Below are 120,442 nucleotides of genomic sequence, written 5' to 3'. Positions count from 1 at the left end.
ATACTACTGTTTCTTGAGCATTTATTCATTTACTATTCAACGTCACCCCCACCTTGGACAGACGCTGCACTAAGGGGCCGAAACTGCAGTACCTGGGCATACAGTGGGCTCCCAACAATTATTTATTGGAGGCAGCCGCTCTTAATATGGAGAAGACTGAAAGAGAAACGGTCATGCTGGTGCAGCTTGTAACATAATCAGTATTTAGCAGTTCATTTGGGATGCATCATCTCCGCGTGGCCGCCAACCTGCCCAGGCCACGCTGTTGGAAAGCCCACCTCGAACCCTCACACACCTCACTAAAAAAAGTCTGAGAACCGCTTCCTTTTCCCCAATATGGCGGGGCCGGTCACGTGGGTCAGCGGGCCGGGCCGGGCGCTCCTGGAAACCTGCCGTAGGTCACGTGGATGGGGGGGGCGGTGAGACCACAGGGGCGTGGCGGTAACTCCGCCGGAACCGCCGGGGCCGAGACTCCCCGCGGGCCACGCCCCTCGGCCCCTCCGGGGGGTTCACGCGCAACGGAGGGGTGGAGTCAACCTCGTGACCTTTCACCCCAGCATGGCTGCGCCCGTGGGACCGGTGAAGTTCTGGCGACCCGGTAAGGCCCTTGGAGAAAAGCTGGGCAGATGCAGCGGCCTGACTTTGGTCTTGGCCCCGCAGCCGGCGCCCTGGAGCCTGAGGACCTGCTCGCAGGCCTGACCTCGGCGGGCTGGCCACCGCCGCCTTAGAGCTGATAGGCTCTGCGGCTCGGGCGCCCACCGTGGTCCCGACAGATTCGGGCGTCCGCCCCCAGCCTGGGTAGAAACTCTCTGTGTGACCTTGTTCGAGTCTCAGCTTCCCCGATCCTCGTTTTCCTCACGCGTGATGCCTGTCTTGCCCAACGCTGGGGAAGCGCTGGAGCGCCCACGCGTGTCCTGTTACCGCCCGGGGCTGCGCTGTGGCCGGGCGAGCCGTGCTGCTCAGGACATAGGAGCTCGTGTGTGGAGTCGGGTTACCTGGGTTCGACTTCTCGGCTGTGCCCTATAGTAGCAGAGTTCCTTTGGGCAAGTCACTTAATTTTTCTGAGTCTTAGCCTCCTCCTGTGAAATGGGTAGAGTAATAACTGTCCTGTGGGCTTGAATGACGAGCACGGTGCCATGTCTGACCCAGAGTAAGTGCTCATAGAAAAGGGAAAGTGCCTTATTTTGTTTTAGGGTAATTCTTGCCCATCTTGAGTGCCTACCAGAAAGTGACCGCCCTCCTTCGTATTGGCTGTCACCCACTTTCCCTCTCTCAGGCAAACAGGAATGTGTCACAAAATGCTTTGCCTGATGCGTTTTCGTTTCCTTATTAATCAGGATTTTATTGACTGTGTACTTGGCAGGTCCTGCTAGATGCCTTCCTCTCCTTCCATCAGTTTCTTGTGAAAAACAAAAGTTTCTTATCAGTTAATCAGCTTGCCTTTTTCCACCACTTGCATCTCTGCAGGTGTGGGTGTGCAAAGTATATTGCAGCAAAAATGAAATGAGATGGAGAAGGTAATACAGGGAAAGCTTTTAAAGGGTATTTTAGAGTGGTGCCCTGAGATGCTAACTATGCATATATGTGATGTGGGAGATAAGACCAAGCAAGGGATGTTAATTCTTTTTAAAAATCTGTAGTTTGTCCCTTAGTGACAGTTTTATTCAGTATTTCAAATCATTAGCCAGTTATCTGTCCTGAATTTTATTTTCAGCCAGAACTAAGATTGCATTAGGTAATGAGATACCTTCTATTTTATTTACTCAAGCCTTTAATAACAGGCCAAAGCGTTAAGTATAATAAAGGCGTGAATGAATTGTCGCAAATCAGAACAGAATACTATTTTGGCTAAAGAACATGGGGTTGCTGGAAGAGTTCTGTTCTGTTTTTTAGTTCCTTTGTTGAGGGTATACGTACTGAGCACCTAACTGAGTGATCAGGAGGCAAATACAGATGACCAGACCGCTGCTCTGCTCTCAAGATTTATTCTCTCTCTCTCTCTCTCAAGTTAGGATGTGAAGTTAGATATCCTTTAGAAGAGGTATTAAAGTGAGGCAGAAGGAAGTGGTGGTAAGGGAGATAAGTTCTATGAGTCAGACTGTAAAGCTATCCTTGACTGCCACTTGCTAACCTGCTGACTTGGCAAACTCACTTAAGTGCGCAGAGTCTCAGTGACTTTATCTGTAAATTGGGCATAGCAGCACCTACCCAAAGGATTGTTTTGAGGATTAAATGAGAATGCATGTAAAGCTCTTAGTACTAGATACATGGTAACTATTACCATGTATTACATAGTAATAATTACATAGAGGCATAGAAGAGAGGGAAAGATTCAATGTGTGGATAAGAAAGACTTCATAAAGATGGTGATATTTTTGAGGTGAACAGTGAAGCACAAATAAGGTTTGTTCCTTGGAAAGGTAGGAGTATGGAGCTCTGGGCAGAGGGTGCAGCATGACCAAGGCAAAGTGGGATGTGTGCATGCCTCAGGAATGTCCAAAAAACCAAAGTAATTGAGTAGTGAGATGGTGTTGAGTTTTAGGATATATTTTGGGGTAAAGCAAGAGATAACGCTGTTCTGTTTCTAGTTCATTATTTTTAAAAAATGCTGTTTGTGATCCCTCTACATTCATTCCATAACCCACTAATGAGGCATCACTCAAATTGAAAAACTGAATTGAAAAAATTGAAAGGTGAGGGAATGCTCTGTGGGGGTGGTTGGGGGCTGCTGTTTCCAGCCTTGTTTTGTAGATGGAGAAATGAAGGCATTTGTGCTTTGCAGGATTATGACCTTGTTACTCCCTTACGTATAGAGAATGCTCCCGAGGGAAGGGCAACCATAGGTCATCAGAATGGACTGTGGGATGTACATAGAGGGGAGGCAGTCCTCACTTGGCTGAATGAAGTCTTTTGTGAGGAGGAGACATACTCCTTATTGATTGACAGTAGCTCTTGTAAAACATCTCATGACAGAATATACTGAGGAGGACTTGGCTGTAGGGGAGAGCCAGGGAGGGGTAGTGAAGACCTTTGGGTCGATTAAACCCTGGTGTGGGAGCAAGGAAGAGACCTTGCAGGAGCGATGCTAACATGGCTTTAAGACAGCCTGGAAAAGTTTAAAATGTGTTTTAAAAAGGAGGGAATTTGCGACAAAAGCAGTGGATGAGGATGAGGTATTCTTTGCAGTAGTTTTCTTGGGGAAGGGTTATAAGAAGTCATTTAGATGTGGCGATAATAAGGGAAGAAAGGAAACCTGCCTCTTTGAGCACAGGCTTTGTTCCAGGTCTTGTTCTATCTTTTATCTTGTTGAAACGAAGGTCAGCGTTTTGGCAAAAACAATACAGCAGTGCCCCACTTACACGATTTTTGGCAATCTTGGACCTCTGGAACACAACTGTGTTCCTAGAAATAAATGGAGAAGGGATTAGAGATCTGTGACAGTGACTCTAAACTTAGCTCAAGGGGGTTTACAGACCATGAGCATTTTCTATCCCGATACATTACATTCAGGTGTATTTTTCAGGAGAGGGAGTCCATAGCCTTTATTTGATTGTTGAGGGGATTTGGGATCTGCAAAAAATGTAAAAATAAGTTACTGGGACAAAGGTGCTTCTCATAAAGCCCCTGTACTTTCACATGGCATCAGACTCTGAGTTCAGAAGTCCTGGGAGATGATGGTTTTGGATAATCACCCCTGTAGTGCCCCCATGTTTGATCTTCCAGGAAGGGTTTTTATGATTCACAGAGGCATTACACCCCAGTGCTCAAAACTCTAGCCTTTGAAAATAGCTTCCTGTGTCGTGTTGAATTCCAAACCCTGTGTCACTTACTACTCTGAGTTCTGTCCAAGGGGTACACACACAAATCAGCACGAAAAGTTCTGGAAACTGACCATAAAAATTGAACCCATGTTCCTCTTAAGGCATTTTCCTTCAAAGGCTAAAATCCATGGTACCTTTAAGAGTTTTACATGATGGGATATGGCCATTTTTCACCATCCTGAGCACCAGTTTGTCATGGTTCTTACCAAGCAGACATCGTGGAAAGCTGTCATTTAATCTGCTCAGCACAGTGGTTTTTTTGGAATGGCACTTCACGCCCAACCACTCCAGGTCTGTGGTTCAAAATGGGGGCGGCTGTCTCCTGCATCCCATTCCACTGGCCATGGTTGGTTGCATCAGGCTGGGTAGTGGACCTGCGCTGGGGGAAGAGGACCCTCCCCCGGACTCCAGACCCCACATACTAGGGACTCCCAGCCCCCCTTGCTGAGTCTTTTACTTTCTCCTTAGCATGTGTTCTGAGAGGAGGAGTAAAAGAAGCAAGTAAGCTGCTCGAGGATAGGGCCTAGCATCGGGAGTGTTCCTGTGGTATCTCTTGCATTTCAGTCCTTGTGGAGTGAGTGAGTGGATGGCCTGGAGTTGTGAGCCTGAGCGGCCTTGATTCCAGCTCTGACCCCGAAGCCAAGTTGAGGGATCGAAAGGAGCTGGGGGAGAGGCGCTGAGATGAGAGAAGGAGCAAGCCCCTGCAGCATTTGCATGCCTGGTTCCTGTTGTCCCTCGTCCTTGCCGCCCCCCCTGCAGCAGCAGCCCTTTGCCTGTGCCTCAGCCAGTTCCCACTGGGTTTCTGTCGCTTGTATGGGTAGTAATTGGTAGTAACCGGAAAACATTGTCTTCTGGAATACAGTTATGTGTGGCCAATTTGGAGCCCAGTAGGACTCTCCTCTCGGTTCTTGATGCTTCAGTGAAGCTTTTTAGGGAAGATTTTTGTATTCTCTCAGTTCTTCCTAGAAGCTCTCCTGAAGTTAAAGTTGAGTATCTTCTAGTGGTTTGAGGTCAAATGCATTGCTTGTGTTTTATCTTTGCCTTTGAATTTGTAATGTCTGCACATTTTTCTGTCCATTGGTTGCATCAGAGAATCTGAGAAAAGCATTTCTCTTACAGGTACCGAGGGACCAGGTGTCAGCATCTCTGAGGAGAGACAGAGTCTAGCTGAAAACTCTGCAACAACCGTTGTCTACAATCCCTACGCTGCCCTTTCTGTCGAGCAGCAAAGGCAGAAGCTGCCCGTGTTCAAGGTACACCAAATAAGCATGCGCAGTTGGTTGGCCCGAAGCAGTGTGCGGTGGCCTCAGACTTCAGACTTGGTACCAAAGTGAATCATGTCCTCTTACTCTTAGCGATTCTGTAGGACACAGTGAGCTCAGAGCGACCCTTATCTGAGAGGATAAAGCTCAGAATATGTGTGTGTTACTTAACCATATAAATCTTGAAAGTCCTTAATTTTTTTTTTTTTGTTAGATATTGTTACAAAATAAAAAACTCGAAGAGATGGAATGACATTCTTTTTCCCCTTCTTTGCTTTCAATTATGGACAAATTCAGCCATATAGAAGAGTAGAGAAAACAGAACAATGAACTGCTGTGCCTCCAGCTTCAACAGATTACTAGCCTATGGCCAATGTTAGCTTTCTTTTTAAAGGCGAATTTCTTTAAACAAGACTCTTTGGATATATGAGGAGGTTTCTGTGGAAGAAGTTAACTCCCACTGACACAGTGACGGGATTTGGGTGGATATTATGTACTGTGTGCACATCCAGCACTTGATTTTATTGGTCTCACGAAATGGACGTATGTTCATTTCACAAGAGACCAAAGCATAAACTAGAATTCAGAATTCGTTTGTTTATAGCCATAGTTCTCCAGTGCAGACACACATGGTCCATGGGCTCGCTTTCTCCCTGTTGCCAAGACCACATGGGAAGCCAGATTGTAATCAGGAAGGGAGTTGTAGACCAAGAGCCATTTAGATAGAGCTGAAGGATGTTTCTTTCGTATAGCCCCCGAAGAAGGGTGATGCGCTCTTGAAGCCTCACGTGATGCCCCTGGAATGACACCAGTAGGTGTGGCCACCAGCACCCATGGCTCGCTGTCTCCTTCTCCTGGACAGTGCTGTGGGAAAAGCTCCTAAGTTCTCACACTAAGAGTGTCCCTTTGTCTAGACGGTGTTAATCATTCCTCTTCTCTTAATATGGGCTTTCTCCAAATTGATTTGAAACAGAATCCTTCTTAACTTAGCCAAGTCACCTAGATTAGAGTTTTATGTGGCCCTGAACATTTTAGTCACTCACTGACCTTTCTGGGTTTCTCTCTCAGTTGATTAACTGCATTCAGTATATGTGAAGGTAAATCAGTTTGCCCCTCAGGAGATAAGATTATAGGTTCACTGTTGCTGCCTCACTGTTGAGGGACGTAGTTTGAGCTCTGGTGAAGTATCAGGACTCTGGAGCTAGACTTTAGAGCTCAAACCCAAACTTCCTTGTTTTTGTGCTTTCTCACAGCACAAAACACCATCTGAGCTTCTGTGTTGGTATCTGTAATATGGGACTAATAGCACCTCCCTCACAGGATCGTTATGAGGCCCAGATGAGATAATCCACACAGAGCATTTAGCAACGTCTCTGACATATTATGAGTGTTCAAGTACACAGATAATTATTGTTTACCAAGTATTTAATTTTGACCTTTTCTTGAGTGTTCTTTATCCTCCAACTGAACTTACAAGAAACTATAAATAAAACAAATGAAAAAGTAATCAAGGTTTAACATATTGATGGAAATTAAAATCGTACGGGTTATTGGTAAAAAGCAAAACTGAAGTTAAGCATAGTTAGGTTCTCATGAGATGTTAAAGATAAATCTAGAAGATGAAAAGGGTAAAAGGGACCCATTCACCAACCCCTCCCCCATTAAAACTAAAAGTAGCTTTAAAAACAGAAATTGGAACTATAAGGGGCAATAAATATAAAGTTACTCCCTTTCCCCTGCTGCCATTACGCTGCCTTCTCGACCGCCTTCTATAGGGTGGTGTTCTTGCTGGGGCCGGATCACTGCTATGCGAGGTGGTCCTCTCACTCCCTTACACGCCGCCTCCCGGAAGCTCTGTCCCCTCCTCGGCACCAGCCCTTGTGCATTTCTCTCCTTTCGCCCGTGGGTGCTGCTGTCATTTTTGCAGTCTCCAGACTGGAAATCTTGTCATGTCTCTCTCGAATGTCACATGTTGGACCTTCTCCATGTGCAGCCCATCTTACCTAGTATGTGAAGTGTGAGTTACGGCCTTCAGTTTTCTCCGGCTCGGTCTCATCTGGTACGGCACTGACAGCCCAGGGAAGGTCCAGACTCTAGCTCTGCTAGGGAAGCCGGGACTATCTGTCTTGTAACTCATTTCCCAACCACACCTCGAGCCTTTTGTGGGCTCTTGATGATGACCCTGGAATAGAGTTTGTATAGTTTGCTTGTTTCCATCTTTTTCCTTTTTCTTATGTTATTTCCCTTTCCTGGAATGCCTTGTCTGTTTCTGTCTGTATTCAGATTGTCTTTCAAGTTTTCCTTGACCATCCACCATCCATCCATCTATCCATCCACCCACCCACTGGTTGGATCTACCATTCACAAAGTACCTGCAAAGATCCCAAACCTTTTGCCTTCCCCTACCCAAAATGAAAGCAAGCCCCAAGTCCAGGCAACTGACAAAAAATGTTTAGACTAATCAAGAGAAACCACCTGTAACAGGATCTGCTGTGCAGGGTTGATAAATGCAGATTCCTGGGCCCCACCCTACTCCTACTGAGTCAGAAACCCTCGGAGTAGGGCTAGGAATCTTCATTTTTAACAAATATCCCAAGAGGATTTCACACTAAAATGTGAGAGCTATATAGTTGGACCCCAAATAATGCCAAATTCAAAAACCCCAAGCAGCCAGTACTTTAGTGAGGCATTTAGGCAGCGTGTTCACTCTCCCAGTCCAACTGCGTTGTCGGGGCCCAGTCAGATGGGCCGAGCAGTAAGGGTGGGGGTCTCGGCAGGGTTCGCGGCCTTCCAGACCAGGTATTTACGGAATACCTTCATGACTTTCCAGGCTGTCAGGTGTGTCTCTCAGCACACGTGGGTACAAAAACACACTCAGAGGCTAAGTAGAGAGGATGTTGGAATCATCTCTTCCGTTTTCTGCTCACAGTGAATGGGTAAAGAAAGGCGCAGTTGAAATACAGGTGTAGCTTTATTACGAACTTGGATTTAGAGGTAGAGGTGAAAGCATATTCTTTTTGTCTTTTTTTCCCCCTCAGTTAATAAATGAAAGAATTTGTAACTAGATAGTATATAACTTGGAGGAAATGTAAAGCTCTCCTTCACACCCTTGCTCCCTGGCCACTCCCTTCTGCTGCTGGAGATGGTACAATGACCAGTTTTTTGTTCTGTATTATTTCCTGCTAGGATAGCTTGTACATAGCGTGTATGTATCCTTTCTTTAAAAACAAAAATAGTAGAGTATTATTTATACTGTTTTGCACCTTGAGTTGCTCCCGTAACATATCTTGTTGGCCATTCCTTATCAGTGCAAATAAACATTTGTTCTTTTTTAAAATTTATTTATTTTTATTTATTTTTAAAGATTTTTATTTATTTATTTGGCAGAGATCACAAGTGGGCAGAGAGGCAGGCAGAGAGATGGGGGGAAGCAGGCTCCCTGCTGAGCAGAGAGCCCGATATAGGGCTCGACCCTGAGATCATGACCTGAGCTGAAGGCAGAGGCTTAATCCACTAAGCCACCCAGGCGCCCCTCTTTTTTTTTTTAATTCAGTTAATTAACATATGGTGTATTACTAGCTTCAGAGGTAGAGTTCGGTGATTCATCAGTCTTATATAACACCCAGTGCTCATTACATCACATGCCCTCCTTAATGTCCATCACCCAGTTACCCCATCCGCCTGCACCCGTCCCCTCCAGCAACCCTCATTTTGTTTCCAATAGACATTTGTTCTTTTTAGCACCCAAGGATATTCCATTGTTGGAGTGTTTCTTAACTAATTTAAACCTGTTGATGAACATTTAGACTGAATTTTTGGCTATTATAAAAAACACTTCAGTGAGTATGCTTGTATATATACCTCTTTGTTCATATGTAGTGTTAGTATGTGTAGTGTAACTTCTTGTAAGTGAAAAATCTTGAGTTAAAGGGTATCTGCATTGCATACTTTGTTAAGTTACTGCTCTCAGTTGTACTTGTTTCAGCTTATATGGTCACCAGTACTGCAAACTGGGAATCTATTTTGATAGTTCTTTTTAAGATTTACTTTCCTTTGGCAAACAGCTCAAACAACTCATTTAAACATTAAACATTTATAATGTTTAAATATCTTTGTTTAGGTCTTTTAAGAAAATGTATGGCTCTTTACAATGTATGTTTCTATTTTGCAGCTTAGGAATCATATATTATACTTGGTAGAAAACTATCAGACAGTGGTGATTGTTGGAGAGACGGGATGTGGGAAAAGCACACAGATCCCACAAGTGAGTATATGTTCATATGTGTCTTTGCACTTATATTTGGATGGAAGGGGTTTTTTTTTTGTTTGTTTTTTTTTTGGACAGAGATCACAACTAGGTGGAGAGGGGGGCAGAGAGAGAGAGAGGGAAAAGCAGGCTCCTCACTGAGCAGAGAGCCTGACGTGGGGCTTATCCCAGGACCCCGGGATCACGACCCGAGCCGAAGGCAGAGGCTTTAACCCACTGAGCCACCCAGGCGCCCTGGATGGAAGGGGTTTATAATTTGAGAACTCTCTTTACTATAATTTGCTTTTTAAAGACCTTCTGTCAGAATATATTCAACCCAACTAGATACTTTTTATTCAGCTTTTGGCTCTTGTGATTGATGACCATTGAAGTAATCGTTGTCTTTGATTTATTATAATTCCAAAATAATGATTGAATAGCCATACTCTGAAAGAACAGTGGGGACTACCTCAAAGAGGTATAATGCCTGGTTTTTGTCCTCAACTAGTTACAGTTGAAGAGGAGGGTGAAATGAATGAATACTGCTCTAGTTATAAATAAAAATAGACTACCAAAGAATTTCATGATGCTGTGGAAGGCAGCTCCCGTTACGAGGCAAGCCGCTGTCTAGTGTGGACAGAAGTGGACAGAAGGATCGGGAAAGGCTTTGTAAAAGAAATGACATTTGAATTAGACTTTGAATGACCAGTGGGAGCTGGCCAAGAAGATGTTCTTATCCAGGAAATACTGTGGCAGAGATACTGGGGTGTGAGAAGTGTCTGGGACTCAGGAAGAGTGGAAAGACAGCCGTGACTTGGAGGGTGAAGAATGATACGTCACTGGTCAAGGATGAGAGTCACTGCAGGCTGTTCTTCCCTTTTTAATGTATATTTTTATAGAACTATAAAACTTATATCACAAAGTACTTACATCATAATTGTACAGCTTGATACACTTTCACAAGTGAATACACACGTGTAACCAGCATCCAGATCAAGAAGCAGAAGAGAACATTACCAGAGCCCCAGAAGTCCTCTGTGTCCCCTTCTGGTCTCCTGCCCTCTCTTCCTGCTTCCTGGGGAACACACAAGGATATTTCTCATTCTGGCTTCTAACCCCACAGATTAGTTGTTTTTCAACTTACAGAAGAGATAATACAGCTTCTTTTGCCCAAACCAATAATGGATTTAGGCTGTGGCCCAGACATAGGTATTTCTTAAAAGGTCCCTGGGTGATCTCCATGGGCAGCTAGGGACAGGTAAGTGGAAGGGAGCAGACAGCAGTAGAGAAAGGACAACAGCACACGGTGGCCTCTAGGCAAAAGAAGCTGTATTATTTCATAAAGGTTTATTTCTTCGTCCTACTCTGTGGTCTTCTTGGGTTGATGACACAGGATGGGAGATGACCCAAGATGGGGCCTGGGAGTCTTGGGGTACATGGCAGGATTAAGAGATGGCTTAGGTTTTAGAACTTGTGACTGGAAGTGGCACTTCTCACGTTTCATTGGACAAGGCAGGTTTCATGGCCGGGTAGTGGTCGGGTGGTGGTACGTGTAATCCTGCCTCGGTTGGGGGGTGGGTGGGGGTGGCAGGTATTTGGATCCGCGATACAGTGCAGCACAACGATCTGGTCCTTTCCCCCAGCAAAGCTTAGCTGCCCGGGAACAGAGAGGCCCTGCTGAGGGGTGAGTCCGGGGAAAGAATGGCCTGGAGGCGGAAGAGCAGGGTCTGAGGATCTGGCCTGGGCAATGTGGAGAACAAAGGAAACTTTTTTTTTTAAATTTTGGAGAATTATTTAATAGGTTCACATGGTTTACAATTTAAGAGACGTGAAAGGACATAAGAAGATCTCTCCTCTGCCCTGCCCTCTGGTGCTCATTTCCTGTATGCGGATACAACTGATGTCATTAGTTTCTCAAGAGATTTTCTTACTGCATTTACAGAGAACTATGTGTGTGTGTATATCCCCTCTTTTTAAAACACAAATAGGTAGCATCTGTCCGTGCTTTAAGGTACCTTGCTTTTTCCCCCCTTAATGTATCATTTTTCATTTGCATAGATCGCACATAATTTATTTTACCAATTCCCAGCTGAGAGGCGTTTAGGTTGTTTCCAGCTTTGTATGATCACAGTGATACAGTGAGTCAGTTTGCATGTAATTTAGCCCATATGTGGGTATACTTACAGAATAAATACAGTAGATAGGGAGTTGCTGGATCAGAGGGCAATTAATTAATTAATTAATTGCTTTTAAGGAACTGTGTTTTCTTGAAAGCACTGTGTTTCTTGAATACATTCCCATGGTGCAGAATTCAAAAAGTACAGAGAATAAATGATGAGGAGTGACTCTCTGAAACTTTGCTGGTGAAATTGATGAATGGGTCCTTGTGTGATAGTTGATTATATTATTGGTCTGGATACCTGCCACCCCTTGTTGTGGAAGGACCATCCCTCTTCCCCGCACCATACAGTTCTTCTTCCCTGAGACTGCCACAACTCCTGGGGACGCTAATTTGAGTTATGGCCTAGGAAAATTGGACAGGCTGAGGAGCTGAAGGTCACAGTGAAAATGTGGAGCAGGTTTTTCTCAACGCACCGTCTTGCTGGATTTATATAATGTCTTTCCTTGGAAAAGTACCACATGCTAAAGCACCAAGCACCCGTTTGAAATTTCACAAACTATTTGTGGAACCTAGATGATTTTTTTTTCCCCAGAGCTCTGTCAAAACAATGGACGATGAAAACAAGTTCTTTGCTACACTTTTTGTTAGCGCTGTTTTTGATGGAGTGCTTCCTTATCCCACTCCTTAATGAGAACACCAGATTTGGTGACCCTTAAAAAGAGCGAAGATGGAACTCAGTGTGACATCCACTTCCTTTTGATAGCAACACTCTTCCAGCTTTTGCAGCATCTTTAAATTTCCATCTGTCAGCAGTCATAAGCATGCAGAAGTCTGAATCACAGGTGTATCGAGGAGAATGGCTTCATGGGCAGGTTGTTTATTATTATGGAAATTACTTTTCTCTTGCTTTCCACTGTTACGAAGAGATTGACTACAAGTATGTGTGTTTTATTTTGGATGGTAGAATCATGTCCTGGTTATGTGGCACGGCCGTGATTTGCCGAGCTTAAATCCCAGCTCTTAGATTTTTATCCAGGTCCTTGGACAAGTTGTATGATCTCTTTGTTTGCTTATCTCTAAATTGTTGATGATGCCATTACCTTCCTCATAGATTTGTTGTGAGGTTGAAACGGGCTTACGCAGGCAAGGTGCTCAGCACAGTGTCTGGCACCTGATAACGTAGTCCGTGAATCTTAGCTGTTATTTCTCGTAGTTTTGTTTTTGTCTTTGTGTTGATTGGTGTGGCTGGTAGTGTTTTGCTTATGCATTTAATACAAGAGAGAGAAACTTTACAGTTTTTATAGCAAAAACCTACATTATCTAAAACATGTTGTTCCTTACAGTCATTTTAAAAAAACTATTATTTCTAGCTAATTTTGGACTGACAGAACAGTTGCAAAAATAGCACAGAATTCCCTTAAACCTCTCCCACCACTTCCCCTGGTGCGGTAACCAAAAGCAGGCATCGCCATGGGTACGGCGCAGCCATCGGGCTGCAGATCTTAGACATCTCTTTAGTGTTCTCACTGGTGTCCTTTTCTAGCTCCAAGGTCCAGGACCTCACTTTGCAGTGAGTTGCTGTGTCTCCCCATCTTCTCTAGGTTGGGACAGTTTCCGCGGTCTGTCCTCCTCATCCTTCAGGACCTTGACAGTTCTGAAGCGTGCTGGGCATTTATGTGACAGAACACCTCTCAGTTTGGATTTGTATGATGTTTTCTCATGGTTAGAATGAGGTGGTGCATTTGGGGAAAGAATACCATAGAAATGGTGTGTCCTCCTCACTGCATTGTATCATGGGGTTTGAGATGCTGATGTCTGATCACTGGCCAAGGTTAACCTTGGTTCAGGTGCCAGGTTTTGCCTCCTAAGTTACTGTCTTGCCTTTTGGTAGTTGGTAAATATCTTGGTGAGAGATATTTTAAGACTCCCCTTTCCTTCAAGCTTTTGCCTCCTAATTTTAGCATCCCTCAATGGATCTTGTCTGAGCACTTACTCAGGCATTTGCTTGCTGCTTTTCTCTTTCCACTTTTCCTTCATTAAATGGAATCTTCTCTAAGGAAGAACTGTCCTTTCTCCCTCATTTATCTATTCAGTTGTTTCTGTACATCAGTGTGGATTCATGGGAATATATTTTGTTTGATGGCCTAAAACCCAGTACTGTCTTTTTTAGTTTGTTACTGTGATCATTAGGAGCTCCTTTAGTTAGACCCTATGTTCTTTCCTAAAGCCTCTGTCCTGTTTTTTTGAACCTTTCCTTAGTTTCTAGTACTACAGGGCATTTCAGGCTTGTCTTCTATTTTCCCTGCACTAGCCCTGGGATCGAACACTTCTCCAGGGAGTCCTGGTTCCTTTATTGGAGAATGGTGTTTAGAAATCAAGAATTGGGAGGTAGGGTGCTCGTTGCTCTGAGGTGTCATTGCTGTAAATCTCAGTGGGTTGATTTAGGAAATACAGATGGGACTGCTAATCCCCACACATGAAAACATCTGTATATCTTTATCAGTCTGTATGTGTATTAAAAACCATGAATTTATGCTGATACTTCTGATGGTAATCCAATGCCATGGGGCTCATTTTAGCCTTTCCTTGTTTGTAAATTTCTCCTACAGTGAGAAACTCATTCCTCATTATTTTTAATATGTTAACTTATTTGTTGAATTCTAATGTAAACATAAAGTAGTTCTAGAATTACTAACCCATACCCCCATTTGGTTGTTTACCCACATTTACTAACTAGATCACGGTTCTCTGTCTTTGGCTTTACAGTATCCAGGCCAGACGGTGTTCTCCAGTTACTTAGGTTGTGTCTTCTCCGCCCCCTTCGGGGTGATCCTGTAATTCATTTATACTACAGGAAGGGCCATTTGTTAGTGGATTTCCTCCTGGTTTCCCTTCATGTACATCTTGGTTGGTTTTGTTTACGTCTTGGACACTTGAAGAGCACGTGGAACATGCCTGGGTCTGAGTCAGAGCTCCCCAGAAACCTTGACTCAGAGCATCGTCATTCCCTCTTCATTCCCTGCTGCCCTGTTTCCAGTTCTCCTCCTCCCTTCCCAATGCTCCATCGACAACCATTCTCTTTAGTTTGTTTTCTCTTTGTTTCTTTTGAACAAGTGAGCAGATACATGTAGTAGGATTTTAAATTTTTGTCCTGTAAAATATATGTTCATTGTGAAATAATTTAGACATTATAGAAATGTGTCACTGATAACAGCTGTTACCCACTTTGGAGTTTAAAAATGTATACGATCAAATGGTTATATAACAAATAAGTATATATAGTAAATAAATACATATATAAATACATACATAAATATATAAATAAGTAAATACATAAATCAGATAAATACATACCATTGAATTTTATGTGTATTGATATATAGGCGTATATACACATGTACAAAATCTAGTTACTTTATATAATGAATTTATTTTTTAAAGATTTTATTTATTTATTTGACAGAGAAAGACACAGCTAGAGAGGGAACACAAGCAGGGGGAGTGGGTGAGGGAGAAGCAGGCTTCCTGCTGAGCAAGGAGCCCAATGTGGGGCTTGATCCCAGGACCCTGGGATCATGACCTGAGCCGAAGCGAGATGACTGAGCTACCCAGGCACCCCCAGTTATTTTTATTTACTCTGACTAAAATGTTTTGTATGGTTGACATTTACATTGACGTGTCTCTGTGCATACTTTAAAATTCTTTGTTCTATAGATTTAGCACTGTTCTGTGTGGCCCGTGGATAGAAGTTTATTCCTTCAGGCAGCTCTGGTACTTGGAAATTTGAAAGACTGGGGAGTCAGAATGTTGAACTTGGGCCTAAGTTCTTCTGATGTGAGCGTAAGCAAGTTACTGAAGATTGCCAAGCCTCTGATCCCTCATTTGCAAAATAATTTCCAAAATGTCTACCGGGATAAGAACCATCTGTTACTAACTTTCTCAGTGATTTTAATACAATATAGGGTTATTTTGGGAGAAATTGTTTCTGGAGAAGTGGTGTCAGATGTGTACTTACATGTGGTTTTATTTGCAGTACCTTGCAGAAGCGGGCTGGACCGCCGAAGGAAGAGTGGTGGGAGTGACCCAGCCTCGAAGAGTGGCTGCCGTTACAGTGAGTTTCTTTCCATGTTGCAAAAACTCCATGTGCGTCTTCTGTTTCAGTAACTTCTTTTTTTCTTGTTTCCTCAAAGCCCCAAAATGAATATGGGGTGGCTCTTGAGTGTTTAATTCTTCGGTTGAAAAAGAACTACAAGCTGCTTCTTTTTGTAAATTAATACCTGTACATTACAAATTTTTAAGTAGTAATAAAGTACAGGGGAAGTCAAAACAAAGAATAATTAAAATAAATAAAAATGTCACCACCCAGTGAAGATCTTGTGAACATCTGTGGACGTCATTCTGAGCTTTGCGCTTCTGTTCACACGAAGATGGGTGGTAGCGTCGGATGGATAGAAGTAATTCTACAAAAATGGATGCCAGCTCCACGTTTGCTTTTGTTGAATTTCACAAAAGGGGAAACCGAAGTGAAATAGGTGTAGTTACTGAACTTTGGAGAAATATTTGTTCACCACACGAGAACGTGTGGAAGTTTGAAAACTAAGAAACGAGATTACAGAAAGCTTTACCGTTACTTCTTTTTGAAACTGTTACAGGTAATTTCCTGTTACAAAAGAGCAGAGGCCCACTTATTCTTTCTGTATTTTCTCCCCTGTTTGTTATAGATGCAGCGCTATGACTTTCATTTCAAGGGTATAAATACATATTCTTTTCTGTAATCATAACTCCCCCAGCTGATTAGCTTTATTTCTAGTTTAAAGAGAGCCAATGTTCATCACTAATTCTTTGCCATGGTTTTGCTGACCTTGAATGGCTCATTTTGCCTTATTTCTTGATTGGCTGAGTTGTACATGCCTGAGAATGTTTGGTTGTGGTCTTTGTTACGAAACTCTTGCTTCGCCCTCTCTTTCCCTGGGAACTGTGCGGACATTACTCACTGCCTTTTGACAAGACGATCGCTGGTGCAGAAGTCTGAGTTTCAGTGGGCTTTTCCCCTCCTTCCTTCCTGGCTCACTTTTTCCTGCTTGGATGCTTGTCAGCTTGTTTTTGTGCCAGGACATATCTCGATGTTGATTGTCTGGTCTCATTTTTTTCTTAATACCGAAGAACTTTGAGTCTTCAGGTTCAAATCTCAGGTTTTCTTCTGTTCTGTCTTGGCGTATATATTCTTTTTACTAAGGGCATCAGATGAGTGTGTATTAGATCTCCTTTGTCCGTTTTTTTTTTTTTTTTTTAAAGATTTTATTTATTTGACAGAGAGAGAGAGAGATCACAAGTAGGCAGAGAGGCAGGCAGAGAGAGAGAGGGGAGGAAGCAGGCTCCCTGCGGAGCAGAGAGCCCAACGAGGGGCTCGATCCCAGGACCCTGGGATCATGACCTGAGCCGAAGGCAGAGACTTTAACCCACTGAGCCACCCAGGTGCCCCTCCTTTGTCCGTTTTGAGTGTTTATCACCATCTCTGGAATCATCTGTTCTTTTCCAGATTCTTTTGTAAGATGTCTCCAAACCTGTCCACAATATCCATGATTGTTTTTAGTCAAATGTATTCTGTTTTGGTTCCTTTATCTCTCTTCCTGGGTCTCATAATCACCTCTTTGAATTTTTTTTTTTCTTTAAAAGAGAAGTGAATATCTAGAATGGAAGGAGATAATTGCAATACGTTACAGATTTAAAAAGCTGGTAATATTACAAACATTAAAAAAAAATCCAGAAAAATAATGAAACATTTTTATTAACTGCCTGACACATTGCTTTTTTTTTTTTTTTTTTTTTTTTTAAAAGAGAGAATGTGTGTGCAGGGGTACACAGAGAGAGAAAATTTAAACAGGCTTAATGCTCAGTGCAGAACCCAGTGCGGGGCTTGATCTCATGACCCCGAAATGACCTGAGCCTAAACCAAGAGTCAGCTATTTAACCTACTGAGTCTCCCAGGCACCCCCTCCCTGGCACATTTCTGTAAATCTTTTTTTTTCCTGTAGTTGTTGGCCACATTCCCCTGGGTCATGTCTTCACACGAGAATGATTTTCTGTTCTTTTCTTATGGAGGGAGTAGAGTAGAGCAGTATTTTAGTGTTTCCCTAGCATAGTCAATTCAGATTTGCTTTTTACTATTGCCACTGTGGAAAAGTTTCTTCAGCTTTCTAACAGTTCTTTGTAGCATTGTATAAATTTGGGGATTATTCTCAAATTTGAGAAAAGTCTCTCAGGTGTCCGTCATGCCTGAGCTGGCAGGTTTGGGGGACCTCTGCAGACTGGCTTCTGACCTGTGCATTTCAGACCTTGTTTCTCTTTGACCCTCCTTTGACTTTGTCTTTCTGCCTTAAACTGTTTTTAGCTCAAGCTTATGATTTCTTCGAAACTGGATCCCTTTACCTGATTTCTACTTCTTTCTTTGGAAAATACTTTTAAAGTTTCTTTTTAAACTGCAGTTTTGCTTCTGTTCCTGTCTCTTTCCTTCTTGGTCGGCTTTACTGCAGTGGACTGGCGTTAGGGCTCTGGTGATAATAACTCATCTTTGAGTTGGACCACAGATGGCTGCAGAGTCGTGAGGTTGTGCTGGTCTGGTTAGTGCAAGGCCTCCCACCGGATCTCTTCGCCTCTTTTGCCGGGGCAGGATGAGGATCTGGAGGTGCTCTCCTTAGTGATTGCAGAGGTCTGGAATGGCTAACGATAAAATTCTGTGGGCTCTCTGATTTAGGACTTGATTACTTGCTGCCTGACTGCCTGCCTCTCTGTTAAATCTCACTCCCTGGTGATTGTTTGCTATCAGAATGGTTCTCTCTGGAAACATTTCCTGTGTCTTCTGGGCCTGAACACACTGCTGCTTCTTGTCTTCCTAAACTGAATGTTGTCCGCCCTGCCTCTTAGGGTGGTGACACCTACATTGAGAGAGAGCCAGTAGTATGCTGGGCTTGGGAGCAGGCTGGAGCGTCTCTTCTAGAGTCAGACCTCACAGCATCTGGCAGCCGTGCTGCCTACTTTGTGTGGGCTTGTGTCTGGCTGTTTCCTCCTTTCATCGAAGATGTAGGGTTTGGTTGCTGATATTTTTTATTTCTTGTTTTAAATTAGCTATCAGAGGAGATGGGGGATACCTTTATTTTGTCATCCTTACCCGGACAAGAAGTTAATTCTTTGCCTTGAGTTACTTTTGCTCAGTACTGAGTTTTCATTATTATGTAATCCTTTCCCCCAGAGTTCACTTTCTAATTGTCTTCAAGGTAGAAATTACCGATAGGCATTTTCTGAGTCTTGTGTGTGTAAGTAAATATAGAGATACAGTTGGGAAACTACACTATAGTGTTTAGACTTAACCTTTTATATCACGGAAAGATGACTCAGTTGCTTAGGAATTAGAGCAATTTTTTCTCTTTGTAATTGGGAATCTTAGCTCTTAATCACTTTGCATTTAGCTCCAAATGTTACTGTGGATAATTTCCATGAAACGCCATGCCTTCTCTGGAAAGAGCAAAGAGTGTATACATTAACGGTGGAGTATTAATAGAGCTGTCAAGTTTGAAATGCTATATCTCAGAGAGTACTTTGTGTGCAGCCTAAACTCTGAAAACAGTCTCAGAGCCCAAGAACAGATGGCGTGAGCCATTGCGTGATCTCCATGAGAGACACCTACTAGCGAGCAAGTTCACTGGGCTCAGAGAGTCGGGGTTTGTCTTCCAGACCAGGCCCTGCCTTGACCTGTGACTCAGGACAAGCTCTCAACCTTTCTTATTTCAGTTTCTTTCTTTGTACCAACGAGTGTCTCTTGCCCGCCTCATGGGCTGCGTACGTATTTAGTGAGATATAGTTTGTGAAAACTTAGAACCTGCAGGCAGAAGTGCTCAGTGAGTGGTTTCTCTTTTTCTCTTCACCTTCCTTTCTCTGTATTTATTTGCCTCTTTCAAATAGATACTATTTATCCAGTCCAACTGAAGAAGTTATGGGAGTAAAACTTAAATAGTAGAGGTAAAAATCTGTTAGAAAGCCGATAGAATATGACCTTTCAAAATGTGCTGTGGTGCGATCATACATGAAAGAATAAAAGAGTTTTAAAATAAAATGTATTTTATAGCAAATGTATACAAACAGTGAATTGTAAGAATAAATATGTTTGGCTTTTACCTTCTAGACCCATAAAATGATCATATTTTTATAGCGAGGGTTGGTCCATTTATACTCATTGTTACAAGCCTTTTCCCATGAGCTCCTCGTAGCTCTGTGTACACATTTTCTATCTGTACCATTTTTTGAGATTTATAGTATAATGTGTGGAGTTGGAATTGAAACAATAACAAAATTTTTGCAGTGAAATCCTGGTTGGCAGCAAGTAGAACCTGCAGAGGTAGAGTAATAATGTAGGATGGATTTCTGATTTCATAAGGTGGTTTCAGAGACTGCGTGGTGTGGACCAGCTACAGAATGATTGATTCTCTTTTGGCCTACTAGATCTGTAATTCCAAGTCATGAGGCAGAACCCCTTCTAGTCCTCATCTGTTCTTCAGTTTTTTAAACACCAATGGCCAGATAATGCCTAGAAAGCTGAGAGCAGGAAATCCTTGGGCTCCTGACCCTGGGGCTGTCACACCAGGGCAGTAGTGGAAAGTGCGTCAGGACACCTCCTGTGCCAGCCCCCCCCCCCCGTTTCAGACTCAGGACTCAGAGTCCATGGAGAGGTGGCCTCACCTGTGGAAGGGGGAGATTAAGTTTATATCATGAATATTCAACTCTTTAGTTTCTTTTTATTGCTCTTCCACTTTGATTTATTCATCATTCAAATATTTTGTGTTAATAAGTTGATAACCTTTGAATAGCCTTCTAGGGGTAGTAGTAGACCATGCTTTTGGGTTTTGTTTTCTCTTTCCTCTGTTCACGTTTTATTTGTCATGTATATATCTGTAGTTTGTGGTCTTTGTAATATATTATTATGTATTTTGTTTTTTGCTTTTACTTCATTATGTTAACTTGGATCCTTTATTTACCTTCTCATCCTCTTTTCTGCCCCTTTTCATTGCTTTCATTTTCTTTATTTCCCCTTTCAGTGCTTTGGGTAGCTGGGGCACTGTTGCAGTTGTTTTAGGTTATCTGGCTCAGGTTAAACGTTATTTTGCCTCCAAATAGAAGATGACCTTGGCCCAGTGTTGAATTTGATCATTCCTATTCTCCACCTTCATGGTCCAGTGGAAGGTGCTTTATTTTTTTTATTTTTTAAAGATTTTATTTATTTGACATACAGAGATCACAAGTAGGCAGAGAGGCAGGCAGAGAGAGAGAGGAAGGGAAGCAGGCTCCCTGTTGAGCAGAGAACCCAATGCGGGGCTCGATCCCAGGACCCTGGGATCATGACCTGAGCCGTAAGCAGAGGCTTTAACCCACTGAGCCACCCAGGCGCCCCTGGAAGGTGCTTTATTTTGAGGCACAAAGATGTGAGAATTTTTCCCCAGCTGGTGTGCTAAAAAAGCTTTACTGTGGTGAGTCTTGTCCTTTCTTCCACTTTTTGCTTCGGCTGCCAGGAAATGTTGTGCTGAATTTATGGCTCACCTGAAATAATTTTGTCATATCTGTGTTTTAAAATTTTCTCCTTGGCTTTTATCTGCCTTTTCTTTGGTCCTGATCTGTAACATCTTTGTTTGATTTCCATTCATGTTGCTTATTGTTATATGATACTTAATTATAAATTGCCCCAGGTTGGTTGTAGAAGGAGGAGTGAGACACAGAGTAAATAAATCATGCTTGTTCTCTAATGACCTGCCCCTTTTCTTCTCATTATCCACTGTGTTCACATACTTATTTTAAAAAAAATACTAGATTTTCCATAGTATGCGCTCTGTGCAGTAATTTCTGTGTCTCTATTTTTAGCATGATCTTTCTTCTCAAAGGTTGCAGGGAGAGTAGCTGAGGAAAGGGGTGCGGTGCTGGGCCACGAGGTGGGCTACTGCATCCGCTTTGACGACTGCACCGACCCGCTGGCCACGAGAATCAAGGTGAAGTGCTCACACTGCTTTTTCTACTTCGAACCGGGAAGAAGATTCTCTGGGGGTGGAATTAAAAACATGCAGCATCACTGCTGACTGGGGCCCTGTGATACCAGGGCAGAAAGTGTATGAAATCACCTTGTCTTGAGGGAGTTTAGTCTGTGGGGAGGTGTGAAGCTCTCTCAGAGAGTCCCTGAACCATGGCCCAGATGGGACCTCAGAAAGAAGGTTGAGCCCTTGTTTCTACAGATGAAGAGCTTGAGGGCCCAGGAGGTTGAATGACTTGCCTGACGTATGTGTCCGTTGGGGACAGAACCAGGACTCGAGGCTGTCCTTTCTTGTATGTCAATCCGCATAGCTGTCAAAATATAGAAACCTGCCTCTAAAAGACTGAAAAACAGGGACAGGGTAGTATAAATTGATAAAGTATAGAATTGACAAATATTATTTTCACAAGTTAGAACTTTTTCATGTTCACGTGATAACGGATTTAACTTGCACATTCTTTGACCTAGTTGCTACTGTTGAACTAATTAGCGTCCGTAGTTATCAGTGTTCGTCGCTGAGTATCTGCCCTGTGGTGTGGGGCTGGAGTCCTGCTCATCACATGGCTCTGCAGAACAGTGCAATGGAAATTGCTTGATGAGAATCTCAGTTTCCTCTCAATTTCCACAGAGGAAATTTGAAAGTAATCAGATGAACCAGACAAGGTAGTGATTTGTAAAAATAGAGATCTTATTTTCTAAATTTTTGTACTTTGTTACCTTTGAGGTTCATTTTGCTGGGTAAAGAGAATATTCTTCTGTACCATCAAATATATTTGAAGTAGGTAATTTTGAGTGGGCTACAGAACCAAATGGTCATTTTTGACTCTTTCACAAGAAGTGTTTGTATTCCATTTGGTCATCGTTTTAGGTGCTCTGCTTGTAACTGGTGCCCTCAGTGGCATGTCCTCCTTCCCACTGCTGTATGTGTAGCAACTGGTACCGGGCCCAAGAAAAATGTGAAGGAAACGTATCCTGTAAAAACACTTAAGCTACAGTGGATGGGGCAGATGGTTACCCTTGTTCAAGTCCTGAGTTATTTTGGATGGCAGTAATAACTACTGCATATTTCTGAAGCATTTTGTAAATATTCATTAACCGTAAATACTAATAGCTAATACTCTTTTTTAAAAAGATTTATTTATTTTAGAGAAAGAAAGAGAGGGAGAGGATGACAGAAGGAGAGGGAGAGAGAGACTCTTAGGCAGGCTTCGTGCCCAGCGTGAGGCCTGACATGGGGCTCGATCCCATGACCCTGAGATCATGACCTGAGCAGAAATCAAGAGTTGGCTGCTTAACGGACTGTGCCACCCAGGTACCTCCCGATACTTTGGAACCCTGTGTGCCAGGTCCTGTGCTGAACACTTCCCCTGTACTGTCTCTCTAAAGTCCCGCAGTAACCCCCTGAGGCAGATACTTTATTATTATTTCCATTTTACAAATGAGGACTCAGGCTCAGAGAAAGTAGGTAACTTGCCCAGGCTTCACACAGCTAGTCAAAGCAGAATGAGGATCAGGGCTCCCAGCCCACTGACACCGCAGCCTCTGTTTTTAGCCACAGCCCTATCCAGCCTCTCTAAGGTAAAAGCAGTCGAAGCTGAGGTTTAGTAACTGTAAGAGCCGCAGGTCTGCGGTCTTTGGGACATTTTAAGAACAATGATCTCAGACTTGTGGCCTTCCTTTGTGCAGACAAGGTCTGTCTTCACTGCCTGTTTGTCCACAGTACCAGTAGCGCAGGCCCAGAGGAAATGGGGCTGAGCCAATGTTCAGATAGTAAATGCCAGGTTGAATTCTGCTGGAAGATTTGCAGGCTGCAGCTGAAGACCCCATGATTAAAGTCTTGTTTGTGTCCAGTTCCATTGCTTGATCGCTAAAGCGTTGGAGCATTTCCTCATGGTCCTTTGTGGGAATTGTCTTGTACACACACTGGCGAAGACATTGTATGCATTTGGTTACACTTGAACTTTTTTTCTTTTTTTACACTTGAACTTTTTGAAAAAATCATTAATGTACAGTGTAAATGAATTATTTCTAAAACTTTGTGTTTTTGTTTTTTAGTTCCTGACTGATGGAATGTTGGTCAGGGAAATGATGGTTGATCCATTGTTAACAAAATATAGGTAAATGTGCTTTTCCTATAACTTCCCCGAAGTTTCAAAAAGCACCCAAGTAGTTGTGTTAATAGCTGGGACTTAATGACTGCCTTCAGCTGCCTCAAAGCTTTTTTCTTTACCTGCGCTGTTGTGACCTTTGATGCTTTCTCAGAATTTACTAACAGTAAAAAATGGGCACATTAAAATCCCTGTCATTATTGAATAATCTGTCGACTTATCCTGCTCTTGGCCCTGTTATGTCCCAGGACTGATAGTGACTGCAGATCACAGCACAGAACTGGGCAGTGTTTTGTGTCATGTGATATGCAGAGTCCAGATAGTTAGTTACACTGTCTCCCTCTTTGTGTGTCTTTGTCCATTACTCATGGCATTAACTTTGTGCTACATAGGCTCTGTGGTATTCTGGGGAAGGGCATTAAATTTGAGTCCTGGGCACACACACAGGACACAGCTGTGATCACGTGTCTTTTTGCTGTTCTCTGCAGCTTGAGTCTTTGCGTGGTGGGGCCTTGTTCCGATTTTTTGTGTGCTCTGTGGAGTTTTGTGTCATATTATAATTTAAAATCAGATATTAGGTCCCATTGGAATCCACTATGGGTTATAAAGCTCTTTAAAGATAGCAATAAATATACTGTTTTCTTCACCAAGATATGTTGGTGTCACCATTTTTATTAGCTTAATAATTCCCTCCTTGTCAAGGGAGAGTTACTTAGCTCAACTTTTGATACAGGGTGATTGCACGGGGACTGGACACACAGAAGTCCCATTGATGATCTGGGTGGGATTATGTGGGTGGTTTGATTGATGCTCACCAAGGCCTTCCCTTTGCTTCTTAGTGCCATCATGCTGGATGAAGCCCACGAGAGGACCTTGTACACAGACATTGCCATTGGCTTGCTGAAAAAGGTGTGACTTTGACGCAAGACTTTTTTTTGTGTGTTTTTGTTTTGTTTTATTGCTTGATTAGGAAAGTCATTGTAGAAGTTTGGAAAATCCAATCAAATATGAAGGAAGAAATTAAAATGATCTGTAATTGTACCCATTCAGAGAAAATCACTGGTGGAATGTTGCTATGTTTCTTCTTTTTTTGTGTGTGTCTGTGTATGTATGTGCATCTGTTTTGGCATAAGAGGGATTGGACTGTATGCACTAATTTGTATCTTGCGTGTTTCTCTTAATATTACATCAAAATCATTTTTCTGTGTCATTAAATATTCCTTGAAGACACTGTATTTAATAATGTCTATACAATCATATGTCTCTACCATAAAGTATTTGACTCTTCCCTTATTCTTAGGCGTTTATATGGCTTCCAAATTTGAAGTATTTTATTTTATTTATTTATTTTTTAAAGATTTTATTTATTTATTTGATAGAGAGAGACAGACACAGAGAGAGCACAAACAGGAGGAGCAGCAGAGGGAGAGGAAGAAGCATGCTCTCTGCTGAGCAGGGAGCCTGGTGTGGGGCTTGATCCCAGGACCCTGAAATCCTGACCTGAGCCAGAGGCAGATGCTTAACAACTGTGCCATTCAGGCACCCCTGAAGTATTTTAAATAATGTGGCAATGAGCAACACCTTCATAATGAAATCTGTTGCCTTTTTTTTTTTTTTAAGTTTTTATTCAGACAGAGGGGTCTAAGGACCCCTCTATGCTCATTATCTGGGTTCAGCTGTTACAACTCATGGCCAGTCTTATTTCAGTCTTACCTCTCCTCCCTTCCTCTATTTTCTGATTGTTTTCTTTGGACATATTCCCAGTCACAGGACTCTAGAAAGAGAGGATAGACTGATTAAAAGCTTAGGCTCTGGGTCAGACTGCCTGGGTTCAGATTCTGACTGCTGAGTTTACTCATCTCTGAAATGGGGATCATAAGAGTTTCTACCTCTGTGCTAGTATACTTCCCTCTATGGCAGCCGCTAGCCGCCTGCGGTAGTCAGTTAATTAAAATAGAATAAATTAAAAGTACAGTTCCTCTGTCACATTGGCCAAATTTCAAGAGCTCTGTAACCACACATGGCTGGTGGCTAGTGCATCGGACAGGACCTCTCTGTCACTGGAGAGCGGTCTCTTGGACAGAGCTGCTCTAGGTCATCATTTTTTTGTGAGACTTAAATAAGATCGTGTAAAATTCTTTGGATGGTGCCTGGCACAGGGTCACAAATAGACTGAGGTCCCACCTTTGTACAGATTAGAGCAAGATGCCCACACTCAGAGGCTGTCCACAGCTTGGGGTAGGGAGGGTGTTCCCTAACCTCGTCAGCCAGGCATCTCTGTGCAGCGTATGTACCATGTGGCTGTGTGCATAGACCCAGGAATGGCCCATCACTTACTACGTGTTAGTTGCCATTCTTCTTGTTTTCATGATGTTATTCTTTGGCCAAAGATTTATACTTTTGATACTGATTAGGGATTATCCCACCTGCTTATTATTCTCTGGGGAGCAGTATAATAAGAGGCTTATTTCACTAAATCTTTGCCAGCCCCGAGTATTAGCCTTAAATCAGTCTTTGGCAGTGCAGTAGATGAAAAAGTAGTATCATGTTATTGTGTATTTTTCCTATCCTTTATATGATCGTTTCTTCTCTGCTTGTTGATCATTTCTTTCTTTGAATAGCCGTTAAGATCTTTTGTCCGTATTTCTGTCTCAGTGTTATCATTCATTGTTTGTTGCTTTTAATGTACTTCAACTGGGGATGCATAGATTCTGACTATCGAGAGATCCAGGTATTGGGAAGAAATGGTTTTACCTTTGGTAAATTCAAATTCAGTTCCTAAAGCTCCTTTAAACTTCCAATAAACATTTTTTTAAATCTTTTTATTTTGGAAAGTTTTACTATTTAAACAATTAGGAAGAGTAGTATAACGAACCACCTTTTTACCTATGACTTTAATAGTTACCAATTTGTAGTCAGTTTTATTTCATCTATAGGCTTGACTCCCCAGAAGTACACACTGATTTATGCCGAAGTAAATTGCAGGTACCAGAACATGTCATCTCTACATATCATGCTGTTTCATTGTTTCCTAATGCCTTCTTTTTTAGATTCAGAGAAAGCGAGGGGATCTTCGATTAATTGTAGCTTCAGCCACTCTGGATGCAGAGGTACGAATATTTCCCTCCTCACCCTGCTGTCCCCTGTAAGCACAGGGATTGTTGGACATGTCCTTGGGAAGTTACCTTTAGCGAGAACCTATCTTTGACAGAATGGCCTACCTTCCTTATGGGGCCATCTAATGTCCTAGATTCCAGGTAATCAGAAGATACTCCTTTTAAGTTTGTGGGTGGAAATTAGCCAGTAATTAACCGAGTTCATAATTACATACTTGTCTTGTTTCTCTACATACTCTGTTTCTCCCCACATAGGCAGTTTCCTTTTATTACTTTTTTCAGTATGAGGTTATATTTCTGAAGTTTATTTATGATTGTAGCATTGAGGTTTAGATGTTTTGTGTGCAGTTGAAGTTTTCCCTGTGCATATAATAATTTATGTTGTAATTTTTATGGCTTAGTTTATACTGTTTTTCTCTCTTACCTTTAATATTTTAATTCAAAACAACAATTCAACTCAAATAATATTGACCATTTATTATATAGAAAAATATGTATGGAAATATATAAATGTAAATATAAATACATAAATATATATACACATGCTCAGCATGGTGCTGGCTACAGGTGCTTCGTAACCCTCCTTGACTTCTTGGGAAGCAGACACAAAAAATAGATCAGTATGTCAAGGAGCTGAGACAGCCAGAGAGGGGCTGCTTAAGGCTAGCTGGCTGGAGAACATCCAGAAGCTTTCACAGAGGTGAGGCATCTAATTTGGTTTCAGAAGATGCATAGAAGTCTGCTGGATGGGCAGGTGTGGGGAAGGGCGCCCTAAACGTGCACAGAACCCCAGGGGCGTGAGACCATGTGTCCGAGGGGCTGGGAGGCAAGTGGATGTGGGGGTCTTACTTTGCCTGTAGGGCCTTGTGAGGGACAGTCTCTGCCCCCCAGTCACCTCTCTTGTCACCTCTCTGACTTCATTTCTGTCCAGTCTCTCCCATTCTCCTTACACTCCGGCCTCACTTTGCTGTTCCTCAGAAAAACCCAAGTACGTTTCTACTCTGGGGAGACCCTCTCTCTAGACCATTCTTAACCCACATGTTCTCACGGCTCTTTGCTCATTTTGGTTCAGTCTTGACCACGTATTACCCTCTCAGAGAGGCCTTTCCTGACCACCCTGATGGAAACAGCACCCTGCTGCTCTCCGTTGTCTTACTCTGCTAGTTTTTCTGTTTAACACTTGTTTCTACCTAGCATTACGTGCATAGCCAAGTGTTTGTTTGTTTTTTTTTTTAAGATTTGATTTATTTATTTGATACACAGAGATCACAAGTAGGCAGAGAGGCAGACAGAGAGCGAGAGGAGGAAGAAGGCTTCCCGCTGAGCAGAGAGCCCGATGTGGGGCTCGATCCCAGGACCCTGGGATCGTGACCTGAGCCGAAGTCAGAGGCTTTAACCCACTGAGCCACCCAGGCACCCCGCCAAGTGTTTGTTTATTGTGTGTCTTCTGTGGTGAAATATAAGCTCCGTGAAGATGGGGACTTCGAATGTCTTACTCTTTATTTTACCCTTTCACCTAAAACAGTGTCTGGCACAGAGTAGATGCTCTAGGTTCAGTGATTTTTGATAGAATGGGAAGCAATGGGGGATTAAAATGGAGACGCTGGTAGGCAGCAGGTGATGAAAGGCCTCACAGGCCAAGCAAAGGAGGAAGGATCTGCGCTACACCTGGTTGGGAGCCCTGGGATGGCGTGAGGTGTGGTAGTGACTTGATTATATTTGAGTTCTAGAAAGATCACTCTGGGTGTTGTATAGAAGAGGCAGGAGTAGCTGTGGAGATATCAGTCAGCGGGCCAGTTCTGTCATACAGCTGAGATCTGAAAAGGGCCTTGGCTCCCTTGTGGCTTCAGGGATGCAGAGCAAGTTGAAGAGAAGAAAAAAAAACACAGCATGGCTGAGAGAGGTGTCTGCGTGTGTAGCCTGGCTGGTTTCTCGGACCTTCTCACAGGCTGTAGGAGCGTGTTGTCTTCAGTCTGCGCATGATGACCTTTGGGTCAAAGCTCTTTGTTGCCCTCTTGAATTACTTCGCGCCCCCCCAAGCATGGCACCCACTGGAACGCCGGTTTGAAGGCCCATACCCAGTCTTACCTCCCGCCATCTCCTCCATGCCTATGTGGCCCAGAATGCCTTCCTGTGTTTTACTTTTTACCTTTGTCACCACCCCCCCCAGCAGTTTTTACTATGTTTAAAAATGACCATGTCCTATTCTTAGAATTGTTAACATCTGTTGCTTCCGATATCCTTTCATTGTCTTTTGGTGTGGCACAGAGATATAAAAAAAGAGCTTCTTTCCATTCTGCCTGCAACAGTTGGTCTAGATAGACCTTTTGGATTAGTTTTTTCAAGTTGGAAAGTGGCGTGTAGGAAACTTGGCATGGCCTAGGGGTGCTCTGACTCAGGGCACGCTGGGCCTTTAGCAGCCATCAGCTGGGCCTTTGGTGGCTGGGGCATTTACCCCTTCACTCATCCTTGCCCAGCCTGTGTGTATGACGTGGGACCTGGTGGCTAGAGTCCTTCCTGTGTGACTGAGGGCCTGCAGGGCATGGGAGTCCTCATGTGAGAGTAAGAGGATAAGGAGAGAAAGCAGGAGGCTGAGGGGGGCATGAGGGGAGAGTGGAGGTGGCAGGGTGTAGCTTTGGGCAACATTGGACCTGGAGGCCTGAGCATGCCAGACCCCCTCCCTGGTGCCCCAGCTGCTAGGTCTATGGGCGACAGACTAATTCCAAGCCCTGCTGCTTGCCGGGATAGATGCCCTCTACTCTGCTTTCGCTCAGGGCCCAGGGTGACCCAGGCTGGCGGTGAAGACACCAGTGACAGTGGCTGGGAGGCAGAGGCGGAGTACAGTGGGGCTGATCACATTGTTGCCTCGATTGAGTTAGCCGCTTCGTTAATGTAAGCCTAACTACGTGAGCAGTTACAGAACACGACCAGGTATAATTATGAAGTATTAATTTTTTTAAGACTTTATTTATCTATTTGACAGAGAGTGCACACAAGCGGGGAGCTTCAGGCAGAGGGAGAGGGAGAAGCAGGCTCCCTGCTGAGCAAGAAGCCTGATGTGGGGCTCGATCCCAGGATCCTGGGATCATGACCTGAGCCGACAGCAGACACCCAGGTGCCCCTAACTATGAAGTATCAACTTGACCGTTGTATCACAAGCTATCGTTTTTTGTTTATTTGCTTCCATCCACATGGCAGAAGTAGGGTTGCTGACAGCTCCTACAGTTTTTTGTCATTGGTCCAGTTTCTTGGAGAGAGACTAATTTCTCTTTCCAGATTCCTAGAGAAGGAACTGGGGGTCAGCTGGGGTCAAGTACCTGCTCGGGACCAATCTGTGTGGATCAAGGGCTGTTGACCCAGTGTGGGTGTGTTACGTAGACATGGCTGCTGGGAGCCCACTTCTGTGGGTGAGGTCTGAGCAGCTGCCAGGGAAGGAAGATGGCAAATGTCCACATCATTTATATTCTGCTTCATAGACTGTCCTCTTGCTTTTTGTCATTTTACGTTCCTTGCTGTGTGTCTGTCGGTGTGATCCCACCTGTTTAAAACCTGACTCACACTGTCCTTTTTCCGGTGAAATGAACTCGTGTTCATCTCACTCTTGCCTTTTCTTCACTGTCTCACGAGGTGTCTGCTGTTGATGCTAGATTTATTTGCTGGTTAGCCTGTAATTTTCTGTATGTGTGTGTTTTATATTTCTAGGTAAAGATAAAAGGTAAATATCTTAAGGATACAGATCTCATGCTTTCTCAGTAAATGCTGAATTTTATTTCTTGAAAGAGTAACTTTCGATCTGTTCTGTTCAGCACCACATCTTCAGAAATGAGGTGTAGCCATCCTCCCTGTTCTGCCTGCCGACTTGGTAACATTCAGCTCTGTTCAACAAGTTCTTAAAATCTTTCTTCTCTATCTGCCACTTTGGGATACTGCAGTTCTCCCCTCTCTCCTGCTTCCCGGAGGCTTCCCCTTCAGACTCCTTTGCTGGCTGCTCTTCCTTAAGGCTGCCCACTGCCATGGGCCCTGGTTCAGTCGATGTTTTGTGCTTGTGGCCATCCTGATTGTGTTTCTGTGCTCCAGCTGGAGCTTTAGCAGCTGGCTTATCACCAGCTGCCTAAACTCACAGACTTATGACTTGCCCTGTGACTGTTGGCTTTTCTCTCGCAGTCCCTCTCTCATCGTGGTCATTCGGGCTCGAGACTTCCCTTGCTTTAGGAAGTATTCGCCCTGGGCTGAGAAGTAACCCGCTCCTCCCCAGCATGCACGTGTGGGCGCTCACAGTCTCCGATTGCCAGGCCCCATGGCTCATACCTCTGGCACGCTTTGCTTTCACCCGGCCCCTGTCCGGTGTTTGCCTTCATTCTCTCCTCTGAGCTATTCCAGTACCTTCCTGAATTAGCTTGCCTCCAATCTCCTATTGCCCCTGCCCTCCTCCAAAATGGCTACCTGAACCAGGCATCCACAACACAGGTCTGATGATGTCATGCCTGTGCTCAGTGCCCTTGTCTTGCCCATCAAATGAAATGCCTGTGAAGCGTGACATTTGGGCCCCTTCAGAGTGATAATACAATCACTGACTAGGTACACAGTCTCAGCCAGACTGGTGCTATCTGCAGTCGCACCCAGGCTAGATGGCAGTGTGTCCTTTTGTAGACGAGAGGACCAACTCAGAAGAGGGGGGGCCTGCCTTAGACCTTGGGCTCTCTCCTTTGTCGGTGGCCCCTTTATGTCTTAGTCTGCACTCTGCTCTCATCCTGGGACTGGTTGTCCCGTCTCCTTCCGGGCAGGGATAGTCATCTTCATCCATTCAGGCTTTACCAGGGGACACTGCTGCCTCCACAGAGCCTTCCTGAAAGCCACTCAGTGCTAACCTTTTCTCTCTGAGTAACTTGTGGCTTTTTTTTCTGGTCATGTGGTCATTCTGCCTTGGTTTGTGTTGGCATTGGTTCTTGGCATGCCCGTCCCCCCGGATGACTCACTCTTTTGGGGTGTGGGGGAAGCTGTCTCTTCTTACCTCTTTGCATCACTTGTAGCGTGCCTGTGCTGTGCACACCATGGGCCACAGGAGGGCTGAAGTCCCTCGAACCGAACTGAGCCAGGGGGGAGTAAAGAATGGTGCCGGGGCTTCCTAGAGCACAACATGGTTCTTTTGTTGGCATGAGGCACTTTTGCATCTGTGCTTATTCCTTACAACTTTGAGGTCAGTGTATCGCATCCTACTATTCTGTAGTTCAGTCGGTCGACTCTTGTAGAAGTCCGTTCAGTGTACTCGATGCAGCCCTCAGTGCAGTCCGGGTTCCCGGTGTCCAGGAGCGGGCACCAGCATGTTCGTAAAGCTACACGGGGAAGTGAAGGAGGCAGGACCATGGTCACATAGCCAGACCTCCCAGGATAGTAGGAAGCGATGCCCAGCCAGGCCTGTAGGGGACTGGCGTATCACTGGTGGGACCCAGATGACGTATTCCACCCGGCAGGATTTCCATGTCCCTCCGCCATTGACACAGCGGCTTCCCCCCGGCGCTCACTCCCCTGCCAGACCCTCTGTGTATCTGGGGTCACATTCCCCGAGAGGCAGTCTTCAGTGGACTCTCCCTGCCTTGTCTTTGGCCAGAGCTCTTGTGCCAGGCCTCCCTGTAGACTGCCAGTCTGGTGGCCAGGTGCCACCAGAGGCACTGAAGAGGACGTAGCCACCTTCCCTGGAGGAGCCGCCAGGAGCTCCTTCTCTGCTCAGGGTACTAGGGGAGTGCCGGAGAAGTGTGTAATGCATGGCCTACCCCGTATGAGATGTTGTGCTAACTCCCACAGGGCAAGGGAAGATGGAGAAGACACTGTCCCTACCTACAGCCTGGGGAGCTTATAGTAAATATATAACTGTGACACTAGGACCATACCTAGTGTTCCCAGAGATAAGAGCTTTTTAAATAAATTGATAACCTTGTATGATCAGATTTGTGCTTTTCAGATTAGAACCACACATCAACCTGATTTAATTTGTATTTAATTTGAATCACACCTTTTGGACCCAATTCGCTCTTAAAATACAGGAGATAAAAATAAGTAATACCACAGCTACATGTTGACCCAGATGCATTAGTGAATAATATGGTTTTAAAATCTAACCTTCATTATTTTTTTTATTAAACCTTAGTAAAGAGTCTGGCATTGAAATGTGATTCCTCAAATGGTAATAATAAAAATAGGATTTTTAATAGTTCTTTTGCAACCGCTAATCTGTGTTATATATATCCAGTCTCTGCTACCCACCCCCTGTTCTGCCAGTTTTACATTATTTTCTTTCTTTCAGTGAGTTACCGTGAAACTTTTTTTTTTTTTGAGAGAAATGAAGTATTGCTTTTCTTTTTTTTTTAATAGAAATTTCGGGATTTCTTTAATCAGAATGAAACCAATGACCCAACGAGGGATACTTGTGTGATCCTTACAGTAGAAGGGCGAACATTCCCAGTGGATATCTTTTATCTACAAAGGTTTGATGATACTTGTGTGTGTGTGTGTGTGTGTGTGTGTGTGTGTGTGTTTTCACCGGAATAGTCAGGGAATTTTCACCTGTTTTATTTAGGTTTTCATTTTTTCAAGCTCCAGCCAGCAGCTAAATACAATTAGAAACCAATAAGCACTGTTCTACGCCGAAGAAATAGGATCATTCAGATTTACTCCATAAAAGTATGCAGCCCTTAAGGATCTTGCGTTTTTAATGATGGTGATTAGCAAACTGGGCCTGAGTTACGGAATGAGAAGCCCTGAGGGCAATATCCCAGGCTGCTGAGAAGAGCCTGTTTTGTGTCTCCTGTCATCGATCGGATGTTCTGGAACCCTGCTCAGTATCACCACTGAAGGCAGTTGAAAATCTTGACACTGATGTGCAAATTTCTATGAGTCTGTGGTTAATAGCTCAGTTGGAAAGAGCAAAATGGTAACAAGATTACAAGGAGGAGGCTTCTGATAGTCACAAGATTACAAGGAGGAGGCTTCTGATAGTCTTCAGAACTGGTCTTTTCAAGACTGCCTGTCTGGGAGGTCAGTGGTGATGATTTGAATCATTTGGTTCTTAGCTCTGTACATCTTAGCGAGAAGGCCTGGTTGACATGGTTGGGAGGAGTCCCCCAAGATAGGAAGAGACTATCCTAATTCCTCTCCCTAGTCACTGGACAAAGACCAGGAGCCTGGTACAGTGCTTGATAAATCCGAAGAGTTGTGGGTGTGACTTGTGAGTTTTTCTTGCTGGAGAGTATATCCATTATCTCTGAACAGCCGACTCAGACATGCTGTCTGTGGTCAGGAGGGAAAGTGGAAAGGGGGTGGCATCTAGCACCGGGACCGCAGCAACAGATTTTCATCAACCAGGCATCTTCGCATGCTAAAGATAGCACCTTTGTTTGCACGGGTTTTTATTTCTTTGCAAATAAAGCTAAGAATAGGGTATACATGTAATTATGGATTACTTTTGAATGCTGCCTTAAAAAAAGGGGGGGGGTCGGAGTGAATGTTTGTTTTGTTTATTCATATACTGTTTTTCTACCAGGCAGGCCCAAACTAACTTGCATGAAGCTTGGCTGCCAGATTATTAGGGTAATTAATCTCTAATTAATGAGCATGTCCTAGTGATGATTTTATCTCATACATCTTTTCAGTCCTGTTCCAGATTATATAAGATCAACTGTAGAAACTGTGATGAAAATTCACCAGACAGAGGGAGATGGAGACATACTAGCATTTCTGACTGGCCAGGTAATTCCACTGGAATTTTCTCTGATGAACAGACACGTCAAGACAGCACCAAAATTAAACAGGGGCCTGTTCCTTTACTTAGCCGTTCATTTCACGTTTTATTGTATTTTGTGTTTACTTAATTGCGCAAAAAATTGTTTGGATTGATGTCATTCATCTGTTGACCAGGTTGTCAGGGAATCATTAGTTCCCACCTGTTGTATCTGCAGAGCGTTCAATATATTTTAAGTTTATTAGTTGAGTCCAAAGTAAATGATGTAGTCACTGGGCTTTTTTGTTTACCATGATGACGTATTGCGTTAGGCACATTTTACGCATGTGTTTGCTCCTGCAAGCCTCTTTCCCAGTGATAACCGCCTGTCCTGGAGGTGGTAGGTGGGCACATCTCTGGAAGGACAGCTGAACAAGCCCAAGAGTGCTTTTCAGAACCACCCTCCAGCCGTAATCTTTTCCACTGTCAACACTTTCCATGGTACCGTAATCTCTTCTAGGGAAAGCTTCTGGCGATTTCTTATGTTTTGGCTTGTCCATATGTATGACATGCTTTGTTTGCCACAGTACCTGAAAGCTGAGCAGGATAGGCTTTGGTTTTGTTTATCAGGAGCTCTTCTATTCACTGCAGATAGTACAGATTTCAGTAATGATCTGACACCTGCAAATTTTCACCCCAGAGGCACCGCTGTTCAGTAGCATTTGATTAAAAACCACCCCCAAGCAGAATGTGGTCACACTAGAAATCATGAACCTGACCATAATTAAAACTTTGATCCCGACTTTCGTTTTCTTTCAAGTCTGAAAAAATGACACGCTTCAGATTGATCTCAGTTTCTTTGGTTCCTGGTTGGATGTTTTTAGGAAGAGGTGGAAACTGTCGTGTCTATGCTGATCGAGCAGGCTCGGGCGCTAGGTCGAACTGGGATGAAGAGACACCTCCGGGTTCTTCCCATGTATGCAGGACTGCCTTCCTTTGAGCAAATGAAGGTGTTTGAAAGGGTGTCCCGCAGCGTCCGAAAGGTGAGACTAACCTGATAATCAGGGCTGTTTGCAGCCAGTTGTGGTCATGCTGGTGCCCCGTCCCTAGGCACTGGGAAGATTTTTTTTTTTTCAATTGAAGTGAAACTTGCTAAACTGGGAGGTTTCTTTAAGACTTTAAGGTTCGTGTTTCTGTGCGGTAGATCTAAAAGCACACAATAAATAGTACGTTGTAGAGATTTCTAAACCTGCCTCTCAGAGGGGTCACTCTGACAGTAATTCTCAGAGCAAGTGACTTTCCCTTTGCCTTTTCTCTGCCCGCTCAGTATTTCCCCACGGCACAAAACCTGCTCGGCTTAAACGTCTCGGTGAATTGTGATCAGTTGGGAACAATAGATAAGTTACTACAAGTGGTTTCTAAACCATTTGTTTCAGGCATCAGTTAACCTGTAGAGCCAGATTTGAATCAATTAATTTAAGGTGGGGCTTGAAAATATTTAGCCTTGAAAATGGCGTGGGGGAAAGGATGTGGTGAAAAGCACTGGTTGGAAGGAACCAGCAGGCAGCCAGTCTGCCTCCTGCTCATCAGCCCCTGGGCCTTACTCGGCTTTCCTTCCCATTGGACGAGGAAGGCACAGAACTGGCCCGAAGCTGGCTTAGTGGAGCTGTTTATCAGCAAATGGCAGAGAGGACAGTAGGTGAGGAATGGTCTGAGGGTCCACTCCCAATTCAGACCGCTTGGAAGAAGGTGCTCAGCCTCATGGCCATCGGGATGGAGCAACTCGAGTCGGCCCAGTCAGACTGTGGCCACCCAGGCAGGAGGCCTGGATTCTTTGCCTGACTTACTCCGTGCCTGGGTGAGTTGCTCAGCCTCAAGCCTCGTTTTTTGAGCTGCGAAACATAAATAAGAACCTTTGAGTCAGTGGTTCTCTGGTATAAAATCTTAAATGTCTATCATATAAAAAGGGTAGGAAGATTTCTTTTTTTAAAGATTTTATTTATTTATTTGACAGAGAGAGATCACAAGTAGGCAGAGAGTCAAGGGGAAGCAGGCTCCCTGCTGAGCAGAGAGCCCAGTTCGGGGCTCGATCCCAGGAACCTGAGATCATGACCTGAGCTGAAGGCAGTGGCTTAATCCACTGAGCCACCCGGGCGCCCCGGTAGGAAGATTTTTATAAGACGATAGATGTTAAAGTGCTTTAAAAAGTTCTCAGTGCTGTCTATCTATGTGTGTTCCTTGCTTCTCGAAACGTTCCAGGGGCGGTGCCCCGTGTGCTTGAAATAAAATATAAATAGCTCACGGTGGCCCAGAGACAGCACGTGGTCTGGCCCTTGCTGTCCTCCAGCCTCATCTCGTCCTTCCTCGGGATTCTGGCTTCCCTGGATGTTTCTCCTTTCTGTGAACTGTCTCTTCTGCCTGGATCTCTAGGACGTTGCCTGCCTCTTGTTACTCAGCTCAAAATCATCTTTTAGAGAGGCTTTCCCTGGCCTTCCAAAGTAGCGCAGCCCACTATTGGAACGTCATGCATAAGGAATGTTTTAAATACTACTTCATGTTCTGTTACTGCTCTGTTGCATTTTATTTAAAGTATTTGTCACTCTGAAGTTTCCTGCTTGTTTAATTTCACCACTTCTCCACCCAAACACTTACACTCGAATGCAGACTCTGGGAGAACGGGGGCCATGTGTTCCTTGTTCACTATACATCCCCAGCACTTCGAACAGTGCCTGCAAAGCCTGACTTTAGAAAATAGTTCAAATGTGAGTGAATGAATGACCATGTTCATGGTGGTGATTTCCTTTAGCTGTGCAGGAGGCAGAAACTAACATTCGTTGAGTATTTATTACGGACCCAGCACCAGGCTCTAATTGCTTTAGGGGTATTTCACGTTTGATGACCCCCACAACCCAGGAGGGGGTGAAATTCTGTATAAACTGCCTCTTACAGATTCTACACTGTTGGAAATATCTTTAATAAATCTGTTAGGATTTTGAGTAGTTTCTTAAAAGTGAAAAGAACCAAATAACTTCTTTCTACTTTTCTTGCTGTGCGGACTTAGGTGATAGTGGCTACCAATGTGGCCGAAACCTCCATTACAATCAGCGGGATTGTGTATGTGATCGACTGTGGCTTCGTGAAACTCCGAGCCTACAATCCCAGGACGGCCATCGAGTGCTTGGTGGTGGTTCCGGTGTCCCAGGCGTCAGCCAACCAGCGCGCGGGACGTGGTGGCCGCAGCCGCTCTGGAAAATGTTACCGCCTTTATACAGGTTAGTGTGGTGTTCCATTAGGGCTTTTGACTTTCTTGTAGCTAGCCTGAGCACTGGAGAGGATCACAGGTGTTTCTTCCCTTGGGCAGAACTTCACATACAATCCAGACCCCGTCACCAGGCCCTTTGTCCCTTGGCCCCTGCTGCTTTCTTCAGGCTAAATGGAGCACTGCTTTGCTGCTGCTCCCATTGGCCGAGGCTGGCCCATGAGTCCCCAGTTACTGCTATCCCTGTTCCAGCCTAAAGTTTGGGTGTAGACCTCCATGTAGCCTGGGCCACCTGCCTTGGGTCCTTTCTTTCTTACCTTTCCCTCAGCTTAATCTGCTGCTTTCTTGTTCTGGGAGGAATCTTGACTCCTCTGAGGCCCTGCAGTGAGTTCCATCTTTGCCTCTGGTTGAGAGCACCTTGTAGCGTGAAAATGACAGGCTCTGTCCTGAGACCACTGATAGAAAGCAAATAGTTGTTCAGCTCCTGCTCTTTGCCAAGCACTGTGCTAGGCTTTGAAGGAGCAAGATAAAATTCTAATAAAGACTATCCCAGCCCTTCAGGAATTTTCTCTCCAGCTTGAAGGCAGCCATGCCTTTGACAGTGATATGTCCAGAGCGTCTCTCTCTCTCCGCCCCCCCCCGCCCCCCCCGCACCTCTCTTTGGTAGGTGATGGCACCAAGATTTCTCCTCAGTTGTCCAGACTGAATTTTCACATCATTTTTGATCCTCTCCTCTGTCCAGCATCCATCTGCGCTCACTTCCCAGATCCAGGGCTTTGTTTTTTGCCTCTTCTTTCCTGCTGGTAACCATCACCCTTGTTCAGTCCCTGATGCTATTCTTTCTTGTAGTGAATGTGCCAGGGTTTGGGGATCTCAGACTAGGTGAGCGTGGTCAGTGGAGGCACCCCCACAAACAGGTTGGCATGTTACGGTATGATAGGGTTGCCATATCGTAGTGAGCCTTGGAAGCAGAGAGCAGGGAGTTATCCCACAGGGGAGGGCTTCACAACTGAGCATTTGTGCCTGATCTTACTGGCCACCCGTGGTTATCCAGGGGAAGGGATAGCACCAGACAGAGGGCATGGACTTTACAGGTATGTGGTGGAGAGGAAGTGGGTAAGGGAAGTGTCAATGGCAGGGGGACGGCGGAGCCTGAGGCCAGAGCGGTAAGCATCTTCCACCACTGAAGGCGCTAAGGAGGAAAGATGGGAGAGTAAAGAGAGAACCGAGGTTAAAAGGCATCTGGAAATTTAGGAAAAGAGTAACCTTCAGGATACTTGAAAACAGATGTATTGGGGTGGAATTCATATCGCATAAAGTTAACCATTTTATTTTATTTTTTTATTTTTATTTTTTAAAGATTATGTATTTATTTATTAGACAGAGATCACAAGTAGTCAGAGAGGCAGGCAGAGAGAGGAGGAAGCAGGCTCCCCGCTGAGCAGAGAGCCCGATGCGGGGCTCGATCCCAGGACCCTGGGACCATGACCTGAGCTGAAGGCAGAGGCTTTAACCCACTGAGCCACCCAGGCGCCCCAACGTTAACCATTTTAAATCAAACTGTTCAGTGGGATTTAATTACGTCCGCAGTGTGCATTACTGCTTGTCTAGTTTCATAATATTTCCCTCACTCTTTATCCATTAAGCAGTTTCTCCGCACGCCCTCTTGCCTCCTGGCGACCACCAGTCCGTTCTGTCTCCGTGGGTTTATCCATTTGGGATGTTTCATATAAATGGGATCATATAATTTGTGACCTCGTGTGTCTGGCTTCTTTCATTTAGCGTAATGAATGCTAAATGTTTTCCTGGTTTATCTCTGTTGTATTAGTACTTCATTTTTTTGGGGGGGGCAGGGATAGGGACAGAAGGAGAGAGAGAATCTCAAGCAGGCTCCCTGTCCAGCACAGAGCCCGACGTGGAACTCGAGCTCACGACCCTGAGATCATGACCTGAGCTGAAATCAAGAGTTGGATGCTCAACCGACTGAGCCACCTAGGCGCCCCAGGACTTCATTCTTTTTTATGGCTGAATAATATTCTATGGATGGATATACCACAACTTATCTCTATATCAGTTGATTATATCCACTTTTGGCTTTTGTGAATAGCTGCTGCTATGAAAATGTGTGTTTCGAATGCGTGTTTTTAATTGTTTTGAGCAGATACCTGGCAGTGGAATTGTGGGGTCACACAGTAATTCTCTGTTGAACTTTTTGAGGGAGTCAGGCTATTTTTAAAGAGGAAATACCCAGCGTTACCTCATGTTCCAAAGAAGCAATGTCACAGAATGCAGACTAAAGACAGGCAGACCGATTTGGTTGAAAGGTCACTGGCCTCCTTAGCAGGAGCAGTTTAGTGGAGTGGGGTTGGGTAGGGCCCCCCTGACAGTAGTGGGGTGCACTAGCATCCAGCCCGTAGGCTTTCTTGGCTGACTGGCTTCCACATGAGCTTTCACAGAATGGAGTCCTGAGCAGGCTGCTACCTGCTCAGACCCTGGACCGTTTCTCAAAACCCTACAGGACTTTTCCTGGCTTATGTTATCCCACTGTCCACATACATGCCCTGCACTCCATCCCAGCTACACTCTGCCCTCCCTGAACTTAACTTTTCTGTTTTTCCACATCTCGTATCTTTGATACCTTTCCTTGGGCTGTTCCCTCCGCCCAACAGATCCCCCTTATCCTTCAGATCCTCTCTCAGATGACAACTCCCTCTTGAAGTGACCTCACATGCCTTTTTGCAGTGACTGCTTCCTCATTCCCTAAGCCTCCATTCTCCTTCAGGAGGACTGTTCACTGGGACCCAGCCTTGGAAGTGACTGTTTTTGGTCTTGGTCCCAGACCCTTTCATATCACTGAAGCTTCTGGAGGGTGCGCCTGCCACTCCTGGCCCAGGGCCTCACATACTTGGTCTTCAGTAGAGTTTAATTGAACGTCACTAACTCTTGGGCAGCACCTGCTTCCTGTGAGTCGCTTCTTAGCAGGGTTGTCCTGGTATCCGAGAACTTCGCTTCTCCCTCTGTCAGCAGTGTGCTTGGAAAGTGTGGCTGTCCTGCTAAAAAGCCATCCCCAAGATGCTCTGGAAAGTCAAGAAACTTCAGGAACTTCTGCTGCTGCCTGTTCTTCAGCACCTCCCAGTTAAACCCACGCCTGTGGCCATTTCTGTCCGTCCATCCTCAGAACACTGGTTGTCTGTTCACTCACAGCCTTTTTGAAAAAATTCTTCGGTGATAAGTGCTATTTCTTCATGACACCTTTTGTTGTTGTTTCCTTTCTTTAGTTAATGAAAGCTTTACGATCTACGTGGAGGTTGGGCCAGCCTTGTCTTGAGGAGGGTGTGCACAGTTAAAATGTTAAAATGTTAACTGATGTGAGAGGGATTTTGTGGGTGGAGCATTCTCTGTCTAAGCCATAAGCTTTCTGAATATATACAAAAGTGATTTAATTCCTTCCTCCCTCTCCCTGTCCCCCCCCCCCAACCGCCCTGTTTGTCAGGCTTTTATGAAAAGGCCTCCAAGGTCTCTTCCTCCCTATCCCATCTCCTGCCTCTCCCATCTTGGCACTTCTGTGCCTTGTGCTTTTTCCTGTGGGAGGTCGCCTGTTGTTCCTGAGGGGGCCCATGAGCATTCGTTGATCTGTTGGGAGCAGCATCAGATTCTCAGCATGATGTGGGCCTGGCTCGTTGGTTTTAAAAAAGTTAGATTTGGACAATTTTTGCTCTTTGTAAGATTGGCTCATTTGTTGTATTCTGGTTACCATTTTGGTGATTTACTTGAAACTGTTCTTCACTTATAGGTACGGTTCTTGCCTTCTAGACTTGCAGCAGCCCCAAGCAGAGGTTGTGGGACATGGTGCCGGTTGTGATCCAGCACATACCCGTGGCTTTGATTTCATGTTCTCACAAAAAGCACGTTAAAAAAGCATCCTAAAGTAAAAGAACAGACTTCTGTAAAGATATGTTGTTCATAAAGATAGAAACTGCTAAGGTTAAGGTACTTTTTAAACGGAATGGTCTTTTCGAAATATGAAACAGCTTCGTGTCGTGATATCTGATCCTAGAGTCTTCGAGCCTCTCACTATAGAAGGAAAACTGTCCTGTGGGCATAATGATTGCGTTTGATTGTGGCATTTGACCCCAAGCAGTTTTAATTTCTTATCCTCAGAGGAAGCCTTTGACAAGCTGCCTCAGAGTACCGTCCCTGAGATGCAGCGTAGCAATCTGGCGCCTGTCATCCTCCAGCTGAAAGCGCTCGGTATCGACAACGTCCTCAGGTTCCACTTCATGTCGGTAAGTCCTGCTTCTGTCCGGAGCGCCCACGGGCGAATGTCGGGACATTAGCTAGGATGCATCACTTTCTAAAAAAAATTTTTTTTATTTCCACTTAGCTCATGTGTCGTGTGCCTGCTTTGCACCAGGCCCCGTGCAGGGTGTGGGGTTGCAGGGCCAGACGGGGCAGACACATTTCCTGTTCTTGCCTGACGGGGGGTGACAAGTAAGTGGGTAATTGCCGTGGGTGGGTCCAGTGCTCTGAGGGACAAAGGAAGGACCCCCAGCCCGGCTGGTGTTGGGTGGAGTGAGACCTGAAACCCAAGTAGGATTTCACCAGGTCAGGAGGTGGGGAGATCTGGGACGGCGAGTGTGCAGAGGCCTACGTGAGGGAGTGTCACCACTGGGGGAGCCAGGAGGGCTGCGGCAGAGCTGCGGGGGACGTCCTCGGGGCTGGTCGCCTTTCTGCTTGTTTCCTGAGGCTCATTCCTGGGAGGGGAATTATTGGGTCAAACAGCCATAGTCGTTTTGGATATCCTTGATGTGTGGCCAAACTGCTGTAAGCTTCAGCAGCACACACTGCCCCATGCACTGTGCCCCTGTCATGCCCTGTTACTTTCTTTTAGAGGCTCGCTAATTTGGTTGATGTCAGGAAAGGAAGGGAGGACAAATATCTGTACCTTATTATTTGATTTCTCGAAAGACAGTTTAAAAAAAAAAACCATTTATTGTCCACTTTATATTTCTTCCCAATTGTGAAGCCATTTATCTGTTAGAATTAGTGCTTATTGTGATTTTTCAGAGTCCTTTAATTAACTAGACATTAACCTTTGTCTTTTGGAATATTTTTTGGAAATGTTTTTCTAGTTTTTTGTATTTTACTATTTATTTATTTATTTTAATGTGCAGACATTAGAAGTATTTCCATGTAAAATCTTCCTGTCTCTGTTTCTGTGATTTGTTCTGTTATTCCTGTCCTTTTGAAGCACTTCCCCACCTCTAGGTCAGTTAGTAAACATTCAGTCTTATTTTCTTCTTGAATTTTTATGATTTGAAGACTAGTATTTTAACTCTTGTTCTCTGCCAATTGCATTGTTACATGATGTGACGTGCCTGGATTCTCAGATAATAAAGTCCCTCGTGTCTTATATGTCATTACGAACTAGGTGAGTGAAGGAATAGAATATGCCAGTCTCTCTCCAAAGAAAACAACTGTGTGTTTATAAGTATGGAAAAAACATACTCTTTGATTATTGGTGTATGCAAGAAATTACAGAGAAGTTAAACAGTATATGCAAATTAAAAGCTTAAGAAAAGTCTCCCATCTAAGATGAAAGGAAAACATATAATGGCAAAAATGACATATCAGCATCTTGAAAACTGCAGTTTTTCATGCATCATTTGGAATAAATATCCACTGGAAGAAAGAGCCGAAGGAAAGGAAGCAGCACAAATAGTAAATGAACATTGGAACATGTTTGGCTTCTCCAAAAGAGAAATGAGTGTAGATTGAAATTGCTGAAAGGTACACTTCGCATTAGTTAAGGGATCAAACACGAAGAAAAAGGAGAAAGTCCAAAGCTGACATAGTTTGGGAAAGTGGTTTTGTACTCTGCTTCAGTCCCGGAGGGCTTTCTGACATTATTTTATGAGGCGTAGGAACTCCTGGTATTTCTTCTCAGGGAAATTTCTCCTGAAAAAATAATTCAAAAGAAGAAAAGAACATGCATAGCATGATTATGTTTATAGTATCATTGTATATTAAATTTTTTAAAAAGATTTTATTTATTTATTTGACAGAGATCACAAGTAGGCAGAGAGGCAGGCAGAGAGAGTAGGGGAAGCAGGCTTCCTGCTGAGCAGAGAGCCCGACGTGGGACTCGATCCCAGGACCCTGAGATCATGACCTGAGCCGAAGGCAGAGGCTTAACCCACTGAGCCACCCAGGCACCCTGTATATTAAATTTTTAAATAGAATAGTGAAAATCATAAACTTTTGGACAACTGAAGAATGAGGAAAATATGTACAAATTCATCTTCATATATTCCCTTCACGTTATTTTCTCCCTGAAACTGTGTGTGTGTGTGTGTGTGTTTTTTAAACAGTTGAAATGAGAGACCACATATAATTTTGTTTATTTAGCAGTATTAGTTCAAGTAGCAAAGAACTGAAAAGGACTGTGTATTTTATGGAGTATGACCTCGTTGGACTACTATGCAGCCATCCCAAGTAATCACTGTGAAGTTCCTCTGGGCTTAAAAAAACCAACCCCCCCCCAGAAAACCATACAGAAAAACAAACTAAAATTATACATATGCAGTCCTTCCAATTGTGTTAAAACAGTGTTCATATATGGTCCCAAATCAGATGAGGCCAGGGAGACATATTAGTCAGTGTGTGTTTAGGTGAAAATACTGGAGCTGTGATTTGGACCAGATAATCACACTGAAGGTCACAGTAGCAGCTTTGCTTAAATAATGTCAGATTGCCTAGCATTCTCTCTTTTCAGAATTCAGATTCCATGTGTGTCAGTTGCCCCCTGAGGGGGAAGGCCTAGCACCGGGCTCTGGGTGGTGCATTGTTACCCACCAGGGTTGCTGGAATAGAAGGTTGAGACTGTGAAGGATAAAGTCAGAAGTGTCTGATGAGAGTGTAGGAAAACAGGGAGGTTGTTCAAAGTGGGGACCCATCACTTCTGGTGGAGGGGAGCATGAGGGAGGGCTCCAAGGGGCAGAGTTTAATCAAGCCGAGATTGAAGACCCAGTAGTAGTAAGGATGCTACGAAGGAGAGGAAGGCCATTGCAAGGGCGCCAACGTGAATACAAGCATGGAGGCTGGGATATATGGGGGACATAAGAGGGAAGAGTGATTTGAATAGGAAATCGTCACATTTTATGTCTGTTACTTGAAGAAATTACTTCAGGAGGATTCTTATTTTTTTACAGCCCCCCCCAGCCCAGTCGATGGTTCAAGCGTTGGAGTTACTCTATGCTCTGGGAGGTACGCCTGTCTATTACATGTTCTCTCATCTGCTTACTATAGATGATATTGGTTTGGTTGTATTCACGGGCTTTTAGTATCTTCAGGGATGGGACTGCTTCTCCCCATATATATAATCCTTTTAACATCCCTTAAGCTTCATGGATGTAAAAAGGTGGGACCATAATTAGATTAATAGTACATGAAGTCCAGTTATGGCAATGAACTTATAAAGCATGTTGGTACATCAGGAGCTGTTAGAGCCTCACTCCTGAAAGACATCTTGAAGATTCCCTACCGGTATTTTATATGTTACCTCTTCAGGCCTGTTTCTCAGTCCTTCTACCCCATCCTGAAATCTCTGGTTCAGCATTCTCTTTCTGTCCCCCCTCATTCCATTTCTGGAGTTCCCTGTGGAGAATTGGGTTGATGACTAGCCCGTGGAGTTCTTTGGGGCAAGGAAACACCATGCTTTGGAAGAACCTCTATTTTATTGTTTAAAAATGTAGGTTTACTCTAAGATAGAGAAAACCGTAGCCTTGAATTCATCTGCTCAGGAAATACCTGCCTTCTGTGAATATTGCTCCAAATGAACATATTATCTGGTTTGGTAGTAAGTTTAGGTAGAGGTTTTGTCCTTTGAGATTGTTTTGTTTGTTTTTAACATCTTTGTTGAGGCATAATTCATATGCCATACAATTTACCCATTTAAAGTGTACAGTTCAGTGGTTTTTAGTATATTCACAGGGTTATATGACCATCATCCCAAATTTAGAACGGTTTCATCACCTAAGAAAGAAACCCTGTACCTATGAGTGCTCCTTCCTTACTCCCTTTCCCCTGCTTCTCTCAACTTCAGGCAACTAGTGATCTAATATGTCTCTGTAGACTCGCCTATTATGGACATCTCTCATAAACAGAGTTTTATCATCTGTGGTCTTTTACGACTGCCTTCTCTCCTTCAGCCAATGTTTTCAAGGTTCATCTGTGTTGTAGATGTATTGATATTTCATTCCTTTTTATTGAATAATACAGCATTTCTTGGATTGGATATGTCACATAGTATCCTTATCCATTTTGGAGTTAATTTTTTTATATGGGGTCCATCTTCATTCATTACATTTGTGATACTTCCCCCAAAGGAATAGCCAATTACTGATTTAAAAGATGGATTTAGAAGGCCTTTATATGGGTCTGGGTCAGGTCAGCCCAGAGTGAGTGTATGCCGAAAAGGTTCCCATCCCTATTCTCAGGCATGTCGTAGGACCCTGAAAGCAAGGTTTCCTGGGGTCGTCTGTAATGTGTATGAGAGAACATTGACAACAGAGAATTTTTCATTTGGATTGATTTGCCTCTAATGCAACAGAAAGTTAAAATATTTTCTATTTCTTCCCTGCCCTAAGTAAGTCGGAGAAGGCAAGGGGAACCACCCAGCTTAATCTCCAGCTACAAGCTGAATTATCACGTTCCAAGAGATGATGATAATGGGAACAGAAGAGAAATTACCTTTCCCGTCTTACTCTGAGCTCTGCAGCATGTATTTTAATGGCATGCCTTGGGAGTAGCCCGCATGGTAGCAGCTCCGGAATTCCATACCTGAATACTGGCTGGTAGCACAGGGGCAAGGAGGGACGTGGGGAATTGGAGTCCACCCAGTTCAGTGAACTGCCCAGCTGGATGAATAGTCCTGGGGTTGGCACCCAGGAGAGGTCTGGCCACACACTGAGATTTGCAGTCGCTGGCCTTGTAATTGCTCTCGTAATGCGCGAGGAGCGGAGGGTGCGGGCTGCCCTTCTGGGACATCTGCACTCGCACTTGGAAGGAGCAGTCTCCGGGGTGGGGGAGGGGAGTGGGGAGCAGGAGGAGGCCGCAGGGCTGTTCCCTGGGAATGAAGTCCTTGAATAGAAGCTATGCGAAATGTCAGTTTTTCAAAATTGGCTTTTCAGGAGCTCAGAGTGGGTCTTTTCTTCTTTTAATGTAACAGCATTCTGATGTAAGCTTGAGTTTGGTAGCGAGATTCATCTTTTGGACACCTTTTCGTAGCGTCCATCGTCGCTTATCCTCCTGGTACGCCTTCTGATTTCTGTTGTTGTTCTTACGGCAGGTCTGGACAAAGACTGTCGCCTAACTGAACCTCTTGGCATGAGAATCGCAGAGTTTCCTTTGAACCCCATGTTTGCAAAAATGCTGCTTGAATCAGGTAGGTGGAGACCAGTAGTTCTCACTGATTCTGTCAGGATTAGCTCTTTGAATTTTGTGCACCCTGGGGAAGAGGGCATGATATATTCCGTGTAGTGAAGGAGCTTTCCTCTAACGCTGTCTGACTTGGCACATGTTGTTAACTGGGGAATCTGTGTCAGTCACCATTAATTCATTCAGTAGACACTTTTTGTTTTCCTGGGGGCCTAGAACGGACGCCTGATTTTTTTTTTTTTAAACAGGGAAGTTTTTTTTTTTTAATTATAAAAAATACATGAAGTGTACCATTTTAAACATTTTTAAGTGTACAATTCTGAGGCATTAAGTATACTCACACTGTCAGTCGGCCCTTATCACCATCCATTGCCAGAACTTTTTCATCTTTTCACACTGAAACTGTGTCCCCATTAAACACCAACTCCCCATTCCCTCCTCCCCGCGGCCCTACAGCCACCCTCCTACTCTGTCTTCATGAATTTGATGATTCTGGGAACTTCCCTTCAGCAGAATCCTATAATATTTGCCCTTTTGTGACAGGTTTATTTCATTTGACGTACTGTCTTCGAAGGTTCATTCATGGTGTAGCCTGTGTCAGAATGCCCCCTTTTAAGGCTGACTAGTATTTCGCTATGTACGCTGTTCACCTGCCGATGGACACTAGTGAATATAAAAGTTGCTTCCACCTTCCAGCTGTTGTGAGTAAGGCTGCTGTGAGCACTGGCAGAGAAGCATCTGTTGGAATCCCTGCTTTCCCTTCTTTTGGGTGTGTGCTTCCAGTGGAATTGCTGAATCATCCAATAATTCTATGTTTAATTTTTGGAGGCCTCACCGTACTATTTTCCCGAGGTCACACCCCTTTCAACTCCCACCATCAGCACACAAGGGGTCCAGCTTCCCTGATGCCTTCAGATGTCTGTGAGGATGGGAATAAGGGGCGAAAGTTCTGAAGTTAGAGGTCAAGTCAGAATCATCTACCCACCACCTCGACCAGGAAAAGCAATTAGAATTTTTTCTTGCTTTTGGCTAACTTTTATATTCACTAGCAATGTACAGCGCTGTATTTCAGACTAAGCGTGGTGAGGGGTAGCTTTAGTTTTGAAACACCCGGACAACCTCAGGCTTAATTGAGAAATGGGACTCTTAAGTTTGGGGTAGGGATGCGTGTCAGTCATGAGGCTGGAAGCTGTGGGGAGGAGGATGGATGGGACAGTTCGCTGTCACCGTCCAGTGTGCCCCGGATGCTGATGGCTGCAGACCCTGTTCCCAGGTGTGAGCAGCTGCTGCCCGAGGAGGGCTGCCCTGGTTTAGGTGTGCCTGGGGCTTGCCAGGTCAGGTGAGCCCTGTCAGGAGGGAGGCCAGCCCTGAGAATGGTCCAGGAAGAGAGATACTGCAGAAGGGACACAACCCATATACTCTCTGCTTCCCCCCCGCCCCCACCCCGCCTTGGATTTTGGCCAGGATCCTAGCTGTTCCATTGAGAGAAGGAACAGGTGTGGAGTGAACCCGCCCTTAGTGACTCGGCTCCTTTGGTCCCACCGTGGGGTGTAGCTGGAGTTCTCAGAACCCTCCTGGGCCTCTGTTCATCTGGGCCACATATGGGGCATTACATTCAGAAGGGTAAAGTGTTGATATGTTATGAACTTTAACAATCCAACTGTATATACATATATGACTTTAGTTTGTAGTATGGTATAAGGAAAATAACGAAATGTCTTTCACTTCTCATTGATAGTACATGTTTGAAGTCAAACATGCTTTTTGTTTTATAGGAAATTTTGGCTGTTCTCAGGAAATTCTAAGCATTGCAGCCATGATGCAAATCCAGAATATCTTTGTGGTCCCCTCAAACCAGAAGTCTCAGGCAGTAAGTCTAGCCTTTTCCCCAAGCCATTCATACCAGTCTCTTCGACTGTGGGTTCCCTTGTTGAAACTCTACGGGAACTGCTGACAACAGGGCTGTGCAGATGAGACCCACTTGCATTCTGAGTGTTTGCCATGTGCCTGACATTGTGCCAGACATTTTATATGTGTCGTGTTTCCTTGTGTCTTCACCATAATCCTGGGAGGTAAACACTGTTCTCATCATCTTTAGAGGTGGAGGCGCAGAAAGGTTATGTAACTCACGTTCGTGATTGCACAGCTGTGGGGCAGTTGCCTTTCATAGTCTGGAGCCCCCAGTCATAACTGTGACCCGTTGATCTCCCCATAAGGGAAATGGGCCTTCATGCTCCTCTGGGAGCAAGCTGGGTGGTACACTAGCGATCTAAGAAGCAGTGCCTGGGCACGGCAGGCTGATTTTGGTGGCAGTGGAGGGTTACTCCAAACCAGGGAGATGGCAGGGCCCTGCCCGAGGCCCCGGTACCAGACACGGCCGAAGGAGTGAGTGCCAGGGAGATTAGAGAAATCAGGCTACGAAGAGCATCCTGGAGGCGAGGCGCACTGACAGAGGCAGGCCAGGGTGAAATCGGCTGGTTCCTGCCTGAAGAGTGGGAAGTGGCAGCCTTGCACACGCAGGAGCTGAACTTGGACGTGTGGTGGGGAGAGAGACTTTCTTATGGGTGGTTGTCTTCTTCCCTGACAGTCGTAGCATGATAGATTACATTTTCCTGCTTCTGTGCCTGGGGTTGTGTCCATTTTCTCCCTTTTTTGTTTGCTTTTCTGTTATGCTTTCTGATAGTCCTTCCTCAGAGTAGGCAGACTTGTTTTCAAGATGAGGAACCTGATGTCTTTACCACTGTCTGGAATTACAGTGTTTCTCCTCTCCGGTCCGGCCTCTCCTCTGCTGTGTTCTCCCCTAGGCCTTCTTCCCACCTGCTGTACCATATTTGGCTCGTTTACTTGTTTGGTTTTTGCTCCCACCACTGCTTGAGTCACTGCTATATCCCAAATGCTTAGAAGGTAGTGTCCCTATTAACGAAGGAATGAATGGAAGGCAGGAAGGTGAGTAGGTAGGCTTTAATTATGTGATATTTGATGGAAAGAGAAAATTCTAGAGATACTAAGTAAATTTGTTTGCTTACTTATGTATTGTATGTGCTGAGTTCTTGAACTTGTGAGAAGAGGGTGGTGTTGCCTAGGATCAATATAGGAAGGAAAACTGAGGGATGGGGTCTGAAAGGATTGCGTGGCTGGTGGTCGCCTCCGAATACAGAGTTGTGTCTCCCATGTGCCAGACAGCTGGCCACCTGCCCTCCCGGAACATGCATTCTTCTAGGGGCTATGGTGGGGGGGCGGGGGTGGGGGTGGGTGGAGGTTCTTCTGAAAGAGATGGTATGGACTGGGTAGAGGAGGAGAGAGATAAGAACACTGACGCTTCCCTAATACCTCTGGCAGGTATGAGAGTAAATCCTCTTAATCCCGCAGCAGTCTTGATAGGTTTAATAATCCTGATTTTACAGATAAGGAAGCTGAGGCCAAGAAAAGGTATATTACCAGTCTGAGGTTTTGGGGAGCTGGTAGAGTCAGACCGGGTACAAACCGGGTGCAGACCGGGTACAGACCAGGTCTTTCTGACTCTGCAAGCCATGAGCTCTTCTGCTTGTAGTGTTACCACCCAGTACCAGAGGCTCACGGGAGTTGACTTCTAAATGTTGCTTTGTTCTTTCCAGATTCGAGTGCACCGAAAATTTGCTGTGGAAGAGGGTGATCATCTCACGATGCTCAACGTGTATGAAGCGTTTATCAAAGTAAGTACAGCTGCCGCTCAAAAGGCCCCTCCACCCAACTCAGGGTGATCTAGGAGTGAGGGTTCCAGATCAGTTTATAAAGCAATGGCTGAGAGACCTCGGCATTTCTCTGTTAGATTATTGCCAGTACTTGTAACTCACGGGTGGAGCCCCGGCTTGGGTTTGTGGTGTGATTTTGCCTGGGAGAACATAGGAGTTCTCCCTGGCTGTCCCCTGCCTGGAGATGTGGCCCGCCAGCAGCACGCTGACGGCTCGGCCTGCCCCCTCTCCCTACCGTCTCACACCCACCAGTGCTGCTGGACAGCACTGGCAGACATCTGAGTAGCAAGTCCTGTTCTATTTTCTGCCAAATAAGTGAGGCCAAGAGGGTGTGGTGTGGAGTTGAATTCTTCAAAGCAGTGTCTTTATGAGATTGTGTCAGCTGCCACTCCTCCAGCGGGGACCGGCCGTGAGGGACGTGTGGTGAGGACCACATCTGTTCACTCACCCTACCTGGATTTAGCCATAGGCACTGTTAATTTTTATTGTGTTTTTCTGTAACATTTTTAACATTTTGTAAAACTAAGCAAATAATACAGCTTAAGAGTCTTACCAAAAATTGCTGAAAAAGAGCTCTAAAGATGAAAAGTGTAAGAAGCCTCTTATGTAGAGGAAAGGGTGGGAAGGGGAATTAAGTATTTCTGATTTTCAGTATCTTGTATTTGTTTCTTAAATACTTCTAGAAGAGGAGAAGTACTAGGTTTTTGTTTCACCAGAGATCTAAGAGAGATGATTCAGTTAATGAACAGTCTTCAGAAAAGCCTGATCTCTTACTGAGATCATGAATTATGAGTTACAGGAGTTAAAATTCATTTGTACGAGCGCAGCTTGCCATCTGCACTCTGAAGCTCGCTCTGCCGTTGGAAGGCGGGCGCACGTCTATACCACATTAGTGTATAGTCGCCTTCTTGGGAAATCTGTGGATGACATTTTCTTATTCAAAATGCTTTCCTTTTTGGCTTGGAGTAGAATTTCAGAGATACATCCCCACAGCAGTAGTTTAGTCTAAGACATAATGATCCTACTTAAGAATGTCGAATAAAATTAAACACTATTGATAGAAAAATTAAATGTTGGGGATAAAGAGTAGTCATTTTCAAATTATTTCTAAATTGGCAAGTGTCATTGTGCGCCTGTAGTCTCCTAGAATGATGAACTCACAGAAAGTTGATTTACAAAGTTAATTTATAAGGACCCACAGGGAGGTGGTTCTTTCTGATAACTCGCCACTTGGGTGGGTATTTCAGATTGAAAGTAACTGTCAGGAAGTTCTCCTTTGCCCTTTGGCACGGGAAGCTAGACGAAAGAGCAGTCCGATGGCATGTGTGGCAGTCAGCATCCGTTGAGGAGAATGGGGCAGAATGGGGCCCATTAGGACGGGAAGGTCTTGTCCCACTGAGTAAGCAAAGGGGGGCAGAGGAAACTGTGCACCTTGCAGTGTAGCTGTGGTCGAGAACTTGTCTGTGTTTCTCTCACTCCTCCTCTGTCTGGGTTGCCCTGTAGCACAATAAAAACTCTCAGTGGTGTCAGGAACATTTCCTGAATTACAAGGGTCTTGTCAGAGCGGCGACAGTGCGAGAGCAGTTGAAGAAGCTTCTTGTCAAGTTTCAAGTGCCCAAGAAATCTAGCGAAGGTAAGAGCAAACCTTCACACCCGGCGACACCCCGTTCTGGGCCGTTGACATGTATTTGCAGATGGTCCGTGCGAGGCTGGTGCGAGGGCACGGCATGCTCCATACCTCCTCCGGGCAGACACGGAATTGCCCTTGTCGGTGCAAAGCTGAGCATATAAAAGTAGCTTGTTTTTTCCAGGGAGGTCCATTTGTATTTCTTAGGGCTGTTCTTAATGGGAAAAAAAAATTGACAAGCCCTGACAAGACTTCAGGATCATTAGCATTCATATCATTGCATGTTACGTACTTATTAATTTCTGCATGTAGGCTTTGCAAGAAAAGTTGCTATTAAGTGCACAGTATTTAGGGCTCTACCATATAAATTAGATTTTACGTTCAAATGCAGACATGACTCATGAAGTCTCTGTTTTGAGCCTCAGCAGTCCCTAGGGTAAGACAGGAGTGCTGCATAAGCCGTGGTCGCTGGCTTCTGGCTGTTACCGTGACTACCATTAACTGAGGACACGCTTGGTTATACCACGGCAGGTGTAGTGTCACAGGGACACTTTGTGTGGTGTGGGTGATACTTTCCTTAGCTTACAGATGGGTTGTAAAGTCCTAGGGAGAAATTCATTGTGTTCAGGACAGCACAGCTGGTTCAGCTGATCCAGATCTGTGTGGCTTATAACGTGTGCTCTTGAAGGGTGACCCCTCTGCTCATTCACTTGGCCGTTGCCCATCGAGGGCCAGCCACACGCCTGGCGCCCGGTACCCTTGGCACCACGAGTGCCTGCTAGCGTTCCCCAAGTGCCGAGAGCAGGCCGGCCGTGTGCTGAGTGTGTCCGCTGTGAGTTCATTTAGTGCACACACCGACCCAGTGACTAGGTGCCGCTCGTATCTCTGTTGATAGATGAGATCAGTGGGCGAAGAGGCAAAGAGAAACTTGCTGAAGGTCACACGCCGAGTGTGTGGTGGAATCGGAAGTTGGACTCGGGCAGTTTCATTCCTGCCGCTTCAGCCTTATTTTTGCCTCTATCCTAACAGCAAGTGATTACAATATGGCCAAGACATGGTTCTGACTCTCAGAAAACAGTGCAGGGAAGGGAGAGACTGATGTGGGTAGACTGAGTGCTAAGGTGTGAGGTCTTCAGTTCCCTTTTAAGTTAGAGGAGTAGACCCATCAGTGCTTGAGGCAGACGGGTGTGGATGTGATAGGAATGCATGCAGGCGGGAGCCCAGAGGGGCTGGGCCTGGGAGGTCGCATAGCAGGCCTCGAGTGGGGGTCAGGTTCAGTCCAGCAGTGGGGTTGCCCTAGCAAGCACAGGGCAGGGAAGCTGTGGAGACAGGTGCTCGGGGTGAGGGGCATATTAGATGCTCAGAATTCTGATGAGTGAAGACGCTCACAGGAGAGGGGAGAGTTGAAACTGGGTGATTGGGTAAAGTTGGTGTCATTGATAGAAACGGGAAGCTTCCAAAGGCAGCTGATTGGGGGAGAAGCTGATTTAGTGCTTGTCGCCTAGCAGATGACAGCCTTATTTCTCCATCTGTGTTTCTCAGCCTGTTTTGCATTATCAGCCTCTCACTCAGGAGAAAAGTGATGTTAAATTTAAATTCCTCCGAATAAGAGAAATTAAACATGAGGGAAAATAAGATTTTGTAACGTAGGTTTGGGCCTTGCTGGGCCACAGCCATTACAGTATCTACGATCTACCCCTTCCCTGCACGAGAGCCAGTTTTCATCCCTTTGGAAGCAGTGTTCCCCTAATAAGAATGTGTGTTCTACATAGAAGTTTCTTTTGGGTAGCAGTTAGAGAGAAGAGACTGAATCTTGGATCAGATCTTGGTTAGAAATGTAGATTTGAGATTTATCAGTTCTTTGCTGAGAAACAATAGAGAAAGTCATGGAAACACAGTAAATTATGTACAAATTTGAAATTTCTTCTTTTTTTTTTTTTTTTAAAGATTTTATTTATTTATTTGACAGAGATCACAAGTAGGCAGAGAGGCAGGCAGAGAGAGAGGGGGAATCAGGCTCCCCGCCGAACAGAGCCCGATGTGGGGCTTGATCCCAGGACCCTGAGATCATGACCTGAGCTGAAGGCAGGTGCTTAATGACTGAGCCACCCAGGCGCCCCCAAATTTGAAATCTCTAAGATGTTAAAGAAAAAGCAAATAGTAAAAGTATTTTTAGCAGACATAAGAGATGAAAAATTAAAAACTCTATCATAGAATGAGTTCATTTAGCACGCTTAGAAAAAATACTGGTTTCAAAAAAAAAAAAAAAGAAAAAAACACACATAGTAATTGATAAATGTGCAGTAGAAGGGGTACCTTTTAGCTAAAACATTGCCAGTAAGAATGCGGTGACACTGACATTCTTGTGTACTGCTGATGGCTTAATAAATTATACTGCCTTTTGGAAACTTATTTACCAACATACTGTATTTCATTGGCTCTAAGATGCCATCATTCGTAAGGCACGCCATTGTTTTATGTACCACTAGGAAGAACGTATTGCCAGTTATAATTAACAAAATGCTGTCTTAATTTCAGTAAGTTAAAGGGGGAAAAAAGGGTGAGTCTTAGAATTGATGGAATGTCCTATGTTGTAAGCCACACCCAAGGTATTATCCTTTTCATAATCACTTAGAATGTATCCTGTGAAAATCATCTAACAAGTGGTTGGGCTCTATCCTTGGAAGATGTTTACTGTAGCAATACAGACACACCAATTAAAATGGGACATTTGAAAAATTGTAAACAATTATGTGCTGTAGCTTATTACAACAGAAATAATGTTTTAATGTTGTGTCTTATGGAAGAAACATTAAGGTTTTCTCCTAAAAAAGTTCTTGGTGTCACTGGCCAGCTTGTGGTGTGCTGTCTTGGGTTCTGGTGCTTGACCTTGGTCCTGTCACCCTGTGACCAGGTGGGGTTGGGGCATCCCAAGTTAAAGGAACAGTCTGGCATGCTTCCTTCTACAGCCATAGATGGTGCCAGGGCTGGTGTCCAGCACTGGGAGGTGTGGGACTGGGGCTGGTTCAGGGGAGGTTTGCGAGGTGGTTTGACGCAGCCTGGCTGGAGCCTCCCAGCACTGGGGTCTGAACATGCAGAACGTAGGGCAGGCCAGGGGCTCACCCATCACTCTGTTTGCCACCTCGTGCAGGTGATCCAGATCCAGTCCTGAGGTGCATTGTTTCAGGATTCTTTGCGAATGCAGCAAGATTTCATTCTACTGGAGCTTATAGGTAATGCGATACTTTATGAAGTCATTTGCTAAAGGAGAAATCTTAAAAATGATCCAAACCCCATAGAAAGCTGATGTGCTGGGAAAATACAGAAATTAAGTTAAATCGGTTTTCTTTATCTCCTGCCTCCTTGCAAAGATGAGTTGAGGTTAACTACATAGCTTTCAGCATAATATCTTAAGTTGATGGGAATGATTCTCAAATATTCAGCTCATCTGTGTGTTGTGGAAGGATGATAATTACAAGTCCGGAGGCTGGAAATATTTCCATTCTAATAACGGAAGAAGAGAAATGGAAAGGACCGTTAGAGATGCTCTTTCCTGGAGAAACAGCCCTGGCTGTTGGCATTTCATTGTTGGTGTAGAGACCTGTGGAGCCTTGTGGCCATAGTTGCTCTCTGGATGTTGGGAAGTGTTTCTTCATGTGCTGGATGTGCTGCCTGCCACAGATCGAAGCCTGTGTCATCCAGTTCCACTTTCTGGGCAGAAAATCCCTGGTCATCCATGCCCTCCTGATAACCTCAGGACTTTGCCTTGTTCTGGTCCAGAGTGTCACTCGAGCCTGTTTAAAAATGCATCTGTTCTTTCATATGGGAGCTGTCCAAAGGCTTCCTCCCCAGCTTTTCTCTGCATTTCCTCCATTTATTATTTTGTCATTAGCCTTTTCCCCTCAGAGAATAATACGTTCCTATTTTCTGAGGGGAAGTCGGCTTCATGGTCAGTCAGTCCCTTTGAGGCAGAAGTTCAGTGTTGATCAGCTCAGGCCACCCGGTGGCACAGCCAGGACCCTGGGGTGCTGGTCTGTCACAGAGCTGGAGATGAGCTCGATCATGGTGCTCGAGGCGCTTCCCTAATGCACCCACAGCAACACCCCATAATTAGGGTTTGGGCAGCAGCATCCTAATCTGTTGCTGCTCTCTTGGATCTGAGCTTACTAGTAGTTGTGTGCTGGGTAATTACTTTTTGATTTAAATTGAATCAAATCTGACTTGACATTTGGAATATTATCTTAGAGAAATGGATAGTCCAATACGGAGCTTTCTTTTCCCCCTATTATTATATCCCCCATAGCCTTTATCTTTACTATTTAATTTTGTTTAATAGGAAAGTTTGTACAGGTAACCTTATGTATTATTTCTGTCCCTAAGGAGATTGTTTTTTTTTTTCTTAAATTTTTTAAAAATTTATTTATTTGACAGAGATCACAAGTAGGCAGAGAGGCAGGCAGAGAGAGAGGAAGGGAAGCAGGCTCCCTGCTGAGCAGAGAGCCCGATGTGGGGCTCGATCCCAGGACCCTGGGTTCATGATCCAAGCCGAAGATAGAGGCTTTAACCCACTGAGCCACCCAAGCGCCCCTAAGGAGATAGTTTTGAAAGAGAATATATGGAAGATAAACATGAACATGGGCAGAGCAGTATATATTTTCCATGTTTTTTTCCTGAATAGCCACATGCTGTTTTTTTGTATGATTTGTTCTTGACTTCTGAAGTGGCAGTGGGTGAGGGGACATTCAGGGCACTAGAGAAGATGGAGAGAATAGTTTGTTCGATTGAAGTACCACCTGCATGCAGTTTTTGATAATATGAAACACATCTGTGGGAGAGTCCCACTCCAAGTATTTCATTTTTTTTTTTTTTTTCTCACTCCAAGTATTTCAGACTGACTTTGGATAAAATTCTTCTCTTTGCAAGGACTATCCGTGACGATCATGAATTACATATCCACCCTGCCTCGGTCCTCTACGCAGAGAAGCCGCCTCGCTGGTAAGCCACCGTCTGCTTCTGAGCCTTGTAACTGCTCAGAAGGCAAGGCCTGGTTCTTGTTCATCCCTGGGTCCTCAGGCCTGGCATGCAGCTGGCATACCCATTTGTCGACTTTGTTATGCTGAGTCATCTACAGAATTTCTGCTCTTACCAGATTTCCTTACGCAAATGGCGATACTCCTGTCCTCACTCATGTACTCAGCAAATTTCAATCTTCACCCACAGACTAGGTGCTAAACCCTACACTGGGCACAGCGATGTGGAGGCAGATTGGGGTTCCAGGCCACAGGCCTGATGGAGACACAGATGCAGACACATTCCAGCAGCTCAGGAGAAGGGCCCGCTGAGGGGGCGGGTGTAAGGCACGGGGGCTGCCACGTCACCTGCCAGGGAGAGTCAGTGGTGGCTTCGTGGACGAGATGACATTTGCTTGGGGGCCTGCAGACAGGACTTTTGGGGCAGAAAAGGAGGTGGAGGGAGTACACACTGAGGAAGGGGCAGAAGCGAAGCCATGGGAAGGTGAGGGAACCTCCTGTCTGGGAAGTGGGGAGTCCCTGGTGTGGTGGGCAGAGGCCAGCCCAAGGTGGTGGGTGACGGGGGCAAGTCTGGAACTGTGCCTATGAGGGAAGAGAGGTGCACCCAAGAGGAGGCATTTAGACCTTTAATAGGTCGGTTAAGTTTTTGTCCAATTTGATAATAAAAAATTGGAGTCTGTGTTTTATCTGTCTTTTTAGAATCTCATTTTTCTAGTAAATTCATTTGTATTGTGTTTTAGAAAAATATTGCTCTCAGAGTGGATTGGAAAATTTAAAAACAATAACTGGTTCTTCCCCACAGATCGGTGGAGAAGGCGGAGGAGAGTGAGCGGGCCTGGGAGGGAAGATAATGGTAGAAGCAAGAGAGGGCAGAAAGGTCCACTGGGAGGTCCTTGGCGCCCTGGAGTAGTGGTTTCCAGAGTGCAGTCTCCAGGCAAACATCAGCATCACCTGGAAGCCCGTGAGAAATGCAGATGTCCAGGCTAGGGCCCAGCCCTTCTGAATCAGAAACTGGGAGTGGGGTCCCGTCTTAACAAGCCCTCCAGGTGGCTCTGATGGGTGGTAAAGTTTGAGACTCTTTCCCCGAGACAAGGGATTAGACTTTATCCTGTAACGCCTGCAGATCCAGAAGCTACTTAGCTGGGCGAGACGTGGTCAGTCAGTTCTGGGTTTAGAAATGTTGCCCTATGTCCCTCAGCATGCAGAGTGATTGGAAGAGGGAAGCAAACCTCAGTTCTAGATCTTTTCCCAAGGGTTTGCCGACTTTGGGTTGACTAATTTGGGAGTTGCATAAGTGGGGAGACTTCTTTTTCCTGCCTCATTCCTAATGAGCCCTGAAGGGCAAAGAGTGTGGCAGAATAGAGCCAGTCCTGAAGCAGCCCCATCACCTCAGGGTGCCAAGGGAGCACCCTTCCCCTCCGGCCTCTGCAGAGGGCCCCTCCCTCTCACTGGGTCCGACCTTCAGCAGCTGATCATTTGCTGGCTTCGCAGAGGGCACAGTGGCAGTGTGGCTGGGTGTTTATCGTTATTAGGGAAGCCCTGTGTCAGCACTTCAGATAGCTCAGAAACTGATGACTGTCTACTGTGTGCACTCGGAAATCTGGGGATTTGACACTGTCTTCTTGGCTTTTTGGTGTCTTTTACCTCAGTTTCAGGCAAGGCCCCCACCCTTCCTGTTTTCCTGTAAGTAGTGGTATAATTCATGTACAGTGAGTGTTGACAGCTGTGTACACCCATGTCACCCACACTCCAAGTAAGATGTAGAATATTTCCAACTCTCTAAAAAGTTCCTAGTGGCTCTTTGCAGTTAATTTCCATCCCTTTTCAGAATCAGGCAAGCCTTCGCTTCTTTCTACATTTTGTAATAAAGTCAGTGCTCTGTTGAGAGTTCTGTAAATACAGACTGAGAATCCAGAAGGGTCCTGCACCGAGAAGTGAGATGTTCTGGAAGTGATGTCAGGCTGATCTCCCCTGTAAAGTGGGCACATGTTACCCGCCAGTCAGTTCACGAGGCGGAAGCGCATTTGGTACACACAGGAGGTCCCGGGAAAGGGGAAAACTCACCAGCTCTGCTTGCTGTGGTTCTGGGTTCTCACCATAAGGTATAGGAAATTCCTGTTTTCTCCTGCTTTTAGGGTTATCTACAATGAAGTTATACAGACCTCCAAGTATTACATGAGAGACGTGACTGCTATCGAATCCGCTTGGCTGTTGGAGCTGGCTCCCCACTTCTATCAACAAGGAACGGTAGGGTCAATAGAGACGATCCCTCAAAACACCTGTTAGCTGCCTCTTTGTATTTTTAAGTACACATCGATTCTCCAGTTTCGTGCCCTCAGTTTCATCCCCCCAATAGCGCGTGGGGTGGAAAGGCCGCTCCCATATCTCTCCCCCATTCTGGGTGAAAGCCCTATGCCATTTGCTCATAGAGAAGTGCATTTAGAAATATATCCTTCCAGCTTAAAAGACAAAAAGAAGAATCTATCTTTGGCTCTTCCTCTCCCCCTCTGCTTTTTCTTTCTTCAAAGAAATTCTGTCACACTTTGGACTATGTTCACAAGGAGTGGCACAGATATTCTCTAATGATGACGGCCTCACCAAGCACGTGAGCTGGTGTGCAAGCTTACGCCCGAGGTGGTTTGCACCGCAGTGGGTGCTGCCCCGCGTCGGCGTTCTGTGCATACTATTCCGTGGGAGGCCCTCGTGGGGGACCAGCAGGGCAGTGAGCCTCGTGGAGGAAATGGATAGTTTGGTTTTCTTCATTTTCACAGAAAAAATTGTCTGTTCCTTGGGATGGGTTGGGAAGGCCGTACATTGTTCTAACAAGATCTTTAAGTGGTGGTTATATTTGGAAGGCTGGAGTGAAAACAGGTAAATCAGGGCTCACAAACTTCATTGACTCATTCCGTTTGGTCTGCATCATGTTTTTAATTGGGGTGCTTAGTGCAGTCACTCCTAATGCAATTATTGATATGGTCGGATTGAAGTCTGCCGCGTTGCTGGTCGTGTCCTGTACTGTGAATTAGTCCTTTTTTCTTTTTTTACTGCCTGTGCTGTATAATGCCCAGTGCTGGAAAACAGTTGCTTCAGCTACTTTGTTCAGTTTTACGACTGTTTACCTGAGAAAGGGGAGTCCAAACCTCTTACTTCATCAGGGCTTGTAACTAGACTGCAGTGTTTTCAACCCAAAACTTGGATTGATGGGTGCATTTAAAAATTGAGAGATTTCACAGGAAATACAGATTTTGGGTTTCTCTTAAAAGAAATGGTAAGTCTGCCAGCACTAGGGGCGCCTGGGTGGCTCAGTCTGTTAAGCGGCTGACTTCTCAGATCCTCTTCTCAGGGTCCTGGGATCGACTCCTGCTTCGGGCTCCCTGCTCAGTGAGAGGACTGCGTGTCCCTCTGCCCCTCCCCCTGCTCCTGCTGTGTGTGTGTCTCTCTCTCTCTCCCTCTCTCTCAAATAAAAAAAAAAAAAAAGAAAGTCTGCCAGCACTGGGCCCACGTTACTGCTTGGCAGCCATCAGCGGGGTCTGGGGAACGGCTGCTCGCTGTGAATGATGCTGTCCGGGTGCCGCAGCCCTTTTAGTTGTTAGCTCCTGGAAACATTTGAGTCATGACCCCATAAATGGAAGGCTCTTCTTGTCCCTCCAATGTTAGGGGAAATTGTCTTTTTTTTTTTTTTTAAACATTTTATTTATTTATTTGAGAGAAGAGAGAGACAGTGAGAGAGAGCATGAGCGAGGAGAAGGTCAGAGGGAGAAGCAGACTCCCCGTGGAGCTGGGAGCCCGATGCGGGACTCGATCCCGGGACTCCAGGATCATGACCTGAGCCAAACGCAGTCGCTCAACCAACTGAGCCACCCAGGCGCCCCGGGAAATTGTCTTTTTAAAACCGTCTTAAAGTATTTAAATGGTATCCAATCAAATGAAAAGTATTTCAAGCCTGTATGGTTCTTCATGTATCCTCATATAGACGCTTCAGCTGGAAACCAGGTCAGCCGCAGGCACAGAGACGCGTTCCAAGTGTGTCATCTGTGCTGTGTTGGGCTGACAAGACCACACCCCAAGTGAGAGAGTGTCTTTCCCACAGAATCTCTCAGGTGGGAAGCAGCGGACTTCCGAAGTCCAGGAGGAGTGAGGGGAACCTCTAGCTAGAAGCCGAGAGACACTGTGGTTCAGGCCGGAGGATGCAAGCATTCAAGGGGGTGGTGAACCCAAAGTTGTCCAGCATCCATTTAGACTCTTGGAGAACAGGATTAACCTAGAAGCTGAGTCATTTTCCCTTCTCATCTCAGAACCGCAGTTCAGGCCCACCAAGTGAGAGCAAATAGCCCCAGAAATCTGAAGAAAATGACAATCCCAGATTTCTGCATTGGTCTCTTCTCTCCAGATGTCTGTTGTTCCGCTCATGATCCATTCCGATCACAGCCTGTGATCAGAGTATTTTTAGAGATGCCAGGATCTTACAAGTCATTTGGTGCCACAGCTTCACAGGGCGAGGGCCCTGAAACCCCCCAAGAATTTGGCCCCTTCTTACCTGAACAGTCCAAAGGTACTTGTACTGTTAACTTGTCTGGAATGGATGGATTTCCCCAAGAGCCCTGCAGGTCTCCACTGGCCACCCATGTATGGTAGACGCTCCTTTGTTCAAGCCATGGCCTCCCCCCCGCCCACAGAGGGTCCCTGGCGCTGTTCCTGGGACTGTGGGTGACTTTCCATTGCTGTTGTTTTCTGAGTGTCACTCTCTCCCTGTATGGAGGCCTGAAATTGTCCAGAGTCGGCTGTGTTTATACTCTGGATTCTTCTAAGAAACGAACACCAAAAATGGCCCTATGCACAGGCACGATGACATCAGCCCCATGCTCAGGCGAGGGCTGGGAGTGCCTAACGGTAGCTGGAGGGGTCCTCTCGGGTAAAGTGCAGGGAGGAGAGAAATGACGGAAATGCCACAAGACTCCCAGCTGGAGGGAACAGGGTGGCCTGCTTAGGGAGTTGCCTTCCAGTCCTTAATTTTGTGTCCTGATTCTCAGAGGTGTCCTTGGGATCTAGACAAAACCCTCTTAACTGGGGCCTTTGCAAGAAACTGTACTGGTTGTTTCTCCCCTACACGTGGTTGGAAAGGGACTTCCAGCAGCTCATTGAGACATTTGTCCCATTCCCTCTGTCAGTGGGTACAGGTTCTGGACAGTGTGTTATGTCTCCTGCACCCTGCGTCCTTCCAGGGCCCATGGTTCCCCATCAGCAGTGGCCTTGCTGTCTCAGCCCATGTGGGTGTGCAGGTTTTGGGCACCGAGCATGTTAGGGACCAGCAGTCAGCTTGGGAGGCCCTCATGTGACGTTCCACTGCATGCTAGGGTATCTCTTGGTTGTTTGCTTAGGATTATGAGAGGGTACTCGGGATACCTTAGTCAGTGAACAGAAGTCCGTTATTAAAAGCTTCTGTTTGCATACTCTGCGTTAAACTTGTGCTTTAGGATTACTAGCACTTCTGGGATTATTTTAGAACATAAAGTATATTTGTATCCCCAAATGGCTGTTATCTGATGCCCATGATTATAACGTTATGCATCTGTGTTCTTTATACTGGGGGGGAAGTGATGTTTCTGAAGGGAAAGGGTGGCACTAGGATGTGTTCTTTTCCTTCGTGTCTTCCCTCGCGTGCATTTGCCAGCGGTCTGTGGGGACCAGGGCCCCGAGCACATGTGCCTGCACACGGAGGTGCTTGGTGAAATGATGGGTCTCCTTGTGCCTATGGGGAGGGTACCTTTTCCTTGACCATTTGCAAGAAATTCATAGAAACACGAGGTGACGTCCAGCCTGAGCCTAGTCCCCTGAGCTCAGGGGTTTGGCTGTGATGCTGTCCTAGGGGCTGGGGGAGAGGGAGAGTGTGTCCCACCGACACCTTCCCACAGAGCCCTGGGTGACCAGGGTCGGCCATGCCGGGCTAGGCCTTGAGCTGCTGGGCCTTTCCAAAGGCCCATCATCTTTGTTCGTTCCTTGGGCTTTTCCCCTCCACATTGCTTTCTGGGGGGCACGTCATCTGCCAACAATATGCGAACCAGAGGGCTGCGCTGGCGTGGTCATTGATGTGGGGGTCCTGCTGAAGTCCAGTCTGTCTGTCTGAGTGACCCTAATGCTGATGGTTTCTCTTCTCTTGCAGCACCTGTCCCTCAAAGCCAAAAGGGCCAAGGTCCAGGACCAGTGAACAGAGCTTGGCTGCCACCGCAGGGGACTTAGCACCCTCTCCTCCACACTGTGGTCCCGCGGCCCTGGGTGGCGAGCTGGCCCCAGCTCACGTGGAGTCTCCCGCTGCTCTGAAGTGGGCCGCAGCCCGCTCGTTAGCCCTTTCCTTCTCGCTCCCCTCGGCATCTGCACTCCTTGCTGGGAGCCCAGGGAGACTGCACAGGGGCAGGCCCCCCCCGCCGCGCTGCACCCAGGCAGAGCCGGGACAGGCAGGGTCGTGCTGTCTGTTCATGCAGCGCTCCTGCCGACCCAGCATGCCACTTCTGCCCGGCGCTCGGTTCTGGCCCAGCTTCGTGGGGCACGGGATGGAAGGCTGGCCGCTGCGGCCTGGAGCGCTGTGCGGGTGTGCGGGGCTGTGCGGGGCTGCCTTCGCTCGCGCTGGCGGGGCCCCAGCCGTGCTGCCGGGTGGAATGAGCAGGAGACTCACAAGGTTTGGTGACCGACAGGCAGGACTCGTGTGCACTGTTCTCGGTTAGCGAAGGATTTCTGTCTCACAAGCGGGCTTCGCTTTCTCCGCGTATGACACCGCATCCCGACGCCGCCACTAGCTGAACGCTGGTGAGCTCTGCTCACCCCCGGTGGGAGCCTTCTGCCGCAGGAATTCACAGGTTTAGAAGCTCTAAGCTTCTGTAGCTCAGGAACGTAACTTGTCTATTTTTTGTTTCTTTGCTTGGGTTCGGCGAGAACCCGGGCGCCCTCTCAGCAGGCGCTGGTTCCATCGTTGCCCCCAGGTGTCCTCGCGGGGATGATATTTGCATTTCAACACGTGACCGATGCAGATTTCTCCCCTGTTTCAATGAGCTTTATTTCAAAAACACGTGGCTTGAAACTTTATTTTTGTACTGATCTTAGTTCGGATGTGCCACTTTTGGCACCAAACATGTATGTCATTTTTATTTCCATTTTGTAAACATGTAAATAATAGTGATAACTTGTTAATAATAGTAAACCTTTGTACCTCAAGTAAATGTGTTCCCTCCCACCCGTGGTACTCGTGGTCTGTGTGTGAAGATGGCCCGTTGACTTCTGCGAGAGGGCCTGACGTTAGCTAAGAAGCCTTGTGTCCCGGCGCCGCGGCAGCTTTTCAGGCTCCGTGGACGAGATCAGGGCTGCCTGCCCGCCCCTGGGAGCTCATGGAGCAAACCATGGGATGTCGTTTAAATAAAGGCCTAAAGAGGTGCTAATTTTTGCCGGTTTCTGATTGGGATCTTGCCATAGAGAGGTCAGAAACACTTACTTTTGTAAAGTGTGAATTTAGAACCAGGGCTGATCGTGATAAGCTGCTGTGGGAGTGGGAGAAGGAAAAGGTACGGGGTCCACACCCTCTGCAGGGAGACTGGAGATCCCAAATGAGAGAGCGAACAGCTGGTGCTGGGTGATGGGGGCTGTGCACAGACAGGAGGGAGCTTGGTGTCACCTTTGCCCCAGAGCCTGGATCCCGCCTGGCACGTTGGCCCCAGCGCCTCCACCTCCTGCAGGCAGCCCTTCTGGGTGGAGAGGGGTCTTCACTCTCAGAGGCTGCAGCCTCTCAGCCCCGGCCTGGCTGAGGCCCCCTTCCTGTGTGTGAACAAGCGCACAGCCTCATCAGCCAGCCACGTCCCGGCCTGGTTCCGCACGGCCGGATCACCTGGCTCCCCAGACTCTCCCTGCAGAGCTCCGCCAGACCACTTGCCTCAGGCTCCTCGTTGGTTTTCAGGTGTTTTTAGTGAAACTCCGACAGCATTGGGGTGCCTTCGTTTGAAGCCAGGTGCTCCGGTAGGAGGGTGGAGAGGAGCTGTTGTGAAAGCACGGGGGAGGGGAAGGTGGTGGTGTCCTGCAGGTCCGAGATGGAACTTTCTCTGCCAGTAGCTCTTTGCTGTAGCTCGTCTCCCGAGGGTGGGCCAGTGCTGCCCACTCAGTCCATCAGCAAATGCTTGGGCGCCCGGCCTGTCTGCTGGTGACATGTGACCGCACAGGCAGACAAGAACCACCCAGCAGGAGGGACTGCAGAGGCCAAGGTGGTGGTTGGAGGCCAGAGCAGCACCCAGAAGAGGCTTCCCCATAACAAGACCCTTTCCTAGTGGATGTAGATCGTGCTCATATTCTCCCTCTGTCCTGTCCCTGCTGAACGTTTCCCTTTGGCTGTGAACTTGGTGGGATGCATGGACCCCAGCTCTGTGCTCCTCTGTTGAGGTCCCATGTTAGCACTGCATGTGCTGGGTGCCACTTTCCCTCAGTCTAGGGTCCTCTCACCTTCTAGCCTGTTCTCAGCTGTGCTTTGCAGGGCCCAGTGCTGATGGGCTGGTCAGTGAGTTCATGGGGGTCATGTGGTGGTGGCGGGGGGTGCACCACAGGTTACCTGACTGCCCTTCAAAGATGAGGAACATATAGTAGTGAGCATTTTGGAAAGCTTAAGTTAGACTGTCAAAGTCTCCTTTAGTTTATTTTTTTTTTTTTTTTTTTTTTTTTTTCTTCCCTGGTGCTAAACATTCTTTCTTTTAGAAAATGGTGATGATAATTAGGTGGTACCTTGGAAATGTTCTCCCTGGAAAAATAGAATTCCAACAATCCTACAACAGTCTCTCCATTAAAACTAATCCAAAAGAAAAATGATGAAAACCCGTTGACGAAATCACCAAGGCGGGGAGCCCTCTGTGTTGTGGGCCACACAGACTGGGGCCCTGCTGGTGACAGGAGCACCACGCAGCACAGCTCCCAGTGAGGTGGGGGGCCGTGTGCGTCTTCCTTGCCAAGCAGCTGACTTTCTAGTGAACTCTGCAACAGCTGGCAGACTACCCGCATTTACATAGTTGGAAGGATTCAAGTTAGCGGAACTCAGCCCCCACATCCCTTACCTCACCTTTAGATAAGATCAGATATTTTCCACTCTCCAGTGACTCATCTGGATTTTTCCTCAGCCTTCCAACTCATGCTGAAACAGGGTGTGGAACTCTGGATTCCCTGTCAGTTTCATCTTTCTGCCATTGAACCTGGAAATAGCCAATTCAGTCGTTTCGTGTACATACAGCTGGCCACTTGGGGTGAGGAGTCGGAGTGTGCACGGCAGGGCTTGCCCCTGTGTCCTCGTGGTCATCGCTCCCTACGGCAAGCCAGGGTGACGGTCCGCTAGCTGGTGGATGACGGAGCTGTTACCCTGTGCCCTCTTGGGTGGTACTGAGCTTGTTCAAACAGGCTGTCTCCCTGCTTGAAGAAGAGCTCCCAGGGCAGCACTTTTCCCAGGCCCCGGGCCAGATATGGCCTCGGCCCCCACCTGGGTTCTACGGAAGGCAGTGAGCAAGCCAGGGGGGCCGGGATGTTCACGAGGGAGTCAGTGTGGTGGCAGGGGCCCGGCGGTGGTGCCCCAGAATCTCCAGAGCTGGGCAAAGGCCCGGTGTGGCTCTGCCCAGGGCTGGTCCACTGACCGTGGCCCGGACAGTGGCTCTGAATGCGGATGTCCAGACCAGGTTCCTCACTGGCCCCAGACTCATGGGACGAACATTTACATGATCTAAAAGTAGCTCAGGTTGCCTGCCTCCTGCCCTTACCTCAGGACCCCAGCGGCGCTGAGGGCAGGATCGGCTATGGACTTTGCAGTCGGCCTTCAACTGGCTTATTTTAGCTTTTCTTTAATTCCTGCTTCTTTCTGTTTTGGAGTCCAGTGAGGTTGTCTCAGGATCTGGCGTTACTGGGCTTGCTCTCAGCTCTTGTTGCTTTGTTTCCCCTTGTGCCTGTGCTTTGTCCTTTTAATCTCTACCTCTCTGACTTCTGCATATTCCCCCCTTTTTACCATGAAATTGGAAAAAGAATACACACATGTTGGATCTGCTTTATTTTCATACTCTTTTTAAGAAGTGTTTTTACCTTGGGGCGCCTGGGTGGCTCAGTGGGTTAAGCCTCTGCCTTCGGCTCAGGTCATGATCTCAGGGTCCTGGGATCGAGCCCCACATTGGGCTGTCTGCTCGGCAGGGAGCCTCCTTCCCCCCGCTCCGCCTCTCTGCCTACTTGTGATCTTTCTCTCTGTCAAATAAATAAATAAAATCTTTAAAAAAAAAAAAAAGTGTTTTTACCTTAATCCTGATTTTAACTTCCGATCTTTTATGTTTTACTGATTTGTTTCTAGCTTTTATTTTGTACTTTCAGGCACAAAAAGGAATCTCAGTTAGGTTTTCAGTTTTGTCCTGTAAATATTTTCTTCCATTATTTTTCTCATTTTAATACTATTCACTTTCAACTCACCCGGACAGTTTGCTTCCCACTTCATTTCCTGTCCATTACCCACCTTCTGTTGTATCTTAGTCTGCTTAATTTGTTTTTGTGGTTGGCAAGAGGCTTACCTGTAGGTGTGGGAGCGGAGAGAAGGTGTGTGCAGTGTTTGAAATGAAAGGATTAGCTTCCAAGAATATACAAGGAGCTCCTACACATCAGCAATAGAAAGACAAGCCCAGTAGAAAGAAATGGGTAAAGGGAATGAGCAGTTTATAGAAGCAGACCCCAGAGTCTACCACGTGTGTGAGGAGCTGTTCAAAGTCGGGCATCAGAGGAACAAAAACTAAAGGAACAGTTAGAGAACGCTTTGCACTTGTCAGCGCCAGATTAGCAAAAATTGCAAAGGCGGGTCTTGCCAGGTGTCGGCAGAGATGTGGGGACTCAGTGCAGTGTTGGTGGAAAACCATGGGGCACTGCTCATTAAATGAAGTCTACGCATGTCCCCCAGTCCAGAAATTACACGTCTGGGTGAATGTTCCCAACCAAATGATTGCCTGGGTTCACAAGCAGGCATGTGTGAGGGTGTGAATGTGGTGGGAGGGGTAGCAGTGATGGGGGTGGGGGACGGAACGTTCAGGGAAAGGTCCGAGGCTGACACCGACGACAGAGTACTTCGGAGCCGGTTTCCAGCCACAGACAACACACTTAAAAATAGCTGAGTGAAGAAAGAAAGAAATAGTTGCAACAGTATCATTTACAGACACTAAAGATAAATATGCACAAGAAACAAGACAACATTTGCAAAACCGTGTACAGATGCGCCTTAAAAGGGTTGCCTGTGGGGGTCGGGGGCTGGGAGTGAGGAATGGGGGTAAAAGAAAATTAACAAGTGAAACAGGGTAGCCTGGAGGAGGGAGCCTCAGGTGTTCCATCTTCCAGAGCCCTGGATCTGAGGGCACGTGTCCCTTCGTAGTCAAGGTCAGAGGCAGGTTTACCTGTGGCCCAGACAGGCAGGGGTTATGTGAGGTTGGCCACACCTAAGTGTGTTGATCTCAGCGACCCTGCTGCAGGCTTCCCAGCGTTATCCCTGCAGGAGCCGCTTCTGTCCCGGATGTGATGCTCTGATGAACACCACAATATATGTTGTTGTTGCGATGCCCATTTAACAGATCCCCTGCCTCCCCTGCGGTGTGCTTGCTGGCGGTCCCAAGGCAGCAGCAGTAGCTGGCCTTGTATGACCACTGAGGAGTGGGAGGCATGCAGCCCCATGGTCCCTTTCAGTAGCAGCAAATGAAGTTGCTGGAAAAGCCCTCCCCAGACTTACGCATAGACAGACCACTGGGATGGATGGTGGCTTGTGTGATTTATCTGGGCAGAGCTCATCCATGTCTCTGAGACAGGAACTCATGGGACAGATTGCATCGTTGGGAGGCCTCCCTGCTGGGCAGCACCCTCAAGATGAAATGTGTGCTTTCAGCCCATGGGGACGGTTGTCCCTTCATTGCAGCTCTTGGCACTCTGCTTCTAGAGCCTTCCTGCTCTCAGAGCTGGCCTGGTTCATTATGAGGCTAAAAAGAACAGGATATGCCAAGGCTTTGAAAAATCCCTTGATGATCTTTTATCATCCAAGGAGTGTGTAAACTTCAGCTGTGTTTGCTGCCCTGAGGTGTGGCTCCTCTCTCCTGACCGTTGGCTTGCTCGTCATTTAGCACCAGTTTCATTAGCGCTGGTGTCTGGTTTTCCAAGAATTGCCTTGTAGGGTGTTGGGGGGGCGGCGAGAAATGTGGGCCAGATTAGGGAGGCACAATGCAAATTCAAAGAGGCCTCCAGGGATCTTATTAAATTTAAGTCTCATTCTAAACTTTTTATGGCTTGGGGAATGGGTGTTATAAATCATCCTGGCTTGGGCTACAGATCCAGAAGGGGGGCAGATTCCGGAACAGTGACCTGTCCCAGCGGTGAGTAGGGTCATGGGGACCCAGCTTCTAGGGAAACAAGGCAGGTCTCCTGTTCCCAAGGTCAGCTCTCCTGAACTGTGACGATGCCTGGCCCAGTTCTGAGTGGGTCCAGGTGGAATATAGTGTTTACATTTGGTTTTTGCCAATCGATGAGTGCATCGTTCCAGCCAGAGTTGGGATTAAAGGCCCTGCCTCCCAGCATCCTTTTCTGGCTACTCTCCGGCCTCCCGTGCAGGTGGGACTTGGACAGCCCCTGGGTCTGGGGATGATTCTTGCAGGAATCACACACCAGTGACAGCACCACTGGATGTCTCCTGAGTGGTGGGGGCGAGAGCCGTGAAATCTGAGTCACAAGACCTGGATTTAAAAAGCAATGATCAAAAACCTTTATTGAAGTATAATTTACATAGGATGAGTGCACTCTTTTTAATTGGATATTTCAGTGAATTTTGACCAATACATGTGCCCCAAATGACTGCCTAAATTGAGTATAGAACATTTCCATCCAAAAACCTTCCTTATGATCCATCGATGCTCTCCTTTCATTCCCTCTACCCCCACTGCAGCCCCCAGCCTCAGGCATTGCTATTCTGCTTTCTTTTTTCTTTTTCTTTCTTTTCTTTTTCTTTTTTGGGCTATTCTGCTTTCTGTTAATATGAATGACTTTTGCTTTTCCTAGAATTTCCCATCAGTGGAGTCCTTTGTATCTGGAGCAGACCAGGTTTAAGCCCCAGTCCCACAAAAAAGATAACTAGGGGACCCTTGACAAGACGCAGTTCCCCTCTTCACCTCAGTTTCCTTGTCTGCAAATTGAGGATAATAGTAACTTACAACATTGACTGAATCACGTGTGCCCTGGCTCTGAGCTTAGCTCCGTGTGGTGGTGGGGCCACGGCCCCTCAGTGATAGGGCTTCAGCTCTTCAGTCCCACTATGTCCTAGAGGACCCCCTGCTGCCGATCCTGCCACACCTGTCCTAGCCTCCCTTGACCTCAGGTCCTGCATAGCTTTCAAGAAGAACTCCTTTTATTTCAATGAGAGGTACAAAGACACCCCAGGAAGACTGGGATGAAGTAATGAGGTTCCCCCCTGCCCGGTTGAGTAGAGGCAGTCAGTGCCTGAGCACCTATAAAGAGGTGTCCACAGAGGCCTGGACTGGGTGCTCACTGGCCTTGGCACTGGGACCCTGGGGACACTGGGGGCCTCCCTGGAGGAGAGTGTGAGCAAAGGCATGCACGCGGGTCTACAGGACATTTCCAGGTGAGCAGTGACACCGGGGACAGACCTACACACTCGGATCCAACAGGAGCAAACCTGGTGGACACCCCCAGACCCTACATGATAAGGCACACACTCACCTCTGGCACACCCAGAAAAACTTTCAGATCAGACAACTGCACACACACAGGCAGACCTAACATTCAAATGTGTATTATTGATCATTTGCATCCCAGGCTCTGGGAGATGCTTTCCTGAACACAACCAAGCCCCTGCTCCCCTGAAGCTCACATTGCTAGAAAATGATCTCACATTTACGATGTTCCCCATCCTTAGCCAGGGGTATGGAGGGTCCTCAGGGTGGCCCTGAGTTCCATCAGGAAACACAGTCCCACTCATCTGCTCTGCTTCTGATGCCTCAGAATGTGCTTGCACCGCCCTCTGCTGGCTGTATGGTGGCAGTGACACCCCAGACCAGGCGGTCCCTGTTAAGGTGAAGGGAGGAGGTGCTTTTGGTCCCTTGCTTCTGGGATAGCAAATATGGAGGGGCAGAGACAGTGTGACGAACTCTTCCCCTGCACTCTTTGTAATTTCCTGTGTTCACCTTCCTCTTCCCTATCAGTACTGTAGCCAGGGCACCGGGGCGTGGGAGCACCTGGCTCTGGGGGACCCAAATAGACCAGGTTTGGCCACTCACTGCTGACCAAATCCAAAGGCAGAGAAATGAGTGGTAGCAAAACAAGAAAGGAATTTATTTCAGGGAGGCCAACACTGGGAAGACGAGGATTAGTGTCTCAAAGATTATCTCCGAAGTGCTGAAAATACTTTCAGGTTTATATGAAGAAAACTGGGACAGATGTCTGTGGGTACCGGCAGATGGTGAGTGAAGGTCAAGCCCCTCATTGCCTTGGGGTCAGTCCCACTGGTTCTTGCTGGCCCTGGGCAGACCTTCGCTTGAAGGGGTGGTTTCGGTTCCCATGAGGGGACACTTAGCCTGCGGGGTCTTTTGCGTGAGTTAAAAGACAAGCTGGAAAGGAGAACTTAATGAGAAAGTTTGAGGTCAGAATGGAGGTAGTCCAAGTCCTCTTTCAGTACTTGGATTTGAAAAAAGTTGACCCAAGTCATGATGGTTTTTGAGCTGTCTCCTGTAGCAGTCCCTTCCCACGGCATCATCCTCACGGCCCCCAGCTCTTGCATTTGGTTCAGAGACTCCTTTCTCAGCCGTCTTCCATCCAGCAGACACGGAGGGACCCACATCTTGAATTTGGAGGTGAAATCCAGCTGACCACCCAAGGAGGCCAACTCTCTGAGGCCTGATGCTGGAGGGGCTCCAGCCAGTAGGCCAGTGGAGCCTGGCCTCAGCCATCCCAGTCGGGGGCAAGGATGCACCTGAGATGTCATCTTGAAGGGGATCCTCCAGCCTGAAATCGTCCAGGCCCCAGCCTTTCGAATCATCTGAGCTCAGCTGAGGTCCCAAGCCATCCCCACTGTGCGCTGTCCAAATCCCGGCCCAGGGAATCTGCGGGCATTCTCGTACCACCAAGTTTTGGGGTGGATTATTCTGCAGCACCATGCCAGCCGGCCACGTACCACATAGGCTGCGACACCCAGGCCGCGACAGGCTACACAGGCTTCTGAAGCCGGAGCTGGAAATGAAACCCACTTTGGTAATGCTGTTTCCTCGGAAGAATGGCCTCCTCCACCTTTTCTAGCTAACCGTCTTGGAGGTCTGGGGGCCTCCATCCCCTGTGATTGCTAGGGAGTGTGTGACATTGACTTGGTCTCTCTGTGTTCAATTTGGACTGGCCAGGCCTCTGTTTATTCTAACGGGAAAGCAATGTTTTATGCAATAACCATTTTGCCTGCAGGGTCTGAAGCAGAGGAGTTGGCACATGGGGACTTGGAACTGCACAAAGTGTCATGCACATGGGATGGGATAGCAGTGGGGTTGGAAGTGGACCCCGAGGGAAGGCAGGGACACTGTCGAGGATGACGTTGTGGGGACACTGAGGCTCAAAAGGCCACGGGTCTTGCCCAAGGAGAATACAGTTTGCTGGGTCCACGCCCGCAGGGCAGCCAAGTCCTGGTGGGGGTTGAAGGAGCGCGGCGTCCCGCTGCTGAGTACAGCAGCCGGCAGGGGGCACTGGTGCTCTGCGTTTGTGCCACCAAGATAACCCTGTCCAGCTCAGGGGTCCTGTGTGAGGCTAGTGCCCAGAGCCCGCCAGACCCGTGTCCTTTGGGCGCTCACTTGCCACCTGTCCACCAGGCGCACTCCGAGCTGCCCTGGCCCCGGCCTGGGCGCCTCGGAATGGAAGGAGTCTCCCTGCATCGCCCATGACAGCCCCTTCCTATGCCCACTGTGCTCAGAGCTGGGCAAGACCCATCAGGTCCTTCAATCCTGACCACCTCCTGGAGGAAGGCACGAGTCTCCCCAGTTTACCAGTCTGGTATATGATAATAACAACAGAAGTCAGATTATTCCAGCTAAACTTTATGGAGCTCTAATTACTGACTTGGCTGGCCAGGGACCTTCAGGGCAGGCAGCGGAAGGTGTAAAGCCAGCCCCCAGGAGGTGGCCGTCCTCATAGCTCCCTGTTCTACCATCAGGATCCCTGTGGACCTGAGGGAGGACCTGGGGGGAGGAACAGATGTGCCAGAGTAAATCTGAAGGGCCAGGGGGGATGTTCAGACCCTCTGAGGCTGCCCTGTATCTGCATTTCTGTCCTTTGCAACCATCCTTCCTGTGGTCTTGAGTGGCAGAATGCCTAGGTCACTGCCCAGGAACAGGAGGACAAGCATTGCCCAAGTTCATGGTACTCAGAACTATAGTTTGATCCTGGAGCTGTGTCCATCTGTGCCAGGGCTGTGAGGTTGAGGTCATGGCCACAGCTTGACCCCATCCCAGTTGAGGCCCTGCAGCGAGAGAGCAGCCCCATATGGAGGCAAAGGCCCTGGTGTATGGTAGTGTAGTGTGGTGAAGTGCCTGGTTTGGGAGCCATAAGGCCTGGGTTCAATGCCTGTTGTCACCAATGTACCAGTGGTGGGCCTTGGGCACGATTCTTCAAACCCCTGCTTCTGTTTCCTTGTCTTTAAAATGAAGATGATAATAATAGTGTACCATATCTGTGTTAATCATGCTTTTAATTTTTGGGTTTTAGGATGCACTGACACTCTGAGGCTTTGGAGACCCCGGTAGGGACTGTCTCTCCCAGGGCTAGCTGGTTTCTAGAAATAGTGAACAGTTTGCCTGGAGCGTACCTTTCATATGCAAACAGACCAATCCAAGCCCGGATGCCTGCCTTCACCTTCACCTTTTTCTAAGACGTGTAACATCACCCCAGGGGCAGTACCAACTAGGGACAGCGCCGATAGCCTGGAGCCTGTGGGGGTTCCTCAGACTCCGCTGTCCTAAGCTGCTTACCTTGCCTTGCCCATTCCTTCCTGTGAAAACCACAACAAAGCCTCTGGCCCAGGCTCTGCCCTGTGCCAGCTTCCTGGGGACTCTGCTCTTCTCCAAGCGGCCCTGCTGCCTGGGAATTCCTCTTGGGAATTGTGAGTAAAAAGGCTCTTCGTTCAAGGCGGTCGTCTTTGTCATCTTACTCCACCTGATTACGACACAGTCCCGGGTACATTTTCGAACAGTCGTGTAAGATTGTTGCAGGAATGAATGACTTCCCTTTTCTAAAGTGCTTACAGCAGTGCCTGACTCCTGGCGGCTGCTGAACGAGCAGTAGCTCAACTGTGCCTCCCTCTGGGTGACTGAGTGCGCATGCAGCGTGAGAAGCAGCCAATGCCAGGTGCCCGGACGACGGTCAGCCAAGTGCTCCTTGCCCTTGGCAGGAGCGCTGAACCTCCAAGCTGCCAGCGAGAGTGCCAGGCGCAGAGGGTTCTAGAAGCCAGCAGAGGGAACTGTCCCCCACCCCCACCCCCATTTGGCTGCAGACACTAAATCCCCAATCAGGGTCTCCTGCAACTCCCCTGCCCACCCACTGCTCCCCTGAGAACCTCAGCTAAAGTCAGGAAGTCGCCCATTGATAATTACATCCAATAACACTTCCCCATGTGCTGCCACTGACCAGGCACTGTGGTTAGCACTTTGTGTCAGCCATTCTCAAACTTTTTAGTCTCAAGAGCTCCTTGTACTCTTTTTAAAAAAAAATATTTATTTATTTATTTGATAGCAGAGATCACAAGTGGGCAGAGAGGCAGGCCTAAAGAGAGAGGGGGAAGCAGACGCCCTGCTGAGCAGAGAGCCTGATGTGGGGCTCGATCCCAGGACCCTGAGATCATGACCTGAGCCAAAGGCAGAGGTTTAACTCACTGAGCCACCCAGGCGCCCCAAGAGCTCTTTATACTCGTAAAAATTACTGAGGATCTCAGAGCCCTTGCTACTGTGGGTCGTGTCACTATGTACCATTTGAAGAGTTAGAACCGAGAAATTGTAATCGTATTTAGGGTTTATTTAAAATTGCAATAATAAACCCATTATTGTGGGTTAACATAAATATCTCATGAAAAGTAACTACATTTCCTGACACACACGCACACACATGAGAGAAGGCAGTGTGGCACTGTTTTATGTTTTTGCAAATTTCTGTCATGTCAGGCTTCATAGAAAACAGCTGGGTTTTCATATCTGTGTCTGCATTCGAGTTTTCGAGATCTCGCATGTCATGTAGTCTGTGGATCATTCTGTTGAATATTAAAAAAAAAAGATCTTTCATCCAGAGTGAAAAAAGACAGCATCTTCCTATTATTATGAACGTAGTTTTAACAGTAATGGACACTCTGCAAGGGTCTCAGGGAACCACAGAAGTCCCCAGATCATACTTTGGAAACCACTGCCTTGTAGACTTGGTGCAGAGGTTCTAATATGCCCCCGCTTTATATGAATGAACTGAGGCACTGGGGTTGAAGTGACTTGCCCAGGGTCACGCAGCTGGAGTTCAAAGCCAGGCCGCCCAGAGAAGGGGCTGGTTACTGAGAAAAGACCTTGGCTTTGGTGTCTGTGCCCAGCACTCAGCCCTGAGAGTCGTCGCGGCCGAGGCTGGACACAGACAGATGGAGACAGGCAGGATGAGCCTGTGGGAAGGGGAGTTGGGTCTGGGCGGGGGGGGGGGGGGGGGAGGGGCCCCGGGAGATCCGTTAGTCACCAAGTGGTCCTGGTGACAGGGCTGGAGATGGCAGCTGCTGGCGGATGCAGCCTCCGGCTGGAAAATCAATAGGTGATCAGCGGTCCAGGGGCACCGCTGTTCATCAGGTGCGTGCAGAGGCAGGGGCGGGGGTAGGGGGCCCAGAGGAAATATCACTGACCCCCGGCAGGATTGATCAAACAGCCAGACACCCAAGGCCAAACTCACTAATAAAGTGAGACGTTCAGCTCAGCCAGGCGACTGCTGGCTGAAGGTCTTAAAAAAACCGCTTAGCTGGGGAGTTCTTGTTAAACTGTCTTTGTTTCTTGAGGCCAGTGGGAGGGAGGACTGGCTGGTTGGTGGGGGGGCGGGGGCTGGCTTGGCTGCTGTTGGGCCGCCGTTTCTTGGCTTGATGTGGGCCTGGACCACAGAACCCCAGGGCCAACACAGCAGGTGTGTGTGGGCGTGTGCACGTGATCCAGCACACACCATTTACACACAGACGCGTGTGCATGCATGCACGTGCTACAGCCCGTATGGTAAGCACGTCCCGTGTGCACACGACATGCACACACACACATGCATGCTACAGCCCACGTATGCACAGATGTGCCTTGCACGTGTGCCTATATGTGTGCGTGCTACGGCTCACACCATTTGCATTTGGGGGATGAGCTTGTGTGCTAGTGGGTTACACTCTTCACCTTTTCATGAATATCACCACTTCCTCTGCTTGTAGCTGCAAAGATGCAACAGTTGTAATTACAGTCATGGTTATTACGGGGCGAGTGGAGGGGGCAGTGGGGATTAGGAAATTATATCTAAAAGGCTTAGAGTCTGTGGACATGGAAAGGAGGAAGGAGGGGGTGAAAAGCATGAGGGCTGTGTGGGTCGGAGTTAAAGAGTGTTTCGGCCAGGAGTTGAGAGAGAGGAATTGGGGGGGCTGGGAGAGGTGCCAAGGGAGCTGCAGGGGGGGGGCGAGGGGACGTTAAAGGATGAAAGGATATGCAAATGGCATGTTAAGAAGTGATGTGATGGCTAATGCCTTTGGCATCCCTTGACCCCCCCTCTGAGGGATGTGAGCAGAGGAAGAGTAGAATGACCTCCAGTAACCTTCTGAGTATCGGGCTGGGTTTCCTTAAATGTCCTGCCAGACTGAAACTGGGCTTATGGGAACACCAGATTTATTTGGGTTAAATAATGAAATCATTCAAATGAAGGGTTACATTTTATGGGATGTCTTAGTGGCTCAGAGATTCTACCATGAGCTTTCCGTGTGTCCTCTCCTACTAGCCTAGCCTTCAGCTCTCAGGGATGGGAATTAGTTTTATGTCGTTTTTTCTGGATGGGTTGGTTCATTGGAGCTCAGAGGTGTAATCGCCTGCTTAAGTCGTGTGGCCAGTAAGGGGCGGGCTTGGGATTTACCACTGCTGCCCCAGTCATTATTTCAGTGTCCTTGAGGGGTGCAGTGTGGATGCCGGGGGGACCCTGTTAGGTAGACCCAGCCTATATCTGGAGGAAGGTGCATTTCTCATCCTTGTACCTTACCCTGAATTCAGAGAGCCGGGCGCCTGTGTGGGGGTGGAATGTTTGACCTCCACACCATGTAGACCCTTCACCTGCCAGCACTTACAGCCTGTCCCACCCCCACCCCTGAATCCCAGAGCCCCCAGATGGGCCCCATCTTCTGTGGGTATTGCCGAAGGCCAAGTGGGTGCAGAAGAAGGTGTTGGGAGGATCCTCTGTGCTCTGGTGGTTAACTTTAACTAGCACGCATGGGTTTTAAACCCTGGAGCTGTTGGGGTTTTATAAAAGCATAGAACAGATTCATTGGGAATGATTGGGGATCTAAACGATGGGAGAAATATAAAGCCGTATTTTCTCAAAATATGGTCCTTGGGCCACCTATATGGTGGGGATAACTGGGTCCCTCCCAGACTTGCTAAACCAGAATCTCTGTGGGGGACCAGGACCAGGAATCTGCATTTAAAAGACCATCTGGAGTACATTCTAATTTGACCTTTGCACTTTGGTGTGAGTGTGTGACTGTGCTGTCCCTGGGCAGGGGGGCTTCCTTGGCTCCCACTGGGACTCCTCCTCTATTCAGATGTGACCTTCTCCGTGATGTCTCTCCCGCCTGCCTTACCTAACATAACACTCTTTCATTCTCAACCCCTTTACCTGGCTTTATGATTTATTATTTATTTTCATTGCATGGATCACTAGCTAAACTTTAATATATAAATAAGTTATACACAGCAGTATGTATCATGCATTATATTTTATATGTCACACACTGTATTCACATTTATGATCTTTTCATCTGTCCTTATTTGTCAAGAGTTTGGGAATGGGAAGTGCTACAAGCCAACCATGTCTAACTACATTTTCCACGGGCAACTCTCACGGAATTTTAAAATGGTAAAACAGACTTAGGTCAGAGTCTTAGGTCCTGGCTTCCTTCGGGCCAGGGTATACAGAGATGGCGAGATAAAGAAAGAAAACCGTTTTCTGCCTGTTTGCTAGACATTTGATTTTGTTTTTGTTTTTTTGTAGTTTCTACTGAATCATGATTTCCAAATGTAACTATAAATATAGATTATAAATTCAGAACAAGATGATGACAACTTTGTGAAAAATATGTGTGCATATACACATAGTTACATATAGGCATACTTTTACTCCAAAGGAAATAGAACAGACTTGACATTTTGCCATCTGAAGCATGGCAGGAAGATAGGCTGTCTGTTGGCAGATTGAAGAATTTAGAGGTTGTATTGGCTTGAGTAATGGAGCCCCCAAAGATATGTCCCCCCTAGAACTTGTGAATGTGATCCACTATGGTCTAAATGTTTATATCCCACCAAAAATTCATGTTGAAATCCTAACCCCCAAAGGTGATGGCATGAGGGGGTGGGGCCCTTTGGAGGTGATTTGGGTATAGCCCCCCTGGATGGGATCAGTGCCCTTATAGAAGAGACTGCACAGAGCTCCCCAGCCCCTTCTAGCCAGTGAGGACACAGCAAAAAGATGCTGGCTGTGAACTCAGGAAGAGAACCCTCACGTGACTTTGCTCAGTACCCTGATCTTGGTCTTTCAGCCTCTGGAACTATGAGAAACAAATTTCTATTGTTTATAAGCTACTCTGTAGTATTTTGTTCATGGCAGCACACCCAGAGGCATATGTAACCTTATTTGGGAAAAGGGTCTTTGGAACTGTAGTTAAGGTGAGGGTCCCAAGATAAGATCACTCTGGATCATGTGGGTGGGCTCCAAATCCCGTGACCTATGTCCTTATAAGAAGAGGAAAACAAGGCGCCTGGGTGGCTCAGTGGGTTAAGCCTCTGCCTTCAGCTCAGGTCATGATCCCAGGGTCCTGGGATCGAGCCCTGCACTGGGCTCTCTGCTCAGTGGGGAGCCTGCTTCCCTTCCTCTCTCTCTGCCTGCCTCTCTGCCTACTTGTGATCTCTGTCTGTCAAATAAATAAATAAAATCTTAAAAAAAGAAGAAGAAGAAGAAGAGGAGGAGGAGGAGGAAGAGGAAGAGGAAGAGGAGGAAGAGGAGGAGGAGGAGGAAGAGGAAGAAGAAGAAGAAGAAGGAGAAGGAGAAGGAGAAGGAGAAGGAGAAGGAGAAGGAGAAGAAGAAAGAAGAAGAAGAAGAAGAAGAAGAAGAAGAAGAAGAAGAAGAAGGAGAAAACAGAGGAGGAGAAACACAGAAGGGCACATGAAGGCAGGGACCCAGATCATGCAGATGCAGCCACAAGCCAAGGAATGCGGACGATTCTTGGCAGCTGCTAGAAGCTTGGAGAAGCTTGGAACTAATTCTCCCTCAGACTGTCTAGAAGAAACCAATCCTGCTGACACCTTGATTTCAGACCAGCCTCCAGAACTGTGAGGGAATGATTTTCTGTGGTTTTAAACCATCGAGTTTTGGGTAATTTGTTATTTGTTATGCCAGCCCTAGGAAACCCACATGGGAGAAGGTAGGATGCTGTTCTGGAGGAAATGAGGCTTTGCATGTGAATGGGGGTTGCACGCACTCTGGAGAATCGTGGAACTTACAGATACTAGCTTCCAGCTCTTAAGGAGGACTTTCTACACCCAGAGGGTCCAGGATGGAATGGGCTCCACTGGGAAGGAAGGAGCTCTCCATCACTGATGGGTCCACAGGGAGTTAAAGCGTCTTGACATCTAAAACAACTTGACAACTTTGAGGTCTCCCCAGTCCTAAGAATCTATGCATTGGTGCAAAGAAAGAAGTAAGCCTGACTGATGACAGAGGACCTAGAGTAGATGCCCAGGTTGGTGTCCGGGGGCCTGAGAGACGGAGAAGGTGGGGCTGGGAGAGAATGCGTCTGTGGCAGAGGAACATGTTAAGCTTGGCTGCTGGGTGGGGAAGGTGTTTCCCAGACTCTGGAGGGTCTGCAGGGCTCTGTCCTCCGTGAGCCTCATAGACCATCCCGCAATGCACTCTCCCAGCCTCTTTCCGATAAAGTTGTCTCCCGTGTGGATGTTGCCTTGGACACAATGTTCACAAACCCTCAAGGAACAACATCACTCAATGAGCCCCAGTATTTTCCCAGCCAAGAACTTGGTTCCAAGTTCATTAACACTGGTTTGATACTCTCTTCCCATTCTGTGCCAAGAACTGGTGTGGCCAGAATTCATAATGCCACGGACTGGTGCATGGAACTGACTGTTGGGTTGGAAAGGAGTGAACTTAATTATGTTTTAAGTGTACTTTCTGAATTGGGAGTGGATGTTGGCGTGGGTGTGGGGAAACAGTACACTTACCTGTTTCCTAGGGGAGCACGAATGGGCGTAGCTCTTATGGAGAAAGGTTTGAAAATGCCATTGAGATGGAAAATGTGAGTGCTGGTTTGGGATTCTTAGTTTTCAAAACTCAGGTAGGCAAGAAATGCGAGTTTTTATTATTTTGTAATTGAGTTTGGTTTCTGTCTCAGGACCTCCCGCTCTCTCCCAAATACACTTTCACCATCTGGCAGGTAATGAAATCTAACTAATTCAAGATAAACTCACCACTGGAGGTCCTTCTCAACCAATTAAAATTTTTCCTCTTGCCCCCTTCTTCCTGGGGGTGCACTGTACTTTGGGGCTGTGGGTGCTTATGTCGTGGGTCCTTGCTGGGTTGTGAGCCTCACCCCTAGAATGCTAGGAGGACCTATGGGACTGCCCTGGGTTTGTTGGCTGCATTTGCTCATTGCCACATGACGCTGAGACCCCTTGTGGTGTCTCAGCTCATTTCTCTGGCCTTCTCAGAAGCACAGAGATCTCCAGAGCACTGAGAATGTCATGACCTTAGGCCATGTGTCTCTCTCTGCCGTCACTGCCAGCATGACAAGGGGAGCAGGTGGCAAGTGGGTCCAGGTCCACTCTGCTGTCAGAGCTCCAGTCTCGTCCAAGATACCAGTGCTCCTTCCCCGTCCCATCCTTAGCATGGACTCTGAGCAGGTGCCCCATGAGACCTTTTCCTGGAGACCTCCAGGATTAGCTTCTTACTCCTCACCTTCCCTACCCTTCCAGGTTTTCCTGGTTTTAATTCCCTCTTTGCAGGAAGAGCTGTTCCTTCAGCACACACTCTTCTGACTCTTACATCCTAAACCTAAAAGCCAGAATTTCCCACTGTTTTCTTCTCCACTCACCCCCGGGGGCAGGCTGGCACCTGAATGGGGAGCGCCCTCCAGGGCAAAAAGCAACAGGGCTGACATGATGTTTGTCCTTTGTGTCCCAGTGTTATGAAATCTCTAAGAAGGGACAAAATCACAGAGTCAGAAGGTGGACAAGAGGTTGGGGTTGGGAGAGAGGAATGGGGTGTTACTGCTTAATGGGTACAGAGTTCCGTATGGGGTGCCAAAAACACTTCTGGAGATGGCTATTGGTGATGGTACATCACAGAGCCAACGTCCTAAATGCCACTGACTTGTAGACTTAGAAGCGGCCAAAATGTCACCTGTTATGTTCTGTATAGTTCACAAGAAAAATAAGTAAAATAAAATAAAACAAAAAACAGGGCAGAAAAATCTCATCTTGATTCATACTTGACAATAGGTTTCTGACCTTGATCAGATGTTCCACTTGGGGGACTGAATCTCTGGAAAGTTCTGCCGAGGTCTCGTATAAGGTGATGGGCGAGGACACAGGTTGGAGCCTGGCCCGTGCTGGTGAGCCTCTGGGACAGTCTGCATGTCCACCAGGGGTTGGGGGTGCTGAATCGTGGTGGAGCTGTGCTCAGAAGGAGAAGGAATGAGGCCAGCTCCGAGCAGGCGTCCACATGAAAGGTACTCACAACGCAGTGTATCAGGAGCCTGCTTGTGCAGAACTCCTCTGCCTATGGAACGGGGATGAACTTGCCCCATATTTGAGAGAAAGGCAGTGTTAATTAACTCCCTCCTGCTCTCCTCCTTGCCCTCTCTCTACCAGACGAAGTTTTATTTACTTGCACCGTGGCTCTTTCTCTTTCACAAGCTGGGGGGCTTCTAGCCTCCATCTTTGTAGGGCACGGTAATCTTTGGTCTTTTTTTTTTAACATTCAAAAAAGTCACAAGTAATAACTCATGTGCAGACAAGTGCATAACATGTAAATGTCCAGTTTAAAGCAGACATCTAAAGCAAACATCTGGGGACCCAACACCCAGGGACCCAACACCTGGGTCAAGAAATCAAACCTTGCTAACACCCCAGCTTCTTATCTTGAGTCAATTCCTCCAAGAGGTAACTGTTATATTTAGTGTTATGGTAATCATCATTGCTTTTATTTATTTTTTAAAGATTTTATTTATTTGAGAGAGAGAGAATGAGATCATGAGTGGAGGGGTGGCAGAGGGAGAAGCAGACTCCCCACTGAGCAGGGAGCTGGATATGGGACTCCATCCCAGGACCTGGGATCATGAGATGAGCAGCAGGCAGAGGCTTAACCCACTGAGCCACCTAGAAACTCAATCATCCTCGCTTTAAAAAAGTAATCTTTGGGGGCAATATATTTTTAATTTTTTCTAAGTTTTTATTTAAATTGCTGTTAAATACAGTGTAATAGGAGTTTCAGGTGTGTAATATAGTGATTCAACACTTTCATAGGACACTCTGTGCTCATCGCAAGTGTGCTCCTTAATCCCTACCCCCCATCTGCCTCCCCTCTGGAACCATCAGTTTGTTCTCTATAGGTGAGAGTCTGTTACTTGGTTTGCCTCTCTTTCTCTTTTCTTTCCCCCTTTACTTATTTGTTTTGTTTCTTAAATTCCACCTATGAGTGAAATCATATGGCATTTGTCTTTGACTTACTTTACTTTGTGTAATACTCTAGCTCCATCCATGTTGCCGCAAATGGCAAGAGTCCATTCTTTTTGATGGCTGAGTAATATTCCATTGTAGATGCAGACGACATCTTCCTTATCCATTTATTATCGATGAACACTTGGGCCGCTTCCATTATCATGGCTATTGTAGATACTGCTGCTGTAAACCTCAGGGTGCGCGTATCCCTTTGAATGAATGTTTTTGCCTTCTTTGGGTAAATATCCAGTAGTGTGATTCCTGGGAAGCAGGGCAGTTGTATTTTTAACTTCTTGAGGAAGCTCCATGCTGTTCTCCAGAGTGCCTGCAGCACTTTGTATGCCAACCAACAGTGCGTGAAGGTTGGGCAATAATTTTAGATTGTCAGGATGATTGCAGAAAGAATACTGAGACGTCCGTCGTACCCCTCACCCAGCTTCCTCTGTTAAAGATCTCTTCCACAGCCACGGCGCATGGACCTAGTGAAGGGCGTCACATCAGAATAATGCCATCAGCTGGCCTATCGATGTGATTTGGATTTCAATGCTTTTCCCACTAACGTTCTTTTTCGGTTCCGGGATCCAGCCTGGATTCCCACATTGGGTTCGGTTGTCATGTCTCCTTTGGTCTGTGACAGCTCCTCAGTCTTTCCTTGGTCTTCACAACCTTGACCCTTGTGAAGAGGACTGGTCAGAAATCGTGTAGGAGTCTTGCTTTTCTTTATGTTTTTCCTCTCCTAAGTATGTATCCTTGAACATCATCATTGAGTTTGGCCTGTTTGGGATTTTATGTCCGTGAAATTCCATCACGTATATTCTTTCATGTCTTACCATTTTTATTTAACTGTATGTTTTGGGGGGTTCCTACGTGTTTTTCTGTGGAGTCAAAGTTCTTTTTCTGTGCTGAATGTTATTCCATTGTCTGGCTGCGTGGAATTATGATCGTAACAATACAGCGACTATAATTGCACTATTTTACTATGACGGGCTTCCGGGGTATTTGCAGTTCGGGGCGGTTATAAGCAATTCTGCCAGGAGCATTCTTATCACAGGTCTCCTGAAGTACGCAGACCACACTTCTCTAGGGCATTTTCCAGGAACGGACATCTGGATCACACCGTCTTACATATCTTCAACTCAATGAGGCAAAGCCAGATTGTTTTCCCAATGGTTGCGCCCATTTACAGCCGGACCTGCAGTACCTGAGCATTCCCAGCCTGCCACACCGCTGGTTTTTGGAATTGAATCGAAGGAGTCAGGGTCCTGGCAGGAAGGAAATGTACATCACAGGCTTAGAAGAGCAGCAGGGTCTGATTTCAGAGAATCTGATGAAGAGGCTATTTATGGGCAGGCGGGCAGGATTAAAGGGGCCAGGAAGGGCTGTCTGGGTGCCATTGACCACCTGGGAGTGACCAGTGACCATAGGGGAGCTGTCACGCCCTAGGCTGATGTGGCCGGGAGACAGGAGAGGAAGTGGGCACCCCTAGGAGCTGTGGGTACAGAGGCGTGCTTCTCAACTGGTTTTCCTCTCTGCCCCGTTGTAGGTTGATTTTGTGTCCCCCTTCCCAGCCCCCATCTGATGCCACTGACCTGTGAGTGTGACCTTATTTGGAACTAGGGTTCTTGCAGATGTCATTGGGTTAAGGTGGATCTGTCTTAGTCACTTGGGCTGCTCTAACCAAAGACCACGGATTGGGGTGTTCAACAGCAGACATTTACTTCTCGCAGTTCCAAGATCAAGGTGCTGCAAAGATCTGGTGTGTGTTGAGGACCACTTCTTGGGTTGTAGATGGCAGCCTTCTGGGTGTGTATGCATGTGACCGTGACCGTTCCTTGCAGAGAGATGTGAAGCGATCACTCCGTCTTCTACTTCTGATAAGGACATGAATCCCCTCTTGACCTAAGCTAGACCTAAGGACTTCCCAGAGGCCTCCCTTCCTGACAGCGGTGCACTGAAGCTTGGGCCTCACGCGTGACTGGCTGAGGACGCAGACATTCAGTCCATCACAAGGCATACTGGATTGGGGTGGTCCCTCATCCAGGGACCAGTGTCCTTGTAAGGACCAAGACACAAGGAACGATGGAGCGGAGCGGGGCCTGGGGGGATGTGGCCCCCTGCTAAGGCATGCAAGGAGAGGCAAGGAAGGAGTCTCCCTAGAGCCTGCAGAGGAAGCGAGGTCCTGCTGACACTTGGCTTCCAGGCTCCCCGCCTCCCGAACTGAGAGAGGGGAGGGACACTTAAGTTGTTCAAAGTCACCCAGTTTGTGGTTTTGTGTCAGCAACCCTAATGCACCCCTTCCCAGCAAGGAAACTTTTTTGAGTTTTGTTTTCCCTAATTCCTCCCTCCTTGCCCTGGTGAAACATCAGTGCCGTGGATATACTATTTGTCTGTCTTTGTCCTGTGGCACTCTGGTGGGGTGGGGGTGGGGGTGTCACAAACCATTGTCACATGTGAGGTTTTCACTCCCAGAGAACCTGTGGTCACACCCTTGGGTGTGTCCTTGCTCCTCTTGAGCCTGTGGGGACTGGGGGTGGGAGTGGGGAGCAGACAGAGGGGAGGCAGAGGAGGAGCTGGAGAAGGGACCCCTTCCTGATTGCCCACTGCCCCTTGGTTTCCTGCCAGGCTTCCTGCTGGCCTGGGAAGGGAGTCCTGCTTCCTGGGGCAGAGCAGGGCAGAGGGTGGGGGGGATGGAGCAGAGGGAGGTCCATTCAGATGACAACCAGCTCGCAGACAGGACTGGTTCACAGCCTCTTGCTAGTCCTTCAGGGGTCTGTCCATCCTCCCCGGGAATGTATGAGAACCACCCCTCCCACCCCAACCAGGATGATGTAGAGCAGCAAAATGGGAAGATGGGCCTTTTCAGGATTCCTGAATGGTGTGGTCCTGTGAAGATGGGCAGTTCCATCTGCTTTGTGCCAACCCAGGGCTCGGGCCTCTTCCCGAGGCCCCGGGGTGATGGTGGTCAATGTCACATCCTGGGCACTCCCCAGCCCTCCTCCCCAGGTTGCAGGCACCCCCCCACCCCGTTTCCCTCTTCCCCTGCCTCCTCCTCAGCAAACCTTGGAGCCCTAACCCTCCGACAGTCCAGTTCTATCATTGCAAGGGGTGTAGATAGAAAGACAGAAAACAGGATGGAGATCAGTGTCTTAGGGCTTACAAGAAGCAGTAGAGTATCGTAGAAAAGAGTTTGGATTCTGGGCCAGACTCCCTGGGTTTGGATCCTGGTTCTACTACTCACTGGACTCTGTGCCTCAACTTTCTCTTCTGTAAAATGGGGGTACAATGGGATCTACCTTATATGGTTATTGGGAGCATTAAGTGGCCTCATGGACATGAAGTGCTCGGAACATTGTGTGGTAAATCATCGTGCTGGGTTAGCTCTACCGCTGTCCTGCAGGATGCTTGTGCCCGTAGGAAGGTCTAGGGTATCCATCTCAGGGGAGCAGAACGGGGCTTACAGGTGACAGACTTCTACTTTTTATTTTATATTCTTTCATAATATTTACATTTTTTTGAAACAAGCAGCTAGCACATATAACAGTTTAAAATATTTTTCTTAAAAATTTTAACTCTTAGGAAGCAAAAGATAAACTTTAAAAAAAATGATAAGATTTGCACCATTTAACGTCAAACATAAGGTGTGACAGACCTTCATCAATCTCCCTTTCACTGCATGTGTGCTTCGAAAGAAAAATTTATGAGTGTGCCTGGGATTGGGGTTGGACTTGCCTGGTCCCCTGGAGCCAGGGTTCTCGAAACTTCTGCTGGGCACACGTGCAGGGACTGAGCCCTGGCCTGCAGCTCTCCACACCCACCCCTTGTGGGTCTTCCAGGCGGGGCCCCGCCCCTGCCTGCCTCCCAGCACCTGCCCTGGTTGCCAGGGAAACGGCCCTTTATTGAGTGGAGCCATCCCCAACTCAGCCCAGTGATTTGTCCTTGTCTAATTATTATTACTCTTTGCATTTTCCCTTTGGATGAGTAATGGGGGAGGGTCGGGGGGTGGGAAGGCACAGGAGCCGAGGAGCGGTGATTTGTGGGGTTGGCAGCTCATCTCCGAGAGGAGGACATTCATCTTTCTGGAAGCAGAAAACAGCCCAATGGAGACAAATTCAACAGTTTGGATCTGTGGGTGCAGATCTGTTTGTGTGTTCACACGTCGGCCGGGAGTCCCCTGCCAGGAGCGTGTCTGCACACGGACTCGTGCTGGAATGAATGTGTCCCCTTGTTGCCATGAAGCCTGTGTGTGGAGGGTGTGGTTACGGTGGCTTCCGTGTGCACGGCTCGTGAAGCTGTGTGTGTACACACCTGTGTACACCTGCTTGTATGTGTGCCCTTCCTACCGTGCTTTCCAGGCTGGGTGTGCCTGCTTGTGTTGGCTCCATCGCTCACACACCTGTACGCCCCTGTGTGTACGCGGACTCTACCTTCTTTTTTCATGCACGGCTTGTCCTCGAGGCTGGGGGCTGGGCGCTTGCCTGCGTGCGAACACACTGTATACGTTATTAGGAAAACCCAAACCCAGGCCTTTAAGTCAGGGTGCTGGCCCTGAGCCAGGGTCCCCTGAGCTGCAGACTGAGGGGGTGGGGAGGTTCACACACCTCACCTTTGGGCAGCTGGGACAGGTTGCAAAAACCTTTTCACTCCTTTGCTTCTGCTTGAACGCATGCCCTTCGCACATGACTCCGCAGTTCCTCCTAATAGAAGGTGAAGTGTATTTCCCCACCCCCTGGGACCAGGCTGGACTTGAGGCTTGCTGTGGACAGCAGAGTGATGTGGAAGGGACAGCAAGCCTGTCCCAAGCCTGGGCCTCCAGATGCCTGGTAGCTTCCAGTGGCTGTCTGAAGACAGCTAGCCTGCTGGAGGCCAAGGGACCCTTAGAGGCCAAGTGCAGAGGATCCCAGTTCTCCCAGCTAAGGCTGTCCTCGACCCTCTTACAGCCGTCTCCCCTGCAGCCCCGTGACAGCACCCAGCCCGGGCCAGCAGAGCTGCCATACCTTCCTGGCCACTGAGCACAGGTGGCCCGAGTGGGCACTGCTGACCTGTAGGCCTCTGAGCAAGAATACTCATTCCCAGGCCCTTGTGTACCAGCGAGATGTGTTATGCAGCCTTGTTGTGGCAAAGTGCGCCTGCTGATAAATAACAAGCTGTAGGGGCTCCTGGACTGCTATACGCGGCGGCAGCGTGCACTGCACAAGGGCACGAAGGATGGGTAGCTCTGGATACCAGGATTACCTGTCAGTTTTCTATTGCTGTGCAGAAAATCACCCCCCGATTAGGAGGCTGAAGTCCACAGACATTTACCTCTGAGTTCCTGTGGTTGGGAAACCAGGGCTTGGCTCAGCCGGACGCCTCTCTCCGGAGCTCACCGGGGAACTCCTGGGGCTGCAGCCTCACGCTGGCTAAAGGCTCCCCCTCTCTGGGAACCTGAGGATTCCCGCCTCTCCTCCGGCTTCAGGATACACTGTCTGGACCCCGCATTGGGAGGTCGAAGGAAGGGCTTCCTTTCCAGGCAAAATGGCCTCAGTGCCAGTGCTGGGACCGGGACTCAGGAGAAATGGATGCTTCTGTCTGTCAAGAAGCAGACATGCGTGGGTGTTCACTCTGTAACCCAAACTGGAAAGAATCCTAACGTCTGTCAAGAGTAGAATGGCTAAGGTGTGGCCTGTTCATTCATGGGAGTGCTACACAGCAGTGAAAATGAAGTATTGGGTACAACACGACGAATCTCGTGGAGTTAATGTGAGCCTCACCAGCCAGCGACAAAGCATGATGCTCGGAGGACATCGGTGTCAGCTTCCAAAAGCAGGCGGTGTGATCTAAGGCTGGAAAGTGAGAACGCATTTGCTCAGATTGTGGGTGGGGTAGGGCTGGATAGTATTTGGGGTATAGATAATGTTCTGCCCCCCACTTAAATTCGGGAGCTGGTTTCACGAATGGGTCACTTTGGGAAGCTCTACGCATAGCTTTTGCCCTTTTCTGTACATATGCTGTGGCTCGAGTGCAAAGTGTATGGAACAAAAAGCCACCCTAGAGAGATTAAAACAGTGCTGGGGTGTGGTGGGATGGTGACAGGTGGTGCTCTCATGTTCAGACCTACAGGAGTAGGTCATGTTCGGACTGTCAAGGCAGATTAAAGATGCTGAACATTCTTCTGGGAGCAGTGGGGAGGGGTGTGTGTGTAACAGGCAAACAGCATATTTCCACTTTCATTTCAGAAACTTGCCCTGAGCTGGGGCAGGAAAGGATACCGGGGCGAGAGTGGAAGCTGAGAGATGGGTTAGGAGGTCCTTGATATGGTTCCAGGAAAGAGGACAGAGGCTTGCGTTCTGGGGAAGCAGTGGGGACAGGGAGAAGTGCAGGATTCAGGGGGACATCTGGGAAGTTGAGTTGACCAAGCTGGAGGAAGTAATGTGGGGGCTGGGGGAGGAGACAGTGCAGGAGGAATTAGCAAGACGTCATCATTTCTGCAAAGTTCATGGAGGATAATGAGCACACCTGGCATTTGGCTAATGAGTGTGGTGGCTTTAGTCCCTGGTCTGGGGGTGGGAGGCTGGCTCCCAGGACCTGCTGATACTGGTGCACTGAGATTTCAGAAGGGTGGGCAGAGCCTTGGCAACGGAGAGGCAGCTTTCAAACAGAGTGGCAATGTGTCCCCTGCATGCTGTCCCTCTAGGAAGTTGGATGCTGGGCATCCAGAGACTCTGGGGTGGGGGGGGACAGCCCATGTTCCACCCTTCTCTCCCAGCCCCCCACTCGTTCAGATCATTTCCCAGGACTGACCCCCATCCTCTCCTGTGCCCCTCACCTCCATTGCTTCATTCTGGTTCCTGCTTTGCTCCCAAGCTTTGAACTCTGTATTGTCAGGATTTTGTTGACTTATATAACTAAGATAGCTAGAGATATTTCTGCCTTCGGGAAGAGCTGGGTCCAGGTTTCCCACCAGCGGCATCAGAATCTGCTTCACCTCTCAGTGCTCCTTTCCCTTCTGTGTTCTTTTCAGTCAGTATGGCTCCTATCCTGCTAGATGTACACCTTCACTGTTTAGCAATCCAGAGCTGGGATTTTTAAATTTTCATGGTAGTTCCAGCAGCTATCCTAGGACTGACTCTCATTGGTATGAACTGGCCACGGGTCAGGCAGAGTGTGTGTTTTGCCAGCCAGGTGTATATCAGCACTCACGCGGAGGGTGTGCTGGGTCAGCCCAGCTCTAACCACATGACATCACATCAGCTTGGGGTGCTAGAGCCAGAGCGAAGGGGAGTGCATGTGGCCAGACAGACCCCACCTCGTCCCTGCCTCCCGGTTGGCGTCCCTGACTTCCAGGATCGGGAGCTCGCCTACTTACACGGCCTCATGTTGGGCCCTGACACCTTCCCCTGGTTGGTTGTCTGGAGTAGGAAATTTTGTGTTAACCTCATCAAGCCCTGTTCCCATGCTGATGACCAAGGAGCACTGTCTTAGGGTTCTCCTGAGAAACAGAGACAGGATGCATATGCATGGCTAATTTACATATGATATATACATACAATATATAAAGGGATTTATTGTAAGGAATTGGTTCACACTGTTATGGAGGCTGACAAGTTCCAAGATCTGCAGGGCGAATGTGTAAGCTGGAGCCACAGGAGAGCCCGTGGTGTCGTTCTAGTCTGCAGATCTGCAGGCTCAAGACTCAGGAGGAGACAATATTTCAGTTTGAGTCTGAAGGCAGGAAAAAAAGCTGCTGTTCTGGTGCTGAGACCATCAACAGGAAGAATTCTCTCTTACACGGGGGAAAGTCAGCCTTTTTGTTCTGTTCAGGCCTTCACCTGATTGGATGTGGCCCACCCACATTAGGGAGGTCAATTAGCTCTACTCAGTTTACCAGTTCAAGTGTTAATCTCATTGAGAAACACCCAGAATACCTTTTGGCCAGGTGCCTGGGCACTCTGTGGCTCAGTCAAGCTGATGCAGAGAATTCATCACTGAAGCTACCAAGGTAGCTCTAACTCTGTAAGGCTAGCTCAGAGAGGTGGTCAGAGGTCTGGGTTGAGTCAGAATGCTGACAAGACATCCTCTGTGCCCAGAACAACCTTCATGCCCACCTCTGAGTAGATTGTGTGGCTTCTCTGCTTGTATCTCACCCTTAAATAATGTCTTTATTTTCATCAAGGCCTAAGTGGAGAGCTGGGGGACTCACGGAAGGCTGGTTTCCACATGTTCTGCATGTGCCCCAGCTCTGTCATCCATTTCTCCGCTGTTCCGTGCACCAGGGAAGGCTGATCCCCATGAACTGTGACCCTGGGTCACAGTGCTCTGGCTTCCAGCACTGGAGGGGCCGCTGATCCCTGCAGCTGTGGACCTGCTTGTGGGGCTGTGCTCCCGTGTCCCTGCCCCCACCTCTTCTTACCCCTTGGGCACAGAGACCAGACGGGCTCTTGCTGGCTCCACTGTGCCTCTGTGCCCTCTCTCCTGTCCACACCTCCATCCACATTCCCCTCCTTCTGTCTCCTCAGTGACCCAGTGGAGTGTGCTGAGGGCAGGCTTCCTGTGGGGGGGCCAATTCGGGAACAGGTGGAGGCCTGCGTGGGGAGGTAGGGGGCGGCTGTTCCCTTCCCACCCTACCCCAGGCACTACCAAATGTGTGTTAGTGCTTTTTGTTCTGAGAAGGCTCCAGTCAGTCCAGCCCAGCAGAGTCACTCTAAGGGAATCCCACCCTCCTTCATCATGATGATGATTTGGGGCTGGTAGCTGAGACTGGGTCCCTTTCTTTCACTGCCTCTTACTAGTTGTGTGACTTGTGGCAAGTTGGATGAACTTCCTGAGCCTCACCTGCCTCACCTGTGAAGTGGGTGTAATGAAACCTTCCCAGGGCCGCTCTGTGCAGCTTGCTTTGCTTGAACACTGGACTCTGTCTTTGGGGAGTTAAGTTTGGCCACTCACTCACTCACTTACTCAGGGACCACTGTCTGGGTTCCACAGTGGGCTAGACGGTGTGTTTGACCATTATCCATCAGGATGGAAGCCATTCCCTTCCCTTTTTTCTTGTCTTCCAGTCCAAGAATTAAAAGAAAAAAAACCCAACATTATTGAAATACAATTTACATAAAATAAAACACATACATTTCATTTATTTATGTTTATTTAGAGCTTACATGTGCACAAGTGAGGGGCAGGGAGGGGGCAGAGGGAGAGGGAGAGAGAGAATCCCAAGCAGACTCCCCACTGAGCATGGAGCCCTACTGGGGCTTGGTCTTGCCACCCTGAGACCATGACCTGGGCTTTGACTAAGAGTTGGATGCTTAGCCGACGGAGCCACCCAGGCGCCCCCTGAAGTCAGACATTTTGTTTTTAGGTCAATGATTTTTGACAAGTGTATAGGGCTGTGTAACCCACACCCTGCTCAAGAAAGAGAAGTTTCCCTGGACCCCTTTGTGCCGTCTCCCACCCACCCGCTCACCCCCGAACACCCACTGATCTGATTTCAGTCACTTTCTCTGAGCTTAAGTTTTCATTTTCTTCTATTTTTGCTGCTATGTTTCTTTTTCCCCTTTCTCTTTAGGGCACACATCTCCTTGATAAAAGCAAGATTCACTTTTCTACCATCTCCTCAAACTGTTGTTGATAATGGCCAGATACAACACACTATACGCAAATACACCCCACCTACACACTCATTCACACACACACACACACACACACACACACACACACACACTACACACATTCACGCATACGCTCACACATACATTTTAGGTCAAGGAAACTTTTTCGAGGCTCAAAGAGACCTAGACCAAGGTAAGGCAAAAAACACAGTTTTGTTTTTATTGAAACCCTTCATGCTGGTGCACACACACACACACACACATACACACAGCCCCTGAAGCCAAGAACCATTTGCTAGCACCTTCTGCTCCCCTGTCAGAGTCGGAGCAAGAAGAGAAAAATCGGAATTCTTGCCCTGTCTCAAAAGTAAAAGGGACAAATTAGTTTCTTGTCAGTGCACTGCAATAAATACGTTGTCATTTTTATCCCCCGGTGAATCATGGTCTCCATTTCTCCCGTAACTATTATACAGTCTGCTGGCACTATATCATTTTTTGGTAATTTTATTTTCACCAATTGTTTTATGAAATTTTTGAGTTTTATGGACACTAAAACAAATCTAGCCCGCGAGTGTTATAGTCCTTTAAATCATCGGCAGGAAATCTCAAGGTTCCTCCAGACTGTGGCGGAAGGAGGCTTTAGGGAAGAAAGATTGCTCCTAGCTTATAAACTGAGCAAAAACCCAGAGATAAGTTTGTAAAAGGGACATAGATCATGACGGGTGAGAACCGGGGTGTAAAACATCTTCCCGCTCAGCTCCTCGAAGAATAAAAATGGACTTTTATTTAGCAGAAACACTAAAGAAGCAGGAGGGAAGGAATACATGTTTCTGCCCCAACAGCCTGGATTTCCCTCTGAGTCTGTGTGAGCCCCACGCCAGCTCCTCACCGCCGGGGAGGGCAGTCACGTTAGGGACCCCCCTGGGGCCACTGAGCACGTCCCCCTTGTCCGCAGAGCATAGCCCACCCCCCTCCCCTTGTAGATGTCAAAGTCATATCCCTGTTGTGATCAGTGAAAAAAGAGATGAAAACGGGTTCTAAAACATGTTAGAAAAAGAAGACAAGGAGAGAATGGGTAAATCAATTTGGAAAAAAGGCTGGCCTTCCCAAGTATTAAAATGCATTATAAAGCTACAATAATAAAACCAGTATGTTACTGGCATAAGACTAGACGGACAAATCAATGGAGTGAAACAGATAGCCCCCGAATAAGAACTGGGTCTGTGAAAAATGAAGGGTCACATATCAGCGGAAGAGGGATGGATTATTCAGTAAATGCTACCTGTAAATCTGGTTATTTGGAAAACAGTCAATTTAGAACTCCATCTCATTCTAGAGTCCAAAAAATAAAAACTAGATGGTTGAAATGGTGGAAGGTAAGAAATAAGACAATAAAAGTCTGGAAGAAAGGATAGAGAGAATTATTTGATCTCTAGCTGAGGAGGGTTTTATCCTTGACCTTGGATAGAACTGCCAAGGAATGGGATAGACCGATTTAGCTTTGAAGATGTTTATGTGCCTATATTTTCAAGATGTAGCCCCCAAGTAAAGATCAAAAGTCAAAGTGACAAAGTCTTTCTTGACATATGTGACAGGAGAGGTTAATGTCCATAAATTCATGAAGAAAATCACTGGCCCTTAATAGAATAGGCAAAGGATAAAACTGTATCATCCATTGGAGAATAAATATAAATACCTCCCAAGTGTAGGAGAACATTTCCAACCATGCTAGTTGTGATGGTTCATTTTATGTGTCCACTTAACTGGGCCATGGGGCTGTCTAGGCATGGTCAAATATTATTCTGGAGTGTGTCTATGAGAGTGTTTCTGGATGAGATTAAGATTTGAATTGGTAGGGGTGCCTGGGTGGCTCAGTGGGTTAAGCCTCTGCCTTCGGCTCAGGTCATGATCTCAGGGTCCTGGGATCAAGCCCCGCATCGGGCTCTCTGCTCGGCAGGGAGCCTGCTTCTCCCTCTCTCTCTCTCTGCCTGCCTCTCTGCCTACTTGTGATCTCTCTCTGTCAAATAAATAAATAAAATCTTAAAAAAAAAAGATTTGAATTGGTAGAGTGAGTAAAGCAAATTGCCTTTTCCATTGTGGGTGGGCCTCATCCAATCAGTTGAAGGCCTGAATGGCTTGAAAAGACTGACCCTCCCACGAGTAGGAGAGAACTTCTGCCTGACAGACTTTGAGCTGGGAAATGTGTTTTCCCCTCTGCCTTTGGACTCAAACTGAAAGAACTGAAATATCAGCTCCTCTTGGGTCTTGAGCCTTCTGGCTTTCAGGCTAGAACTACGCCATCGGCTCCGTTAGGTCTCCGACTTGCTGACTGCAGATCTTGGGACCAGTCAGCCTCCATGATCATGTGAGCCAATTCCTTATAATAAATCTTGTTTTATATATATCTCCATATTCTGTGGGTTCCATTTGTCTGTACAACAGTGACTAGTAACCAAGTCATCAGAGAAAAACAAACCAAAGACCTGAGGAGGGGCGCCTGGGGGGCTCAGTGGCTTAAGCCTTCGGCTCAGGTCATGGTCCCGGGGTCCTGGGATCAAGCTGCACATCAGGTTCTCTGCTCCGCGGAGAGCCTGCTTCTCCCTCTCCCTCTGCTGCTCCCCCTGCTCATGCTCTCTCTATTTCTGTGTCAAATAAATAAATAAATACAATCTTAAAAAAAAAAAAAAAGTTCTGATGATATGCTTGCTTTTCTCATGCCTCTAGGTTTATTGAGGATTCTCTGGGATCCTCCCCATCAGCATCTAGACATTCTCAAGACCCTCCCAATGTCAAGAACGTCACGTCTCTCGTCCCTCTCCAGCCCTCTCCAGCCCTCTCCAACCGCTAACCTCTTCAGTCTCTCCCACAGTCCACTTTCTTTAGACATGGATCTTTAGTTTTTTTTTTTTAGTTATTTATTATTATTATATGTTATTATAGTTAATATTATTATTATTTAGTTATATATTTAGTTATTATCTTTATATCTCAAGATGCGAGTCTCCCCTCTGTGCCGTCCTGTTGTCAAACTCCTTGCCCTGGCTTCGCTGGCCCCTTCTTCCACCGGAACCCAGGTCTTACCAGTGGCTTGGTGTCCAGCCACACAATTTCAGGAGGCGCCACCGGGTGTGGGCTTCCATGGGAAGGACATGCTGCCGTGTTTCAGAGCCCCCTGCCAGAGAGTCACGGGGCCAATGCAGCCCTTCCTTATTAGAGCTTTCTGGTGCCCTTCCCCAGAGGCAGGGCAGAGATGAGATTCTTCAGAGAGGGAGGAGAAGAGTGTCAGAGACGAAGACCCTCCAGGCGGTTTTGAAGCAGGAGTTTTGCCCCCAGTGTTTGCAGGTCAATGAGCATGTCTTCATGTTTCTGGCTGTCTGTCTCCAGTAGGAAACAGAGCCTCCAAAGAGTCAGCCTTTTTGATTTTATTTAATGTTGCATTTAGAAAATGTAGCAGATATCCCGTGAAGACTTTGAAAACCTGAACAAGCTTTCCTCCTTGTCCCCCACGCCCCGCTGGACTTTGGGTATGCACACGGCGGCATCCAGCTCCTGAAGGCTATCTGCACCCAGGTGACCTGGCTTTGAGGCCCGTCACTGGTCCCCCGGACACTGGTTGCCTCCAGCCCAGCCCGCTCTCTCCCCAGCAGCCAAAAAGAGCTTTCTGAGACATTGCTGAAATCCCCACACTCCCCCAAGTTCGGAAGCCTATGGAGGCTTCCGTTTGCAATTATGGTAAAATCCTCACTCCCTCCAGGCCTTGCTCTGTGCCTGGCTCTCTAATCTTTTTGTCCCCCGCCTCCTGGACCCCTCTGGGTCAGCCTGACTGGCCTTGTTCATGTCCAGAATGCCCCACGCTTGTCCCGGTGGGGGCCCTCTGCCTCCAGTGCTCCTGCCTTGTTCTCTATAGCCTGATTCCTGCTCCCGGAGGGCTCCGTGCTCCCCTCGCTCACATCAGAGTGGCCCCCACTGGCCACCATTTCAGGGTGTGAGTGCCCCTTTTATTTCTTTAAAGAAATTTTTAAAAAGGGGTTTATTTGAGCAAAAATCAATTCGTATTAGGCCAAACCAAAGAGTGGTGAAGAGGGCTCCCCCATTTTATTCTTTCTCCCAGTCTCCTCTCCTCTTCAGCATTCCTCAGAATCTGTGCTTTTTAATTTTTATTTTATTTTTAAGATTTTATATATTTATTTGATAGAGAGAGAGCAGGAGAGCACAAGCAGGGGAAGCAGCAGGGAGAGGGAAAAGCGGGCTCCCCACTGTGCATAGAGCCTGATGTGGGGCTCGATCCCAGCACCCTGGGATCATGACCCAAGCTGAAGGCAGCTGCTTAATGGACTGAGCCACCCAGGCGCCCCAGAACTTGTGATTTTAAAACAGTTCATCTGATTGTTAACTTGCATCTTGTCTGAATGTCCATGGGACAGTAAGCGCCTCAAGGACAGGCATATCTCCATGGCACGCCAGCAACTGACACAGCACTTAGTACATTGAAGACACTTGATAGAAATTCCTAGACAAACTGAGAACGAGAATAAATGATTGAGATAAAGTGGTTGGAAAATGCTATGGCTTTTGGGAAGCAGGCCTTCCCTCCCCTGAGCTCCCAAGAAAGAGCGGTCCTCAGATGGCACTATTTCCAGGAGGGGGGGTCAGAGTGTGAGGACCACAGCTGGAAGACTTGAACTGGCCGAGGCTGTGGGTGGCCGGCTGGCCGTGGCCCAGCGGGCAGGTTGTGCCAGGCGTGAGCACCGACTGATTTTTGGTTCTGTGGCGATGCTCTTGGACCTCTGATGTGCACAGGAATCACTTTGCTAAGATGCAGGTTCAGATGCAATAGGTCTGGGGTGAAGCCCTAGACAGCTTCTGGGGGTTGCTGATGCTATTAGCCCAGGGGCCGCACTTAAAACATCTGGGTTTGGCCACTGGTTCTCCAACGTGTTCTTCCATGGAATCGCCTGGAGTGGCTTTGACGCTCCCTAGAGACTCTGCTGGGTTGGTCTGGCATCGAGATCTTCTGAAAACCAGGTGACGTTCACGTGCAGCCAAGTTTGAGAACTTCTGTTGTGCACAGTAATTTACTTTATAAATAATCGTGACAAAATGAAATTTGATTTGTCAGAATTCTTTTCGGAAAGAGCACTGCATTTTTGTGGAAAAAGAAACTTCCTTGACAAGCCCGTCTGTGATGGGTCTGGGTGGGGTGAACACTTCTGCAAGTTGAGGCGGAGACGGACCTGCTGCCTGCCCGTGGAAACAGGTGTGAGCCGGGTGGAAACAGGTGTGGGTCCCAGAGATGGAGGAAGACCTCCTGCTCCTTCCTCTCACCTGTTCAGAAAAATTAATAAAATAGTAAACTGCTTGAAAAGAAGGACTTTTATTTCAAAGGCTGCCAGGGAAGGCAGCGTTTCCCAGGCTCACTTGTGCCTTGGAATCACTTGGGGATCTTTGAAATAGTCCAGGTGAACTCACAATCTTGGCATGGGACACAGGCGCCGGAACTTTCTGAAGCTTCCCTTGGTATTCCACTGCGCAGACACATTTGGGGACCACTGAGTTCAGGTAATGAGCCTCCAGCAGCCCTGGTGGATGACCGCAGGGCACAAAGTCAGGGAAAAGCCAGGGTGCGTCAGCTCTGGGGGAATCCCCCCAAAGGCCAGGGTGTTTTTGGATTCTAGAATTTGTTGCGGCTTCAAATCAAATGGAACCAAAATTCCAAGGCCAAGAAGGCCCCAGCCAGCCACCATTAGGGAGGCACTTGGTTTGAGAAGAGAACTGCTTATGTAAACCTCAGTTTGCTCCTCTGTAAAATGGGACTAATAATTCCTGCGCAGTGGAAATGTTTTGAGGAACAAAAGAGAGGATGTGGGCGGATGTGCTCCGTGATATGCTGTATGAAGAGAAAGCGCCACATAGATTTTTAAAGTAGGGCGTTCTATTTCATGGGTATGGCTTTTGATAGAAAAGCGTAACGGAGGAGAATAATTTGTTAATTTAGGTTCAGAATTATCCACCAGTATAGAGATGTGCTAGCTCGAGCGCCACCTCGTGGCAGAAACTGGAGTTGTAGGAATGGGAGCAGGATGCCTCCTTTGGCAGATGGGCTGGTTTAAATAGGTTTAAGTAGTCTGAACTCAGGCAGAGTTTTTTAACCTCTGCCCCAATGACATATTAGCGCTAATGATTCTTTGTTGGGTTGGGGGTATCTTTTGCAGACTAGGCCGTTAAGCAACATCCATGGCCTCTATTCACTTGGTAGCACCCCTCCCTGCAGGTATGACAACCAAAAATGTCTCCAGACTTGGCAAATGTCCCCCGAGGGACTGAACTGCCCCTGGTTGGAAACCACTGAGCTACAGCAAACAACAATAGTAATAATAATAGTAATATCCGTTAACAGCGTGGGCTAAGGCAGCAGGCCTGTGGGAAGGGGAGACTGACCTCCCCACCGCAGCTGCTGGCAGGACGATGACTCCAGTGGCCGGTGGGCTGTGCATGTGTGTGTGTGAGGGTCTGCCCATGCCTAGCCAGGGTCCCTGTGCCCACAGGAACACCACATTGAATAGCAAATCCCAACACCGCGACAGGCAGAGACAGAGGGAGAGCCCATGGAAGCAAGGAAAAATTGTACACTTTAGTACTTTTAGTGGCACATTTTTCTTGCTTTCTGAACAAGGAGTCCCATATTTTCAGTTGGCACCAGGCACTGCCAAGTCTGTAGCTGGCCCCGGTGACAGAGACGGGTGAAGGACCACAGGGTAGGGGGACTTTCGCATGGAGGGGGAGAGTGGGAGCACTTGGGAGCAGCTTTGGGGGGGTGGCTGACCCGAACCTGTGACCTTGGGCAGGCTCACCCCGTAGGGCCTGGGGCAAGAGTACAAACACTGCACAGTGAAGAATGTTGTTCGCATGCGTGTGGATGCCCCAGCCCCAAATCCAACCTCCGTCTACACCCCCAGACTGCTGTTCTGGGGCCACCTCCCAGACTTGGGACATGTCTGTCTTACTCATGGACCTGGGAGAGACCCTGAAAGTGAGCTGGAAACCACTTGGGCAGAGAATTCTGGGATGCAGATTGCTGGAACATGGTCTGGGAGGAGGGTGTGGGCTCCCAGAGGGCATGGCATGACCCGTTGGTCCCATGGACTCACCATGTGGAAGGTGAGAATGGAGGGATGGATGGGGCCTGGGTCCAGGCGTGGAACTGATGCTGAGGGACATAGGATGTGAAGGGAAAGACAGCGGCTGTTGTAATTTGCTCAAGGCACAGCTCTGGGAGGGAGGTGCTGGGAGGCTGGTTTCCGGGAGAGGAAGCCCGGAGCCTGGGAAACCTGGGGGTCGCAATGGCCCAGGTGTGGCCTCGCAGGTGTGGATGCAGGTGCAGGAGCCCGCAGTGGTCTGGGGAAGGGAGGGCCCTGCTGCCTCGCCCAGCAGTAGGAGCCCCTTCCAATCCCAAGGGGACTTTCCTCTCTTCCCCCGACAAAGTTGCCCCTTCTTCCTCCGCAGCTCATGTTCTAAGGAGAGCAGGCGCACTTTTATAATATGGAAAGGTGGGAAAGCTGTTCCAAGGGGAGGCACAGTATGAGCAAAGGCCCCGAAACAGGAGAACATGGGGGCAAAAAGAGGAGTTGCTGGAGAGAAGAGTGGAGGCATGTGGACCCCATGGAGAAGGTCTCCCCGTGGGGGTGACAAGGGACACTTGCCGTGTGGGTGACGGGGAGTCAGGCAGTGTGGGAGCAGAGGGCTGACACAGTCAAATGGGGTGATAATGGAGTGTGTGGGCTGCATGGGGACACGGGAGGGATGCTGGAACTTGGGGGGTGGCCTTGAGAAGGGGGACGGAGATGATGGAGACATGGGGAGAAACGTGGAGGGGAGTGTCCACGATGCACCCTGGGGTTTTGGGTTAGGGGAGAGTGAAGGGCAGGTGTACGAATCACATCCGAGTAGGAACCCAGGAACCTGACGCATTTTCAAACCAGTTAACTGAGAGCAGTATAAAGAAGGGGCTATTTGCGCATAGACAGACTGAGGAAGCCATGGGATGGTGCGGTGCCCGTCCGCAGACTGGCAATGCTGGGGAGCCTTTGCCACCTGCAGGGGAGGGGTGAAGGGAAGTGGTTGCCCAGGCAAGCTAGCTACAGAGGGCTCGTTGGCAGAGCCGGGGCCACGGATGGACCCATGTTTACCTGCAGGGATCCCGCAGGGCAGGGGCCAGCAAATAAACGCCCCAACCTCTCTCCTGCCAGTGCCTCCTGTAGTCTGAATCCAGCCAGAGTGCAAAAGATCCCTACAGGTCACTCTCCTTGCTCACCTGGCAGGAGTGGCCCAGGCTGCTGGTGAGAGGACCTGTGGGGTCCAGGAGGCTTCTGGCGGGAATCCGGAGAGGTTGGGGGAGTGTACCATGTTGAGGTCTGGGCTGGCCATTTAAGGCCCATGGAGAAGTCTGGGAAGAGCTGGATTTGGGAGGGCTCTCCAGTGTTGTTCAGCCCCCTCCCGGCTTGCACACCTAGGCTGGGGCAGACCCAGATGTGGCAGGGGGTGTGTGTGCCCCTGCAAGTCTTTCCCTAGGGACTCACTTTGTGCTTCACCCTTGTGGACGCTGAATAACAGCATCTAGCCGGGGAGGGCTTACTCTGAGCCTCCAGCCACCGTCCCCGCTGGGCCCTGGCCTTAGGCCCCCACCCCTGCCTCCGTCCTGGCGGTGGGGCAGTTTCATCTCTCCCTTGGCCTCAGGCTGGCCCAGCCAGCAACAGCTCTGTCTCCCGCTGTCAGGGCTGCCAAGATGTGACAAGCGGCAGATGGGCCTCTGATCAATGGACCCCGTCCCTGAGCAAGGACGGTGGGGCTGGGGGCAGGACGGGGGAGCGGCCGCTAATGGATGGGCCCGGGAGCAGTGATGGATGAGCAGGAAGGAGCTGCCATTTGTCTTGGGAAGTGAGTGGCTCCAGGGAGGAGGAGAAGGGAGGGTGGCCGATGGGCTGGAGGGTGGAGAGAGAGCCGCAGGGGGCTGGGAGCCCAGGGGTGGGGGGGCAGGAGGTGGGCGTTCTTGCTGTCCCAACCTGGCTCCCCTGAGCCTTGGCCAAGAGGACCCTCCCCACAGGGTGGAAAATCAGAGAAGGCCTGCGAAGCGGGCAGTCAGGTCGTGCCCTCACTGGGCTTATTCAGGGTGAGTCAGGTTGCTGCGAGATTTTCCTCTGGTACCCTCGTGATCCTTCTCACCTCCCTCCTCTCCTGTCTGCCCTTGTCCCCCACCAGTGCCACCTGCTCATGCCCCACTCTAGCCAACGGACTTGCTTGTTCTTCCTCAAAGGCTTCTAGGCCTTTGCCTGGGCTGTACCCCCAGCTAGACTGTCCTTTCCCAGGTCCCTGCCCGATGCTCTCCCTTCCTGCAGGCCGGGTATCAGAGCACTCCTTGTCGAACTGCAATGGCTCTGTGCCCGAGCCACACACTGTCACCCTTACCCTGCCTTACTACTATCTTAGTCACCATCTGAAATCCAGGCCATTTACTTGCTGTGGTCTGTCTTGCTCACGGGACTGTGGACTCTGTGAGGGCAGGGAGTTGTCACTTCTGTTCGCTGCTGTGTGCCCAGGGCTCACAATAGCACTCCAGAGGGGTCTCCACAAATATTTTCTCCCAGTACGGAAGAAAGGGTTCATACTCTTGCCGGCTTTGTGAGTCTGGGCTGTCTCACAGCTTCAGTGTCCTCACTTGGAAGAGGAGGGTGACTGTCCCTCTTCAGAGCCCCTGTGCAGATGACACGGGACAGGTGCATCTGCCTGGCAATGGCCAGGATCCTCCATGGACCTGGAGCACAGGGTTGTCCTTCTGTCTGTTCAACCCAGTCTCTGCCCCTCACCGTGGATCCCTCCTGGAAAGCCGGCCTCCTCTTCATGCCTCCCCTCCCCCGTCCCAGCTAGCTCTGAAGGAGATGTTCTGACCTTACTCCTCAAGCCACGGTCTCCCCCTGAGGGTCAGCCCTGGTCCTGGTGGCTCCCATCCCTCCTCCGCCCCAGACTAGAAACCTCCATATCCCAGTAGCATTGTCCAGATGGAGGGCTTTGGAGACTGGCAGAGCCAGATTCAAATCCTCTCAGTCCCACCCTAGCTGGGTGCAAGCCACTTCTTTGAGTGCAGTAGACGCTGTTGGCCACTCTCCTAATTGTAGTCAACTTTATAGGTCAAAGCCTGCTTCCTGCAAACACCTGACCCTGCCTGTGGACATTTTTCTGGCCTTGGGGTGTTCAGGGTGCAGGAGAAGTCAGAAGTAGCGGACCCTCGGGATGCCTGGGTGGCTTAGCCAGTTAAGCGTGTGACTCTTGGTTTTGACTCAGATCATGATCTCGGGGTCATGAGATCAAGCCCCACATCAGGCTCCATGCTTTGTGGGGAGCCTGCTTGAGATTCTCTCTCTTCCTCTCCCTCTGTCCCTCCCCCTGCTCATGCTGTCTCTAAAAATAAATAAGTAAAATCTTAAAAAAAAAAAAGAAAAGGTAACAGACACTCAGTGTTCCTGGAACAGCACTTGGTTGATGGCAGATGGTTGGAAGACCGGTCCCCCGGCTCCCTGCCCCCCACCCACCAGCGTTGGGGCCAGTGGGTCTCTCTGGCGTGTTGAGAGTCAGTTGCCCACACTGTGACCTGCTGGGTAATTCTCTTTCCTGCTTTCCTTTCCTTCTCTTCTTCACCTCCTCCCTCACCCATGGTGTTTCTACAGATCACCTCCCATGTCTGTCAGTTGCACTTGGATACTGTTTCAGGGTCTCCCCCGGGTGGGGGGGACCCAAACCACAAGACCTTGTGCCTCAGTCTTTCCACCATTAAAATGAAAAAGGACGGTGTTTTAACCTCCTGGGCTTGTGTGGGGTTAATTTTTTGTTGACTTGATTTCCCCCAGGGCTCAGATTAAACATGTCTCTGGGTGTGTCTGTGAGGGTGTCTCCGGGTGAGGTTTGCATTGGAAAGGGGTGGACTGAGTGAAGCAGAGGGCCCCCCACCCCCAGCGTAGAGTGGGGCATCAATCCTTTGAGGGCCTGAATAGAACACCAGGCAGAGGAAGGAATTTACATCTTTTCTTCTAGCCCTTTCTCCTGCCCTTGGAGTGGGGTTCACACCATCAGCACCCCTGGCCCTCAGAACTTCAGACTCGGATTGAATTATGCCGCTGCCCCCAGCTCGCAGATTGCGGATTGTGGGATTTCTCAGTCTCCATAATTGTGTGAGCCAGTTCCTCCAAATGAATCTCCATGTATATACATATCCTACGGGCTCTGTTTCTCTGCAGAACGCTGACACACAACTCACTGTAAGGATTGAATAAAATGATGCAGATACAAAGCACAGAGCCTAGCCTGTGTGCATTCTAGCTTAAAGCAAAATAACTAACCCAGTAGTTTCAAAAAAAAGCAGCTAAGGTCCAGAGCAATGGGATCTTACCCCTTGGTCTTCTCCTCTTCTGGTAGAACTGCTCCCAACCAGTCCCTGCTGTCTGATCCTCCCTGGGTTACATTTTCTGTCCTCTCACTGTTTGGTCATGTCCTTAGTATACCAGGTCTGGCCAAGTACCTCTTGAAGTTTGGGATCCAGGTTCCAGGTGAGGCAAGGGCAGTGTAGAGCCAACTGTCACCTCCTTGTTTTATACCTCTGTTGATGAATCCCTCTGTTAATGAATCTCCCAATGTCAGAGCCCATTAGCTCCAGTGGTTCTTACTGCATTAATGAGAAAACTTCTAGCACTTGTCTTCTTGTCCTTGTTGTGCTCTGTTTAGTCCCAAGGGCTGAGCTTCTCACATCCCCAGGGCACACTGGTAGACTTAGGACAAGGCTTAGAACTCCAGGCTGTCAGGGTTGTTACAGAGTCTATCATCCTAGACCACCAGCAAGGGAATCTGTCAAACTGTAGAATTGTGAGAAATAATAACTCATTATTATTTTAGGCCACTCAGTTCTGAGATGATTGGTCACATCACATTAGATGATTGGTACAGAAGTTGGTACAGGAAATAGAGTGTTGCTGTAACAAACACCTGAACTATTTGGTCTTGGCTTAGGGGCTGGGTGGTGGGCAGACGCTGTGGGTTGGTGAGGGCTGTCAGAGGCTGGAGGAAGGGCAACATGTATTATATTGGGGATGGGGGACAACTGGCACATCTGCCTGTGGCAGCTTGGAAGATAGAAATTGGGCTTGTGCACTTGTGGGTCTACCTAAGAAGATCTCTGGACAGAATGAGAAGACCTTGGAGGGCTGCTTGCCTGCCCCAGCTGGATCTGATGATGCGAGAGGAGAGACATGAGCTCAGTAAGGAGCAATGTAGTCTGTGAGCAGATTTTAGAGAAATATAGAAGGTCAAGGACTTGCTGGGATTGAAAAACAAAACTAGCTCTTTTCTCCGGTCTCTCCAACTAGTAAAAAATTCAAGTGAGATGAGACCTGTCCTAAAGATAGAGTTTGGGACACCTTGATGGCTCAGTTGGTTAAGGATCTGACTCTTGGTTTCAGCTCAGGTCATGATCTCAGGGTCATGAGATGGAGCCCCACATCAGGCTCTGTAGTCAGCATGAAGTTTGCTTGTTCCTCTCCCTCTGCTCCTCTCCCAGTGCTCACAATGTCTCTGATAATAAGTAAATAAAATCTTTTAAAAAAAGAAAAAATCAATGATGTGGCTATAAGACCCCTTGTTAAGGTGTCTGACAGATTTAAGATGGTACTTATATCCTCTTGGTAACACAAAATGACTTCTAAGATTCTTAAGGCCCCATAGAAGAAGGAAGGAGAGAGGGAAAGAGAGAGAGAAAGAGCTGGAGGGAGGATGAGAGAGAGGGGGAGAGAAACGGTCTCAACTGGAGTAAAACTCAGCAGTTACATAGGAAACTCATAAAGTTTTCAAGAGAAGTGTATCGGTGAAAACACAACAAGATTGGGCTTAAAAGTGCCCATAGTTGTCCCATAGTTGTTCAAGGTGAAAGTAGCCCTCTGAGTCCCCAACTTTCCTCTATGAATGTGAAGCAGGCTGAGAAAACCATTCAGCTGTAAAGCCAGCCATTTCTGGAGGAAGAAGAAGGGTGACAAAGAGGAAGAGACTCAGGAATTCAGAGAGGAAAGCCAAAAGCCACAGAGAACTCTTGATTCTCCCCTCTTTATCATCCTTCTTTTGGACTAGGGAATTACTCCCAGGGAGCCGAACTGGCCCCTAAACACGGGCTGTCCTCTGCCCCAGGGAATGCGTTGGGAACGTGTGCCTGGCTAGACTGTAGTACCACTATGAACCAAGGACTTTTCCTCCCCTGTTTGGTTAGGAGTGTCTACTGTGGATATCCTGCCCCCTTTTCACCTTTACATGCTGGGGCTTGGCGTAGGGGGGCAGGAGGAGCTGCACCCCACAAGCCTCATCTACCCATGGCTCTGGTTCAGAAGTTCTGTGGATTGAATCCTGCCTCCCCAGATTCATATGGGGAAGCCCAACCCCCAGCGTGACTGTCCTTGGAGATGGAGATTTTAGGAGATAATTAAGGTGAAGGGAGGTCATAAAGGTGGACCCCTAATCTGATAGGATTGAGCCTCCTAGGAAGAGGAAGAGGGAAAAAGCCCTCCTTCTGTCCATGTGTGTGCACTGAGCTCAGGCCGCATGAAGACACAGCAAGGAGGTGGCTGTCTTTAAGCTGGGAAGAGAGCCCTCCCTGTAACCCAGTGGGTCTGGTGCCTTGATCTCAGAATTCCAGCCTCTAGAACTATGAGAAAACAAGTCTCTGTTGCAACCCCAGGTGACGGTTGCTGTTGCTATGCTATTTTGTTATAAGCCTGTGTTGACTCAGACAAGCAGGTGAGATCCTGGACACTGAGCCTGAGTGTGAAGCCACAGGGGGTTGGCATTTTTGGGAAGAGAGAATGAACACATCTTGAATGTAGGAGGGATGGAAGTCATTGTGGCAGGGAGCAGACTATTGATGAACTGAAGATCATGGACACAGTATTGGGTTGTCCCTCTCATGAAGAAACAGAGTCTGTTTTCCATCCGGTCAATCTAAGCTGTGAATCTCTGCTGGCCCCATGACCTGCTTGGACTCACAGAATATGGTGGAAGTGATGCTGGAGAATCCTAGGGTGTAGTAAAGTCCTGGAGACAATCCATAGTGCTGTCATGAAGGGTTGGGCTGAATCAGCAATGTTATGTCCACACTGAATGCCTGATAGCGGCTGATGCAGTGGGAAGGATCTCTTCCATCAGGATGGATGGAAATATCTTCCAAGCTTACCATTAGGTTATGAAAGCGAGTTTGCTGAATGGCAACTTGAAGTAAGGTTTCATCTGTGTCAAAATATAAGCACATGGATCAAACCATATCTTTTCTTGTGGCTACATAGATGTGTGTGTGTGTGTGTGTGTGTGTGTGTGTGTGTGTGTTTGTGTGTGTGTGTGTGTGTGTGTATGTGCGCCCACACACGTACTTATGTGTGTCAGGTCATGAGAACAAAAGAGAGACAGAAAAGTCTGGTTAGAAACACACCAAATGGAAAAGAAGTGTTTATCTCTGGGGAGGGGTGAGATTGTGGGTGGGTAGGTGGTGGAGCAAGAGGGAACTTTATCTTTTTACTCTATTTATATCTGCTTTTTTTTTTTTTTAAATAGAGAGAGTGTCTCCATACATTAATTGTATAATTTAAAAAGTTAAAAACTGAGGAAAAGAATTATCCAGTAACCCAATCCAGAATTGGGCCCAGGATAAGATGCTTTTCTCCCTGGCCTGTGGTTAGTGGAAAGCACGGCATCTCTTGGAGGGCACTACTCCGGGGCTTGGAGCAATTCTTCTATGGCCCTGGCTACTGTCACCTGCACTTCTTGCCATCCAGGCTGTCATTTCCCTCCCCCGAGCATCCCTTCTCCCTCTGCAGCAGGAAGATCACTCTCTCTCACGCAGGAGGCACAGACGTTCCCAAGGTGTGGGTGTGCTCATGTGCTCATGGTGTCTGCCATCCATCACAGGCACGGCTTCAGCCCCAGCCCTGGCCTCCCACTTCCTCGGGAGCTTTCTGCCCTCCTGTCACTAAAACATCGCATTGTCTTGTCCCGAGCAGTTTTTATGGGGAGGCAGAGTCATGAGGAGTAAAACAGAATAATGGCGGTTGGCTTTTCACAAGGCCGTAGGGCTGGTTGTGCAACCTTGGGCCGGCCACTTAAAACCTCCCTGCAGAGTTCACTTTTTATGAAATGGGGACAAGAATGTCTTCCTCTTGAGGCTGCTGTAAAGAGAGCAAATGGGGTGATGTAGGTAAAGCACCCCAGGTAGTGGCTGGCACAGTACCAATGCTTATAAGGGATTTCCCTTTTCTCTTCCCTCTGTAGCTGTGTGACTTTAGGCAAGTCACTTAACCTCTCAGAGCCATTCCTGTCAAATGGTAATAAAGACACCCTACCCCAGAGGGTTTGTTCATTCATTTAGCAAATGTTTATCGAAGACCTACTATAGGTCATGAGTCATGTACTTTTCTATGTATTAGGGATGTAGTGTTGAACAAGACAGACAAAGTCTATGGTCTTATGGTGATGACTGTCTCATGGGAAAGACAGAAATAAAACACATGGCTGTGCTGACAATTGTCTCGAGAAGCAGTGAATTACTTGGGACCTAGTAGGTTCTTGAGGGAGGCAGACCCCCATCACTCACAGCCCTGGCCATGTCTGAGCTTCGTGAAACTGTTCTGGGTGCCCGAGTACAGAGCTAACTCCCCCCATCCTGGTCCTGGCTCATCACTGCCCAGGGATCTTTTGTAATATCCTGAGTGATGTCTTAGAGGATGTGGCTTCTCCCCTGGGCTGGAGTGCTGCTGTTCTGAGTAACCAAGATCTTCATCCCAGCCTTCACTGCCCTTTGCTGTGGGCTGTCTGATTTCTTGTGAGACAGTCCTTCTATCCTCTAGGAACTTTTCACCTTCCTTGCTGATGCAGAGTGTGGAGAGATCCCCTGGAACCCCTCGTCCTTGCCTACAGAGTAATACCCATCCACTGAGCATTGTGACGTGCTAGGGCACTTAACATTCATTATCTCTAATCTTACGGCAACCCTGGGTGGTATCATAATTCTCTTTTTACAGAGGGGGAAGTGGAAGCTCAGAAAGGTTGAGTAAATGGCAAATGGCCACACAGCTGGTTAGTGGCTGTGTTGAATTCAAATCCAGTCACTCTCTGCCATTCTGAGGATGATCTGCAACAACATGACTGAATCAGAGTTGGGGAGAGGGGGAATGGGGTCAGGACAAAAGAGAGGAGTCTAGAGGCTGGGTAGGAAGAGTAGAAGTCTGGAGGTGGGACCCTGGCCTTCATGTCTTCAGTCCCTTTGGGAAGGTAACTTCATGCCCAGGGAAAGATAGGAGGAGATGGAGAGGAGAACAGATGAGACATTCCTTAAATATTTTGGTCTCAAGACAGTGTCTGAACAGTTGCACAGGTTGTGCATTGCACAACTCCAGGGGGCATCATTCACACTAGTCCATGAGAATGGCACCCTGTAGGGATATGTGGTTCACTTCCTATGTTATAGGAGGACTTCTCAGCAGTCCTAGCTATGATGCCATGGGGTCAGAGAAGGTCTCTTACCCTTCTCTGGGTAAGACCCTTAACTCCTGCAGAGGAGAGAGATCAGAGAGGGATAGTCCACAGCAGCCACTGAGTATCCCGGGAAGAATGAGGTAGAAGTGTGACGTCTTTCTCCCCTAGCAAGCTATCCTGGGTCTCTCCTTTACCATAGTGCCTGCTTTTAAGTGCCTCATGGTCTTACTGCCTTCTACCTCCTCTTTGCCCCATGGTAGCCTTGGGGGCCTAATCTGTCCCCTTTCTCCAGAACCCTTCCTACAGCCAGCTTGGGTATTAGGGAGGCCCAGGGTGACTTGAGGGAGGGGCTGATATGTCAGCTGAGCCATTGATCTGCCTCCAATTGACTCAACTCTAAGAGGTTTACCTCTTTAAAATGCAGGGGAGGGCTTTGAGACACTGGGCTGTCTCACTGCCCAGTGGCCTCACTCTCCCCCACCAAAGTGTAAATCCCCAGGCCCCTCCCCTCCCCTGTCAGGGACTGATTTCAGCCCACAATGGTGATGCTTTATTACAGCTCCCTTCCTGCTGTGAGTAAATAAGTTTGTCTCCTTTATATTCCCTGGGCAATTAGGAGAATGAAAGACTGAGCTTTGGATTAGCATTTATTTCCTCCAAACGTTTATATGAGGCCATTTTCCCACTGACAAATTGTGGGGCAAATTGTTCTCGAGAAATTCTGTCTGCGCAAAGGTGCTATGATTAAACGGCTGGTGTAAATTTGGGGCCATAAATCCTTTCCCTGGGTTAAGGGGATTTATTCTCAGCAACTGCCATTATGGGCTCAAAGAAATAATAAACGAGGTTGATTTTGCACCTGTTTCAAGGTAATTAATATGCACACTAAAGGGAAAAAGAGATGATTTTTACAAACTGCTTGGTTGGTGGCTCAAAGTCTGGAATCGTTCCGGGGTCCTCAAGGTCCATGGACAGCCTCTTTTAGGACCGAGGGCCGGAGCTCCAAGGAAGGGGTCATCTGGGATCTATCTGACCCAAAGCTCTTGTGTTGCAAGTAATGGACCCCTCAGTCAGCTTGAGGAATGGGGAGTTGCCAGGAGGCCAAGGGAGAGAGCAGGACTTTATGAAACTCAAGCATGGAGTGCTGGGCAGAACTCAAGTGATTGCAAGTGACAGAGACTCACAGCAGAGCTCCCGGGACTGAAAGTGGTGCTGCAGGAAGCCAGTCCCTGCAGGTTGGGTGGAGACTTAGGACCATCGGGTGTCTCTCTCTCCTTCTTTGCTCTGCTCCTCTTTGATCCCTTAGAGCTGGCCCTGCTAAGAAGCCCCTCTGGAGGAATCCAAAATTCTCATACATGGAAGTTCACTGGGCAAACCCCAGTTGCTCTTCCTTTGGTGCCCCCATGCAGGGATGAGGGTTAACAGTCCTGAGGTGTCTGGTAGGGACTCGGCCTTTCCAGACTCTGCCTCAAGCCCATCCTGGCTGGAAGGGGTCTGTGGACGTAGAGGGATCGTGTCCATCAGGCACTGACCTCCCACCTAGCACCACTGCCTCTCTTTGTCCCATGTCTAGATGCCCTGCCTTCTGCTTATAGATCTCTTCCCACTCCCCAGCCCAGCCCTGGTCAGATCTGCCGCTGGGAACTCTGAGCCTACACCCCAGCCACTGCCTGCATGATTGCTTCTGACAGACTCCCCCGAACCCTGTGATCTGAGCCCTTCCTGGGTGGGGCTTCCTTGGAGGGGAGTTTGGACCTAGACTGTGGCTGAGAACAGGAGCTCTTCTGATGGCCTCTGCCTGTTCAGGGGCTGTCTGGTCCCCTGCCCTCCTCCCACCTCACAGGTGAGGTCCCAGGGGGCTCCCTGGATGCCCAGGGGGAAATGATTGGGGTAATCTGTCTGAACACACATGTGATGGGGCAGAGAAAGTATCTCAAGAGCGGGCTCTGGGACCAGATGGCCTGGGTCTGAATCTGAGCTCACTACCTCTGAGCTGTGACATCCTGGCCAAGTCCTTTCCCCTCTCTGGCCCTCGGTTTCCTCCTCTGTGAAGTGATATGACAGCACTGTCCATCTTGCCTGTTGTTCCCCCCACCCCCCACAAAGTATAAATAGGTTGGATTTTATGACTGTGCTGGGGAAGGCGGAGAAGGGAAAGATAAGGGAGTAGAAGTGGGGAGTGTTGCTTATCCTTGAATTCTAACTGGAAAGGCAGAATAAGTGGGTACCGTGGACTCAACTGTACCTTCTCGAAGCTCCTTGGGAAATTTGGAGAGTGGGTGGCCCAGCCTGGGGGAGCTAGAGAAGCATTCATAGAAGAGAGGACACAGGAGATGGGGCTTCATGGGTGAATAGGAGTTCTTCAAGTGCAGCAAGAGGAAAGGACATATTGCAGGCAGAGAGAACTCCTGTACAGAGCGGAAGAACCGACTGTCCATGTTCAGGGAATGAGGGGCCGATAGGGGTGTGGCCCTAGAGGGGTGTGTTGTTTTGAAGCTCATGGCAGAAACTCAGATGAGGAGAAAATATCCAGTTAAGTCTTCTCTTTAAATCAATGAATTCTGACTCTAATCCCTACCCCATGGCCCCCTAAACTGGCAGGAAATTCAGTCTCAGTCAGAACCCAGGCCCTGCCCTTCTGGGGCCCTACCAGAAGGCAGGTGGTTCCTCAGATCTCCTCAGATCTGGGGCTGGTTCCTCAGACCTCCTTTCTGTGTGGCCACCTCAGTGGACGTCCTCCTGGTCAGGCTCACAGACGTCCCTGAAGCGCTGTGACCTTCTCCCACGGGGGATTCCCATCTGTGTATAAGCTGGGTGTTATGGGGCCTCGGGTCTTGCTCAGTGAATGACACAGCTGTCCCCTTGGTTGTCTATGGCGACTGGTGGCTGTGATGGATCCCCCCTACCCCCTCACCCTGCTCCTTCTCCAAGCTGGGAGGAGACTCCTTCTTCCCTCCTAGGCTAGGGTCACCTCTCCAATGGCTCTGAGCTTGTTGTAAAAGCCAGGGTGACAATGGGCAGGGACTACAAAATCCCAGGCTCAGGGACCTACAAAAGGCTCTGGGTACAGGCTCAAAATGCACAGAAAGAAAAAGAGGAAGGATGGATGCAGGAGGGTATGGAAGGAAGGAGGGAAGGAAGAAAGAGAGAGAGAAAAGAGGGATCATGCATAAAATGAATTTCTCAGGTGCGTGTCCGGCCATGGTATGATGCCGGAGGGCAGGTAGAGGAGGGTGGCTGGGCCCGGCACCAAAGCCTGAACCTGAAGGGGCTTAGGCGTCAGGCTTGTTACCAGTGAGGACGTGACCCCAGGAGGGGGACGATGGGGTCAGGCATGGGGCTCAGCTGTGAGATGGGAGAAGGTCCCGAGAGGGACGGCTTTAGCAGCCAAGTGGAGTCCGGCTCCTGAGACCATGTGGTCCTGTGGACAGAGGCAAACCAGGTGTTCAGGAAGAAGCTCTTGAACCTCCTCCTTTTGGGTCGACCAGGGGCTGCGCTCGCCTCTGTGAGTCTGCAAGTTTGCTGATGTCTCAAACCTCCAGGAATTGTCTCCTGGGGCTGCTGTAACGAAGGACCACGGAGGGAGTGCCTTCGATCACAGAGACTTATTTTCTCCCAGTCTGGAGTCCAAAATCAAGATGTTGGCAGTCGGTTCCTTCTGAGGCTGTGAGGGAAGGGCCTCTCTGCTTGGTGTGTAGATGGGCCTTCTCTCTGGGTCTGTTCACGCCGTCTTCCCTCTGTGCCTGTCTCAGTCCTTCCTCTGAGGACACTGTCCTGTTGGCTTCAGACCCACCCTAGTGTCCTCATATGAACTTGACCCCCTCTTTGGAGACCCTATCTCCAAACACTGTCACATTCTGATATTTGGGGGGCTGGGATGCATAATTCAACCCACGACCCCTGCAGACCAGCCCACGGAAGATAGACATGATGATTGGGAACTGGGGGTTATGAGAGGTCAAATAAATTGCTGGGGGTTGCAGAGCCAGAGAAGGAGCAGAGGAAGCTTACCCCCTGCTGTTGAGCGGCACTCTGGCCAGGACCCAGGGTCCCTGTGAAGCCTAAGTGCTCCTGGGGGGGCTAGGAAGAGGCCGGAGGAGAGAGGAGAAATTGCATTCTGACAACCACTTTGCTGGCCTTTTGTCTCTCTGCTCGTTGCCGGCAATATGCTTGCCTCTTATTACTCAGGCTAGGTAGATTTTTGCTTGGCTGAGCTGAGATCAAAAAGTAATTTTTCTTTTTTGCAACAGCCAATTAGAAATTCATTTATTTTCACATTACGGACATTTGGCAAAAATTTCTTTGGCAATTTAGTTCCATTTATATAGTCTGCATAAAGGGAGACAGTGAGACTGGGGAAAAAAAAAAGGCAAGGCCCCAGGCAAAAATTAAATGCAGAATCATGTATTAGAAATGAGATGTATTTACTATTGTTTTTGAAAATTAATGGTGCATTTTTAGCTTTTATAATGTAATTTAATGATGCAATTCATCTAATAAAAAAAAGAATGCATTTTAACTCAGTCACACAGACCTACTGGGGCACAGCACAGAACACCTTTCTTGTGGAAAGGGTTTAGAATGGAATGCTTGGGGCCTTTCTCTTTCTCTGAAAGAAAAAAAAAAAGAAAAATGGTCTGTGTGTGTATGTGTGTGTGCGTGTGTGTGCGCGCTCATATTTGGGGTATCAGCAGGAATCCAAGAAAAAGGACATTTTTCTTTTGTCGTATTGGTGTTTGTGTTATGTTACCACAGTGTGGGAGCAGCTACTGATTTCTGGAAGCTTTGAGGGTGTTGGCTGCACCCCCTCCTAAGTAAGCCCCAACGCTAAGACCCTGGTGGGTTGGATGGAGAAAGGGGCCCTGGTGCTCTGTGGGACTCCGTCCCTACTGGGTTGTGAGTGGGGGTGGACAGACTGTGGTCTGGGCGTCCTTCCCAAAGCCTTGACCACACTTGTGAGTTTGGCGTCCTGCTGGCTTCCAGGCTCCAACACATCTCTCTCAAGTTCATGTCAAAGAGCCTGATTTCCACTTGCCATTGGTCCCATTTGGGCTTAAGGCAATGGAGGTCCATCCTGTGATGCACAGAGTGGCTGGGAGACAGAGCAGGAGAGGGAGGAGGGTGGGGGTGGGCGGGTACTGACTTTCCTATCACCAGCTGGGCACTGTGGTGGCTGTTTTGTTGCTCCACCACCCACGAGAATGACAGATCCTTGAAGTGGGTTCATTCCTGTCTCGTTCATGCTGTATCCCCAGGCCCAATATACCGTAGACACTCTCCCCAGAACCTTTGACTGGCAGACTGACAGATGGACCCTGGGCCAAAGGCATTGCATTTAACCCTTGCTCCAATGCGGTGAGGAGGTAGGGCTCCCTGTCTTATAGGAGACATGTTGGCCCAGAGAGGTAGAGCACTTTCTCAAGTTCACTCTGCTAGTAAGTGGCACAGTGGGGACCAAACTGGGGCTGTCTCACTCCAGGGCACTTGCTCTGAACCCTGTGAAGGCATGCAGTGAATGAATGAATGAATGATGAAAGCATGAAGGCATGAATGGAAAGATGGATGGTTTTTCCCAAGGCTACCCAACTAAGGAGCTGGGATTTGAGCTCAGATTTTCTGATTCCCAGTTGAGAACTTCTTTTCTCCACCCCCTTTACCCTTAGCAGGAGAGAGGAGACCATAGAGAGAAAAAGGGGTTTGGGGGTTTATTATAATTGTGGAGTGGGGATGAGGGTTATGAGTATAGAGGAGGCCAGGGTGTCTTCTGGATGTTGGGGTCCCTGGGGAGGTGACCAGGGATGGGTTACAGAGTTGTCCCAGGAGTCATTTCTATTCATCAGTTCCATGGTTATTGAACATCTACGTGTGCCTAGAGCTCACCTGACCTTGTTGAACCTTGAGCCTTGGTTCTGGAAAAGGAAGCTAACCCCTGAAAGTATTTCTTAGTAGGGCCCCACAAGTGCCATTTCAAGCACTTGACTCAGTTGCTTCTGGTCAGGCTGCCAGCTCGCCCCTCCTGCCTTCCCCGTCCTCTCCTGCCCTTCCCTACCAAGCCTGTGTCTGACTGCAGCCATTGACCTTGACGTTCTGCAGCTCTACCTGGCCCTGAGGCCTGGACTTTCAGCTTTGGCAGGAGGGAAGGAAAGGTATGTTCCTGCTTTCCAGGAGGGCAGCTTGGTCTGTGCCCTGTGCTGGGCCAACTCTGCATATTGGAATTTGACATTTTGGGGCTGCCTAGAGAAGTTACCGGCTGAACATAGTAAATGGGCCTCTCTGTTTTTGGAAGTCTAGAACAGCTCTGTCAGTATGGTGGCCTTTGGCCACATGTGGCTGTTGAGAACTTGAAATGGGAATTGACGTGTGCCTTTAGTATACAGTTGGCGCCAAGTTCTGCAGATTCTGTGCCCCTGAGTGCAGCAGCTGAAAGCCACCCCTCTTAATTTTCCTGGGTCTAACTAGAGGGGCTCCTCACTGGTCTGATGGGAGAGGGGCCCATCATCAGTCATGTCGGGTGAGGCTTCTTCCTCACTGGACCACGTACATCTTAAAACTCAGACGTACCCTCACCAGACTCCAGAGCTGGGATTCTGACCACCTGTCCTCGAGCACCCAGTGTCAGCTCGCTTCATGGAGCAGAGGCTTTGAGGGGGACACACAAGCCTCTCCTTCTCCCTGGGCTCCTAGGGCTTCTGTGCAAATCTTTTCCACTGCCTGAGGCCCCCCTGGAGAATCAACGCTTCTACAGAGCCATTGCACTCCTAATGTGGGGTTGTTTCTTCTGTGGAACCTCAGAGCACCTTAGGCACCCTGTGTTTTTCATTCTAGATGTTTTGCCAACCATGTTCTTCATGGCTTAAGCTCCTGGTGGCTACATGCTGCCCGACTCACCTTTGCACCCCTGCATAGGCCAGGAGCATGTCCAACGCCCAGCAGTGTGGTTTGGAGCGAGTGGAGGCTGTCAGGTCCACAGAGATGTCTGTGCAAAGGTCCTGCGTGCAGGTACCAGGCACGAAACTGATTCAGATAGCAGGCTGGTGCTTCAGCAGGTAAGAGCTGGTGATAGGACTTCCCATCTCTTGGTGTGGGGCCGCCACCTCTGACACGTACTAAGAGTCACTGTGCAATGACTCACATGGCCTGAGTGCCCACAGGGCCCCGGGCCGCCCACCTTGTGCACTTCTGCCCACTTAATCCTTGTGCTGGCGCTGTTTGGTAAGGCTGCATTATCCTCACTGAGCAGATAAGGACTTGAGTCCCAGGGAGTTTAGGAAAACAGTCCGTGGTCACACAGAGCACAAGGCGAAACTAGGATTGGTCCCCAGGCTTTGTGACCCTAGAATGCCGGTTCTCAACAACATGGCAGGTCTGCCTCTCACAAACACACGTAGAGACCCAAGAACATGTGCAGACATGAAGACACAGAGGTACACATGGATGAACACATATGCGGAAATGGATCCACATCGGGGCACCTGAGAGGCTCCATTGGTTAAGCATCTGCCTTTGGCTCAGGTCATGATCTTGGGGTCCTGGGATCGAGCCCCATTTTGGTCTCCTAGCTCAGTGGGGAGTCTGCTTCTCCCTCTCCCTCTGCTGCTCCCTTTGCTTGTGCTCTCTCTCTCTCTCTGTCCCTCTCTCTCTCTCTCAAATGAATAAATAAAATCTTAAAAAAGGGAAATATCCATATAGATACGGAGACAGACATACAGATGCACCCACCCTTATGTGGCTACGCAGCTGTAAAGATACACCTACGCACACTCCCATGCATGCCTACACCTGCATATGTCCCTAGACACACACCTGCGCGTGGACCTGCAGCAAACACACGTGTGGCCACTCAGCCATGAGGCTAGCTCTCCGCACACCCCCATATACACCTACCCACACAGCTCCTCCTCCGTACATAGGTACCCACACACATCCCCATGCACATGCCTGCAACTATGCTCGCAGACACACCAGTGGACATATGGCTAGCACACATACAGGTGCACGCACAAGGCATGACATTTGCACACAGGCATGCCTGCCCATAGGCAGAGCTGGAAGTCCCCCTCCCCCTCCCAGCTAAGCATGCAGAGAAGCGTGTGCGCACTCCCAGCTAGATGCTCTCACTTATGCCCGCAGGGAAACACACAAATGGACACACACACTTTGACGTGTTTCTAAAGGCACCCACTCCCAGGTGCGCAGAACGCCCACTCCCCAGGCAAGCGCTCGCAGGTGCTCATTCAAGCAGGTGATCCAATTTAAACCGAAAAGGGAAAAACGGACTTGAAAATTAGAGGGGGGCGGGGAGTAAAAAGTCCTTCAGAAAGTGTAAAGCTAATAAGCTGGTAGTGGAGAGCTGGCCGCCTTCACGATATCAATAACTCAGTATTGGGTTTCCAAGAAGACATCACATAATTTTTCAATGAGAAATCCATGAGGCCGGGAGATGCCGTTGTGGTGTGAATTATAATGCGCAGGGCTCGTCAGCCGCCCCCGTCAGCACTTTCTCCGCCGCCTGCTCGCGCCGGAAGTGCTGCGGCTGCGGCCCAGGACAGTGATCGTTGCTATTATTTCTCTGTTTCAGAACCCGGGAAGCCAGTGCGTCCCTTGCTCCGCCGGCCCCTCTTCCCGTGCTGCCCAGATCGAGTAGTTTCCCCACCTGGTGTTTTCTCCAGCGGCTTTAAAATGCTCTTTGCATCCCCTCCCCTGTCCTGGAGCCCTCGTTCTGGGCATGACTGGCCCCTGGGGCTTGGGGACCAGGGTCAGGATGTGTGGAGTCAGAGTGTGGGATGCTGGATCCCGTCTCGGGTGTTGTGCAATGCAGAAAACTGTGTTTTCTCGTTTCTATCAGCTGGACCCGGGATTTTGATTAGCAGAGCCGGCTTACTGGGCAGTGATTTCTTCGAGGATGCCTTCAGGGCGGGATTTCAGTTTAAGGAGTAGGGCAGGGTCCGTGGGAGGGGCAAGAAGAGGTGCTGTGGGTGGAGGGTGGAGGCATCTTTTTTTGAGCAGGGAGCATATTACGAGGAATTGAGTGGCTGTGGGGAAGGCACTGAGCAGACAGGACACTAGGAGTAGGGAAAGGGGGCCATGGGGCGGAGATTTGACTGACCCAGGGGCCTCTGCTCTGTATTTCTGTGACGCCCTGGACTCAGTCCACTGTGGTGCTTATTGTAATGGGGCTCAAAGTCTAGAACCGCCCCCTGTTACTAACCAGTATGACTCTTGGGGGGTTAACAGTTGGACCCCCAGAGTCTGGGTTCAAATCCTGGCTCTTCCATTGCTGATTGTGAAGTCTTAGGTAGGTTGTTTAATCTTTTTGTGCCTCCGTACCCATTTCATAGGGTTAGTCCCTTCTCCCACACTTCACTGGGGTGGTGACCAGGAACACCTGGCCTGAGCATCAGGAGAAGGCCAAATCCTTCCCTGGCAGCCACCCTAGCCTGTCCACCAGTGGGATACCAGCTCCACATGCATTTTTGTGTCCCTAGGCCACTGCCAGGGCTGTTCCCTCTTCCTAGAACTCCTTTCTTACCTGGACATGCTTTTACGGGAGGCTCGGGGCCTGGGCTCAGATGTCACCTCCTTTCCCCGAGCATCCTGAAGCAGGTGCCAGGACCTCAAACACGTCTTTGCCACTCCTGGGTCACACCATGGTATGATTACTCATTCATTGCTTTCAGCCCAGTGGGGCTTGGGATGACCAGTGAACCCTTCTGGCTTCGCTCCAGAGTTTTTAGCAGGAGACACAGAATCCTATGCCCTCCTTATCATCCTCCCATTCTTAGATTCCATGTGTCATTCATCAAGGGAACACGAGCCAGTTCTGCCTGCTGGGTTACTTGGTGCTAATCACATGCCTGTCATGGCACGGGGCTTTCCAGGGTGTGTGTACTGGACAGGGTGGGTGAGGAGTGCTGGACCCTTGTTCTGTGGGAGAGCCAGGAAGAAAAGGTCCTGAGGCCGTGGGGCCTTGGGAGGGAGAGGAGGGGGTGCTGGCCTGCAGTTTGACAGGAGCTCAGGCTCCACACGGGCAGCTTTGGGTCTAGCAACTGCAGGGAGACCTCAGTTCTGTTCTGGTCTGAAGCTACCTTCAGATGTTACTTCCTTTCCCTGGGCATCCTAAGCAGGTATCACCTCTGTCTCTGGGGTCCCCTCTTCCTTATATTCTTCAGTGACACTCGAGTACCATATTGTAGTATGGGGGACATCAAAATAGCCTAGAGCCTTGGTTTCCAGACTTCTACTTTCCACAGACCAGTAGAATTAAACACACAAACAGAACACACATGGGAGATTGACATAGTTGGCCATGTGGTTTCTAAGTAAAAACGTTTATAAAACAACTATCCTCATTATCATGATCAGCTCATTAAAGAAAGGATATTTGAATATCCTTAGGATATTATTTTAATAGCAAAAACTAGGAAAAGGTATGATCTCAGAATTAAATAGAAGTCTCTCAAGAGGGGAGAGATAGCAATAGTATACAAATATGAGTGTCTTCTATATTGTGGGGAAGAGGTTAGAGCAAAAGGGAAATAGGTGAAGTATTTTACAGACAAACATCAAATGCCCCAAAATAGAACTTATGGAGAAAGAAATTTTCAGTGGTTGCAGAAACAAGGATGATAATGAATGAAAATGATGATGATGGTGATGATGGTGATGGTGATGGTGGTGATGGTGATGGTGGTGATGGTGATGGTGGTGATGGTGATGATGGTGATAGTGATGGTGATGGTGGTGATG

At 47.9% G+C, this 120,442-nt stretch overlaps 1 protein-coding gene across 2 annotated transcripts; it reads left to right on the top strand.

Moving 5' to 3' along the window:
• The first annotated feature begins 551 nt into the window (after positions 1 to 551).
• LOC111141759 (DEAH-box helicase 35) lies at positions 552 to 64,970 on the top strand. Of its 2 annotated transcripts, XM_022494562.1 has the most exons (22): positions 552 to 598; positions 4,941 to 5,074; positions 9,255 to 9,347; positions 15,485 to 15,562; positions 21,378 to 21,482; positions 23,576 to 23,637; positions 24,468 to 24,537; positions 26,679 to 26,738; positions 33,114 to 33,226; positions 34,391 to 34,487; positions 35,343 to 35,501; positions 37,520 to 37,730; positions 41,879 to 42,003; positions 44,929 to 44,983; positions 47,067 to 47,162; positions 48,931 to 49,025; positions 50,770 to 50,847; positions 52,390 to 52,519; positions 55,665 to 55,746; positions 57,437 to 57,508; positions 59,679 to 59,790; positions 63,704 to 64,970. In XM_022494562.1, the coding sequence occupies exons 1-22, from the start codon at positions 559 to 561 to the stop codon at positions 63,746 to 63,748; spliced, it is 2,112 nt and encodes a 703-aa protein (XP_022350270.1). In that variant the 5' UTR covers positions 552 to 558; the 3' UTR covers positions 63,749 to 64,970. The 2 variants fall into 2 exon arrangements, with proteins under 2 accessions (XP_022350270.1, XP_022350271.1); XM_022494563.1 differs by lacking the exon at positions 9,255 to 9,347.
• Positions 64,971 to 120,442: the final 55,472 nt, after the last annotated feature.

The sequence above is a fragment of the Enhydra lutris genome, unplaced genomic scaffold (genome assembly GCF_002288905.1).
Source record: "Enhydra lutris kenyoni isolate GAN:26980312 unplaced genomic scaffold, ASM228890v2 scaffoldscaffold6, whole genome shotgun sequence".
Lineage (NCBI taxonomy): Eukaryota > Metazoa > Chordata > Mammalia > Carnivora > Mustelidae > Enhydra > Enhydra lutris.
This window is presented reverse-complemented; position numbering and strand designations above follow the sequence as displayed.

Bases quoted from the DNA above. Each gene is read 5' to 3' on its own strand.
- LOC111141759 (XM_022494562.1), top strand. From the start codon at position 559: ATGGCTGCGCCCGTGGGACCGGTGAAGTTCTGGCGACCCG. The intron at 15,563-21,377 runs GTGAGTTTCTTT...TTCTTCTCAAAG, and splicing joins GAAGAGTGGCTGCCGTTACA to GTTGCAGGGAGAGTAGCTGA. The intron at 33,227-34,390 runs GTTTGATGATAC...ACATCTTTTCAG, and splicing joins GATATCTTTTATCTACAAAG to TCCTGTTCCAGATTATATAA.